This window comes from Numenius arquata, chromosome 1, assembly GCF_964106895.1.
Source record: "Numenius arquata chromosome 1, bNumArq3.hap1.1, whole genome shotgun sequence".
NCBI classification, from domain to species: domain Eukaryota; kingdom Metazoa; phylum Chordata; class Aves; order Charadriiformes; family Scolopacidae; genus Numenius; species Numenius arquata.
The window spans coordinates 190,713-334,891 of record NC_133576.1 but is presented as its reverse complement, the minus strand read 5'-3'; the positions used below and the strand labels follow the sequence as shown (position 1 = coordinate 334,891).

Below are 144,179 nucleotides of genomic sequence, written 5' to 3'. Positions count from 1 at the left end.
TAATAAGAAAACACATTTTCCTGGTGACAGTGTAGCACCAAAGAGAACCTCTGAAGTTAATTAATGATGGCTGAAAATATTTTAGGTTCAAGCAACCTGAGAAGAGGCAGCAATAACTCTTAACAATATCTCCGGAATAAATAATTTTCCATTCCCCATAAGTAATATATCTTTTGCCAGTGGGGTGCTCTCATATATGGAGATTTAAGTTTATGGCACATTAAAGCTTAGCCTTATCATATTATGTAATAACATACAGGACAGGATGATTTAGAATTCTGCTTCAAGGCCTCAGAATCCAGTTTAAAACAGAGACCCCCTGTAAACGAAATTACCCTGGCTTGGCCAAAGGCCAACCCCAAGGCTGCTGCCCAGAGGAACCTTCTTTTCCTCATGCTACCTTAGCAGGACTTCTAATAATGTTCCTGAAGACCTGATCTAACATTATCTATTTAATTGGATAAGCTCCTCATGTGACAAAGAACAGAGACCGATGCCAAGAAGTCACTCAAATCAGACACAAATGAGGTGTTGGCCTGACTGTGGAACACAACTGTGTCATCAAGTTATTTCTTTTAGACAGCCAGATAAGTTAACTAAATCTGTTCTCATACTTCTCTTTCTCACCTTGCTTGTCTGATCTAATCTTGGATTAAACTTTACTTTCTGTATTTGTACAGTACTTCTCAGGCCGTCCCCTCTGCACCTCACTCTGCTGGGCACAGTAGAAAGATTTTGGGAGCAATAACCGTGCTCACAGTCCAGAACAAACTAGACAAACGAAAAACAGAATTGCGCCAGTGAGGTATCCAGGGTCACCCTAGAAGATCCCACAGTCCACGACATGGGTAAGCCATAGTGCCAACTTGCCCCATACAACAGCACCTCAAACATTTAAAATCCATTACTCAATACATTCTATATGTTAAAATGTCCACCTTATTTAAAATGGCTGCCCACCAAAAACATACCATCACGAACCATCTCACACTCTCTTTTGATCCCATTACACAACAGTGAGAACAGTTAGGGCTTACAGTGCTTTACAGACATTTAAAAAAAAATCACAGTAAGTGGTGGTTTTAATATATAACTGAAGACTGTGTCCACTAATCATCTGGGTCTGACTTCTCTACTGAGCTGTTTCCTGCAATAGCTTTTGCAATACACTGCATTTAATTTTGAATGGTAAGTAGGAGTATTTCACTATACTTCAATATCACACGCTAACAAGGCATTCAAACATTTCATTTAACAACAAACTTACTGTTCAGATACTAGAAATTCAAGTTTGGCAGGCTTTTTAATATGTGTGAGTATATTTCATAGAAAGCACGTTTGCCATTCTGCTCAGCATGACAAAGTCCTAGCTTCTTAGCAGAAATGGACACCTCTGAAAAGAAAATCCTTGAGTTACAGTAAAGGGTATCTGAAATCCCATAGCTAACACTGATCAGCAAGGTAAAGAAAGTGAGGTAATTTTTAGACCTCCATTTGAAAAATTAGTATCCCATTTCTATCTGCTGTGAAATTGATTTCATTGACATAATGGAAAGGAGAGAAAATTGCATATTACCATGCATGCAAGAAAAATGTTTGAAATACCCTATTTATCTTCTCTCTCTGAGGGATGTGGATTCTTTTGTACTCCTTGATGATGTCATTCAGTTTAGCATCCTGGGAATCAAGCTTATGCCCATCTGCCAGTGTAATATGATCATTTAGCATAATTAGCATATGATATTTCAACACTGCCATAGACTTGGACCAGATTTGAAATGTAAATATTTGCCAAACAATATATCCTAGCACCCAGTGCTACATAATGCTGTAACTTAAGACACTCGCTTGATGTGCTTTCTCTTCTGGGGGAAGAGTTAAGGCTGCTGCGGGAATTCTCACTTTCATAACATAAGGTAGTTTAAACATTATAGATAATGCTACATTAATTTCTGCAGTATCAAATTTTAAAGGGTGGAAACAAGATAAAAGACCTGACAATATAGCAATCATTTCAAGTGGCACATGGATGAACAGAAAGAAAACTTCTGGAACAAATAACAACCGTTTCAAGCCGCCCTGGCTATCTTTTCCCTGGTGTACTCCATCACCCCAGAACAGAACCCAGCTTTCCTAGGACACAGGAATCAACATTTTTTTTCTTGCAACAGAAATATCCAGAAGCTGTATGTACAACAATAGATGTTCTTTGCCTGCAGTTGTCTTTACAAGTTTTACACAAGCAGCACAGAGGCATGCAGCAGTCCTTGGCAGGCTAAGTGCATGAGTGGACTATTGGCTCTCTTGCTTCTCCCACTGCTAGGATGTACCAACTTGCTCTCCTTGCAGGCTTTGGTAGAACATGTGGCATGCAGCAGAGAGGTGGCTCTCATCTTTCCTTTCCCTGGAGGGCCAGAGTTTACTCCCTCTACTGTGTCAAAAACACAAGAAAAGGCAAGCAATGCTACATTTTCCACTCACTTCTTAGCCAAGGCTAAATCCCTGAGGAACGTCGGGAATGTAAAACCACAAAGCGATAGGCCTACAGCTGCGCTAGGACACCAAACGCAAGGGACAGTGGGGACCTCCAAGATGAGTCTGTTTTTCCAAGCCTGTTTATAAAATACTGCTTGCATAAAAGGACAAAACTTGTATGGACTAATGGAAGTGGAGCAGGAGCCCTGTTTGGTTCTTCCCTGCTTCCTTCCCTTCAAATGTCAGAGACAGGTAAGAAAACAGAAGAGAAAAATATTTGCATATAATGAAGAGAATTGCTGTCCTCCTGTTACATTTCCTTGGGTACCTACAACAGCACTTGGAGACAACCCTAACAATAACCATGTTACTCTGGACTCTCTCAGCACTTTCAGCAAGAAAATAGCAGATCGCAGGAAGGTTTCGTAAGGGCTCAGTGTTGGCCCGACTCATCTCCCCTTAATGTTAATGTGAGCAGCACTGAAGATCAGATTGACTGACTGAGTATCCTTAACAGATAGCTTACTTGAAGTAACTGGATGTACACCAATGGAAAAGTCACAACCAAACCTGGAGAAATGAAGAAGACCAAAGTGAACTTCACTGCCTTTTGGACTCACCTCCCATCGCAGACAGAAAGGAGAGAATGAGGGGGAAAAAAAAAAACAACAGGAAAAGTTATGTCAAATCCCATCTGCTTCTGAACAAGGAGTAAGTCTAAACACTGGTCTCAAGGACGTAATATACTGATTTTATCTGGACTCAAATTTAATAATGACAATAGGCAAAAATTTAAAATAGACTCACAGAAACTAAAGGGAAAACAGAGATTAAGGGGAAAAGCAAAACTTGTGTGTCAATTATATCAGAAATACTAGTCAGAAAAATCCAGTGCTTCTTCCCCTTTGCATTAAGGTCCCCTATGATCACTAAGACATCTGATGACCTGTTTACAGCAGCAAGAACAGAAATTAAGCAAGACCTTTCCTGCTGAACTCTCCTGCACTAGTCCCACTTTCTTACTGGTCTTTTCTTTGCTTCTAGTATAACAAACCGCTGCTGGAGTGAGTATCACACAAAACCAAACAACATAAAGCACCCCACTTTCTCACATTCATACTGGCACTTTCAGGGCTATAACAGCACCGCCCCAACGTTAGAAGGGTGCTGCAAAAATAGCAAGCTGACAAGTGGGAGACCAGGACCTCCTCCAGCCATGTGGAGGAGAGACACAGAACAGGACCATCTCCAACGTTTAAAACCCCATAAAAATCATTGCAGCTGCATACAAAAAGTATCGATTGATTATTAAAAAAATGTGATTATTCACCAACCTTCGTGAACAGAAACATGTCTATTATTCCATTGTTATTGTTGGGTTTTAAATCAATGCTTTCTTTCAGCCTACCTCACTGTATTATGCAAGATTCTGAAACAGAGACAAACTGTTTCCAGAGTCTAGAAGCCACAAAAAGTACTCAATCTATGAAAAAATAATTAATTTCTAAATGTTTTCAGATTTCCAATATAAGGTATTTTTTTAAAGACGGATATGAAAACATGATTTCAAGAATGGTATTTTCAAAACTAACTACTGCCCCTTTCAGAAAAGTAAACACGGAGCTAATTAGTTGCCTTCATCTTCAATCTTTTCACATTCAGTTTTAAGAATTAATTTAGCTCAAATTAAGCACTGCCTTTGTTGCCAAGAGAAGATCTTGTTGATTTCACAGTTCACACAGTCTATTTACTACACCTGCTGGAGCCCATGTCCACCTCCACATATCTACACATCAGTTCTATACATCTTCCATAAAGTGAACTAAGACTATATGAACACTAGGCTCATTGCTGATGTCAGGCTCTATGTCAAGCACATGCAGGCAACCAACCAAACCAGCTCCCTAGGGACACAAAAGACAGCTTTATTTCAGCAACTGAATTAATCGTATTGAAGTCAAATGTGTCTTAGTAAAGATTAATATAAAAATATACAAATAATTTCAAAAATTAAATAATGCAAGTTTCCCATGATTCCACTGCATAGATGTTGGCTACTTAGTCAAACTGACTCCACAAACAGTATGCTGTCAACTACATTTAAAGATTAACTTCATTCACCACTGATGTAAGCCTGCTATGAACGCAGCATGATCTGTAGCAAAGGCAGAAATAGTCTACGAAGACTCCTTCAAGTCATGTAATCCAGTTCCAGGTAGTGGTCTTCACCACATCACAGGTATGCTGGTTGATGTAAGACAGGTCTATACGGTAAAATTAAGATAGGAAAATCAAACACTTGCAAGAAAACTGTTAGAAGAAAAAGGTCTTGCTGTTGACCAAGGTAAATGTTGATAACAAACTCAAAGAAACTAGAATGTTTTGACAGATCAGAACTGGTGAGACAAAAATTCACAGGCAGATGCAACTGAAGAGCTCAGTTCATGCCCTCCAACACTCACTACAGGACTCAGGTACGTACAAGGTTGTTGTAACAAATGATGATGCAAGGAACAGACATCCTGCAAATCCCTCAGAAACTTGCATCTTTCACCATGTTGTCTACATGAGTGGGGAACTGTACTTAACAAATAGGCAATCTGTCCAACCCACTGTTCACAGCAGAAGGAGGTCATGAGTCCGGGCTGCCTTCCAAACCAGAAGTCCTATAATACAGAATCACAAAATAGTTTGGTTTGGAAGGGACCTTTAAAGGTCATCTAGTCCAAGCCCCCTGCAATGAGCAGGGACAAACATGAGGGCTAGAAAAAAAAAACGTAGATATTTTATGTTCTAGAAAGCTCAATGATTGGTAGGCACTTACCTTCTGATAACAGTTAGGTACATCACCACATTTGGTACTCTAAAATAAAGCGTACTTGTCTTTCAGTTCCTCAAATCATGTCCCAAGGGCAAGCAAAGTCTGTTTGCTTTTGTAAACAGATGTCTTGGGCTAACGTCATCAGCACCAGGTAAATATCTATTTTGGCTGTCACAGACAGTTTCAAGTTTGCCGTGGGGATATTTTGTCCCTGAAGCATGGGATAAGTGTATTTTATTAATAAAATTAAAACCTACATCACTAGTCATTTTCAGATCTTTCAAACAGTAACAGGGCTGTCTGGTGATCTAAGCAGGAACAGCCCGATAGCTATCTTCTTCTGACTTCAGAACAAAGAACATAACCTCTCAGTACCTCTTAAGAGCAAAGGAGAGGGATGCCTCAGCAGGTCCAAAAAAAGGAAAGTGCCTTAAGAAGATTTTGAGAAGTGACTTTCAAGTTTAAAAAACAGAGGAATTAAATACTATTTGCTAAAGCATGAAGAAAGGTAGAGATTCCTGCAAGAAGCAACATTTCTCTTTCAAGTTCTTTAAAAAGCAGTTCAGAAAAAAAAAAAAAAAGCTGCGTATCTAAATGACTCAAACTAGTTTTATTTCCCCTGTTGTGGTTTAATGTAAAAACAGCGAGGAAGAAACTGACTACAGACAGCAAAAGAGAACGTGTGGTTCTCTTACAATAGAATGAACTTCCTTAGCTCTTCAAGGAGGAATTGATGGAGAACAGAATGAGAAGGAAGAGTTGAAGATGGAAACCACATAGACAGGAAATTCAAGCTAGGATGAGACACAACCAGGTCTTTTTTGCTTTCATAAAAGAAAGCAAGATGTAATAGATTGCCTGGGGGTCTGTGGAGAGTAGGAAACTTTAACTGGTGGAGTAAGAAAAGGAAAGCCTAAGAGCGAAAAAGAGAAAGACCCTAATGAAGATGGATTTTTCAAGGGAAAATGACTGCTTTAAAAAAGTTGTCTTGAGAAATTATTTTAAGAAAAATAGTATTAAAAGGGGAGAGCTTCTTGTATAATTCTTGGGACATATTTTGTGGTGATCACCCCACCAGGAAAGGCTGGGACAACATGGAACTTTGAAAATTGAAAGCCACGCAGACGAATGTCCACATTAATGTGGGAACTTAAGACTTTCTGTCCTCATTTCCTCCTTCTGATTCTCCCTAGAAGACCCCTTCTCTGCTTCACAGTCCTTTTCACTTTGCCTTCTACATTTTGAATAGAGAACACTTCCATAAAGCTCCTGTTCACAATGAGTTATCTTCCTCTCTTTCATATCCCTCTACAGATCACTATTCCCAGCAATTACTTTTACCATGGCTTTCTTATCCTAATCTAAGACCACATTCACCTGAAATACCGTCCTGGGTCTTCCCAGTTACCACCTCAAACAGGAGAATCTTCATAGTGTAGGATCCAGCCCGTCTTCCATCCTGAGTTGGAAATTTTTCAAGAGTTGCAGTTCTTCTCCCTTGCTCTGCATCATTTACGGCACCAAATAAGCGTCTATGCAATTTATAAGCTCCTCATTGCTGCTTCTGCTGCTATCTATGGTGTCTCTGCTGCTATGAAATGCAGAAGTCTTGCCTGTCCTGCCACTTTCTCCACTGCTGGGAAACAGAGCAGCAAGAGCCTTTTTCACACTCAGATCACTGTTACTTGGCAAAACTTTGTGAGACAGCACATCAGCATTAGAGGGATCCAAATGCTGTGCTGTATGAATCACTTTAAACTATTCATATTTGGAAGGATTCTTTTACAGGCCAGCCATTTAGTATTTATTTTACAAGGAGACATGCTCCTGGCTGCTCGTCAGTACACATCTCTTCTATTGCCAAAGACATTATCCCATTCTCTTGATGGTATTTTGTCCATGCGTATATAAATACACATAAACAATAATCTGCACACTGTCCTCAAGTGGAAACAACATGATAGACATTCTTAGAAAATTGCTTTCAGCCCTTCATAACTTCAGCTGCACTTTCTTCAAGCAGAGGAAATCAACAATCTTCATTCGCATAAGGTTACGGTCTTAACACAAAATGAAATGCAAAGCTGATTTTGGGATAAGTACGTATCTGATAAATCAAAGAACTGTTCAAAATAAAGCTAGTTGAACACCCTGGGCAGAACCACCTTACACTGAACTGTATAGAGTTACAGATAAAAAACAGCAATAGACACAGAGAAAGGAAAATATGCTTTCAAAAGCATTTTTGAATTATTTAACCTTTAGAAATGAGAAAATCCAAATAGAAAGTCTCCTTGCCTGTGCTCAACATGAGTTTTGAGTATGGCTGCAATCACCATAAAACAGTGCTTGTCAATATACTGCAATAAAGCACTTGAAGAGACAACATTCACTACCAAATTGCAAAAGACTAGGAACTGGGATTAGTAACACTAGAGGATGCAATGCTGTCTCTCAGGCTTTGCCCCTCTATAGCCATATTCATTTTGATAGTAGTAATGATTACCTAGAGGTTATAGAGAACAGTGCAACCCCTCAATACAAATGAAACTGCCAATCAGAAAGTGCTACTCATCTGGCTTTGTCACATTTTCTTTCCTACGAGTCCTTCCCATCAGTGTCCTAAACACAGAATTCCTTCAACTTCAAGCCCTGCCTCCCTCAATCCTTCAGGTCAAATCACTTTAATTAGGAGTGAACTCGAAGGACACCAAATACAGGAGAGCTCACAGAGACCTCTGCTCTCTAGGATTTGAGCTCATCCCTGTTCCCTAGGACAGTCACAAGATTTTGAGCTAAGTCTCCTTCAAATCCGCTGGGTGTGACATTTCAGCTCTCTGTTCAGTGTACCACCTCATCCTTCCTTTTCAGACCTTCCTCCCGGGGGAGGGACGCAGACTTCCTCTCCCTTAGCCTACTGCCTTCTCAAGACTCCTGCATTTTCACTTACTTCCCCCTGAGCTCCTTCTTCAGTCGAGCCCTGTCTCCTCCCCAGACATGCCACATAAGGATAATACAGCTCTTGTGGTCCTATGCCTGCGTGAGGTTGATCTACCCCGTCACCAGTACACACAGATCAGTCCAAGCAATTGTAAATCAGTAAAGACTGTCCACAGCAAAGGCAGTTCTACTTTAACAATATCAGTGTAGGAACTAAAGCTCAGGTCACACACTTCACCTGATTCTAGAGAGATGCAGTGACTTGGCCTCAGAAATATAAATGGCTTTTCACTAGTTAATGCAGTTTGTTTCCTTTTTTGCAGCTATTAGTCACTTCCACCTTCAGAAATATCAGGCATTAAACTGGCATGACAGAGTTTGCATTAGAAAGGAGAACTGACAGCAGAAGGAAAAAGTGCTTTTCAAAAGAACTTAAATAAGAAAAAAATTCCTGTTATGTCTTTTGAAATTAATGCAAACCAAATCTTTTAAACTGATGCTATTACTTCAGTGTTATCATAGTCACACCACTGCAAAGAAATGCTAGGCTTAATTAATACCTTTGTTCACTTAAAGGCTTATTGGAGCATATGTTTATGATTTAGTCTGCCTCATCTGCCTGGAGCTATCCCCAGAACATGCCTATCTGTTTTATACTCTTGATTTTAAAAGCTTTTCAACAACAGGATTTTCTCACCCCTCCCCAACAGGCAGTTTAACAGCCTAATACATCTCACTGCCACCAAAATGCAGTTCGTTACCTGCTGGGGATCCCACGTTTCCTATCTGTTCTTTCTTCTGTGTGAAGCACAATGGTCAGATGCCTCCTGTTTTACTATGCTCACAGACAAACAGCAGGCAAGAGGAACAGGGCTCTGCCCAAGGATCATTCCTTATCCTACAAACCCTAGCCTTAAAGGTTTATTTTTGATAGCAATGAACGCAAGCGCTTGGAATATCAGAAGAAACAGTTTAATAGAGCCTGAAAAGGAAGTGCTTTCAAAAGCAGGCCTAGAAGGAAAGGTGATGTAGGGGTTGAAAGACAGCACAGTGCTGTCTAACTGTGGCAATAGACAACTCACAGAGACACATAACTTTCTGAGAAACACCTGTGCAGCGAGGAAACCATCCAACATCGTTCACTGGAGATCCTGCCTCATTACAAATACAACACAGAAAGTATGTCCCTGAACCAGAGGAAGTGACTCATGAGACTGAATTGATGGTTTTTTCACAGGAAACAGCACTGACATTCAGGAATGCAAGTTTCATCTGAGAGAGGCTACAAGGAGCAGCAGAAACAGTTTTTGGAAGTCAGCTTTAGGAGGCCAGGAGAGATGGAGAGGAAGGACAGAGTGCACTAGTGATAGCTCTTTTGTCTCCAATAGAGCATCTTGTTACACATGAGCAAAACATACAAAAGTTTGTATCTTCCCAATGAGCACTTCCCAAAATTAAATCCTAGCATGCATTGTGCTGAGTGAAGAGAAGGCAGTTTCTCAGCACATCCCTACTTCACCGCAATTTCACTGCCATGTAGGGAGGAAAAGACAAAGACCTATTTCTGATCCACTCACATTCTCTGGGTATTGCTGAGGTTTGACTCAACCCAAAGGTCCATTAACAACCGTGCCACAAATGGGGAAGCGCTCTGCTAATCCTGACATGTTTATTCTATTTTCTACAGACTTAAAGAAGGTAACCCTTTAAATGCTTAAAGGGTTATTAAGCATTGGAATGGTCTGCCCAGGGAAGTGGTTGAGGCACCATCCCTGGAGGTGTTCAAAAGACAGGCTGACGTGGTGCTTAGTGACATGGTTTGGTGATTTTTTTTATCAGTTAGGTTGATGGTTGGACTAGATGACCTTAAAGTTCCCTTCCAACCTAGACAATTCTATGATTCTAACCCTCAGGTAAGAACTCTTCCCTGACCATACACTGTCTTTTCCCAAACTTACCACCATGTTGTAGTCATCACACTTCTTCCATGAATTTTGAAAGAACGTGGCTTGATCTATTCCAGAAGGCATCTTTAAGTGATGTTCCGCTAAAAAGGCACTTTGTACATTAAGAATCACTAAAGGGAAGCAAGTTTCCAAATAGAAAGTATCTTCAGCCCCCTGCCCACCCCCGACACACACACCTTTCCAGCATAAGCCCTAAGCATAGTAACAAAAATTTTTAATTTAATTTTTTAAAATTCCTTTACTAAGTATGAGGTGATCTAGTTCCACTCTTGCCCTATTCTACATAGGGTCGGCTATGAGGGCACTACTTTATCCACTTTGGCCTTGAAAACCTGTGAGGACAGACATTGCACAACCCCTTGGGGCAACCTGTTCCAACACTTGCCTGTCCTCATAGCAGAAAAGGTTTTCATTATATCTGGCTTGAACTTCTTGTTTCAACTTGTATTTGTTGTCCCTCATCCAACCACCATGTGCCAATGTAAAGAGGCTAGCTCTGTCTTCTTGATAACCTCCTCTTAAGTACTGGAAGGTTACTATAGGCCCCATTAAAGTCTTCTCTTTTCCAGGCTGACAAGCCCAGTCCCCTCAGTGTATAACCCTCACACCGTATCAGGACCCCGAGTGCAGTGAAAGGCCTTTAAAGGCTCTGATCAGCCTCACCTGATGCCTCCACCCCCACTCTCTGCTCATGGTCCCAGGGGCTCCATTTAAGCTCTGTCTTCAGCCTTCAGTCTCCACACAAGCTATGCTGTAGGTGTGCCTGTCTCCAGCCACGCCTGTATATGGTCATGGACCCTGTTGATCCAGGCCCTGACCAATGGAGTGACCTCTCTTGACCTCAGACCTGCTGCATCACTATGGACCCACTCAGTTAGAACCGGACTGTGCCTGACCCGAATTACCATCACTGTGCCTGACCCTGACCTGATGATTCATGTCTCAACTTGATCTTGGACCTGAGTTATTGCCACAAACCTGCCTGGCAATCTAGACTCTGGCTTGGCACTGGCTGCCTCTCTCGGTACCACGGGATGGGGCCCTGGCTGGTGGGCTACCTGCCTTGCCAGCTGGGTTACCACACTCGGCTCCTTGCCTGACGGTCCTAGTGGCCCTCCACTGGACTAGCTCCAGTCCATCCATTCCTTGTTGGAGTGCAGAGGACTGGATGCAGTATTCGAGACTCCGTCTAACAAATGCTAAGGTACAGAGAGACAACCACTTCCCTCCATATACTGGCTGCAGTCTTTTTTAATACGGCCCTGCATATTGTTGGCTGCCTTTGCTTCCAGGGCACACTGCTGGCTCATGCCCGGCTTCTTTAAAGCGTTCTCATCTCCTTCTATGCATCAATAAATGTAGTGACATTCTTGCAATTTAGAAAACTAATGGGGCGTCAACCACCTGCAAATAGCACAACACTGGAACACCACCAAAGCGAAAAACTGAGATGGGTTGTGATTTGTCAAACACAAGTGCAACAGGAATGTTAATGTTCTGCTTCTAAAACAAGCAGACTCTTCTGATCAAGGCCCAAGCAGCTCCATACCAGCCGTCACAGAACGATACTGAGACAAAGCCTTGAATTCTCTAGTGCAAACTTGCTGGTTTCACATGTGCCATAAATGTGAAAGTGACACCTCCAAGCAATGCTGCAGCCTCAGTGGTGTTCTGCTACTTCATTTTGTGCTGTTCCCACCTTTCACTTCTTTATTGCCATGTTTTAGTTTGTGCATTTAGGGAGGGAGGGGTTAAACAAAAATAATACACAGTTGTGTTGGGAATATCCTCATGGACAGGCTGAGGTTTGGCATGCTTTGGAAGAAAGTCACTTAAAAAAGCAAGCAAAGCAAAGACCTGTGGGATATGCATCTCTGCTGGCTATAATAGCCACAATAACTAAGATAACACTGATATTCCCAGTTAACCCCCTAACCTTATCAAGAGAGATCAACAGGATCATTCTAACCTCAGAGCTTTGTCTGGATAGTGCAAATGATGCTGCTTTATTTATATTCCGACCCCAAGGTCTTCTCATACAGCTTTATTCATGAGAATTAGTTTTAAAGGAAGTGCAGATGCCCAAAATCAAATTTGCCCTAAGTTCTACAGCCCCATTATAGAAAAGGCTTTGTCTGTAGGATTTGAAATTTGAACAGCACAGGTTTAAAAATGTGAAAGGGAAAGACATGGAGTCAGAAGCTACATTAGCTCCATCAGTTTTCATTCTTGGAGCTCAGAAAAAAAATGCAAAATGGAAGCAAAAACCATAGAACTGTAAGGACTGACTTTTTTCCTTGGTGTTATCACATTGATAATTTATCTTTTCCTATTTTTTCAATTATTGAGTGCTAACTTTGACCCCGTATTCTCTGCTATTGTAACTCATATGAATGCGTTTCTTCAGTGGTTGTTATCCTTTGCCATTATTACACGCTGGCTATGAAGAACTTCATCTATCAACTTAAACCATTAAAACTACCTGTGGCACCTGTTACTAAGAACTTTGCAACAGTAATATGTTAAGTTTTGGCATCCACAGGTAAAATTTAGACATATCTAGGAATAATAGCACAAACAAGCCTCATAATTTGACTCTCATGGATGTTCTGGAGATTATCCAACTTCTCCCCATTCAAAGCCCAGCTGACTTACCCCAAAACCTTAAAATAAGTTCAGTGCAGTCAGGTAGGAAAATCAGATGCCCCCATTCCTAGCCCTGTTTTTCAAACCACACAACTGTCCAGAGTAAAAGCATAGAACAAAAGAGTTGATAAAAGGACTAAGGAAAGAAACACAGCTTTATTCACCCTTGTAGTCTAGTTTTCCCACCAAACAGTATCCCCATGCCACAGGTCTTCCTCTCTGCCCATCAGAAATCTCCGGAGCTGAAGGCCCTTGTGAGAGCGGCAGAGCTCACGGACCCCGCCACCTCCCACCAGGAGCACAGCGACAGGCGGATACCCCAGATCCAGCAAGAAAAGTTTCCAAAACCTTGAACAGGAAAAGGCAAAGCCGGAGTCAAGTTCTACGTAAGGCCGGGGGGGGGGGGGGGGGGGGTGAGGGGGGGCAGGCACTGCTGGCACCACCTCTGCAGGAAGCTACCGGGAAGAGCTGTCAGCGCTCCGGCCGTGGGACCGCTCCCCCACCGCCCCGGGGACCGCAGCCTCCCCTTCCCTCCCAGCGCCTCACGCACGCTCTGCCCCCCGCGGGGGCTGCTCTGCGCTCCCACCCATCCCAGGCTACACACCTATCACACCCCGCTACGGCCTCGGGGGGGTGTGCGAGGGGAGGAGAAAGGAAGCCCCCCCCCCGCCAGCAGCGCTGGCAGCTGCAAGGAGGCGCGTTTCCCGCGGTGGCGGGGGAAATCCAACCGGTCCCGTGAGAGACGGGCAACGCGGGATCTCCGGTGGGGAGCGCGAGCTCCTCTCGTCCCTCCCAACTAACTTTCCTGTTTCCGCAAAAATTGTACAGCCCCGGCGGGTGGGGGGGGGGTTACTGTTTTCACCACATACTCCTTTTACCCCTACAAGCTATCCGCACCCCTCCGGCACCCCCACCCCGCTCCGCCCCCCGGCACCTCGCCGCTCCCCAGCGCCTCCAACCGCCAGATGGGCGCCCCCCCGGACCCCGCCACCGGCTGCCCCCCCCGCCGCCCCGCTCCTGCCACTTCCCAAGGCCGGGAGGCGCCCACAACTTTCCACCGCCCCCCCGCGCCGCCGGGTCTCACCCGCGGGTCCCTGGGCCGGGCCGGGCCGGGCCGGATAGGGCCGAGCGTTGAGCCAACGGCAGGAGCGCAGCGGGACGCGGATCCAGCTCCTGCCAGCGGAAACGGGAGGAGGGGCCCGGACCGGCGCTACCGAGCGGGGAGGAGCTGGGGCGCTGCCCAGGGGAGGGTCCAGCCCCGCGGAGGAGGGGAGGGAGGGCCGCCGGCCCCAATCCTCCAGCGCGTTTCACGCCGTCGGGAGCAGGAGAGCGCCGCCATCCCGCCCCGCATCCCTTTTGGGAGAGCTTCGCCAGAAGCCTGGTCACCCGGGGCCCGCCGCGCTCTCTGTGCCCCCCACGGGATCTCCCCGGAACCCCAGGGGCATGTCCAGCCTGCACCCTCCCAGAATTCGGGGCTGACCCTTCCTCCCTCAGCTGCCTCCCCGGCCCTGAGGGGGCTGCGGCGGAAGGCCTGGGTGGGCTCCCGCCGGCAGGGGCAGCAGCCACGGCGGCCTGTGAGCCGGCAGGGGGCTGGAGTGAGTGTAACCCGGCTGCCGCTGCAGATGGCGAACCCGTGGCTAAGCTGATGGTTGGTCCCAAGCCCAGGAGTGGCGATGTATTGCTGGGGCTGGTCACACAGCGGGTAAGCTCCGAGTGCTCCCCTGAGCTCCCTGCTCTGGCAGCAGGAGGCTGCAGTCCACACATCGTGTTATCTGTGGTGCTACCTGAGAAAAGGCCTTGAGGGAGAACCTCTGAGATCCCACAGATCCTGCCTTGCCTTGGGTGTCCGTGGAAGTGCAACAAAAAGTTAACGAACTTCAAACCCTGTCCCAGCAGAGGTGTCTTTCGATTCTTAATGCAGTTGGAGAAGGTTCTGGCATGGACCACTAAGCGTAGTGTGTGAGGGGAAAGAAACAGAAGTGCAGTTATGGACACGGACCTCCTGGGGGAGAACTGTATTTTACAGTGTATGAAGAACAACTCAAGGCTCTTCTGTAGATATTTCTGCATAAGGAAGATCTATTTCACGTTCGTAGGTCCCCCGTGTATTCTCATTTCCTTCTCCGGTGCTGCTGTTGTCATGTTTCTCAGTTCAAGAGCCTGTTCACATCAAATACATTCTCTCATACCTTCCGTTCTGTCCTGTGCGGATTTTTCAAAACTGATCAGTTCAACAGACTCTAAGCATCCTGGTGGTGCTGCTGCCAACAACACAACTGTCACCTGCCGCATGTTTTTTCCTCTCTCCCCAAGAGGAGAAGCATGTACAGCAGCCTTCTGTTCTTCATTTATTTATGTGCAAAAGGACACAAAAGTTGCTATGTGTTTACCTTAAAGCAAGCAATGAAGGAAATCTGTCTTGCAATGCACCAGGAGATAAAGAAATCTGTGGAGAGAATTTCATTTGGTTCTTTGGTTCTAGGCTCCAAAAAAGATGGAGATGCTGTAGCTCCCAGATGCTGTAGCTCCAGTGCGGTAACTCCCATTGTACCTGAGGACTGAAGGATCTGCATTCCAGAATTGTTTAAATAGCTCAGGCTCAAACTTTGGAGATAAAGAACCACTTCCTCAAAGATGAGTGGTGCAGGAAGCCAGTAGACAATGAGGACAAGTTTGACACTTTTGGCAGTGGTGTTATTGTTGTTTCATTGGTTGTTTTAACAGAGACAGCATGATGTTGTGTTCTTTACCTATTGACATAACCACAAGCAGCTTATACCCAGGTATATGGGATTTCTGTTGTTCAAGTCAAAGTGAAAGATGAATGGGTAAAACCAAGTCATCATTTGGAGTCTGCCTTGGAAAGAAGGTAAAAAATGCTTGGAAAGAAAATATGGGAGCTTTGTATGCACTTGACAATCACTTAGGGAAGAATTTGATGATCAGTCTGAAACTGGGGACTGGAGTGTTTGATACTGCAGATGCATTTTCTAACAAGCAGATTGCACTAGGTTGCAGATCTCTTCTCAATATACTAGTAAGCTTAGGAAAGTTATCTCGTTAGACTTCTGTTTCAGCTTCAACATGTCTTCATATCTTGTGTATGTGACCAAATCTAACGTGGGGGCACTCTGATGTTGTCCATACAGTGAGGAACACAACGAGTTTGCACCTCATCAGCAGTATAGTTGAACCTGTGGCATCTGACCAGCAAACCCGAAGGCTACATACAGTTTCTGAAAACAGCTTTGAGTAGCTGCATTTCAGGCATCTAGAAATAGACACACAGCTTTCCAGTGTGATGCACTGGGTACACCCCTTCTGCTGTAACAGACAGACTGCTTTGGGTCCCAGCCACCAATTTCAGATGAAATAATAGCATGGCAATGTACTGGGTACTGTGGGGAAATAGGGAGATTGAAAATCCAAAAGAAAAAAGAAATCATCCATCTAGACGCTCTAGCTTTGCTATATTCACCTTCATCCCATCATTACTGCTATATTGCCCATTTGAAGGAGGTGAGGTGGGTGCTCTTCTTTAATGATGCACTGCTTATTTTCCTCAGAATGAGCACCAGTATTTTGTGGCTCATTTAAGAGGCCAAAATTGGTATGGATCACAGATCTGGAGTCTTGACTAGTTGCTGAATCGGCATGTTAAGTTACCCAAATGCAGCCAAAACATGGCTACCAGTGTAGTAGATCTGGATCTGGTGTCCAAGATATTTGTCCAAAAAAGCAGATGTTTGCAAGGTGTGGGAAACACCGTGAAGGGAGGAGAAGCTGCTCTTTGGGCTTTGAATGCACTAAAAGGCCTCGGGCCCTGACTGCATACCCTCTGCTCATTAGCCCAGGAGCTTAATCCGTGCTCAGGTCTGGGCGCTCCAGGCATTGTCTAAACTATGTTGTAGGTTTGTCCGTGTCTAGTCCTGGATTGACTTCAGCCCTGACATGGCCTTTGACTGGTGGTGACTGGAGTATCAATGGAACCTTTTGCAAGCCTTGCTCTGCTCACCCTCTTGCATGCTATGAGGCTATACCCCAGTCTGTGAGGTTACTGACAGAGCTGTGGCCAACCTAAGCTTCTGGCTAGCCTTCCCTTGCAGAGAAGCCCTGCTCCTGCTGTTCTGTTACAAGCATGCCAGTTGTCTGCTGCCTTGCTACTTGGTTTTGATGTAGACTGTGCTTGCAGAATTGATGAAGCAGCATGACTCCCTGGCAGCTTCTTAGAGGCTCAGCATGTGTTCTCTCTGCCTCTGCTACAGCTTTAGAGTGAGTTTGAGGGTGTTCTCACCTGTCTGAACCATTTCTTACTCTGCTATCACCACTCAAGCTCTTCAACTCCTTCATCTGGTCTGAGATGTCAAAGAACCAAGGAAAAATGAGCTGGATAATGGGGAAGAAAAAGCCACTGGGAAACCATTGCGCCAAAGGCTAAAGCACGTGTGTAATACTCAAGGAAATAATAATCCTTGGGTATAGATATTGAAGTAGAAAGAGATTTAAATTCAATCCCTGCCTCTGGTCCTACCTACATGTTTCCTTTGTTGGCAACGTCTTTGTTGGCTTAAGAAGTTCCCACCCCCTCATCACAGGTAAATGAATGAATTCAAATGAATTTGTCTTACCTGAAGTGTTTCTTTCGGCTTTGAAGTGAAGGGAGGGCTCCTGTCTTACCTAGTTCTGTGTTGCTCAAACCCACGGTCTTTTGTGTCTTATCTCAGAAGACTGTCTTTAAGTGGAATCATTTCAGTGATGGAGTTTGACATGATTCCACAAGCAGATGTAGCTGCACAATTGAGGGCTGATAAACTGAAGTGTGTGGGTTCAAAAAGAAAGGAGCCACAGTTGAATGGAAACTTGTGAGCTGCTTTTTTTCTAAAGAAAGCATGGATATTCAGATCCCTGTTTTGTCACTTTATCTTCTGATGCCTCAGAAGATAAAGTGTGAGTGTAAAGTGAGCAGGGGAATCAACTTTTGCTCTTTTGTCCTTTGATTTTACAGCAAGTTCTTATAGGCTTAGGTTAATATTTCTAGTATTTCTGCTCCAACAGAAATTCCACTCTGATATCCTCATTTATTGTTGGTTGTTTAGAGTTCAATTTAGCCTTTCCTCTTGAAAATAGGCTAGCTTTTTTTAACATACACTGGCTTTTTGGTATTTGCTTTCCTTTCTTTTCAGCAAAATTGCAGATGGCTCTTAGTTCTCATGTACTGTCTGGTTTCTTCTGGTGAAATTCCAAGAAAGGAAGCCTTGGGGACAGAGATTTACAGTCCTTTCAGTCTTTGAAGTATTTTTGCATGGATCTCAGCCATTTGCAAGGGGACAGAAGCCTTTTAGTCCAGATCAAAATTTCCAGTACTCCTTTTGTCTCACAAAATCTTTTGTCTCATTAAATCTTCATCTGGTAGCCTCCATAAAAGTGAGCTCTCCCAAACACATGAATTTTCTGTTTGTTTCTCCACTGAATTTGAAAGGTAGGTAGATGTCTCTTGCTAAGCCTGGTTATTGACACCAAGGAGCTGTTAACTCCAAGAACAAAAGTAGAAAGTAATAGAGCCAGAGAAGAGGCTTTCATTGCTACTAAGTGAGAAAAAGACCTGCGTGAGTGTCCCTAAATCAACTGCCCTAAGATATAATCTGTTCTTCAGCCTGCTGGCTTGTATTTATTGCTTTGGTAACATCTTAAAACTGTGCTAATGTGGTTTTATTCATGATCAGTTGAGGCACTTAAGCAGACTTCTAGGGCTCATCTCCTTTAGGGACTATTCCATGAGAGTACTGCTGTACTGGTGTAAACCTGCAGTGGATGCACGCAAGTCACCAGGCTCACGTTTGCAGAAAAGTACTCGTACAGATCACAAGTGATTTTCCATCACTGGGGACTAAACACTGCCCTTTCTCTGTACGGGCTTCCATTTCAAAACCTATTTGTTGTCTACGTTGGCCAAAAATACTTTTCCCAAGAGTCAGTCTTTTTTCTCATTACTGAGGTTTTATTTGCTTGTTGTCTGCTCCACATACGGGTCACAGATAAGGAAGGAAATTGCATAGGGCTGAAACAGGCCGGTGTATGCATCAGTAATGGACTGTAGCCAGTTGGTGCCATTCATACCTACGTGGCCGACTGTGGGGGCTGGTTGGTTTGCAGAGAAGTGGTTAATTCAGTCCCAGGTGGATCGTTAACCTTGTTGTGGCTAGCAATGGGGAAGAGCACAACTGCACCTGCATGGCTTTTTTGCACCTGCTCTGTAGCACAGAGCAGGGATTTTGAGATGCTCTGTTTTCCAGGTGTTTGAAGTACTTGGCTTGTCTTTCTCCAGGCTTCACTGATTCTGATTACCAGCCATACAGATCTTATGGAAAGCTGATGGCATCTGTGTTCTGTGTTGCTGTTTGGAAGTCAGTTCTTCAAAGCATTTGTTTGTGCAGAGGAAGAAGATGTAGGTTTTTGCTTAACAGGTGCAAAAAGTGCTTCTGTCCTTTACTAGCCACTTTTGGCTCCTGCACATAGGTTAACACTATCCCTACACAGTTCTTAAAGGCAGCCTCTGAGAGTGCAGAGTCTGCAAAACTGGGGGAGGTGTGTGTCTTTGGAATGATATTCATTATATCTAAAAAATAAATGGACCTCTTTTCCCATAACGAGAACTGAACCGTCTTTCTCCAGCTCTGACTTCATGGCATCATCTTTGCTATCCTCCTCACCCACATCCTTTTCTTTGCAGGCTTCAAATCACAGGTTATGACTTAGATGCAGGCCATGAGCAGCAAAGGGCAGTGTTCATGTCAGAGGCAGTATCATGTCAGCTGCTCCACAGTAATGTCTGGTGAAGACTCATCCCTGTGGAGGACCTCCTACAGGCAGATAGAAACCTGCACTTGGACACTTACAACAGATCAAATGGCATGCAATAATGGGAAATCAATTAGTTCCCATTCAACATTAAATTGATGGTTCAGACCCACTGGGACTCCAGTGGAACAGAGCTATGTGTTGTAAGGCTAGTCCTGGTGCAGTTTGTGCTTAAATGAGCGCAAAAATAAGAGGACACCACTGACTGGAAGCTAGCCAATGTTATTCCAATCTACAAGAAGGGCATAAGGGAAGACCTAGAAAACTACAGACCTGTTAGTCTAACCTCAATACCTGGAAAAATTATGGACAAGATCATACTGGGGGCTATTGAAAGGCATTTAAAGAACAAGGCAATAATCAGGCACAGTCAACCCAGGTTCACAGAGGGCAGGGCTCAAAGGGTTATAGTGAATGGGGCTACATCTGGCTGGCAACCAGGCACCAGCAGTGCTCCTCAGGGTTCAATTCTAGGACCAGTTCTGTTCAACATTTTTATCAGTGATCTGGCTGCAGGTGCTGAATGCACCATTAGCAAATTTGCCGATGATGCCGAACTGGGAGCTGCTGTTGACTCTCCGGAGGGAGAAGTGGCCTTGCAGAGGGATCCAGACATACTCAAGCACTGAGCAATCATTAGTGGGATGAAATTTAAGAACAAATGCCAGATTCTGCACCTGGGATGGAGTAACACTGGGGACAAGTATCAACTGGGAGAGGACTGGCTGGAGAGCAGCCCTGCAGAGAGGGACCCGGAGGTGCTGGTCGACAGCAGGCTCAACCCCACTCAGCAGTGTGCCCCGGCAGCCAAGAGGACAACCTGCATCCTGGGGTGCATCAAACACAGCATAACCAGCCAGTCAAAAGAGGAGATGATCCCACTGTATACAGCGTTGGTGAGGCCTCACCTTGGGTATTGTGTGCAGTTCTGGGCCCCACAATTTAAGGAGGATGTTCAGGTCCATGAATGCATCCAGAGAAAGGCAACAAAGCTGGTGAAAGGACTGGAAGGCATGTCCTATGAGGAGCAGCGGAGGACTCCAGGTTTGCCTCATTTGGAGAAAAGGAGGCTGAGGGACAACTCATTCCTCTCTGCGGCTTCCTGAGGAGGGGCAGTGGAGAGGGAGGTGCTGATCTCTTCTCCCTGGTATCCAGCAACAGGACATATGGGAATGGTTCAGAGCTGCATCAGGGGAGGTTTAGACTGGACATTAGGAAGCATTTCTTTACTGAGAGGGTGGTCAAACACTGGAACAGGCTGCCTAGAGAGGTGGTCGATGCCCCCTGCCTGTCAGTGGTTAAGAGGCATTTGGAAAATTCCCTTAATAATTTGCTTTAACTTTTGGTCAGTCCTGAAGTGGTCAGGCAGTTGAACTAGATGATTGTTGTAGGTCCCTTCCAACTGGAACTATTCTATTCTTTTCTATTCTATTCTGTTCCGTTCCATTCCAAAATTCCACCTGTATATGAAGCATTCAGTAATACTTTGTAAATAGCCCATATTCTGGTCTTCTGAATGAAATCTCTATTGAGAGGAAAATCCTCAGGATCAGTCACGTGCAAGGCCAAATAAAACACCCTTTGTAGGGCCTGGCATCACCTTTTCCACCGGTAGTGAAATCTTCATCCTCCAATGTATGTCTCCATTTTATTGAGTGGGTAGCACCATGAGATTTTCATCTGACTCTCACGTTTATCTGTCACTGATGTTTTTTTGTGCATGTGTCCTTTGGCAATTAGTTCCATCATGCTATCCAATGTTGAATCATGTTCTGATTATGTATCGCTCAGGCACTGATTGTTTTTCTGGTAATTTACCTTTCATTTGCCACATTTCTCTCATTCTTCTAAGAACCTTTTAAATTGTATTTCAAATCACTTTTAGTATTCTCCCAGTTCAAGCCGAATGTTTCAATGGTGTTCAAGTTGCTCAAGTTACCTATACACACAGCTTGCAAAATCTCCTTTAGTGCCATCTGCAGACTAATTTACCCTACTTTCTCCCTCCTCCAGATTACTGATTATGTTGAAAGATCTTTTTCAGTACACCTTCCCTGCAGTTAACACAGTCATCTGTCATCTTTGTTAATGGTCTTTTAGTTGTTTGCTTTCCATCTAACTGCTGACAGCAACAGCAACGTGAACTCAGACAAAAATTTTTGGCAGATCCCATATCAGAATTTTACCATAATAAACGGGTCTAACTCGATTTATAAGTTAAATTTTAATAGTTCATCCTTCACTGTTGCTGGAATATGAATTCCTTGTGAGGAATCAACTCAGCTAGCTGCAACAGAGTCAGAAAAAGATTGTGTTGAATCCTAAGGTACTAAGTATTATACTAAGTGTTACAAACCTAGAGGCAGCATTATAGGCTTGAATAAGTTTTACACAGGCTTTGGAAAGCAGTTCAGAGTAAGAAACTCCATACCGTAAGCCAGCAATGAGCCAGCAGAATACTGAAGATTTAAGTCCTTGAGGAAAACACTGTGTGTTTCTTTGCACTTACAAGCTCAATTACTCTCAATACCAGCTCCAAGATAAAACCAGGATGATTTCAAGACAGCAGCAGATTCTTCCTCAGAAGCATTGCATGAAGTGGTTGAAGCAACCATTATTCTGGTAAGTTCAGTGTTTACCAGAACTTGTTTAAAGCCGGGTAAGAGAAAGCACAGCTAGTGAAACACACAAGGAAGCCCATGAGCACAATGAAGAAGAGGAGCTAGCGAACAATTAGATTATTGAAACAAGTATCTAAAGCAGCAGATTGCCAAAAGCATCTTGTGGGGAAAAGCTAAGGGGCCTGATGATCCCTGGGAAGTGAAAGAGCTGAGAGTTGATGTGAAAGATGCCAGTGCTTTTTCTGGGCATAATAGAGTTTGGAGGAGATGATGGAGTACAATACCAGATTATATTTTTAAAACAATGTGTTCCAGGAAGGGAATCTTCATTCCTTTCCTCCGCCTACCCCCAATCTAATATATCAAGTAGAGGTGATGCTTATGGTACACCGGAGGGTGGCTGGCTGAGCATTTTTTCATGAATTTCAGTGAGAAGATGGGAAATATTCAACAATACTTGTGGAAAAGCCCAGTGGAAACTTACACCTTCAAGTACTCAAAGGATTAATTTGAGTCCATAAAACATGGGAAGAACATTCTCCAGGAGTGGAAAATTTAAACTTTGAAGGGAGTTGAGATTTAGATGTACAGGAAACAAAACCATCAATCTGTGAGAGGACTCTTGGAATACCTTGTAAATGAGTACAACTTCAAATACAGCAATAAAGCATTTTAAAGGTCAGGAAGATGGTTAGGGAGCTGGAAGAGATATGTAAGTCTGCAGGCATCTACATATGCTGTGGGAGGAGTTGTACAGTATCTCCACGGAGTCCACAGAGTCTTTTAACAGGCATAGAGAAAGCTGTAAAAGGGAGTACCAACAAGCTCATGAGGACTTAAAAGAAGTGAGAATTCCTCTCTGTGTGGCTGAACCCCTTACATTCTGGCATTCTAATAAACCCTTGATTTCTGATGGTATCTTAGATACCTCAGAGACCCGCGAGTCCTTTTCTCTATGCCAAAAATGCAAGGTTGGAAACATCTGAAATATGTGTGAGAGGTGTTTCCTAAGGTGTTGCAATGCATTGTGGAAAGAGGAAATGTAACACTATATATTCAAATCTGTGCCACGGGACTGTGCCTGGCCACCCAGTAATTGCCTGTTCAGTGGCTGCCAGGGAGCATCATGCAACTCACCTCTTCCCTCAAAGTAACATAAATGGCTGGATCTTACCCTACATCAGCAGCATTGTGGGGACCGAGATTATTGCCTGTTAGTGACTCTTGAGTAAACAACCTCAGTTTACAAGTAAAGCAGAGAGACTGTGTATGATTGCCTTGGGAACATGGAAAGCTCCCGTCTTTCCACTATATTCACTCATCCTTTTCCTGTGATTTGCTGGTCAAATGGCATTCTTTGCAATACTTGTGCACCTCACTGTCTGCAACTAACAGGTGGAAAAATTTCATCTCAGTAAACGGGTACTTTGCTGGTGTACAAGAAAAGAGCAGGGTCTAGCTCCCTGAGCAGTGCTAGCTGTTTATTTTAGTCAGTCAAGTCAGCAGACCTGATACATGGAGGAAATCTGCTGGGCAAGACAACATGATTTAACATAGCCAATTTTCTAAGCATAACTTTGTTTAAAAGGCAAAAGAAAGGTTGATCTGTCAACTGTCATGCACTGAAGAGAGGGGAACGGTATCCAGTCTCTAACAAGAGGAAGGTTGAAGGAGCCTGTGACTGCACACCTGCCAAGGTAGATAGCTAGACAGGCAGATATGTAGGTTGTATGTGCAATCTCTATACACATGCATGTGCCCACACCTGTCTAACTGACACCTATATAAATGTATGGTAAGCATGTCTGTGCATGTGTTGACCTACAAGTGAATGCGCATGAGTGCACACACTCAGACCAGATGTAGCATGAATATTTTCAACCTGTTCATATGTGGTCAGACCTGTGGAAGCTGCTGCCATTGCCCTACCTGTACGCTCCGGTGCATAGCACTGCTTTTATGTGTGTAATCACACCCTGTGTGTGCTCTGTGGGAAATACAATCCAGCAGATGCTGTTTGTGGTGAAACCCTTAAGCAGTTATTTGCCCATTTCTTTGACTCCAAGTCTTTTCCCCATTTGCACAAACCTGGAGATAAAAACTTATTTGACCCTGGTCAATCACAAAAGAGCTCAGAGGTGCTTTTCTGAAAATACACAGTATCTGCAGTTTATTTGTCAGTTTGGTATGAGGGGGCAGGCGTTGCTCAAGCACAGGCTTTTTTCTTAGACATGCATCCCGATGATGACTCAGGGCAGAGTCTCTAGTCCTTCACCAGTCGGTAGATGTGATGCTGGGCACCATGGTCACTAGCTGACACCTCAAAAACATATGCTATGCACAGCAAGGTCTCCTGTGTGTCCCTGTTTGTCACAACCTAGACAGAAAAGGAGAAGCTGAGATGGCAACTGCTGTTTCTCTGCTTACATATTCCAACACATTTAACATAGAGCAAAAAGTCAGTAATAGGCAAAGAAAAGAGAAGCACAAAAATGATACACAGCTTGGCCCCAACAACCCCCTGCCTATGTGCCCACACACCCAAGCAAAACACTTTCACAGCATCAGGACTACGAATGCAGGAAAGGGACAGGGAGGTGAGCCGAGTCCACTGTGGAGAAAAGCAAGCTGTGACCAAGCAGTGACTACATAAATGGAAGCAGGACCACTAGGTCCTCTACTTTCCACCCCCTGGTGTTGCAGATTTCAGCAGAGAGAAAGTGTTTCACAGAAAATCTCTTTTTGCTCTGTTTGTTGGGTATAGAGAGGCCACCTGCTGTGGCACATCCCTTCCTGCCCATGTCTGTGTTGATATATCACAGCCATGAACGGTTCTTGCCCTCCATCTGCTCCTGCTTGTCAGTAGTAGACACAGACCATGAGGATTGTAGAGTGTAACTCATTTTATAGGAGACTTACAGGTTTGACTCCATTATGCCTCCCATTCCATACACTGTAATATGGTAAGCTGTAGATGTCAGGAGAAAGATGGCTGCTACACTCATGCATTCTTACACAAGCTCCTTTTTTAACATTTCTTTTTGTATGGTCCCTCAGGAATCTTAGCTTTTCTGCAATGTGACTCAGTGTCAGTAGCATGGTGCTAGAACAGTGTTGTCCTAGTTTCAGGAGCACGTACTGCCTACATTACATGGCAGGGACAAGCAAAATGTTGCGCTCGGAGCTCCTAGCTCAGCTTCCCTCTCGCTGTCACTGCACAACTTTGCACATTCTTGTCATCTGAGTTTATGCCATAGCTAAAGCTTCAAGCAGTTCTCTCCTGCAGGAGGAGATACATTTTTATCAGCAGTAGCACCAACTCAACTGCAGAAGATATATACCACCTCGAACTGTACCAAAAGCCCAACCGTTCTTGTGAAAACAGAAAAAAAAAAAATAGCTGTTTTCAAGCTGTCTTAATTTTAACAGCCTGGTTTTGATCTAATCTCTTTTCTTACTCCATGTATGGGTTTGTAGCTGAAGTAACCCTTCTCCTTTCTTCTGCTGGCTGTTGTGAATTATACACATCCAGGTGTGGTAAGGCACCAGAGCCTTTTCTGAAAAATGGGCTCTGAAATCTTGGAGGGCTAGATCCAGACCTATGTGCAAAGCAAGATAAATCATACTTGTGAGATTAGGGGTATCTAATCTCATGAAAGGGTCTAGAAAAAATATAATTAGACTTTTCTCAGAAGTTGGTAGTGGGTATTGAGGACTGACAGCATGCCTTGCCTTAAGCATGACCACTTTTCAGGTCCCCATTGAGGACTGGAGGGGTAGAAAATGCTCAGCCTGCTGCTCAGGGAGCAGGACCGCAAGGCGATATATAAAAGGCTGTGCCAGCACCTCCATGAGACATACCTCTCTGTGACAGGAGGAAGGGATGGACAGGAGATTACTCAAAACGCAAAGCCCCAGAGGCAGTGTAACTATATGACAACTTTGTTCATAAAATTTATAGCAAGTGCTGGCCTGACTGAGGAATGGAACATGCAGAAAGCAGTTACAGTGTTCCTCAGTACGGATTCCAGCACACAGGCCTTCCATCTCTCAGTCCCTGCCCCCTCCATGCTTTTGCTCATCTAAAAATCTCTTAGCATTTATACTCCTCTCTTCTTCCAGATGCTAAAAATCTTCGTACAAACATGAAAGAGTAAAGCCTCCTAAAGCCCTATGAGATACATTATTAACCTATAGCTGAGGTACCTGAGCCACAGAGCAGTGAAAGGAGTTGCATGAAGTCCCACAAGATCTCTAGAGGATGGAACGAAGACCACATGATTTCCAGCCTTTCATACAGCCTCTAGCGTTTCTTCTACTTACCCAACCTCAAGTTCTCTGGGCAAAGATCTATGATGCCTCTTGTAGAGGTGAGCACAGAACCCAGTCCATTAGGAAAATCCACCTTTTAAGCTGTCTTTGCCCTCTTCCCAAATTTAGGCTGCATCAGAGCCTGGAAAGGCTCCTGGTATAACATAGACACCAACGCAAATCTAGTTGCTGTTGCCTTGTAGTACTGCCCTACTTAGAGGTTGCAGTGATTCATGAAGGTGCCACAGAGTTTCCCCTAACATCCCCCTTCCTTTACATGCCTCCATATTCTTTTCAGGTTCAGGATGGTCCTGAGGAAACAACTTTTTTTTTTTTCCTACCTCGTCAGTGGAGAATTCTTCCCATGACAAAATTATATAGCCCCTTAACAGTGCTCTTGTTTGTTTTTTTCACTTTGCAGAAAGGGCCAGGGCACAGAAAGGACCTCAATGTTTGTCTAATAGTGGAATGAGCATTTTCTTCACTGACTTTTGCATCTTTGTTCTTCCTTTGTTTCTCTGCCTTGTGAGGTCTCCCTTTATCTTTCTTTTTTTTCTCTCTCTTAGTCAGGTCTCTCAAATTCTTCTGCTGCTTCTCTGCATGAGTTACTATCTCTAGAGCTCCATAGAGCTTGAGGTGCGATACATGTGCGAGATACTAAGTTCAATTAGATGCTGAGCTGTAAAAAGAAAGTTGCTTTGACTCACAACAGTGAACTTCTGCATGGGTCTTACATGTTTCCAAGCTCCAATGAAAACAGTTGAAAGTCCCACCTGTAAGATAGTAAAGTTCTCCAGCACACTGTTCATCATATACTTCTCAGGAAGGTGCTTGAGTTTATGAATGAAGTTTATCATGTATTCGCAGAGAGGGGAACGGTGAATGCGATAGGAGTAGTGTCCATTTTCATAGCGTGCGTACTCTGTCTGTAATGTAAAACATAAAAGGGGCGTATAGGACTAACGTTGTTACATTCGTAGCATTAATTGCATAAAGGCACTCAAAACAGAAAAATTACAATGTCATTTTCAAGTCATTTTGCTAACAGTAATGAGAAGATTAATCATTAATCAAGGTCAGTCTCCTTGAGCCCTCTAATGTCTTTGGCTTGATTTCTTTTTTCTTTAGAACAGCGGGTGCCAGCTTACGAACAGCAAGCTGCCAAGGAGCTGTGAAAGTTAACTAAGAGGAGCAGACCAATTGTCAGCTATACTATGGTCTGCATCTCTGCTGGAGAAAATATTAGGTGTGAATAAACTGAAAAAGTTAGAAACTGCTGCTTTAGAAAGACCAGAAAGTTCCTAGTAATGATGGTAATCGTATGCTCAGGATGTTTCGCAGCTGGAAAGGAGAGACCTGTGAGAGAGACCATAGTATCTCTGCTCCCCCTTAGAAGAGGGTCTGGCCAATGTTATACAGAGGGATTGTTTTTGTTCACATTCACATCTTAGCTCCTGTATGTTTCATCTTCCTTTGAACAGAAGCTGAGGCTGGATTCTATCGTTTCACAGCAGACCCTTAAATGCCCATTACCTCCTTTCACCTCAAGAGCTTGGTCTCCTTTCCTGTGCACCATGACACCTTTCTTTGGTCTGTCTATCCCATCGTGCAAATATATAAACAGACTTCAGGCATGTCTATCGTGTGACTAGAGATGGATCTTAGGGAAGGACGTAGCTTGAACTGACTGCTGACACAAGAACACCTGGTGTTCTGCACACAACCACTCCTCCTGCATCTAAAGGCTCCTTGAGAAAGAAAGCAGCAGGAAGCAGGTCAGAGAAGCTCTCTTAGCAGCAGAATGTGGCATCAGAAGGAATTTCTTCAATGCCAGATATATGCATAATTATGCAGCTCCGCTGTTGCTCAAGCTGTAAGTGTATAAGCACTAAGATAAGCCTCATAAAATCATAAGATTCTAGTCTACATTACAGTCTATTAATTAACGGCTATAGTCTATAAATGATCTGTTTAAAAACAGTGATCAGAGTGAGGTGTTACCTATTTGTTTTCACCTTTCTGGACTACAAAACAAGGGTCCAGGTTTCCTAGCTTTTCTTTGCTCCCAAAAAAACCCTAGAGAATCACCACAGCTGAGAGTTTTACATATTCACGTGTCCTCAGAAACTGAGATTTAAAGAAAAATTAGCAATAGACCTTTAATGAAGTCCTGAGACAAATTCACATTGCAGACCGGAGCAATCTTACACTTGCATGTCTCAGAGATAATAATCTATGGCATCCATCACCCTGACAACAAGCAAGGGATATATTTTGCCTTGGGATATACGCAGTATGCAAATACTTGAAGTGACAAAACAGCAGTCAGAGAGAACCTTGCACCCAGGTGTCTGCTCCCTACCTCCACTTTCTCCACCACCTGCTTTCCAAAGGAACATACTTTGGTGGAACAGGTAATGACCATGTTTTCTGGGCTCTCATATTGGCTGGAAACGCCATAGAAAGATCTGGATTCATCTTCAATGTTGGTGTTCAAATCAGCCTGCCAAAAAAAAAAGGCAAGAAAAATAGATGGTTATCAATAGATGGTTGTGATATTTTTTCACCATTACCTAAAGAGGTCTTGTGTAGTCAAGATTGTAAGGTATTGGAGTGTCCAAAGCTCCTTAAGCAGATCAGTGTGCATCAAGCAAGCAGGGGAAATCTGAAGAGTATGCACTAAAATTCAGTTCCTGCTTCAGAAAGTGGTGGATAGGATTTGCATACACATTGGAGAAATCTGGTGGAATATCGTCCTAACATTAAAAACATATGACACAGCCCCTTACCGTAGCTGATATTTACCATAACTGAACAGTGCCAGGACAGCATGCAGCTACTCACAAAGCATGTGGAGTGCAGAGAGGAGGGCACTGTAGAGACAGAGCAACGCAACAGACAAGCTTGACTGGGCTGCCTCACTAAGGAGGAAACCTAAGGGTACAGCACTGTAATAGAGCTTTCCCACCCAGGACATGCAGGTAAGAGACAGAGCAGAGAGAAGTAATGTGCAAGGAGACACGCTCGTTAGGCTTGTGTTCTATGATGTGACGAACGGAAGTAGCCAAGATGCAACATAAGGAATGTAGGTTGCCGATGGATCCAGCCCAGTTCCACCTGAATACAAACCCATCTCCATTAGCAGCCAGTTTTCAAATGTGGGTGCCTAGGGTTGGCCAACTGAAGCCTCATGTTGGGTGGGACCCACCTCCTAAAAATTCTGATTGTCTGAAGCTTCCACCAGGGGTCAGTCAAACCACACTTATGAAAAGACACAGTTCCCTTAAGCTCTGAAAACACAAAGGTGGTGTGGGAATGCCCAGATCGGCTTCCTCTCTTTCAAAACTAAAAGGGTACAGCTTCTCGGTGCTGCACAAGGCCAGGTGCTAGCTTACATCTGCACAAAAGCAATGGTCGGTTCCTATAGGCTACTTCAGACTATTCTATTCTTCCTGCTGAACCGAGGGAAACGGGAAACTGAATAAAGTGTATTCCTGTTACAGTGGATACAGTGTTAATAGGACTGCATTAGATGCCGTTCTAGCATGGTTTTCTTATCCATTGTCAGTGAAGGTTTTTCATTTGAGATCTAGAGCAGCACTTAGGAGAAGCAATGCTAGACTTGGAACTGAACCAGCTCAATAATGAACCCCCCCTTTTCTTTGCTGTACAAAATACCTGTGTTTTCTCTGCAATGAGATAATACTGTTAACTTCTTTCTCTTAAGTAGCAACTTCACAAGAGGTTTAAGTCAATCTAGAAAGTGGCAGTCCAGCCTTCTCCCCATCTGCAGCCACATAAGCATGCTGCTGCCTTTGTGCCACCATTAGCAATTGTATGACTCTCTGGTTAGCTGGATGAGAAAGTCGATCCCAGCCCAAACAAACTTTTGTGGTTTTGGTGGGTTAGTTTTCAGTCAGACAAGAAAGCTCACTTGGATCCTCACAAAGCTGCAGAGGCTGGAAGCGTGAGAACACACACAAAAGTTGAGAGCACAAAGACTGCCTGTTTTGATAGCAACATCTACTCAGGTTGGCTTGAACCTATTGGGAAACTGCACCTCAAAGCTGAAGTTTGTTAACACCAGGCTGGTTCTGACACCAAGAGCAGCTTTTGCCTTCTCATTCCTCCTGTACTAGCACAAATGTTTCTGTAGCTGTATTACAAGACTCCTCTGGAATTGCTCGGCTAGTTCTCAGTGGGATCAGTTCCCTGACCGGATTCAGAAGCACTTGTGTGTGTGCAGACAAAGAATATGTGTTGGGAGGGTAGGCAGCAATGGGGAAAGCAGAAGGCAGGACTGCTTCTTCTAGTGATTGCTGTGTTTGAGTAATTACAGCAGTAACTAGTAATCCGCTAGAAGCCATGCTTTGTTGTCATTCATTTCAAGTTAAAAGTTTTGCTCCTAGACAATTGGCCTGGACAGTTATTGTCACAGAATTCATCATTTTGCCAACAATGATGCCAAAAGCACTAGCAGGAAAAGCAGCCAAGTAATAATGTGCAATATTTCCATTCAGTCTAATTCCCATGGCTGTTAACTTGCCACTTTAGGTGTGTGAAGGAGGAGGTAGTAAAAGAAATAAAATATACCATCTCCCCATTTATTTCAGAAGATCCAGTTCCATTTTCCACTTAGTACAACACTGGGTCATTGCTGCCACTGTGCTATTACGCACACATATTTCCACCCAGAGAAAAACTACCATCTGCATTAGGTAAGTGATGCCACAGAAGATCCAAGCAAACAAACCAATAAAATTCGATTACCATGATTTTTTTTTAATGTACAAAGTCACAAGCAAGTGAAAAACAGATTTAGGATAGGTTTTTTCATGGAGTACAGTGGACAATGCATCTCCTGGGGTATCTCCTAGACTAGCAGTTGTAGCATTCAGATAATTCTAGTGGGACAAAGATTCAGTCCAGGCAAGATGACAGAATGCTCCGATGTTCACATCAACATTGGCAGCATTAGGGATGGACATACAGCTTTCACTCTGCTCTTAATGGAGAGCATAACAGCACCCTATTTAAATACATGATCGTAAATCACTCTTCAAAATGACTGTGGTGTTTGCCACAGTTTCTACAAAAATCCTTGACAGTTGTACCATCTTCACCACAGATTATGGATGAAAGAAAGTCCATTTGTCAGAATGGCTTGCCTTTGTCTCTATGACTCACCCTCTCAAGTAGAATCCCTCGCTGTGAAATAGTGACAGATCTCCAGCCCTTGTGAATACACTTGGCCCTACATGTGTAATACATTCATAGCAGTTTACACCAGCTGTGCACTCATCCCATTACTCTCCTAAATTTGTCATCTCCTGCATAAAAAAGCATCCTCTGATTTATCAGGAGATAGTCATACACAGCTGGCAATTATTTTATTCTCATGTTTGCTTCTCCTCAGAAGATAACTTCACAAAAAATTTATCCAGTTGAATAGGTTCCTGACTTATCTTAATTTATCCTTTTTGGCCCCCACAGTTTTCTGTCTCCTCACTGAGCTGAAAACAGATTTGGGCACACGTGCTAAAATATATCAATAAAACAATTTTGGTTTAAAACTTTTTTAAAAAATCATTTTACATCACTTGCATTTGCACCACTGAGGTAGTGATAACTTTTGCACAAGACTTGGAAACAACAGCTGGAGGAAGACCGGAAGCTTTACATTGTCGTGACCACCTAAACAACTGTAATGCAGTGTTATGCTCCGATGATTTGTTTACACTGGAGTAGTGTATGTAGGCAAATCCAGGCTAGCTTTAACCTGGTAGCACAGGTATTAACAGGAACAAGGCACAGGCATTACAGACTTAATCATAATTCAGGTTGCCAAGTGAATTATTACAGTCATGCTGAAGTCCTTGCTATCAAATTTTCTCCACTATGGTTATGCAGTGCATAACTATTATATATTATTATATATTATATAGTGCAAACTACTTTGCACCACAAATGTACATCTATTAGTGAGTAGCAATGCTACTGTATTCTGGTTTTTGTTTTTATTGAGCTACTGTAATACGCATATACATGTCAATGCAACTAACTGTATTGTTTATTTGGCCTTACTCCAGCTGTGTGAATAAAGACTAATTCCTTCCCTTCTCCAAAGAGGAACTGGACTAGGAGTCCGTCACAATATTTTTCAGCTATTTCCCTTGAGGGTGATAAACACAATGTATGGACCCAATTCCGCTTTTCCAAAGAAATTGTCCACTGAGTCGAAAGAACAAAAGGTCAAGGCTACAGAATTTTGGTCGGACCACTGCTCCAGAAACATAGCAAAGGCCCTCACTGCAGAACCAGACAAACATTTTCGGGGCTTCACTATTAAAGTTAAGGTTACACTCCCCTAAACTCTTAATGGCGAATTAAAAAATAAGTGCAGTCAATACGAGGTAAAGCAGAAAGGTGCTAGTTCTACTTCATAAGAAAAGCTTCACTAGCCCTAAGAAGCTACTCTAGGTGCCTCCACAATTTGGCATGTCTCTCTTCAAAAGACCAGACTGTAGAATTTCACAGCTAGTTAACATCTAATTAATCTACATTAAACTATTTGGCAGTAGGCAAAATTATGGTAATACTGTTTGAATTAAGCAGTCATTGCCATTCACTAATATCAGGTTCCTCGAAGCCCTGTTGCAACGAAGCAACGGGGTCATGTTGGAACTCCCTGACGCTTACACTGCACCTTTTATTCTAAAGCGTGTCCCACATCATGGGCTAGGACTGTCAGACCTGTCTTAGGGTAGTCAGACAACAAGAGCTGTGCATCCATCTGCTTCTGTCACCTCTGAAAATCTCAGCCCATAAATGTACATATACGGAATTTCAGCAAGTCCAGGGAATGACAGTAGCAGCTAGCTGAGGGCTCCAGTCCCAGTTTGCAGGAGAATGGAGCTGCAGCACCTCAGATACTGCTGGCCTTACAGTTACAGCTTATTTACTTAAAGCTGCTGGTTCCTACCCTTGTGGAAGTTACTGCCCCCATACCAGAGATTAGTTAGCATGCACATATCTGCTCTTGAATTATCTGCAACCTGGTTTATTGGTATAAACTGAAAAGGTAATGTACATGAATACGAGTCCAAAGAACTGCTCAGGGGTGGAACTGCAATCTGTTAGCTTCCCCTGCTATGGAGGTGTTTACCTCATGAAGGGACACAAGGCAGAAAATTGAGGAAAAACACTGTTACCTGCCATAGCCAAATTAACTTCTAAATGTCAACTGGACACTGTGGTAAATCACTAATATATGCAGTTAAAATTCACAGGATTGCACCGGGACAAAATCATACCGCACATCATGAGATCCTTAATGGCCAAAAGAGCTACTGCTTTTAACTTAACATCTGAAAATGCTAGAAGATCAAAGAGATGAGACATATTACAAACTAAATCTGAGTCATGAGCCACCAACTGGACCACACTACTTTATCTGACAAAGTCAGGGTTCTTTCTTGCTTTCTGTCCAAGTAGTTCAAGATGCAAAAATCTGTGCACACTCTAGCATAACAGCAATCTGATGTGTCTGGGATGCATTCAACTGACTGTGCAAGCTCAATACAGATGATGTACTTGTCCATAGCTTGCCTGATGACTTCCAAACATGCTGAAGCTACAATCACTGAGGTATCTGCAATCTAGCACACCTCAAAGGTCTATATATTGCATGCAAGAGAGCTGCTCTGCATGTTTTGGGGGCAACATCTGAGTTTTCCTCCTTTCCAGAGAAGTAAGCAGAATATTTAAATACATACAAGACAAAATTTCTAGAGAGAAAAGAAGAGATTTGCTCAGAGAAGGGCACAGTAACCCTCACCAAGCTAGTATTACTTGTTTTTTGCTTTTAAATCATATTGGTGATCTGAGATTCTTAGCAGCTCTGCTGAAAACAGCTCTGATAAGCTTGAGTGTATCACACAACTTCTGCAACCCCAAGAAAAGAAACACTTACAGAAAAGTTGGCATTGTGCATTGTCCTAACCATATAATAAGCCGAGATTTTTGTCTGATCTTCGGTGGAAGGGAGTTTCACAACTGAGTAGTAAGAAAGGCCTCATTCCCACTAGGATGAGGCTGTGAATCAAATTTTTTCTGAAACTCTTCACAGGGGAATGTGACCTTTGAGAATCAGTCTTCAGCTTGTCTGAGGCTTTGAAAAGCAATGATTGCACAAGAGCCCAAATGGCATTAAATACCGGAAGAAATGGTATCTTGCACACAGGTCCCACATGGTCAATGGAAAGGCCTATGCTGAACAATTCTTTAAGAACAGTCCAAAACTTGTGCCACTGTAGCTCTAGCCTCCAAGAAAGGGGTAAGGGAAGAGTTTCTGAGCTAGCCAAAGATAGCAACAGGCCTTGCCAAAATTATGGGTAGCTGCAACTTAGGTAGCCCCCCAGGATTGTGTTATTTTGACACCCAGCAGACAGATTCCCTCAGCAATTCAGTTTTTCAATCTGCTTTTTGCTGCCAACAATCTCTATACTGTTGAACACTGCGGGGAATAACTTTGGTGAAAGACGGGCCATTGACAGAGTCCCCTTACAAAAGGTATCAACTGATAGGAGATGGTGCTGGTGACTGCAGGTGAAATTAATAGGCTGCCAAATCCATTCTTAGAAAAAAATGTGCAAAGATCAAGATCAACATGAGCTGGTGATGTCTCCTCACAGCCCAGAAAGCCAAATGCATCCTGGGCTGTGTCAAAAGAAGCGTGGCCAGCAGGTCGAGGGAGGTGATTCTACGCCTCTACTCTGCCCTGGTGAGACCCCACCTGGAGTACTGCATCCAGCTCTGGAACCCCCAACATAAGAAGGACACGGACCCATTGGGTGAGTCCAGAGGAGGGCCATGAAGATGACCAGAGGGCTGGAGCACCTTTCCTCTGAAGAAAGGCTGAGAGAGTTTGGGTTGTTCAGCCTGGAGAAGAGAAGGTCTATCTGGGGAGACCTTATAGCAGCCTTCCAGTCCTTAGAGGGGACCTAAAGGAAATACAGGGAGGGACTCGCACACTCACACAGGGAGTGTAGCGATAGGATGAGGGGTAGCAGTTTTAAAATGAAAGAGGGTAGATTTAGATTAAATATCAGGAAGACATTCTTTGCTGTGAGGGTGGTGAGACACTGGAACAGGCTGCCCGGAGAAACTGTGGATGCCCCATCCCTGGAGGTGTTCAAGGCCAACCTGGTCTAGTTGTTGGCGTCCCTGCCCATGGCAGAGGGGTTGGAACTAGGTGGTCTTTAAGGTCTCTTCCAGGTCTAACTGTTCTATGATTCTATAAAAATCTCTGTTGCTAGCTGCTGTCTTGTTTGCTGCCTCAGAAGGGCCAAGGACAGAATGGACATGGAGACCAAATTACCATCTCCTTGATTTCTGGGCAGTTTCTACCGGGTCAGGATTGAAGGCATACAGTGGGCAGGGCAGGGCAGGGTGCCAAGGGGAGTTTGCACTGCTGCTGTTTTGACTGGACTTGCTTGGTACAGAAAAGAAGCCAAGTGCAGGACAGCAGTCTCCAGGCCACCTCTTCAGCTCATTCCACAAAAGTATAATTCATTCACTGGAAAGAAAACACTCAGTGATGTGACAGGTTCAGCTTGCCTATCACCAAGGAGAAGAAATTACTACATATATTCATCATTCACAGGAAGGGTCTCCCAAGCAATTCCCCTGATCCATCCCTCTGCAGATGGCTGCTCTGGACAAAGTACTGCCTGTCCTGAATTTCTGGTTTGTCATATTCCTTCTGTTTTCCACCCAGAGTCTCACAACTTCTGAAAGCTTTAAGATGCAAGTGCACCGTTCTACTAATGTGCAAAGCCCTGAAAATGCCTCTTCCCCAAACTATTAATAACGACGCGTATAGGAGTTCATGGGGAGAACCAAGTGACAGGTGGTAGAGATAATATTACACTGGAAAAGAGCAGAGCTGCCACTGCCCATGTGTTGGGGGGCTAATGTCTCACATTCATTGTTGTGTGCTAGAATGCACTTGGAGCACAGAGAAATGTCACGCAGATGTCATACACAACCTGCCAATCCAAATCCAAGAGTTAGTTCACTGTACCAAACTCCCAATGCCAAAATCAAGGAATAATTGCAAACACTGCTCATGTTTCAAATTAATCAACTTTTAACTCTTAGCTATTGTATAAATAGTTTAAAGTACCATTGAACAAACATGAACGTCTCTTTCTCAGTCACACTAGATCCTAAGTGCTATCAGTGATGTCAAGAAAACCCAACCCTGGTGTTTAGAGTCGGGCTTCTGGTACACAACAGGTCATCTGGTATATTGAATGCTTAATGCAGTAATGGCAGGTTCCTGCCCCAGGTTCTTCAAGCCTAAAACTACATATATACAAAACCAACTTATTCTATGCCTTGTTTTTTTGCATCTTTGTCACCTGCAACCACCACTTCCGTTCAGAACCTTTGAAAAACCAGTTCTATATTCATGTCTCAAAACACCCCTTCAAGTATTTAACTCTACTCACTAAGTTCAAGGTTATTGGTAATTTGCTTTTTGATACTACTTTTATCCTTAAATGATGCCATAAATTCAACAGTGTGGTAATTGCTTTATCCAATACATCTCTGGACATCAACAGTATACTTGTATAGCTGTCCAGAGCAATCAGGCAGTAAAATGAAAAAGCACGTTAGCATATACTATTAGAGAGTTATAAAATGCAGAGGGGTATAAAAATCTCAGCTGAAATCTAGTTTTCTTCTGGTTATTTTTTTTTAAAGATCACATTGCCTTATCTGTGAAAAGTGTTTATTGGTTGGAGGGGTTGCACTATACACATCTATTGCAATGCACCAAACTCAGGAAGCCCTGTGACACGAGTAGCCCGGTGCATTACAAGCTTGGTTCACATGCTTTGTTTAAGTATAAGACTGCATTGCCACAATATTTCAGGCATGTTGAATACAGTGTTTTGCAACAAAAAGGTTTGCAGTTTTCCTCAAAAAAGTCCAAATTTTCTGGAGCAAAAGTTTTTTTTAACTGCTTTAGTTACATTGCCTTAATGATCCTGGCTGAAATCTAACAACATGGTTAATGTAAGTACTCCTGTGAAACACAGCACAAATCACAGAAGTGCCCCAATCCTTTCTCATCCAGAATATGGCATCAGGAGTGGTGTTTTCATCACCCCACTGCTGTCTACGTTGAAAAACAAATACAAGACTGAATTATTTACTTCTTAGTAAATGCCTTAGAAGCTTCCATTCAATCAACGACTTGACTTGTAAAATTAGCAAAAGTGACAGACTGTAGTGTTTCCACCAATAAAACCTGATGTTAACTCCAGATGGGATTCAGCAATGCAAGGGTACCAAAAAAAGAATGAGAAAGTCAAAAAATTATACCAAGCCCAGAAATATCACTGTCATTATAAGTGTACAGATGCAGAGTTCCAGGACATCATGCATATGTTGGAGTAAAGGTATTTCAAATCTTATGTCATATTTCTTTATGCAAGCTGAATTTCAGTGAGTTGCTGCCTTCTGAACACCAGACACCCCTCGTAGGCCCAGACTGAGTCCAACTTAATAACATCCCACCACATAAATCCTTGAAAAGCCTACCTTAGGTTGGTCTGACATGATGCATAGGCCACATATATCCTTCTGATATTAAAACACAAAGAAAATGCCCAAACTCAACCCCACAAGAACAAAAACATGCTAACAGGTTTGATAGATAAAATCGCACTTGCACTAGATCACAATTTTGCTATGATTTCTTTCCCCTTAAGTCAAGGAATACATTTTATTCTCTCTACGTAATGTCCCCCTCTAAGCTTTCCTTTTTGTTCCTAAAACTTCCAAAGCACTTCAGAGTGATACCACACAGGAACCACTGCTCTTCACCTCAACATGAAGACTTTCCTGGGATCCCTACCCCACAGCAAGAAGCAGCTCTTGCAGCTCCTGCTTTTCCAAGGACCATTTCATAGAAGCTATCCCCTCTTGCTCCTTTTCCTTTCGTTTGTCATATCAGACTTCTGTTTCCTTTTCCAAACAGTTCTTAGTAGGACAATCACTACCCAGATTTTGGGAAAGGATATCCTTCTCAGCAAGGTGCTGCTATATCTCCCAAGCATTTCTCTTCCACCAGAACAGGGCTGGTCTTTTTGTTTCGATCTTCCCGAGCAGGTTTTGTTGTACCCTGACAGAGGCTAATCTCATGAGGCGCCCAGCTCAGCAGCACACGGTCTGCGGGCATTAAAATTATGTGTCTCCAAGAATCACCAGTAACTAAGGCTCTAAGCACCAGACACTGGAGCAGCAGACTCTCACCCAGCATTCTCCAATTCAGTTCTACAAAGGCTATGCTTGGGACAGCTGGGCAGTTGTGTCTCAAGGCACTCAAGTTAACTCTTCCTTCTCCTGAAAGCATCGGTTAAGAAGTTTTCTAGTGCCAGTTTGTATGAAAAGTATGAGATATGAAAGCTCATTTTTCATCATCTCACTCCTGACCTGGGGTTGAATTATAAGTGGTAAACTCAAGGTGAAAGGCTCCAAATCCCATTACACATTCCCTCAGCCATCTAGCATGCAACTGCCCTAAGATGCTATTATTTTTAATCTTGTAATATGTATGATAATATCGATCACCAAAACTATTTTGTTTGTACCCTGAAGCACAACGGCACAGTTTTTGCAAATTTCAGCTAACTCACAAAATTCCAAATTGAGCGAGTAGGCTTTTGCCAGGCTGATTACCAACTTACCAGAATCATTTCAGTAATATATTATCAACATAATCCAATTTCATTATATGTCTCTCTTTTTTTTGTCTGTCCTTGTGCCGGCAGTAAATGTGCATCTGTAAATTATTAGTACTTGTATAACACAAAATGTAGCTAATGAGATAGGAGAAGAGATGGAAAAATGTTGCCTCTGATTGAGAAGTAACTCAACACTAAGAAAAGTGAACACATAAGAGTATGCAGAGAATAATTTTCTCTGAATTCTTCTCTTGTACATTAATAAAAATTTTAAAGGGCCCAAGTCACCACTAGGAAATAAAATCCCCAGACACTAGTCAAGAGCAACCCTACAGATGACATTGTGAAAGATACATCTTGCTCCAGGCCAGAATGAGGGCCTTGTGCAGTCAAGGAAAGATCTGCAGTGACAATCACGGCTCTATTAAGTTGTCTGCACGGGGAAAATTTGTTGGGAGGCGGCAGTCTTATAAAAGCTAGTGAGTGCACAACTTTTACAGTTAGAACTTCATAGCACATGGGTACCCTACAAAGGGTCCTTCCCTTACCCAGAATTTGACAAGGAAGAAGGCATTAGCTGGCCCCCTTTCAAAGAGTTCCTTCAGGCCCCCTTTTTTCTCAGGGAACTTGTCATAGATCTGCCGGATATCCACTGCCTCAAGGTAGGGGTCATTGTAGCTGGGGCTTGACTGCCCAATGTGCACAAACAGGTGTTTGTTATACTGCAAGAAGAGGAAAAACATGGAATTAGGAAATCATTCAGTACTGTTCAGTACATACTGAACATACATGGTTATTCACAAAAGACTACTGCATGTCACTGAAGATTTGATAGTACTTTCTAAAAGAGCAGAAGTATTAGCAGAAATACCTCTGCTAATACCAGGTATTTCTTTCCTGTCAATACATCTGTGCTTCTTGCTTCTTCTGAAACATTATTGCTGGGTTTTCTTACTGCTACATAATCTGAAATAACTTGAGATACGGAGTGTTACCTGTCACAGGTCACTCAGTCAAACATCAATGCTGCTGTCCTATGAAGAGCTACCTGAAATCCCACAGCAAAGTACCAGCCAAATACTATGATCTTTTCTGAACTTTCCTGTCTCAGACAGAGAAAATTTAACTGGCCCATCACCAATGTATGTCTCAAGATATGGTGTCACAAGGTTTAGTGAGACAGGCAAACCTTACTACTTCCATTTTATAGGTGGCACCATGGAAACACATTGATGCAAACTCATCCCAATTGCCCCCAAATTTAAGTTCCCAGCACACCAGAGAAATATGTGGCTCAGGGGATCTTACCATCATCCGATTCTGGGTCTATCCTCCAAGGCTGAATGGGACAGCTAGAATAGCCCAGCAGAAGCTGTACAACTGTCTTATGACCTCTACGCCTTGAGGTCTGGTGTGTGAACATCCATGACCCTGGAAAGGGAGGCCAGAAGCACATGGCACAGAGCTGGCTATATCACTATAGGCAATTCTACCCTCTAAGAGAAGGATATGCTGTGTTTCCCAAAAATGGCTTTCTCTTCTCAGTAGAGCAATGAAGCAAATATTATCATAAATATATTAGTAGCATAACATATCCATGATGAGCAGGACTACCTGAAGACCAAAAATTAACAAGGAGTGGAAGTCAAACATGTATCTTACTGTGTCTTGGTCTTGTTGTTGTTCCAAGAATGCAGAGAATTCTAGCATCCAAAGTTTGGAACTAGCAACCCTTCGTCCTTGCCAAGCTGGTGCTGATGACGAAGGCAAGAGGCCGGTAGGAGATTCAAACCCTAAGCACACAGGATTTATGTAATAAAATTTAGAAAGAGAAAAGTTCCTAATAGCTTTCCAGTAGAGCACCTGTTGTCAAAGGTGACTAATTACATTTTCTTACAGCTTCAGTCATCATGCAAAAATATCATTCACAAGGTCCTCACTATACCTGTGTTCTAAATGACTCGTCAGTTATCCTTTGCTAACACAGCACTGTAAGGGTTGGTAATGATGTAAAAGACAATCTACCTGGTTTTGACACCAAAGAAAACATGTTCAGCAACTTTAAGAGGACCCAGATTGAGCCCTAAATGAACAGTGAAATAAACTGCTTTAGTATCAGAATGAAGCATCACCATTAACATGACAATTAACCTTTCAAAATGGGGAAACTGAGAAGGAAAAGACATTTGTTATTCTACTTAATGAGAAATTGGAAAGGCAATCATGTTATGATGGAAAACAGTGTTCTAGTACAGGCAGCATGGTGGAAGAACAGTAGAGCCGGGAGGAAAAGAAACCCCAAGGTAACCAACATAAAACAGGAAATTTCGGTATTTTTAAATTAAACAAAGTTTAAAAGCTTCAGCTCTCTCGGTAAAAATATGGGAACCAGTGATAAGGGTATATCATATAAAAAAAGATAAAGGTATATCATATAAAAATTAATTTTAGTCTCAAATATTTCAAAAGGTAAAAATAATTTTTAAAAAAATTTAAAACTTTTAAAAGTGCTGGCTATTTTTGAAGTTGGAATATAATTTTAAAGCAAGGAACTACATTTCCTTACCTACCTGGTAATGGTAGAGGAGGCTGTACAGCATAAGGTTGTTGAGAAAAAGGTTTCACACTACAGAAGTACACAAAGAGAGATGGTTAACAAAAAATAAAACAAGCAACCAAGCAAAAAGACTCTTGATTAACTGATCAAGTATTTCCCCTGAGTGAGAAAGTGGCAGAAATGGCTTTGGGCAATTATCTTTCTGTGTGGTCAAGAGAGGGTCATGGAGAAAAACTCAAAAAACAGTAAGGGGCCAGGACTGGGCTGGATAAGATCTCCTTGCAGGTGTTCAGTAGGCTCTCCCTGCAGACTCAGAGATCCTTATCAGCCTGTGAATACACTGGTGGCAATTCGTTTAAGCTTTCCTTTCAACCACAGAGATACTTAAATTTATGCAAGTGGATATAGGTCTGGGCTGGATGCCTCTCAGACTTTTAGGCCAAGATTCAGAGATGTTCCACGCCCACAACTGAACCTGGTGGTCAAGACAGCACAGCTCTTTTTTTAACACCACTATAAGAAAAATCAGGATCTGGAGACATCATCTGACATCAGGGATGGCACATACTTCAAGCTTCTAAAAGATCCTCATTTGCTTTCAAGCTAGAGGCATAAAATCTATTTTTTATTTCTTACAGGATGACTTCCATTCTTTTACTAGTCGTTTTTCCCCACAAGATAGTGTAATGGTATCTGTTCCCTGATTTGCTCCACAAGCATTAGCAACAGCTCCACAAGAGAGCAGGAACACATGGCTTGGGTGAAGAACATACTCCCTTCCAGCTGATTGTCCTTAAATTGGCTTAAATTGCTTCTGTTAGGTTAGGTAATAATAAGTGTGTCTCCATACAAAGGAGTACAGAGGAACAATGGCCCTGCTCCAGCCCGTCCCAGGGCTGCCACAGGAGACCCATCAGCCCCATTGTCCAGGTGTGAAAACAGCCCAGTGAGCCAACTGGGAGGCTTACAAATCAGTCACCTTACAAACTGAAGGGGTTACTGCCTAGGTGTATAGGACACATTATGAAATAAATTAAAAAAAAAGAATTAAATAAAAAAAAAATTAAAAAAAGGGAAGAGCATTTGGGGATTGCACAAAATTTGTTATGGGGATGTTTAGGGAGAATATGGCAGTCACATGTAAGAAGGTTAGTACGGCTGTCTGTCCATGCCCTGCACCTTGTCAGTGCAGTCTGTCCTATCTTCTCATTAAATTCTATTTCTAATTGTTTTCTGCCAGAAGCTCTGGGTTCTGCGTGCGTGTTTCTGGAGCAGCCAGCGAGGGTATGATCACTCGTGACTATTAAGTCAGAGCAGCCAGCAAGTAGATGGTCTAGGAGCCAGCTGTGTGTCCCCAGGGATAAGGATGCTTTCAGAGGGACCAAGAGGTTCAGGCCTAATGACAGAGAGACTGTGGAGTCTGGAGGTGGACTGAAGGATGAATTTGTGTTTACCTCTGTGGGAGGTAAACTAGGGAAAGTGAAGATCCAGCTACTGGGTGTATCTAAGAGTTACTGGAGAGATTCACTGTGTGTGTGTTTGGCACGTGCATGTGCATCTGTGTGTGTGAGTGAGGGGCTCGCACCAGCAACTAGTGTGGGGCTGTGGCCTTGTGGGCTTACCTGCCTGGATGGCAGCACACAGGGAGACAGGGGATCCCAGGGCAGCTACTGGATGAATCCACAGTGCCTGCCTATTTCCCGCTAACACACCTTCACCCGCATCAGCCAGAGAGGGGTACAGGATGAGGCTGTTGCGCTGCTTGTATTTATGTGAATGCTGAGCATTATCCATCTGTGCTGTTCTGTGTGGCCAGCCATGTATTTATGTGTGTTTGTGCAACATATATGCATACTTCTGTGCACACCTACGAGGAATACATGCTCAGCCTCAAGGCTGAACTTGGGAGAACGGAGCTGCAGCAGTCTCGCCTCTAGCAGGCTGCTAAACTCAGCAGTTCCCTAGAATAAGCCATATCAGGCTGCTTGAGCCATGTGACATTAAAGAGGTGCATTCCATGTTGAATGTACCATAGGAAGGGTTTTATCTATTTAAGATTCTCTCATGACTCTCAGTTTGTCTTCAACCATTTCAGATCCACGGTCAGGGAATCTGTCTGATAGCAAAGACTACATTATCTTAGCATTTTATAAATCTTGTAATAGCGCACGGTGTTCCCCGGGCACCATAGAGGAAGCAGCAGAAGCACCTGCTCTCAATGCTCCCATGAAGGAATACTCACTCTTGGGAAGATCCAGCTTGGCCCGGCAAAGCTCCTTGCCAAAACTGCAAGAGAACAACATACAGGCAAAAGTCACCACTCCTAGGACAGAGGTGAAAAGCAAGGCTCGCTCCTTTTTAGGGAAAGAAACTGCAAGCTCACAGACTTTCACTCTTCTTTCTACCTTCCTGGTTTCATCCTTGAGGAGGTGCTGACTGGTCTTTACTTTCTTTCTACACACTACTACTAGTGACATGCAGGCAACTGACCCATTTGTGGGTTTTAGCGTTAAATGCTACGTATGCACCTTGTGCCTCTGTCTCCAAAGCTTTAACTCTTGCTCACTCTCTTGGAGGGACTTTGTTACTCAGGAAAGCTCCACAGCAGTATTTTGGCAGACAAAAGCTCACTAGACCCAACTCAAAGGTTAGGGGATGCTGACAGGTCTCCTCTATTAAGGATTTTATATAATTTGTTATCTAAGCACTCAGGATGAGCTTGGGAATGATAAGCTTGAGAAAGGGTCAGGATGGCCCAAAGGGTTTTGATCTAACAAGATCCTGGACTAAGAAAGTTCTACAGACACCTAATAATATTTCAGGCAGCAGAAAACCCAAAGGATCTGTTTTTTCTCTCACTCATATCATATTAAAAGAAGCGTATAGTGAAACTCTATTGTTTTACATCAGTGTGAGCAAAGAATCAGACCCAGGTCTTTGAAGCCATATGGCAGATTTGCTCTACAAAGACAACGCCTTTTGGCCCATTCTTTCTCATGTTCTCAGGGATTTCCTGAGCAGGCCCCAACCCCTTTCAAATACTCAAGTGTCTTCAGCCCAACTCCTGCGAGACACTGATTCACTCACCCCGGAAACAGCAGGGTAGGCTGGTCGAGGGAGACCAGGCAAGGCCATTTTACTATGGAAGGCAGTTGCAGAGATAATCTGGGCAGATGACATTGTAGCCATACTCTGCATGGCTTTATCTTTAGCTGCCTGATCCTATGGGCAAGAGTAGAAACAGAAAAAAACAGAATTATTATAATGATAAACAAGTTGCTTGGTCTAATGCTGTAAAACCAGGATTCTCATCAGCTTCCTGGTAGGGAACGAGCACTTCTGAAAACCTGGGCAGCAGACTTGCCAATAACTGCCCTAAGAACTCTTCAAAGCATGTAAGTCTTTCACCTAATACTATAGCTTCAGATGCAATTAATCATCCTTTCTGAAATACTGGGATGACTCGTTTAGAGACTGCTAACTAAGCATTTATCCTTTCTGTCTGAAGGCTTTCAGCTGTACAGCTGAAATGTTTTGTTATGGAAATTACAACCTTAATTGACTCTTGTGTTTTAATCATTAGTAAGAATATTCAATGGGAAAGACTCTTGCTTATCAAAAAACCCTCTAAAACCAAGCTCGCAAAAGGAGTTTGTCATCATCACTGCAAAAAGACTACCTCAATTTGAGACTGCATTAGTCTCAGGTAAAGTTGATCATTTTATTCCCATCCCTGGGGAAACAAGAAATCTTAACCTCCCAGGGCACGTATGCAAGGAGCATATGTGTGCTTTTTGTACTTTAACAGAGCTGTGGAATTGCACACATTTTTACAGGCAATGACTAGGGAGTCTGATATATGTTTTAAACAAATAGCATTCTTCATTTCTTCTTCAAAGGAATAAATAGACAAACAGAAGGACTTCCCCACATTCTTCCTTTCTTCCTACATCCACTACAATTAATCTTCATCCTTCAAACACTCCACGTTTATCTGTGACATTATAATTATAGTGGCAATGCCACAGATGAATTCATGTCCTGGAGAAACTGCTGAAGGAGTTAAGCTCTTGCTGTCTTCTTCCTGCTTGCATTCATTGAACTGCAGTAACTTCTCACCCTTAGGTCTCCCTTCTCTAACCCCTTCACTTTCTCTAAGGTTTTCTAAAGTTCAAACCCCAAGGATTCTGATATGTCTAACACAAAAACATTTGGAGGAGGCATCATTACAAAAGCTCAAGAATAAATAAATGATAATGTTTAAGTGGAGCGATCAGTAGGAACGGGCAAAACTTACGTATCTTCATTTTTACAGTATTTGTGACTCCTGTTAGTACTATTCCAGTAAATGGAAGGGAAAGATTTTAATTGCTGAAAAAGTTCTTAAGATTCTCCAAAGCTCTGGGAAAGTTTTTCAGAATCTAGTTTAAATTATGCTTCAGGGAATACTTTAAATATTACCTACAACATTTGTTAAAGGTAAGGATTCTTTTCTGTTTTGTCATGACATACATAAGGACCACTTCCCAGTTGCCATTGCAGAAAAGGATTTTTTTCCTCCCTTTACTTTCTTACTGGAAAAATCCTATTTGTCTACCTGAGTTTATACATAAGTTTATAGGGAAGAAGCATTTACTTGTGGAACTATTAAAGTAACAAACAAACAAACATAAACAATTAAGAAGGGAAAACGTTTTATCTATTAACTGTTGTGTTTTTCTGTTTTGTATAAAGTCCTGAGACTGCTGGAAAAAGCATGTTTTTGTAAAAGACATATCCTTTCTCTTCAGCTAGCAGATCTGTATTCATTTGTATTGTGTTTCCACCACACACAACAACAAAAAAGAAAATGAAGCAAAAGCTTTTACCAAACATTTGCAATGATTGTACTTTCTCTTATTATTCTCAAGACACATAAATAATAATAATACCACCACATTTCCCTCCTTTTCCTTAGTACAGGTGATATTTATTAGCCACCCAGGACATGGAAAACTGTTGACTTCTGGGAACAGATTTTTCTCAAAGCTTTAGCCCACTTTCCCGCCTCTATCTGTTACAGGCACAGTGCATACTTAGAGAAGCCACCCCAATTTATAGTAATTGCTCTGAAAAGTCAGTGTGTAGCTGCTCTGATTTCTAGGATATAAATATGAAAATGTATACTTGCTATGGAAAATGAGCAGTGATAGAAGAACACACAGCTATCAGCAGGAACTTGGAAGAAGGGCGGCAGCTTTTGTGATTTCATTTCCTTGCTGCATGAAAATGACTAGCGAAAGCAAAGAGGTAAATGAGTTGAATCAGTGCTACAGACTTGCCTCGGCAGGCAGAAAGGAAGAGTTTGGTACTGGGGAATGGTTCACTGCAGGCAGCTGGGCAGAGCTCACAGCATGGCCTGAGGTGGTGTAAAAGGAGAACAACCAATAGCTCCATGGAGCTCCCCAAGACACCTTCATTCCTTGAGAACAAAAACGGCCAGCTCCTGTGCGCTAAGTGGAAACAGGCTTGGCTGACTGGCTTTTCAATCACGCCAAATCCCAGAGCTGTGACATGCAAAAAATGGAATCAAGGTTACAGATATAAGCAGCAGTAAATCTTTTAACACCCTGGGCAGTTGTTGTTTCCTACTCGCTCTAACTTGCCTCTCAAGCAGGCCTCCACCTGAATTGACCACTTAGCAGCACCACAGGTTTCAAGCTTAGGCAGCCCTACCTAGAAGCACTGAATTAGATAGTTGTAATTTGTGGCTCCTTCTATTTATCACAGCAGCTGGAAACACAACAGGCTAATGACAGATACAACACTGTTTGCCAAAGTGGACCTGGGGATGAGATGTGGGGGGTGCAGTCGTGACTTAGAGGTAATCACTGCTTGCAATAGAGATGCATGCACTTCAGTGCTGGTCAAGACTGAGTGCCAGCAGCTCACTTGCAGACAGTTCACTTCTCCTGGTGCCCAGCAAGGAGTTGCCCAGACAGCCAACAGAAAGCACTAACAGCCATCCACTCAACAGTCAGGGCTGGAATGGGCTGTCAAGATCCTCATCATCACCTGAAGCATGGAAGATCAGGGAAGCAAGCACACTTCCCTCCAGATCACTTATGACCATACCAAATCAAGAAGGTCAGCGTGGACCTTCCTTCTCTGGCTGTCTCAGTGACACATAACAAGGACCAGACCTCACATCCTACTCACCAAGCCCTTTCTGGATGGCTCACATTCTAATAGGGGACACCCTCTTGTGCAATTGTCACTCATAAACTTAACCTTCTTGACATTTCTGGCAACTCAGTCTGAGCACAAAAATCATCTCTCCACTTCAAATCTGAGTGGAAATAAGTGTCAAGAGGTATCAGTTCATTAGCGTGGTCTCAGAGCTCTTCCTACAGAAAGGAAAACACAGATTTGCTCAAGCAAGTACTCAACTATTTTCTTTCTCATTAGCACAGGCCTCTTCAAATTAGGTCTGAATTAATCAAGGGTCAAAGTCTATTCAGCTGGCACCTTTTTACCAGAGAAGATGCCAACTGTCTTCATTGCTTCCTCTCAGTGGTTATGCCAACTCGGAACACTTTCTCGCCGACAAGTCCATATGATTATCACTAGTAGAAGTGGAACTAGCACTGCAGTAACTGTGAGGCTACCCTTTCCCAAGGCCACCACAACACCAGGGACTGATCGCTTGTCAGTATTTGTAACCATAAACCACCTCCTTCTCAGGTAAACACTCTTGGCATACTCCCAAGTCTAAGGATCTTTCAGACTTGGATGACAGCAGCATAAACCAGAAGTAGGAAACAGACAAATAAAAATTAAAGTTATTGATTCTTTAAATAGAATTGCTCCAGACGTCACAGAGCTACAATACAAGTGTTTGCACAACACTTCCTCATAAGTACCTTTTCCTCCCCAGCTTACTACAGTTCAGAGGCTAATCTCACCCTTTTTTAAGGCTATTCGAAGAGGGAATGGGTAAGCGAATGGCTGACTCAGGGGGCTTGTACAATATATTAAAGGATACCCATCATACCTTGAGCTTGGCTTGGATCTCTCTAGCTTTCCGCCTTGCCAGGACCTGGATGTGACTAGATACCTGCATTGAAAGACAAAATCCATCTTCATCGCAGAGAAGTACTTGGTAGCTACTTGCAGAAGTAAGCATACTTTAGGCACCTTGTGCAATAGGGAATTATTTAGGGCTGAGGTAGCAATGAGATGCTTTTCTGAACATATGTCATGAAATGAGGTGGGGGATCAGCAAAGATGGGCCATTAAGGCCTTTTCAAATGGCTTTATCAAGCCAGAGACTTCCTCTAAAACTAAAGAGCCCATCCTTAAATCTAGGGATTGAGAGTTCTGATCTCTTTGTTCCCCATCTTGGCCTCCCCTTGGGAGAAGGGAAACCCATGTTCCATATCTCTGGTTGCTACATAATGAGTCTCAGAACTTCCCCATATCTAACATGGGCCAAAACACATCATAGAATGATTTAAGTTGGAAGGAACTTCTGGATGTCATCCACCAATCCCCTGTCCAAAGCAGGTCCAGGGTGCTCAGTGCTTTGTCCAGCATAGCCTGGACTGTAATTCCCAAATTACAAAGACTTTCATCCTGTGTGCCAGGTCTTTTCAAAATCACAGTTGCTATCCATCTGTCTGGGCTGAACAAAGAATCTTCATATAGATGACCACTGACATTCACTGAAACGTTCATTAGTAGATGAAACAAATAAAATCACACACTGTTTAACAGCAGAAAAATTTGTGTCATGATGTGGCTGGGAAACATGAGTTTCTACGGTAAAACACCTAAGCTGACTCTTCCCACCATTCTTATTAACCAACTTGGCACAACAACCTCTTTCCAGCAAAGCCAGAAACAGCAAAGGATTTTTTCTCATAAGCTCTCATCATGTCTAGTGGTCCAAAAAGCAAGTGTTTACAGGGAAAACTTCACACTTACCTGTTTCCTTGTGCGTGTTTTCCCTGTTCTCAGCTTAATATAGCGGGCAATCAGTTCATTTCGTCCTGGAACAGAGAAATAATGCAAATAGAAGTTTATACAAGTTTAGAAAGCTGTGACCCCAGGGAAAAGATGCACAATGTAATTATCTATCTATAGAGATCAGCAGTAGGGTGATACTCTGTCACACTATTTTCTCTCTTAGAAAGGTACTCATTAATTCACATGGCAGAGGTCTGAGTTTCAGGAGCAGAACTTTGGGCTGCAAATTCTGTTTCCTAGTTCGCATCTGTAGAGCTTAAAATTGCCAATAAAAAGGAGAATCATATGCTTTTTTAAATAATTACATTACCACAGTGTGTAGAAGCTGTAAACATGGATCAAGATCACCAGTACAAACAAAGAAGAAAAAGGAAAGGCACCATCCCTAAAACATTCAGAAAGGCAAGAAGAAAGATCCAAGAAACAACAGGCCACTCAGCTTCACCTCAGTCCCCGGGAGGTGATGGAGAATGTAATCCTGGAAACCATGAAGGACGAAAAGGTGATTGCAAGTAGTCCACATGTATTTACAAATGGGAAACCATACTTCACCAACCTGAGATTCTACAGTGAGGTGACTGTCTTGGTGGATGAGTACAGAGCTGTATATACTGTGACTTCTAGTAAGGCTTTTGACACTGTCTCCCATAACATCCTCATAGGCAACCTGACAAAGTATGGGTTAGACAAGCAGACAAGAAATTGAAAACTGGCTGAACAGATGGGCCCAGAGGGCTTTAATTCGTGGCAAAAAGTCCAGTCAGAGACAAGTCTCTAGTCACGTATTGGGGCAAATACTGTTCAACATTTTAATGAATGACCTGGACATAGCGCACCATCAGCAAGTTCACACGTGATACAAAACTGTGAAGAGGCTGATACGCCAGATGGCTGTGCTGCCATTCAGAAGGACCTTGACTGGAGAAATGGGCCAACAGGAATCTCATGAAGTTCAGCAAAGGAAAACGCAGAGTCCTGCACCAGGGGAAAAACCCAAGCACCAGTATATGCAGGGGGCTGACCATCTGGTAAGCAGCTTTGCAGAAGAGGACTTGGGGGTCCTGGTTGACGACAAGGTAACAATGGGCAGGCAATGCAGCCTTGTGACAAAGAAGGCCAACAGCATCCCAGGCTGCATTACAAGGATTGCTGCCAACAGGTCACAGGAGGCGATCCTTCATCTCTACTCAGCACTGGTGAGGCAATATCTGGAGTACTGAGTCCAGTTCTGGGCTCCTCGGCACAAGGAAGGTGTGGACGTACTGGAGTGAGTCCAGCAAAAGGTCAACAAAAATGATTAAGAGACTGGAGAATCTTTCATATGAGGAGAGGTTGAGAGAGCTGAGACTGTTCAGCCTAGAGAAAACTTGGGGTGAGTTTTATCAATACATATAAATACCCTGATGGGAGGCAAGGAAGAAGAGGGAGCCAGCCTCTTCTCAATAGTGCCCAGAGAGGACAAGAAACAACAGGCACAAACTAAAACAGATGAAATTCCATCCAAAAACAAGAAAAAACCCCCACTTTTTTACTGTAAGGGTGGTCAAACACTGGCACAGGCTGCCCAGAAAGATAGCAGAGTCCCCATTCTTGGAGATACTCAAAACTTGACTGAACACAATCCTAGGCAACCTGCTGTAGCTGCCCCTGCTTGAGTAGTAGGGCCAAACTAGACAATCTGAAGAGATGTCTTCCAACTGAAATGAGTCTGTCCTGCTGTGAGTCTAAATACAAGAAAATAAATAACAATGGGGAAGTATGTGGAAATAGTTCAGTGTGGCGTGATACAGTGAATTAAAAGTGCTTTCAGGCTCTTGCAGGCATCCTAAAAAAGGAGCATTCTTCAGAAGAGACATAGAGAAGGAGGCTTAACTTTGTGGAAGGCTTTGGGAGCTCCCATAAACAAGAAGGTGGGGTACTGGCTAGAAGAGGTGAAGGAATCCTTGTCCAATTATGGAACAAGCGTACATTGCAGGCTGAAGCCAATTATGTTTTACACCTTGATTTTAAGAGATGACACAGTGAGATTAGGCCCCTTGGGGCCAAGGGAAATGAAGACAAGTAGCTTTATGTTCAATGTAAGAGGCAGCAACATGAATGAAATGGCCAATGAAACGTGATGCTACAGGGTCACTGGTACAGAATTTGAAATTGCTTGGAATGAGAGTAGGAAACTGCAGAAGACTCAGGTCCAGGATCTAAAAATCAGGAAGAGAAGCAGAGAAGGCTGAGCTACTGACAACTTCAGCAGTGAACAGGAGAAGCAAGCTTAGACCCAATTCACAGTTAGCATCACAGTACTGTTTGAGAGTGGACACCAAGACATGAGACAGAATATGCAGATTCCATACACTGGCTCCCATGTATCAAATCTAAACAGACACACAGATTTTTATTCTCTTCCTGGAGTTGGAAGAATAAAGAGCAGAAGGAGAAAAGCAGCAGCTACACATCTGAACTCTAGACTGAGTCAAGGCAGAAAACATGATAGAAAGAGCAGGCTCTGCAAAATAACACATTTGTGGTGACCACACTAGGAGCAATACAATACCTCAATAAAAAGTTGGGAGTGGGAAGTGCAAGGCTGTGAGACGTGTGGCTGCAAGTGTTTGAGGAATGAGCAGGAATAAACTGAAGCAAAAGCCACAGCTTTTGTGAAGTTTATGTATAACAAAATTATAAAAAAACCCAGTATTTTCTATGGTAAGATATAGGCCAAATGAAGAACTTGCACATTAGGACAACACAGACATCAAAAAAGCAAGCAGTCAAAATAGATGCAATATTTATTCCAATAGTTTAATATTCCATTAAAAAGTTGACATTTGTTTTTATTTTAAACCCATTTAACTTGACCCTGAATAAAATGAATGCAAGGAAGGACTCTATGCTAGGTATTAACCAACCAACTCTTTAGGGAAGAGCTGGCAAAGCTCCTAATTCCATCTGTTTCTAAAACAGAAGAATGTAAATGTCCATTACTGAATTTAGGCCGTGTTCATGAAGCATAACCAAAGGACACATAGGGATGGGAGAGATTTTACATTTACAGATCTTAATCTTTTCCTAATGGTGTCATTAGAGAAGCTCTCCTTAATCCCCTTGGAGAAGAATCAGGTCTGTAGCTAAGAAAAGAAAACATCTCCAGCTCCTCTATACACAAATTAGGAACTATTTCTTGTGCCAGAAACACAGTGCCCAGCATGTAAGCACTGACCTCTTCAGTTCCCACAGTTTCAGCATTAGCACGGTGACATGCCCAGGGGAGTTTGATGGGAGCAGATGCTGTTATGCTACTTTCCACCCGTGTGCTCTTCCAACCAATGTAACCATTTTTACAAAGCCGAGACCAATTACTAGTGACACATACCCACACCATCTTTTCCTCATGCCAAGAATAATAATTATGGCTTTTCAAAGTCTCCGTCTGTTGAACATGGATCCAAGTTCAAAGGTAAGAAACAAAAGAAGTGATTCTTCTCACACAGATTCTGGCACATACAAAATTTCAGAAAGATAGCTTGACACACTTCAGCAGTGGAAAATGTGCAGAACAAAACAAGGTGCTCAAACCCCATTACAAGAAGGGAAACAAGAAGGAAAAATTATATATACCAAGATGACCCTTTGAGGAGCAAGGGGAATGAGTTAATGGAAGAGAGAGGAAAACCTAGCCTTGAGAAAAACTGGATGTGGAGAATTTCAGGCAAACTTTTAAAGGGTGCATATTGGGCTACACTGACAATTTGAACACATGGAAACTGTCCAGACACTGGCTCAAATACAGGTCATCCTTGCAAAACTAATTTCAATGGATTCTCAACCAGACACAATATGTCTGTTATGGAGCAAATTTAGCTTTGTTGTGTTTCCATGAAATTTTACAGACCAAGCAGTCTGACAGAGCACTATTCTGCTTCTGCGGTAGAAGGCTGCAGGGGTAATCTGTGTGAAAGGATGGCATGAACAGCCCTGTGCTAGTCACAGTTGATTGCCAGCCATCTCCAAATGCATGAAAACAACAACCTATCAAAACCTCAGCCAGCCAGAGGAGCACAAGCTACCTTTGCTCAAGCATATTTTGGAAAGGGGCAGGAGACACATGAAGAGACACACAAAAGGAACTACAAAAAGAAGACATGAGGATGCACAGAAGGAAAAATGCAAGATATATAAAAAGACACATTTGGAGAAAAGGAAGGAGAAAAAGAGATGTGGTAGGGGACATTGCTGGGGACATGGCTGGAAAAGTACTCTTGGAAAGAGGTGCTCCATAGCAGAAGTAGTACACTTGGAGGTAACTGCAACCTATGGAAGACCCACACCAGAGCAGGGACAACCCTGAAAGGATCCCATCAAGAACCCATGTGGAAGCAGAGGAGCAGCAAGAAGTGCCAGAGGGAAAAAAAAACTAAAAAGCAAGGACTGGCAGAAAGAAACCTTTACACAGCAACCCCAACCTCCTGCACTGCCCAGCACCTCAAAGGAATTAGGAGGGAGTGTTATAGAGAGTAAAACAAGGGAAGCTGAGACGAAGCAAGGGAAGCAGCAGGGAGGAGAGGCAATAAACTGTAGTCAAGCCTGAGAAAGTGGGAGGTGTTTCCCTAAGTGTGTCTTTAACTGTTTGTCTTTGACAACATCAGCAAAAATTGCAAAGCTCTCTTAGGCCATGTACTTCACTGCAGAAGACTAGAGTGAGGGGAAACTGTTGTACAAATTGCACATATTAGAAGCTGGTATAGAAAAGCTCTCGAGAAAGCATTCAAATGTGGATCCTCAAAATTTCCAGTTTTAGAATACGCGTCCCACTTGCCACCACCTCCCATACAGCCTTCCTCTTCCAGAATCGTGTCCCCACAGAGCCACGGAAAAAAAGAAAGGTGGCAGCTAATAAACATACTGGTAGCAAAAAAAACCCCAGAGCTCTCTACAAAGACATTAGCATCACAGGGATTATTAAATACAGAACTATGCAAATTGCCAAGCCCAGTAAACTCTGCAATAAGAACATATTAAATTACCGTGAATCAAAACCACAGGAGAAGCAAGTCCTAAATGTCTTTTAGTTTTCTTATCAAAAGTTAGATGTAAGCAGGTATTATGCTGCTTGAAACCTGTAGGTTTGCAGCCTCTGGAAAGCACTTTCTTTGTTTCACAACCCTGGCTGCAGGGTCAGCAAAGACTAGCACTCCTCACTTGGCTGGAACAGGCAGAGCTGTCATAAGCCATCAGAGGGTTCATTTTTTAGAGCCATGTAAAGTGTCCCTCAGTAATCTGATCAGATGTTGTGTTCTTAGAATAACTCCTGCTGAGACCTGCCATGGTCACCAGAACCTGCCAACAGTTGTGCCTCCTCTGTCAAAATTGCGCATTAGGTTTCATGAAGCTCTGGCCAACATACCAACTGCGGCGCGACACCCAAAAGCTCTTTATCCTCCCTGTAGCCTTCCCCTTGGAAGCATGGCATGAAAAAAGGAGTAAAGAGATACTCTCTTATGTTCTTTACCTCTCACTCCTAACAGATAATTTTCCAGGACATCAATTTAGCTCCCACTCCGTCTTACACTAAATTGCAAAATTTTGCATTCACCAGGAAGGTGTTTCTGAGAGAATTGAAAAAAGAGGCTTTTTGATTCTCCACTCTACACCTGTGCTCCTTTAGGTATAAAAAGAGAGAAGTGTCTGCCTCTAAGGAAAGGGGGGAAAAAATCAGGGGAATTCTGCACAGCATTTCCCAGTTCTACATCAAAGCTTTGTGCTGGCCTTCTGCTAGTAATGGTATATTACTGCTTGTACAAGAGGCAGACAAAGCATCTCTTTAAGCATTATAATTCCTTGCACACCTGTTGCCAAAGAAAGTATAAGAACCACAAGCCTCTCTTCTGTGATGAGTAAAAGCAAAGAACTCAGTGATTTCTGCAGAATCCTTCCAGTGGGAAACTGCATGAAAATATATGTGCTTCTTTGGGTACCCAAAGCAAACATATGCACCTACATGTGAAGTGCAGCAAGGATAAGAGAACTACAGAAGCAGCTATCCAGCTGTATCCAACGAAAGGTTAATCAAAGCAAGGTCAAAGAAGTCATCTCAACTATCATTTCAATCTTTGTGTCATTTAATGATAGCTTCTGGGACATGGCTGCCTCCTGAACTTGCTAAGCATTTAGTTAACTGTTCATTAGAATCAATATAAACATAATGAATTGTGTACATCAGACAGCATGACAAATAAACATAGACAAAAGAGGGACTTTAAGGACACCTCAGCTGCCCACCAAATGTCAATGTTTCTCTATGCATACGAAGCAAAACTAACTGCTGAGCAAGTCTTACCAGAACGACACTTAAGGTAAAAGCAGCGTGTGTTATGTTCACATGTGCATGTACAATGTGGGAATAACTGCCACTGGGGTCTGCCCCGATCCATACCTCCCTGCACAGCTTTGCTTTCCATCTCTCATTCCAATGCTTCCTTTTCCAGCTACACTAAATGCCTCCCTGGGCATCGCCTTTTCCAGGAACAGGGTTGCATGCATCAAAAACCACGTTTTTGTCTTTCTGACAGCTAATCCCATCTTCTCATCAAGATGCACAGGCACTCAACTCTTACTGATATAAGCCTTAATGTTAGTTTTAATGCTATCTCTCCCTTCATCATAAACCATCTTTTCTTACCAAAGCCTCAGTGAGAAAATTCTGCCAGCTTCCCAATTTCCCAGCTCAGCTTTTTCAAGGCAAGAGAAAATGCAGTACATGACCTTTCCTTCTCTGGCCTGGGTTCCCTTCATCCCTTACTATGTTCCTTGACTTTTGGCAATCACAAATGTCACATCTTTCTTGATTACTTATCATGCTTGCTTTCAACCCTAAAAATCTCTTTTCAGGAAACTTGTTTCTGAAGTTTTAGACTTTGGCCTCTACCTCTCCTGTAGGTCCTTCTCCGCCTTTTTCTGCGTTTTGTCTTGGTATACAACTTCTATAATACAGTGATGATGTTCAGCACCCAAACTCTTTCAAAGGCTTGGTCCTTCCCTCCCTTTCTGTTTCATCATCTACTTTTACTATTAGTTCTAACACCACCACCACTACCAGAGCGGAAGCTATCCCCAAAGTGAATAAAAATTCTGCAATAACCATCTCCCTATTCATCCCTGTCTTTCTTCCTCTCTTTGGGAACCTCCCTCCTCGCTCCCCCACCATTAATCTCTAAACTCTGTTGTTTGCTCTTCACTGGTCTTCAGTCTTTGTTGGTACCTATAAACTAAACATACTGAGCAAATAATGCAGCATGGTGTCTTGTTTTTCCCATTCATCTGGACTGCAAGTGTGGCAAATTCCTGTGGTAAGTAGCCCCAACCACAATGGACAATCTCAGGAGTAGCATGTCTATTTTTGGCTAGGAGCAGGTGACAGCTCCTGGCTCCTAGACAGTGATATATTAATAATGATAAAGTGCACTCTGATCAAGCTCCTTTTGAGACTTTTTTTTTTTTTTTTTAAACAACCTGTATTTTTATTCCTAACTTTTACACTGAATCCAGAGAGAACTTAATATACCACTGTGACCATCATATTGGGATCACTTCCCATGAAAGAGACAATAAAAAACCATATTGCATTTTACTGCACTGGCATATCCTACAAAGACGTCTCTCCCCCCACCAATGCAGAGCGTCAGTGCTTAATAGTCAACTTCAAGTTCCCACAGCACCATTACACGTACCAGAGAATTTTATATGCAGCTGTGAGAAGAAAGTTTCCTCACTCCAATCATTTATTCGATACTTGAATTTGCTCAGTATTAACCTTCCACAAGAGGATTCCCTGAGCTCATGCAGTCCCTACAATAAGGGGATTTTGAGATGAAGACTCAATGAAAGCTAAGCCAGTACTTCTGAAAATTATCAAAACAATCAGATACCTGAAAATACGATAGTGAAGTGATTAGCATCACCATATCATCAGCTCTTCCCTGACACACCTGATTTCATCATTTGTGCAAGTGCTGAGCTCCTTCCTCTTCTGAAACGACAAAGAAGTTGAAGCTTTATTTACTGGGCAGAATGTGCCAGTCAAGCACCTCACACGTGAAAACGGCAGTCAGGTGATCAATCCGTCCAAGGTGTTAAAACTCAGTCATCTCATTTACTAACTGGTTTAAACACTGAAACCCCCTCTTGAGTAAAAAGGCCTTTTGCTGGGAAGGTTATTCCTTTCCTTTTCCACTATATAACCTAAGTTCACACCTAGAAACACAAGAAGTGCTATCCCTACTTGGAAACTGCTGTTTCTTGATGGCCGGTTTAAGACACTTCACACAAAGTGCATGACTGAGAGATAATAATTACAGACCCTGCAGGTTTTGGAAAGCTTCTTATTGGTTCCAAACAAGCAGTGGAGATAAATGAAGTCAGTCACCACGGGTGTAGTTACAGCAACAAATTCTTCATCAACAAAACAACCTGAAGAGGTTCCCCTCTCCTCAGCTGGTCATTCCTCCCCTCCTGCAATATTCCATCAACTCCTGTGTGCAGCTGTACCGCTTAAATTACTGGAAGAACAGGGGAGGAGGTGGGGGATAAGGACTGACACGCACCACTCTAATTACCAAAAATTCAAAAATAACTCCCCCATTTGGATTTTGTTGTAGGTTTTGTTTTTCCTAATCAGCCTATTTTTAATTGGATTGGTGAACTAGTTCATTTTGTGACCATATTAACTACGGCATAGGCACAGAAGAGAGAACAGACGAAGAATCAGGGCAGAACTCCTTAAACCAGTTTTGCCACCAGAGAAACTGTAGCCTGGAACTGTACTCCACCTAACCCTCACACACATACAGGCGGGTAAGAAAACGGGCAAGGCTCTTCCTGTGCTCGCATCATTTGTCTAAAGGCTAGGTGGAGTTGAAGTACCTCCTAATGACTGCCCCAAAGACAAGTGGAGTTATTCCTTGTAAAGATGTAAGTTATTACTAAGTTACAACAGTGTATACCTGCAGCGATCCCTCCCCATCAGCCTCATGGGAAGCTCCAAGCTACGCAGCTCTTCGCCACCCCTCAACCTTTAATACAATTTTTCAGTGCATAAATTGAATGTCCTCATCGGCTGTGTTTTTTCCACATTATCACCTCAGGCCATAGAAAAATAAGATAATCCATCTAATAAGTACACCTCCATATACACATTAAGGGCTGCAACAGGAACAGAGCTGGGACTTGTTCTGGTGCTTTCCAGAGTAAGACTGATGAGAATCTTGTAGAAGTTGTTTAGATTCAATTTGGCTGGGAAATCCCACAATCACACCAAAGCAGCTCCTATATGTAATGCAAGTCCTTCACACACCAGAGAGTGTACCAGGTAACACCTGAAACAGCCAATAACAATCCTACATGGAAAGGCATGTCAAATTAAAGGCTTGCAGTCTCTTAGGACACCCGAGAATGATATTATAATGGCACAAACATACTTTATTCACTATATAACAACACTATATAACAACATCTTCCAGTTCCTGTGAGTCCAAGTTCTATATTACAGACCCAGACATCTACCAAATTCTTCCTTAGGTCAATAAACATCTTCTCTGCTTGTTTCAATAACTTCTAATAGCTGCAAGGTATCTGAAAGCAACTCTTCAGTGATATTGCCTCAAAGGATAGCAAAAACTTCAGCACCTCTCCTCCTCATTTTGCAGCCAGCTGCCTCTGCTGACACCAATAGTACACTGTTTCTTGCAGATTTCTGCCCAAGTGCTAATCTTGTGCACATGCCCAGATAACGGGCTGACCAAGTGCTCAAAGCTTCAGCTATCATAGAAATCAGAGGTCGAAGGGATCTGAGAGATCCACGCAGCCACTTGCTGCGTGACCAGCACAGAACCATGCAGTTCTCAAGGCATCTAGCCTGGTCTAGTTTAGTCCTGTGAGGAGCCGTGACTGTTTCCCTTGACACGTAAAAGCACACCAGGACCCAGTCCCTGCCAACTGACTGAAAATTATGCTGCAGCTTCAAGGCAAGCAAAAGAACCCAGAGACTGTTCTTGCATTGTATGGATAAATGAATACCGATTTTGTAAGTGGAACTGCTGCCACTTCACCAATCTTCAGTTTTTGCCGTAATAATTTAGAGTGCAGTCATTGTCCATAATTACTTTAAACCATGAAGTTATAATTTCAGCTTAAATGAATGGCTGGCTGCTGCCGAAAAAATGTTTGCCTTTTCCCCCTAACTCATTCTCACCAAATTGTTCCACAGGCCATTTCACCTCCCTAATCCAGCAGAAGTTTGTCCAACTCATTTTGCTAGAGCAGTTTGCTATCAGTTTAGCAAGCTAAAATGGATCAGCAAGGAGTCTGCTGGAAACTGAAGTTAGCCTAAAGAGTGAAAGCACAAAACTGGAAGCAGAGCAGGGGAGCAAGGAAACTGGAGTGGCAACTGCCTCTCTTCTTCTGCAGGGAACTGTTAGGCCATCTCACTGTTTCTGAAGGAAATATACTCTTAGTCTCAATAGAGAACAGTTTTACACCATTCCAGCACTAGTTAGAGATGTCATATACTTTAACAGGTGAAAAGAGAAGGTGGACAGAAAAGCCTAGCAGAAACACAGTCTTCATAACAGGGTAGCTACCCAGGAACTGGTCTGGATAATAGCTGAATTCTGCCAAGCTCATAAAATTTCCTTACAGTGGCTTGTGATATTTCCCCTCCCACTCTCTTTCTGCTCCTAACACCGGAGCGATTCTGCTCTACATTCTTTAAACATCTGCTCCCTGACTGAGTTTACAGTGTAAGTCCACTTAGATAGCTGGGCAACCACGATTCAGGCAGTGACGGGAGAGCAGGAACAAGAGGATGACAAACCTATTTAAGCTGCAGGGATACCTAAAAATGTATATGGATCCAGAAGAAAATTTGCAAATACCTAGGTGCTTCAACTACCTTCTGGATAAAAGCTACTATATCTAGAATTGTCAAATCAATTTCCTCCAATCTCAGCCACAAAGGATCAGACTAGACATGAGCAGTTTAAGTAGAGCTGGCACTGCCTGTGGGTACAGGAATAGATAAGATGACCTTTGAAGGACTCTCTCAGCACAATTTTCTTTGATTTTACAACTAAAGATGATGATGTAGCTTTTATACACAGGAATGCTCATAATCCCAAGTCAAGGTTGAAAGCAACATTGTGCTAATACCACACATGCATGGGTGTTTCCCTTTAATACTGTTATGCTTAGAAATAGGCCTATGTCTAGAGCACTTGCAGTCAACAACTTGGGTCATTCCTATTGAGTTCCCTCATCAAGCACTGGGAACACTCCTGGCACTTCGGTCCATAGACTCAATGCAAGGTCCTGAAAAGGGCTTTGCGATTACTGTACAAATCACCCTCAAGAGGAAAGAAGAGTGATTCAGAAGACATATTACACAAAAAAGTTTCAATGACAACAATGTCATTTCCTGTTCGAGAAGCTAGAGCCAGAGCAAGACCATGCCTGTACATGTGCACGCAGCGAGCCTCAGGGAATTTGAAGGAGTACTCAGAAGATGGGTCACAAGTTCAAGGTGACAGCAATGAGGAACAGCTGCTGGCTATGCACCCTTCAGCAGCAGGTGTACCCAGGCCCCAGAGGTTTCAGTCAGTTCTGCCAGCGACCAACAGACTTAAAAGACCATCTGTTTGGGCACAAACTGACACAGCCTTTGCAGTTTTGCTGCCCAGATCTTTATCAGACAATACGGGGCTTGTTATAGATTAGCTAATGAGCAAGTGTTTAAACCAATAGACAGCCCTAGTTCCCCTGTGCTCATTAGCTGGATCCTACATGAATGAGAACACTGCTGCTTCTTTTAGCTGTAATACTGTCTATTTCTGATCAAGCAGATTTCCTTCACGTTGGGGCACCCCTTAAGGCACTATAACACGGGAAGGTTACTTTGTCTTGTACTGTTTTTGCTTAACATACGTATAGGGATACTTTATTAAAGTTTTGATAAGTTATATTTCATACATGCCCTCCAGCAATAAGGCATGTTTTTGAAAGATACTTTAAAAGAGAGTTCATGTGATAGGTTTTGATTACTTGCATTGTAAAAATAAGAAAGCTCCTTTTTTCCTATGCCAGGTCACTTTCACTATGCTATGACACTTAATCAGCTCCCTCTATGTATGTGCAGCCCTTGCTTGAGAAACGCTATCACCCTTCTCTACCCAATGTCTCACTAATCAACAGAATCAAGACAAATTCTAAGAAAGCACTCCTTGTATTTATCTTGAAGTTTGCTCTTCTTGTTTTGGACCTGAGAAAGGGCCTCCGAGTTCATCAGTCTCAAACTTATTCAAGTCACAAAACCACACATAGTATAAATCATAATACTAAAAATTTTGAAAAAAACCCTGCAGATACTCATAGTGGAAAGCAATATTCGGTCACCACCTAATGCCTACTGTTCTCCATTTCCTGTGTAAAATGATAGTATGTCTAATCTAGAGTCCACCTCACATCCATACAAAACACACATATGCACACACAACATTCCTTAGGACTAGTTTTACAAATGCTTTCCTTATAAATTGTATCAGACAAAACTATAAGTCCCAAACAACAGCATTTCCAGTTCAACTCCGTACAGAAGAGATACTTCAGCACTGAGCACCATGCCGTCATGAAGCTTCTGCTGATATCCATCCTATATTCCTTCTTTCTCTCCCATTAATCCTAGTCGTGCTCACATGTTCCACATAAAATCCCTCTCCCTCCTAAATGTTAACACCCTTCAAATATTTATAGACTGTTATTATGTCCCTCCACCCTCCACCTTTCAGTCATAGCTTAGCCAAGCTATGTATATTTAGCTACTTTAATCTTTCCTCCTAAATCAGTCCCTTCAACTCCCAGAGCTCAACGTTAAGTCTGGTATGTTTGTTGCTCTTCTCAGAACTCAACCCATGTTTTTGAGATTATTCTGGTAATGTGTTGGCAAAAACCTGTCCAGAAGAGAGAGTTTTACATGTGCTTGGTTTAAGGAAAAAAGAAACCCAAGCCAGTGGACGTTATTAATTTTCATTTTCCATGTCTGATTTTTTTCTCAGATTTTTAATTCAATCTGAAATTTTAAATGTAAGTGAACATTTTGTACATTTAAGAGCAGATTAACAACTGGAAATATTTGGATCCAATTGTGAAAGTATGTAGAGTTTTTTTAAAATGTAAATAAAAAGCCCAAAACCAAACTACTAAGGTTTTTTTACTAAACTTTTCAGAAAAAAATGGAAATGTGTAAAGTTATCCAGAAGCACAGCAGAAGCAAAACAATGACTTGCAACAAAGAAAAAGGTTGACAAATGAAACTGAGACAGTCTCTCAGGTACGAGGCAGGTGAGTGGATACTGCTACAAAGCATAAAACTGTCTCACTAAACTAGAAATCAATTAAACTGGCTGTGTTATTTCCAATGCAAAAAAAAATTTGACTTGCTGACAATATACCACTAATTCTCCACTATCTTGGAGAATTACTAAACATTTGAAATCTAGAAATGAAAAAGTTAGAGGAGGAGCCAGAAGGGTAATACAATGTTGCTAATGAAGGAAGTTACATGAATATAATGAAAGCTCTGACTGCAGACATAATCTGCACAACGAAAAACAATCCTGCACAATGTGCTTGGTTTTAAGTCCGACAGATAAAAATGGGACTACAAAGCTGCCAAAACTCAAAAGGGAAAGCAAAAAGTATGTGCTCTTTGTTGAAACAACAGAATAAAGCACCCCCAAAAGCAGTCATTTTCATAACATGTAATACACAATAAAACTGCTAATATATTTCTGTTCAGTACTAAGTGTGTTAAGGAAAGATGCCACAACCAGTACTATTAACTCTATTAACAGCAAGCAGTTTCCTGGTTGGTTGGCATTTCACAAGTAGTAAACTCTTGAATATTTAGGAAATGCTTGGAACTTATGGAAAAAATATTTCTTTTCATGCTTGCATGGAGACAACACCAGTTAAACTGTTCTTCAGTTTAACATGAAGAACCAAAAACTTGACTTACAAGGAGATGGAAGAAAAAACTTGAAAAACTCCAGCAGAAGTTTAACTTGTTGCAAAGGTCTCCAGAAATCTGGTTTCAGTCAACTGCAAAGCACTAGAACCACACAAAAGCAAAGTTGAAAGCTGACTCAGTGAAACAAAACCTTGACATTGAGAAACTCCAAGAACATCACACTTACCACCAGGAAAAGGAGATGAGGGAAAAGTCTGCGTCCTGACCAATTGTCCACAAATCTAAGTTTCATCTGTCTTCTAGTGTTTAAAATGGGAGATAAATTTTTGTTACCCAAACTGTGGGATAAACAGCTCTTCTACGGTTCATTAGGTCACAATAGCGGAAGGGATAAGAACTGTAGAAGTATCTCTCTGAGGGATATTACAGCTGAAATGCAAACTTTGCAATTACTTGGGCTGGCCAGTTCAGTGTCAACTGAGCACATTCTCAGCACGTTCCAATTGCTTTGACTGAAACATCATCAGGTGAGATGCTAAACTAGGTATAGAAAGAAAGCATTTGAAAACTGACACTTCAAAGATTTTCATATTTGTAATAGATACCATGATTTTCCCTCCCCTCAAGAAGTACTGTTTATGAACTGGGACAGGCATTGAATGTTTTGTGATTCTTTGACTTTGCTTTTCAGTTCTATTTTTAGTGAATTTTTGAGGTCAGGGAAAACATTAACTGACAACACAACCCTTTGAGATTAAGCCAATATCCTGCAAATTTACCTAGTCACTTCAGAACAGGGGTGGAGGGGACCATCTGTGATGTGGTAGTTTTTGGCATCAGACTGACCTTTTGTGCCAGCTTACTTCATGGTGCTAGCTAAAGTCTTTGTTCACTGCCTGCTCCAGGTTTTAACTAGTAACATGGTTAACTATTCTTCTATCACTCAGCTTCTGAGCTTTAGGAAATATTTAAAGATGTCCATCAGCCATATTAGGGCTTTGACTCACAAACAGATGGCACCAGCCTGGGAGATCGGTTACTGCCCCCAGCTGTCTGCTCCCCCTTGCTCAGCACAGAAATGGCAGAGTTGTTTGTTATCCAGCTGCTAAACTACTGCCTCCTACAGAACAGCAATCGAACAGCCACCAATTCTAGGTCCTCTTAGAAAAAGGTGCTCCAAGCCAGATGTTTGCACAGCAGAAAGGAACAGTGGACAGCTAAGGCAGTAGCTCAGTTCCAAGCTTTTTCTTCTTCATTTGTAAATCAAGGCTCCAGCACTGTTTTTTCAAAATTAGTATCACTTTGCTAGTTACTGTTTTTCATTTCTCTGTCCTCAGTAGCGTCGGGACACCTGCTCTATTTGACATCTCCATGCAAATCACACAAAGATCCTAAGCTTTTTCCGTCTCCTTTCTCTAGATCAGTACTGAAGATGCCAGGAGATAGTGACTCTAACACTGAATTCTGTGATTGCTTATTTGGTACAAACGCTACAGATATTCTTTCTCCCATGGAAAAACACGGTTGGAAAATGTAAGAACCAGTTTTGTAATATGGTACCCTCATGGTATTCTAGCAGGCAACACCTATAAAAATGATCCTGCAGGGCCTTAGTGGTACCAGAAAGTACCAGATAAGTTAATGGGGCTCAACTCACTGCTTCTAATGTCAACACAATGATTAGGAAAAAAGATAGCATCCCATATCAGACAAGACAGCTTTTCATGCCTTAAGCAGAGACTGCTGGAGAGGACAGTGAGGGCTTATATCCAGAGCAGGACTGTGGTATGAGCTTATTCAGTCAGGATGCTGCCCCCAGTAATGGAGCATGTCTAGGAGGGAAACAGATAATGAAAAATGAAATGGAATGGAAGTAGGAATCATGTCCACTCAGCAATCAGCAGAGTGTCATCTAAAGAGCTGTAAGAAGCAAGCCAACTCAGAAGAGGCTAGGGAACATGAGCATGAATCATAGAATCATAGAATGGCTAGAGTTAGAAAGGACCTTAAAGATCATCTAGTTCCAACCCCCCTGCCATGGGCAGGGACACCTCCACTAGAGCAGGTTGCTCAAAGCCCCATCCAGCCTGGCCTTGAACACTTCCAGGGATGGGGCATCCACAACTTCCCTGGGCAACCTGTTCCAGTGCCTCACCACCCTCACTGTAAAGAATTTCTTCCTTATATCTCCTTATATCTAATCTAAATCTCTTCTCTTCCAATTTAAAACCATTGCCCCTTGTCCTGTCACCACTCTTCCTGACAAAGAGTCCCTCTTCAGCTCTTCTGTAGGCTCCCTTCAGGTATTGATAGGCTGTTATAAGGTCTCCCCGGAGCCTTCTCTTCTCCAGGCTGAACAACCCCAGCTCTCTCAGTCTGTCATGAAGGGTGTGTATAGGCTGAAACACAACTTTCTGTGCAATTTTAAATGAACTCAAACAAAATAGCGCAAATTCTTCCTATTGGCTTGGTGTACTTCAGCTTGTTCAACATATTGGCTGGTAAAAGCCACTAACTTTAGATTGGTAACAGGTTGCTTCACAACAGGTGAGTATTTAAATTGCACATAGAATTCCACATAGAATTGCATATAAGTTCCACAAATCCTGGAAATCCTCAAAAGTGGGAAACAGTGAAATGGTTCTCCTTTTGTGAAGGGAAAGGGGCACATGCAGCTCTCTGTAACACCTCACTCCTTGGTTCAATGAGTTCTGTGCAAGTCAGTCACAGAACAGCTAAACAACCATCCTTTGGAGGCAGGGCCAGCTCCATATACAGCTTGTCCTGTTCTGTGAGCTGGCTCATAAGCGGTGCAGATGAAATCAGGGACTATATTTATTCTCCCTGACCGGTCATATCTTTCTATAGATCCCAGGCTGGGCCCCGCTTTCTTGGCATGGATCCTGGAGTCTAGTAAGCAAAGGAGGGCATAAATCAGTGCCTGGGGTTCTGTCAGGAGCACATCGAACCAACCATCCATGCTGTGAACAGGTGCACTAAAGGCAAGCAGGGACACCGTCCCATTTGGAGTAGTGGGGGAGGGCTTGCAGAATTCATTTCTTCTCCCAGAGCCTAACCTAAATTTTTCACCCTCCAAGTGGGCTATTTACCTTCTGCAGCTCACCAGCATAGTTAACTTGAGAGTTTCCACTAAACACCAGTCCATGCTAAGCTAAGTCTTGTTGGTTTCTGTAGTGTATTCTACTTCATTTTTACTTTTGCTCTCACTCTTATTTCTTTTGTGGCCCATTTTGCTCTCTGCTCTAACACATTCACTCCAAAGCTGAAGTATTTCAGAGACTATACAGAATGGTTATTAAATTAAGGCAGTCTTAAAACACAAGTGTAATTTTTCATCAGTAATTTTAAAAGACACCCGTCATGAAAACTAGTGCAGACTTACAGTGACAAGGAGCATGTCACTAATCTATGCTTAATAACCACGGGGCGGATTTTCAAATAATATTTCAGCTTGAATAACATTTTAAGCAAGCATTGCTTCTGAAAGAAGCAGTCCTACCCTCACCTCAACCATGGCTGCTAATTTCCCCTCTCCTCGTCCCTTCTCTAAGTGCCACAAGCCGTTGTGTAGTGGAACAAATCAGGGGGCATTATCCAAACAAAGTTCACTTTCTTCCCTTTTCTGGCTGTGTCAGTTTTAAGCTCTCGATTAGTTCCATAGTCAGTTCGATAGTACAACCACAAAAATGTTTGTGCCAGCACAGAGCAGGAATTGATGTCAACATCAGAATATTGACACTTGATGAGCCTCAGGGTGATCAGCCTTACTCATCATATATTGCTCTGTACACATACAATGATAAATGTACCCAGTATAACCATCCATTGAGATAAGGCTGTGTAAACAAGACCCCAGCTATGCCCCTATAGTGAGGGCAATCTATTCCTTAGCTCAGGGAACAATGGCCCGATGGGAGGACAGAAACCTGCAGAATGACTTGTTAAGTGCTCCATATCCTTCAGGGCATGGTGCTCCCATGATGGAGCCTGCAGACTACATGGATAGAAAAAGCAAACACTGGGTAGGAAGAGGGCTGCCTTCCATAAGATCCTCGATAGTGCTTTGAGAAAAACTTTTAACACCTTGGGACTTTTAACCAAATATTGTGCACTCTCAGCCTTTGCTTTGCTTTTCAGTCACAGAAGTACCAGGTAGCTTCTTCCAATACTGAGCTAGAGAATCCAGACCAGACCTGCTGTTTTGTGGAGAACATCAAGAGATAAATTTTAACTGTGAAATAGATCAAAAGTCCAATTCATAGATTCATAGATTGGTCCAGGCCGGAAGGGACCTCCAAAGGTCATCTAGTCCGACCTCCCCGCAGTCAGCAGGGACACCCCCAACTAGACCAGGTTGCCCAGGGCCTCGTCGAGCTTCACCTTGAATATCTCAAGGGAAGGGGCCTCAACCACCTCCCTGGGCAACCTGTTCCAGTGTTCCACCACCCTCAAAATCATGTCTACTGCCTAAAAAGTTGACTTCCACTGCAGCTGTAAGCCAGCACTTCTGTGCATTCAGGGCTGGGTATCTAGCTAGCTAGCTAGCTGAAAAGAACCCACAGGTGAAAGACCTTCTATAAGAAGGCAAACTACACCGGAAGGGAGCAGCAAAAGAGATCTGCTCTCTTCCCTTAAGATCTGAAGTGCACCCAGTTAACAAACTAGGTGTTTACACATCACCAGCAGAGCCATTCAAGGGTTCAGGGGCTGACCTGCCCTTTAGCACCAGAGACACAGACCTTCACCTTTTAGAATAACAAGAATGTTGGAGATAGCAGTGAGAGATACCATAAAAGACAGACTTGGTCACACCAGGAAGCCATTATATGGTATCTATCCAAAGATTAGTTCAGTAGCATGCCCAACTCTGGGATTTACATTATTGATACTCCCCTGAAAAAGACATCTATAATTCCTTCTGATCTGTGGATGTTAAAATCTTCACTGATTTTCCTAAATACAACTTAAAGCGACCAACTGCATCGCCTTGGGATCACCTGAGAGAAAAAGAGTTCATTCAGAACATAATTAGGTACAAGGCAAGTGGCTTGCACAGGGCGGGTTGCCTGAAGTGTTGTGATGTGCCCTTTCTTTCTCCTTACCATACATCTTGCCTTCGTCTGACAAGATAATCTTCCGCCGTCCACATGGTGGGTAGATGGCTAACGCTTCCTGGAAGCTCTGCTCAATGTCCGGACTCCACACACCCTCAGCATCATTGTCAATGGGTTTGTCCAAGGCCTCACTGCCCCCTGAGTCGTTGCTCCCCTCAGGGGAGGTGGGAGAACTCCACTCGTTGGAGGTAATGGTGCCAGCTAGAAACTCCAAGGTGCCACACGGAGAAGCAGACTCAGAACCTGTGATGGACAAACACATCCCATCTGTCAGTTAGAAATCTTTCTCTCTAGGAAAATGAGGAGATACTAAAGTTAAAAAAAATCTCAGGGACGAGGGTTTTAACTTCAAGTTTACCTTAAATGGTAACTCAACCACATGCTCGATTTCTATTAATGTTCAGATGAAAACCTTTTCTACAAATCTTTGTGATAAAACAGCTTGCTCCCGTGTCTCTCTGGTTCGTTAACTCTTTATCACTTCCCAGTTCTCCTAAGATGTTGTCTTCTTGCCTGTGTCTTTGTCTCCTAATTTCTTTCTCCCTTTGCTGTCATTACCTATGTAACTGTTATTTAACTTCCTGAAGCACGCATAAAGGGATTCAGCCTGTGTGAAAGACTATACAAAATAAAGCAGTGATGAATTATCTAGTCATCACTGAGCACTAGGTTGAAATTTTCTTAGATACTGTTTCACTGGATCAGAGTTAGTAGTCGGTGTCATTTTTAACACTGACATTTCTTCTTCTCAAGGATCAGCTGCACTTCTAAAAAGCAATTCCTAGAGCCAGACAGTTTAATGCAACGTCTTCCAAATCTCAGCAGTATATCCTGGCAGGAGCAGAAGGCACCATGAGTAAAAGGATAAAGGCACTGGGTTGCAGGTCAAGAATCCTAGGCACTTAGCCTGTTTCTACTGCTCATCTTCAGACCGACCTTGGGCAAATATGTTCAGTTCTCTGTGCCTCTCTGCTCCGTCATCCTTTACCAGTCTCAGGCTATTAGATTTGCCACTGGGTAGGAGCAGAAACTGGTTTCTCATTGAACCTAAGCAGACAGCTGCTAGCTCTTGAAAACTACAATAAATCATAGTCTACTTAAACACCTACAGTAGAGGCTGAAGTCATTGAGTGGAGCTGCTAAAACAGTCATTCAGAAAGCAACATCAACCATACACAAAATAAATGGCTTCCAAAACCACAGATAATTTCCCTGCCTTAATCCCAAAGCTGTTTGTTTGCCTTTTTAGTAGTTTTGTAATCTGAGCTACAGAGAATGCTGTTAAAAGAGAGTTCAAAACTTCCCTGCGTATCACCACATTGAATTGCACAGCAAGAAAATCAGAATAAGGCTTTTTGTGCAAGAGCAACAGAATCATCAAACCTGTACTGAACAAGAGTAAGGAGAGAGCTCTCACATACCAACTCAAACTGTTGTCCCAAGACAGGGTCATTTACCTGGTGTGCAAGACACTAAATCAAGACTAGCTCAGAAATATCGCAGTGATAATGTAAAGGAAATCAGAGGAGAAATTTGAGCACAGTCTATGTCAAAAACTAGCTAAAAGAAAATTTGTGCAGTTATGCTGTGCCTTAGTTGCTAAACAGGAAGAGCAGGTCCATTCATTCAACTTCAGAAGTTCAAAAATTCAGGGCGCGTGGCTCCAGAAACTTTTCTGACATGAACTTAAAAACATTGCATCATACACTCCTTTTTAAGTCTCTCTTTGGTTTCTTATCTCTTTGGTTCTAATGTTTACAAAATCTTCTCCAAGACCAATATGACTAGATTTATTATTATTTTTTAAAATAAAAGCTGAAACTCTCAAGAATTTTATAATTTCAGAAGCTGTAGTAAAAAGAGTTGACAACACTGGCTCTCAGAAGGTTTTGCTTGTCCTTAATGACTTTAGACAGCAGCAGATATCTAATTTACATCCCCATAACCCATCAAAAGCTCAGGAAACAAACAAGACAATACTGTGCATTTGAATAATTTCTAGACACAGTATACAAATCAGTACAGGTTGGGGGTTGACCAGTACAGGTTGGGGGTTGACCTGCTGGAGAGCAGATCTGTGGAAGAAGACCTGGGAGTTCTGGTGGACAATAGGATGACCATGAGCCAGCAATGCACCCTTGTGGCCAAGAAGGCCAATGGTCTCCTGGGGTGCATCAGATGAGTGCGGCCAGCAGGTCGAGGGAGGTTATCTTCCACCTCTACTCTGCCCTGGTGAGTCCCCATCTGGAGTACTGTGTCCGGTTCTGGGCTCCCCAGTTCAAGAAGGACAGGGAACTGCTGGAGAGGGTACAGCAGAGGGCTACAAAGATGATGAGGGGCCTGGAACATCTCTCTTATGAGGAAAGGCTGAGGGACTTGGGTCTTTTTAGTCTGGAGAACAGAAGACTGAGGGGGGATCTGATCAACGCCTATAAATACTCAAAGGGAGGGTGTCAGGAGGATGGGACTGGTCTTTTTTCAGTGGTGCCCAGTGACAGGACAAGAGGAAACAGGCACAAAGTTGAACATAAGAAGTTCCATCTAAACATGAGGAGGAACTTCTTTACTTTGAGGGTGGCAGAGCCCTGAAACAGGCTGCCCAAGGAGGTGGTGGAGTCTCCATCTCTGGAGACACGCAAAACCCTCCTGGATGCCATCCTGTGCAACCTGTTCTAGGTGAACCTACTCTGGCAGGGGGGTTGGACTAGATGATCTCCAGAGGTCCCTTCCAACCCCTATCATTCTGTAATACTTCTTACATCATGGTGCAGCATTTTAACAAGTTGTTCACAGAGACATTTAGAAAACCTAGTATACTATTTATTTCCATGAGAATGTTTGGAACACAGGAACCACAGATTGGCCAACCACTGTCCATCTGTTCATTTCAGCCCCTGCATTAGATTATTTCAATCCTCTTGACCCATGCTGTACGTTTTCAGAGCATGGGAAGAAAGAATAAAATAGAAGGTGAGGAGGGCAGTAAGGGGAACTCACACTTGGCCTTTACCACTGGGACAGACATCCCAAGCACACTGTGAATGGCACCAAAGCAGGCAATGTGATGAGATCACAGAATCACGGAATTCTCAGAGTTGGAAGGGACCTTTAGAGATCATCTAGTCCAACTCCCCTGCCAAAGCAGGGTTGCCCAGAGCACATTACTCAGGACTGCATCAAGGCAGGCCTTGAAGATCTCCAGAGAAGGGGACTCCACGACCTCCCTGGGCAGCCTGTTCCAGGGCTCTGTCACCATCACCGTAAAGAAGTTTTTCCTCATATTTAAATGGAACTTCCCATGTTCCAGCTTGTGCCCGTTGCCCCTCGTCCTATCACTGAATCACAGAATCTTCTTGGTTGGAAGAGACCTTTGAGATCATTGAGTCCAACCACAAAAAAAACCCCAAACCAAACCCAAATCCCAAAAACAAAAACCACACAAAACAAACACCCACAACCACAAGCACACCCACCCACAAACAGACACAAACCAACAATCTCGGGCACTAGAGCATGCCCTGAAGTGCCATGTCTACACATTTCTTAAATACGTCCAGGGATGGCAACTCCACCACCTCCCTGGGCAGGGACCAGTGCCTGAACACCCTCTCAGTAAAGTAATTCTTCCTAATATCTAATCTAAACCTCCCCTGCCACAACTTCAGACCATTTCCTCTGGAAACCACTGAAAAGAGTCCAGCTCCGTCATCCTTCAACCCACCCTTTAGGTACTTGTAATCCTGAAAGGTTGAGGTACTTGAGATCCTGAAATGAATGCTTCCCTCACCAACCACCCATCACCAATAAATCCCCTTTCACTGTCAGTGAAATAATAAAAATACATGGGTATTCAAGAGATTGTCCTGCTGGGGAATCAGTGTAGAGGAGTAAGCTTTCCACAGGGGAACCCTGACAGAGAAATAGAAGCTATCTGTTCCAGCTGTTCTTCTTTTGACATTTCCCCAAACATCCCTAGACCTTGGAGACTGTTAAGACCCTCCGTATTTAATGCACATTAAAATGTCCACAAACACAAGGCACAGGCTAGTTTTAACTGAGGCTGACAGACTGATAAACGGAGAGGTTCAGAAAGAAGCCTAAGGTGTGACAGAAAATGTATTCATATTTCCACCTGCATTTGGAAACGCAAGCCTCAGAACAGCCAGCAACCTCCACACCAAGTGAAATCATACTCTAACCACTCAGCTGTATGACTCCCAAAGCCATGGTCATGGGAAGCTACAACCTCTGCTATCAAGCCAAATTCCCTAGCAATGCATGCAAGTAGACAAAGTCATCTCCTAAGGAACATATGGCCATCAACCATAAAAAACACCTACTTTGAATCTAGCTACTTTTATCACCTTAATGTCCACGCAGGGATAGATGAATACCTAGCAGATTATTCCAGCAGGACACATTCTTATGTTGGAAAGTTAGCAAATATATCTGAAACATAACTTCCCCCCCTCCCTGCCCTGCATCTAAATCCTAGGAGTTGTTGCCTGATCGTTTCATGTTTTACAAGGCTTCACATCTGCACCAAGCACCTTTGGTGACAAAGAAAGTTCTGGCTCCTTTCTGATCAAACTCCAGAGTAATTGGAGGAGAAAACATCCTGTCCACAAAGCAAGAGACAGAATATGCAAGCCTTATCTCACATTGGTCCAAATAAGGGGACATGTGGAGCATAGGAGGAATGAGGGAAGAAATTATTTAACTCTTGAAGTGCCTAAATACTTGGTTTTTTCCCCAATGCTTCTTTCTTTCTTTCTTTTTGTGCCTTGACCAGCAATGTAAGTCCTATCCCAAGCTCTAGCTAGGTCAGCAGGCACCAAAACGTCCTATTGTGGCTAATCCCAACTTTTCTATACCTTAGGGCCTGATTCTGCTTTGTCTTCTTGGCACTAAAGCTATTTCTTGTGGATGATGAGGAAAGTGGAATTGTACAGACTGTAAAATCAAGGATGTTTGACCATCTCCATCTGAAACCTGAGTAATCACCCAGACACTAACACAAATTGGCCTTCTTTGATAACTTATGAAGAAATTCCATAGACTGAAGTGACCATGAAAATCCTTATAGCTCTATGTCTCTAGTTCAGTAGATGCCAAGGGCTTAAAGGGCCTGCAAAGTTTTCTTAAATAATGTTGCTTAATAGTAAGCTCCATGTGCAATCCCAGGTGATACTCTATGCTCAGAGGCAATAAACAGTAATGCAGGGAGTCCTGCTCAGGTGCTCTCTGTTCTATGGGTCTCTTTTTTGGCTGAACACTGCAGGCCTTTCATTTCCTGCACTGTTGACCTGAACTCACTGGTGGCCAAAGTGGCCATTTATTAAACTAAGCAAAGCAAATTGTAGACATGCTGGGGGCTAAACTGTATCGTAAATGGCTTTATTAGTGTGCCAAGTTGCAAAACTGTCAGTGGAATCACCAGAGCATTTTTCAGAAATATGCTAAAGTTGAATGTGTTGTTTATAAGAAAGGTTTAAATAATATTCATTAGAAACCACTTTAACAAAAGACAAATGTTTCAGTTAGCATCGAGCTTTCAGTTTGCTTCTGTTTTCCCATTCAATCAATAGTAACTATACACACACTGCTTCATAACTTTAATGGTGCATTTAATGTACTACTGAGTGTTCTAATATCACTAAATATTTCAGTACTTGTAAATTTTTTATTTTTAAATTTTTTTGAAGTTCTGGCTGTAGAAGAGCTTCTAATCACAAAGTTTCCTTCTGATGTGGAGGGAATTGGATTCTGAAATCACTAAACAGACAACCCAGTTCCCAGGCATGCTCAGACAATTCCTTCCCCATCTGAATCCTCTCCCAGGCACAGTTCTTAAGATCAGAGGAGTCAGAGGATGTTGTTCCATTCTTATAACAGGAAGTTTTGCTAGAAGTCCCAGGCTCGGTGTTTGTTCTCCTCAGATTCCCTCAGTTTGAGCTCACACTCCTCTTCTTGGCTCTCATATTTCTTGTATTGTACCTTACATTAGTTCTTATTCTGATCCTACTCTTATTTTACTGAAATATGATTAACTACCTTTTTTGTGAGGTAAGGTCATGAATTTTTCCCAGGTTCAGAGACACAAGGCCCTCACAGCACTTCCAGCTCCTCACTATCTCTACTTCCTTCTTATGTTTCCCTCTGTCCAAATACTGTTTCTTATTCATGCTTGATCCCTGTTCTTTCTGCCACGGCCCATCTCTTAATGAGTCACAAAGACAGGCTTTTGGGTCAGAGGAAAGCAAAACCATGGAAAAAGCACAAAAATCTTTCAGCTCCAGCAGCTTTGGTTTAATTGTTCCAGTGCTGGTAATTTCAACGCTAACTCTTTTTCCCTTCACATGTCATACCTCATTGAGGTTCGGAGATCCTGCAGTGCTAGACAGACAGCTGCCAAGAGCCCTTCAGCAAGGTCTCATTGTCGGGGAGCACATCTTTAACAGGCTCCGTAGTCTGACACATCTGCTTTCCCTCAGTCATTCCTGTTGGTAACAGCACCCTCTTAAGTGTTTGTGGCAGCTGCTCAAGACAAAATCATACTTTCCTGAGGGTCTGAAAAATTGCAGCCAGCTGTCTCCAGTTGTTCAGATTTCTTAGAGCTGCTCTGTCCTAAAGACTCCCCCCCTACACACACACTCCCTCCATTGCCCCCACTTTCCCTGCTGGAGTCGGTATCAAGCACGGCACACCGACCAGAGACCTCCCTGTCCGCTCACTCCTCCTGGGTGAGGGCACTCGCCAGCACAGCCCTGGGAAGCCTGACAGCACAGTTCACTCCTGCTTCTAAAGCTGGCTGCACTCGGAGCAAGTCACTTCATTTTACCAAGGACGTCCCTTCATCCTTGATCTCATTTAAGGGCACTGCAAGCTGTGGAGGCAGGGACTGCTTCCCGTTATAGGTATTCCTTGATGTCATTGTAATGCAAATACAACCAAACATTTCTTGCCTTTGCTACCTCGATAACACGAGCCAAATACTGGTACTATAGAGGATCTGAACCACAACATTTTCATATCTGATCAGCAGTCAAACAGAGAATTTCAAAAAAAAGAATTAGTTCAGCCAGAAGAGATGCTCTGCTACTCAAACGGTAACTTTAGAGTAGTTTGGAACAATAACAAAACCTGGAAACAGCAACAACCGGCCAGTGACTTCCATCCAGAACACACTAACAAATGAGCTTACACAATGCAGTCATAGGAGGAGATTTGGGTGTAGGAAAGCAACAGTTTGGAATGCTACAAAATCTATTGCACAGGGTACAATGGAAGACAGCATTCAGACTTACCAGAGGAAGGAGGCTGGGAAATTCTACGGAACACTACAATAATAGCTCAGTTTCTGTGAAAGAAAAGAACGAGTGCAATCAGTAGATGAGTAGCTCCAAGGGAGTGCAACTCAAAGACTGCAGGAAAAAAAACATACAGGAAAAGGTGGGAAAGCAGCTATTCAACAATACTTAAGGTCTGTCAAAGCTTGCAGACAAAAGAGGATAGAAATCACGAACATGTTTACAGCGTCTCTACAGAGAGAAATAAAGATGCAAAACCAACTATCACTGAACTGTACCTAGGAAGATAACAGCACTTTTGCAGCAACCAGTTGCTCAAGCTCCTCAGGAGCTGCATCCCAGTCATTAAATCAGCCTGGAGCAAGATCCAGTGACAGTGGAGATGGGTGGGTGTAGTTCGCTGAGCCTTTTGAGGGGGCTCTGCTCAAGTACTCCATAACAACTTTGGCAAGTGTTGAGCCTGGCTAAAATCTCACTCACCTTTTGCCCTGGGCCTCCTGCAATCCCTGAGCAATGCCAGCTATTCCCTGGGAATATCCCTATCCACCCAGGACACTTAAAACTAGTTAAGGTAAGTTGTTACTTGCTGTCGGTGAAGCAAAAGCTCTTAATATGTTGCCAGCAGCGCCAGGCAAGGAAGAAAAGAGAACTGAGATTTTCCTCTGTGTATCGGGCAAGGTGACATTCTCATAATATAGCCTGTAGATGTAATGATTTTTTTTTGTCTCTGTCTCACCACTAAGACTGGTTTACAAGGGAACAAGCAGTACTAGCCTCAGATCACATCCGACATAAGCTTGGGCTCCATCCGAATGCTTATCACACCGCCTAGCACAACACCAGGCTTGGTTTGCACTGAAACTGCCTGCAGCAACTGCTGTTCAAAAGGCACCTGACTTCCTGAGCAAAGCAAAACAACACTCTTACGTTATTGCAGTAGCTGAGCTCTGGCTGAAAACAGAGAGAGGATGTAGTGTCCAGCACAGTGATATAAATCAAAGCAAGGAGAGATGAGAACTTCTATCAGTGTAGCCCTGGATAATGCACTCAAACAGGATGTGATGAGATAAGGCTGTGTGTGGCTTAGCACACCATGCAATCAGTTAAATTTCTGATAAAGGAAACAGAACACAGGGCTATGTGTTGCCCTAAAGAGGGGAGAAAAAAAATACACAACCCAACAACAACAAAACTCAAAGGATGGTTCTGCTCCCACTAGTCTTGGGGTGGCCAACTTGGGGTTGGATCCCGAGCCACGGGCAGCTCATGTACAGCTCCCACATACAGGCTACATCACAAGGCCACCAGCCTTGGACTGACAAAATGACTACTGTGTGATTTACATCTCAGCTAGGAGAGAAAAATGAGCCAGCAAGGGCAGCAGAGATTGACACTGCCAGGTTGCCCTGGGATTAAGCCACACGCTGGGCTGGCCACAGCCCTCAAAGGAACAGTGCAATTCCTGGGGAGTCACTGTTATTTCCCATGCAGGAACTGCTCCCAGAGCTTCCATTCTCCCTGACTTTCCAAGACATGTGGCATGTGTTTCACAGCTTCCCAAACAGATGAAGGTTGTGGCAGACTGAAAATGGTTAGCCACCCTCACGCCAGCAGCAGTGGTCGCCAGCAGTCATTCCCAACAAGGACAGAGCTGGCTAGAAATCAATGATCCCGGAGGAAGTCCGATAATCATGTCCCTTTTCTATTGTAGAATCACCAGCAGTGTTAGCTAAACACGTTTAAGTCAAAATCGTCCCTTCAAGTATACAGAAGTGTAGACACTGACTGATAAAAATTACTTGAGTCTTATTAAACCAAGCTAGAGACAGAAATAAATCATGCTTAGCACTTTCCCAAAGAGTATTATTCACTTAATTATTAAAGAATAACGAACCTTTAATAGCAACCTGGCTCCTTAATCCACTGAAAGTCAGTTGTCCTGAAAATTTTACCATCAGACTCAAAAGCCCGTTTTTCCTACAGAAAAAAACTATACCACAAAGACCTAAGTGAACCACCCAATGACAAAATCAGACTGGGAGCAAAATCCAGACAAGAATTTCAAGACACGAAAAGGTGAGCTTCAAAAGGGATTTGCCATTGCAAGTAGTGTAACTTCAGAGGGGCTTGTGTTTAACACTGTCTGGAAGTCAGGTGTCTTTTCAGTCTTTCCTGACAAGTAACATGAAATTGAGAGACTCATAATGCCCATTTTGTGACACCCAAATCGAATTCTTATTTCCTAATCCTGCCTCCTGCTCATGACATCTCTCAGCCTCTTGTCTAGGACTCGAGGGTTGATGTCCCAAAAAACCTCACAACTATGACATACTTAGCTTCCATGACACTGATGGCAGAATTTCACATGAACTCAGACAGGAGACAGATGTTTGCAAATCTCATCCAAAGCAGGGAAAATGTTTTGGTCCGAAACTATACCCAGTCTCCAGGAAAAGAAATAGCTGAACGTGGGCTGTGAGGCTTACAATAGAATAGACAGAAGCACTGACCACACCACCCACAAACACAGTTGGATTTCTGCATCTGCCGTGCTTGCAGGCAGTCTGTGTTGCAGGCACAACCTGTCTGGCCAGGGTTAAGCCCTTTACTAAAGCCTCAAGACAAAAGCAAACCACAAACAGTCAGAACAGGTATATAAAATAAGACTTCGATTCAGTCGACCAATTAAGCATGTGTCTTGATTTTACTAGTAGTTAGATGGGAGCTTAAAGGTATTTGATACTTCCAATAAACCAATGCTTCAGTAAAGTGAAGAACAACAACGAAACGTCTGCATCAGGTGAATGAACCCCACTCAGGGCTACCAGCAAAGCCACACTCTCCTGGGGTATTCAGAAGCCACCCCGGCTTAGTTGTGGAGTACATGCTCCACCTGGAACATGCAGCAGGTAAGTGTTCAATGTAATGTGAGCATTCAATACTTACAGCTAAGATGATCACTTCAGCTGACACTGAGGAAAGTCCACCCAATTTGGTTTTCTGTAAAAGAGTCTGAAATTTCCTAGCAGACAAACAGACGCCAGCCATTTTAGCTAGATTCCAGCTCTCTTACCGCTTTGATACAAGAGACAGTAGAGCCGTCTTCAATTCTGACTAGCGTAATTTGGAGCTCAGAACTCTTCCCTCTCAATTGTGGCATAAACACACTGTCATTTCCAAACTGCTGAACATATAGGGATTTCACAGAAAGCGAGTGAAAATCATGAGAACCTGTAAGTACAACCCCAACCAAATGTGAAACACTAAGCAAAAAAAAAAAAAAAAAAAAAAAAAAAAAAATGCCAAAAGTTGATAAACACAGGTTAAACTTGCCCCCAGATATTACAGGAAAGCACAAACCTTCTGACTTATCTCTTTTGCCCTTCCAGACCCTTCTCACCAGGAAGGTCAACAGGTTATATACCTTCTGCTGGACTAATCTACAGGAGAACAAGGGCAGCTAGCCAAGCAAAACTAGATTCTTAAAGGGACACAGCCAACCACAGACTTGACTTGTTTTTAAAACGTGCTTATGAATAAAACCTGTGACCAAAAGCAGTGGGAAAAGACGCTGCTTCTCTATTTTTCAGTTAGCTTGCCAGGTGGATAGAAACAGCGCTTTACATTGTTTCCCCTGCACAGTTATTTTCTTCTGTTTGCATTGATCCTTCACAAACAAACAGGGGTAGGAAAATAAATAGTTTTAGTTATTTATGGAAAGATAAATCAAAGAGCAGTGAATGTACTTGGAGAAAATCTTCTTATGCAAACCTCTCTCTTATAAGCTGACAAGATTTTCAAACCAAGAGAGCCTCTCTAAATCCTGCTGGTGTTATCAGGGAGCTTTATTTCAAGAACCTGCTATGGAGAAGTATGATCAGGTAAGATGAACTTAAGACACATCAGCAAGTCTTTCCGTTTCAGTATCCACATGCTCAGTGCTCTCTTGACTTTTCCTCCTTCAGTTAAAGCAGTCCTGGTAACAAGAGATTAGATTTTGTCTGGACATGTCATTAACGGCGACCATACTGTTTGAGGGGATGCACTTTGAGGACTATGCTAATTTATTTTCTCTTTGGCAATAGCAAAGCAGATGATTCAAAGTCTTGTTTCCAGGCTCTAAAAGCCACTGGCGCTCATGTCTTAGAAGTACAATGAAGTAAAGCATCTACCCTTTGGCAATCATATTCTAACAAAGGTAAGAACAAGATAATTATAAACCTGCAATGAAACAGAAAAACAGCCAGTGACTCAGCCAGTGGCACCGGGAACTGGAAAACCTGCCCCTCCCTAGCAGGAAAACATCTAATTCATATGGTGTTAAAAACAAAGGGGAGTGACTGCATCATCTCCAGAAAAAGGAGGACCCAAGGGGCAGGAACCACAAAAACAAACAAAAAAAACCCCACCCAAAAATCCCCCCCAAGAATCCAAAACACCACCTCCAAACCCCAAAAAACTCTTTCTAATAATCCAGTCTCAGATCTTATAATGAGCTGCATGCATGCAAATTCCTGACTGTTTACAAGGCTCTACAAAGGAACATGTTGGGCATTTATTTAGCGTGATGGTAGACATAATGCAGAAGTTGGAGAGAGAGAGAAGAGCATACACTACTGTAAATCTTGATAAACTTGATTGTTCTTCAAAGAAGGATAGAATTGCCATGAAATTAGGGAATGAAAAGAATACAGTGCATGATGTAATAGGTTTAGATTTAGAATAGCATTTGCTACTCTCCAAGGAAATCATAGCTCAAAAATTACTTCAAACTGGCTTTGGAGAGTACGGCTCATATTATTGGAAAATTAACTAACAGCTTCAAAACTAAGTGGAACCAACAGGTACTACTGGGCTGCTGCAGGGATTTTTGCCAGTCCAGATTTCTTTTACATCTTAATTAGAGATCGAAGACTGAATAAAGGGAATGTTAACAAAACTTGCAGGTGATACAGAATGAAGTTTACAAACACCAGTGGATAGAAACAACCCAAAGAGATTCAGCTCAAAAACAAACAAGAGAAGCAGGGGGGTACAAACAAGACTATGTGGAAAATGTAATGCACAGAAACTGCAGAAAAAACAATAATAATAATTAAAAAAAAAAAATAGATAAATCAAAGAAAAAGCCCTGCCAGAAGCAGGAACTAAAGACATGCAAGAGCGAGAATGCTGAACAAATGAGAGCTATCTGCAAAGCAAAATACTTCTACAAAATGTAACTTTTGCCTGCTTGTGCTCAGATACCGCCTCAGGCAACAGGGATGAATCACCTCCAACATGTGGAATATTAGATCTCAGTCTGCAAAAGGAACAGAAGATTATTTCACTATCACAGCAGCAACTGTAGACGTGGTCCAAGGAACTACTTCAGGTGGGAAAAGATGGCAATGTTGCTAAGAAAATATCCCCATTCTTCCCCCACTGTCCACCTCCTAGTAACTGCGCCGCCTTCTGCAGACACACCAGCATTTACCTGACCGTAGGATTAACTGGACTGGAGAACAGATGTGGCTGAAAACTAACTTGCTAAAAGAGGGTGTTACTTTTCATCTGGGTCAGCCCCCTGGCCCAGGTCAGCAAACAGTAGTGCCAATACCCATGCCAGCAACAAAGGAAAGAGGTGTGACAAGTACGGAAACGGACAGCTCGAGGCGGTGTGGACAGGTTCTTCCTACAGCAGTGCCAGCCTAAAGTCTTTGTGGAACCACTGCTTGAGTTACGCTGTGACAGAACCAAGAGCTGAAAGATATAAGAAAAATGCGTCTTTTTCTGATTAAGGAAGGAAAGCCATGAATGAGTATAATGTCGCTCCAAAGAAATATGCAAGCAGCATCTGTTGGAAACTGTACTTTTCAGCAACCTTCTCAAAACTCTACTTACAGTATCCGAATTCTGTAAAATAAATATCTTAGTAAGAAAACCAACCGCAGCAGTGATTTTATTTTAAACCACAAGCAAGATTCTGTGCCATGGAGCCTTTTTTCTCTTCAGAGCTTGGCAGTACTATTCTCATACCGTTTTCCTACAGATGTTCCGTAATACACTAACATTAAAATACTTCTCACAGTAATAAACTAAAATACTTTAAAGCCATCGGTAAAATTAATTGAAAAATCCAAAAGATGTAGCAGGAAACAAGAGTGGAAAAATTCCCAACAACCATTCTCATACACACTAATCGCTCCCAAGATCACCTCCGAGAGGAAACAAACAATGAGCTGATACTCTGGTTTAGAGATGACAGGCTTTGTTGCATGTTCAAGTTTGTGGGAACCATCCAGACCGGGATTTAGGAAAATCTCATAAGGTGACTGCACTTACTTTTCTGGCTGCCAACCCGACTTCCAAAGACAATCAGAGAGTCCCTCAGCATCCAACAGCCCTAATAAAGAAGCCCCCCTGTATTCATTACAGCACGATCCAGCCTCTTCTCTGGCCTGAGAAACAGCTGTTAAGACCAAAAGGCTTTAACTGCACAGGTGATGGTACAGCGACTTCAAACCGGCCCTAGGACTGACAGCCACAGTCTGCTCTCCTTCTTGTTCTGTTCCTCTCCCTCCTCCCTGCTACTCTATGCCCTGTCCTACTGCCCACTGCCTTCCGCAGGAGAAGGAACAATAAGACCTCTTACATCTACACAGAGAGACGGACAGACAGGTGAATGAATGCTCCATTCACTTTGCACACAGCGCAATCAAGCCTAGGGGAAGCTGATCTGTTCTGAGTAATAGGAAACAAGAAAAAAAAAAAAAAAAAAAAAGTCTCTTTCCCTCTGTAGAGTATTCGCAGAATTCAAATCTTAAGGTTAGAAAGTAACGTGAGTGTAACTTCAGGTTAAACAAAAGCAAAAAAAAAAAAAAAAAAGTAAAATTGGAAGATCTGTTGTGGTTTGGTTTTGGTCTGTTTGCTGTTGGGTTTTCCTCACTTACATACGACCGTTCACCATAAAGTATTTTGCAAAAGCAAGGATTACACTCCTTCCTTCTACAAAAAACCGCTGTATCTTCAGCATCCCATACAAGGAATCGTTTAACCTCCATAAGATAAAAGATTACTTGGCAAAGCGTTTTGTTTGCGTTTTGTTTTTTAATTTAAACCCTTTCCAGGGGCATGCCATCAAAACTCAACTCCAACTTCAGAATAACTGATCTGAGACCGTAGTATTCCCTCATCTTGTGGTAAATGCCCTGTAACAACCCACAGACCTTCTCAAGGATGGGTTTGCTTATGATTTTTGTTCTTTTGTTTTTCCCAAAAACATTTTTCATAACTTACATTAAAATTGATTACAGAAAGTACTGATCCTTCTCTCCACTCTCCCCCAATAACGCGTCTACAAACGGTACAGAAACCTGTATTTTCCCATTAAAAGTGCTAGCGGTTTTCTGCCGGCACGACGAGCGACTGAGTTCCCGAAGTCCCGGAGCCGGCAGCCCCTTCCCGACGGGCGAAGCCGCCGGAGCCTCCATTGAGGATGTTCCCGTCGCTTCCTTTGTACCCTTCTGCCTCCTCTGCCGCACGCCAGCGGCTCCGACCCCCCCCCCGCACCCCCCCCGCACCCCCCCTGCTGCGGGCGCCCCCGCACCCCGCGCGGAAAAGCGTGTCCTACCCGGGAGCGGCAGGAGCGGGTGTCGTTCAGCGGAGGCAGCGGGGACCGGCTTCAAACCCCGTTTCTGCTCCAGGACGTTCTGCCGAAAGAGCAGACGAGAGCGGTTACTGCGTCCCTGCCCCCGCTCCCGCCCCGTCCCCACCTCCGAGCCCGCGGGCGTGGGAGAGGGGGGCTCGGACGGGGGGAGCGGGGCGGGTCAGCTTCTCCCTCGGCATCGCTGCCGCCAAGTCGGAGAGAAAGAAAAGTTGCCGGGGAGCCGCGGCTGCCCTCGGGGTGGGCCCTCGGGGGCTCCCCCTACTCCAGGTCCCGCAGCGGCGGGGACGGCGCGAACAATGCCGGGGCGGGCCGGGCGCTGCTGCCGGGCGGGGAGCGGAGCGGAGGCGGCCCGGGGCGGCGGGAGCGGAGGCACAAAGCCCGCAACTCACCTGAAGGGCAGGGAGCGGGCGGCGGGACGGCGAGCCCGGGCGGCGGGGAAGGGGCGGCGGCGGCGGCCGCGGCCGGGCAGGAGTTCGGGAGGAAAAGGGAGGGTTTTTATTTCCCCTGGAGTTTGAAAGCAGGAAGCGAGGAATGCGAGGAATGAGACGCTGGTATGAAACGAACGCGGCCGAGGGAGGGGGCTGGCGGCTGAGGCAGGGGCTGGGATGGGGCGGGGGAGGGGACTGGCCGGCGGGGGGGCGAGAGAAGGGCCGAGGCGGAGCCGGGAACAAAACCCGGCGGGGTCGGGCGCTTCCCGGCCAGGGGCCGTGCTCGACCGGGGCGGAGGGAAGGCGGGCAATAGCCGGAAGAGGGGGCCGGCGGGGGCGGGGGAAGGCGGCCCCGCACGGCGCGGAGCGGAGGAAGGAAACTCCGGGCGGGGGGGGGGAGAAGTTGGAGTCCGCGGCCGGGACGGGTCGGCCTCGGAGCGGGGAAAAGGCCCGGAACGGGCGTCGCTCGCCGGGTGCTTTCCCAGGGACGGGACTCCGGCGCCGCGGGAAGTCGGCGGAGGCTCAGTAGCCGCCCGCTCCGGCCGCCGGGGCCGAGCGTCGGATGAGGGGGCTCCGCTGCCGCGGAAGCCGTCTCCGCCCGGCAGAGGGACACGGCTCCTCTCCGCAGCCCCTTCGAGCCGGGCGCGGCGCGCGGACCCGTCCTGGAAGCCCCTTAGGGATGTGCGATGCGATTTCCACCCAGCGTAGCCCAGCACCGAAACCAAACCAACCCCAACGCCGCAGGAGCGGTTGGAACAGTGTAATCGTCCCGAGAGCGTTCCAGAAAGTAAACTGCTCACCGAACAGCAAAGGGGTGTCCTCTGTGGCTTTCCTCAATCGCTCTGCAGGTAATCGACCTTAAACTGGCTGCCCTTTCTCCGTGGAAGCTCCACACATCCCTTTTTTCCCCCTCTGCCTTCTCTTCCCCGTCTTCATCTGCAAAGCACATTCCATGGCCCGTTACTACATTGACAACACACTGCGGATCCAAGCACAGGCCGGTACAAACCCGGTGCAGCCACCAGAGTAGGCGGCCCAAGCGTGGTGGCAATGCCCCGTGCCCGTCAGACTCGCCTTGTGGCAGGTTGGTTCCAACCGGGTCTGATCACTGGTCCGGTTCACTGGGCAGCTCTTCTTTTCTATCCGTTCCTACGGCTTCGGCTCTCCGTTAACCTCCTCCGTATCACATCTGTTCCCAAGCCACCAACTCTCTTTTCCTGGCCTACTGCGCACACAGCGATCAAGGAGAGGGCTACCAGCTCGTTTTCCTGGATGCCTGTTTTATTGTGCCCCTCCACGCTTTGCAGACACCGTCTCTCTCTTCTTTACAGCAACGGTGTATCTTCTCTGTTAAGTCCCAAAGGTCTTTTACCACTGTCTCTTTTTCAAGCCAACTCTGGTCAGTCTTCCGCTGTGCTCCTGTTTACTTTTCATTTGCATTATTTCTCCTTTGCTCTTGTTACACTTGAAAATCAATCATCAGAAACACCCAAGAAAGCAGGATGATAATCAAAACCAAGCCCAGGGAATTCAGCCATTTCTATTTGGAGCACTGTAACTGTGAGCAGTTTTCCCTGCCCGTGTACCTTTCAATTAATTTAATGAATTTAATCATTCAATTATTTCATTAAAATGAAAATAATTTAATTATTTGCACAACACCTGCCCTACAACTTCAAAAACCCCTTTTGCGTATCATGAGACCTAGAGAAAACTTTACTCTTAGGCTGTTGTTCTAAAATGCAGAGTATCATACTAATCAGCATTGCAACACTTTCTCCTAATATTTCCCTGCTTGTCTGCCTCTGCTGTCTCTTGTCTTAAACTCATTTAGAAAATTTTGATGGAGAATCCATCGTTTTGTGCCACGTAGCACAAGAGGTCCAGACCCAAGATATACCAGGCAAATACATAATGCTGACTTGAAAAAAGAAGCATATTGGTACAAAGCACTGTTTAGATGCTTGCATACTACAGACTTTTAACCACTTTATCTGCAGAAACCATCTAAAGTAACAACATTTACGTCTTTTCCAAGGTGTACGGAAAGTGTATTTACCTCTTTTCCAAGGTATATGGATATAGACCAGAAAGAAAATTACCAGCACAGGAATGCCAACAAGCTGTAGCAGAAAATGCTGACACGAGACTGAGAGCTGCACTAAGGTTAGAAAGCCACATCGCCCAAACCAGCAGCAGTAGTAAAAGAGCAAATTTAGTAATGTAACTACATCCTATTAGCAGCTCTGGGAAGTGTAGCTACAGCAGCAAAATAAACTTTTTCCTGTCTCCAGCAGGTGACCTTGTCACAGATGTCTGGTGTGCACACAACTACCTGTGACAGTTATGACACAGCTTTGTGTAAAACTTCAATATGTTGAAGAAACGGATTAAGAAAAATCTCAGCTTTTGGTAAGAAACTGAAGCTAAAAAAGTTTGTAACTCTTTCAGGTGCAGAGAAAAGACTGAAAACAGGTCCTAAATGTGTCCTAAGGACTCAGAAACCAGATGGCAAAACCCATCACCTTCAAAAATTAACTCTTGGGATTTGGAAGGCCAACTCAATCTCTTCATATTTTTTTTTTTTTTTTTTTTTTAGTTTGGCAATGCTGAAGAGAACTGATATTGATAATCCTTTTTAATACACTTAAAATTGCTTTTCTTTGAAAGGCAATGCAGCAATCATTTTATGAATACTTAAAAAAAAGTTTTCTGATACAACTGCAGGAACTGAGAGTATATACAATGTAAATAAGACAAAGTTACAAAATTCAATGAAATTATTGGGGGGGAAGTGTTGCTATATAAGCCCTGTAATGATCTCATTTAGCCACTGCTTTTACTAAGCCATATTTAAAAACATGTCATTTAATGAAAAAACAAATACACGTTGAAGGTAGCTGACTTCTCATCGCATCTGTTCACCATAAATTCTAGACCAGGTCTCGCGATTATGTGACTAGCGGATTGTTTTGCTCCTGTTTCCTTGCAGAATCAACAAAGCTCAAAGAGAAAGAATTGAAACCTATTCCTTCCTGTCAATCATCACATCATCACACAAATTGTTTGCAGGACTCTAGTCAATTACAGTTGGAAATCCACTCCAGAGAACAGAGGGCGAGTTGGGGGGGGGGGGGGGGCCTCTGGAGATCATCTAGTCCAACCCCCTGCCAAAGCAGGTCCACCCAGAGCAGGTTGCACAGGAACATGTCCAGGAGGGTTTTGAATGTATCCAGAGACGGAGGCTCCACCACCTCCTTGGGCAGCCTGTTCCAAGGCTCTGCCACCCTCAAGGTAAAGAAGTTCCTCCTCATGTTTAGATGGAACTTCTCATGTTCAAGTTTGTGCCCATTTCCTCTTGTCTTGTCACTGGGCACCACTGAAAAAAGACCAGTCCCATCCTCTTGACACCCTCCCTTTGAGTATTTATAGGCATTGATCAGATCCCCCCTCAGTCTTCTCTTCTCCAGACTAAAAAGACCCAAGTCCCTCAGCCTTTCCTCATAAGAGAGATGCTCCAGGCCCCTCATCATCTTTGTAGCCCTCTGCTGTACCCTCTCCAGCAGTTCCCTGTCCTTCTTGAACTGGGGAGCCCGGAACTGGACACAGTGCTCCAGATGGGGACTCACCAGGGCAGAGCAGAGGGGGGAGGATGACCTCCCTCGACCTGCTGGTCACACTCTTCCTGATGTACCCCAGGATGCCATTGGCTTTCCTGGCCACAAGGGCACATTGTTGGCTCATGGTCATTCTACTGTCCACCAGGACTCCTAGGTCTTTCTCCTCAGAGGTTCTCTCCAAAAGGTCAGCCCCCAACCTGTATGGGTGCAGGGCGTTATTCCTCCCCAGGTGCAACACCCTACACTTGCCTTTGTTGAATTTCATCAGGTTCCTCTTTGCCCAACTCTCCAGCCTGTCCAGGTCTCACTCTATGGCGGCACAGCCTTCTGGTGTGTCAGCCACCCCTCCCGGTTTTGTATCACCAGCAAACTTGCTGAGGGTACACTCCATCCCTTCATCCAGGTCATTGATGAAGGTATTGGAAGAGGACCGGACCCAGTACTGACCCCTGGGGAACACCACTAGTTATGGACTTCCAACTGGACTCTGTGCCACTAATAACATCCGTCTGAGCTCTGTCTTTCAGCCAGTTTTCAACCCACCTCACTGTCTGTTCATCTAACCCACACTTCCTAAGCTTACCTATGAGGATGCTGTGGGAGACTGTGTCAATAGCCTTGCTGAAGTCAAAGTAGACAACATCCACCTCCCTCCACTCATCCATCCAGTCATGCCATCATAGAAGGCTATCAGGTTAGTCAGACATGACTTCCCCATGGTGAATCCGTGTTGACTACTTCTGATAGCTTTCTTTTCCTCCATATGCTTTGAGATGATGCCCAGAACGAGTCGTTCCATCATCTTTCCAGTGATGGAGGTGAGACTGACCGGCCTGTAGTTTCCCAGGTCCTCCTTCTTGCCCTTTTTGAAGATTAGGATGACACTGGCTTTCCTCCAGTCCTCAGGCACCTCACCTGTTCTCCAGGACCTTTCGAAGATGACGGAGAGTGGCCCAGCAATGACTTCTGCCAGCTCCCTCAGCACTCGTGGGTGCATCCCACCAGGACCCATGGACTTGTGGGTACCCAGTTTACTTAACTGCTCCTTAACTTGGTCTTCCTCGACCAAGGGAAAGTCTTCCTTTGTCCAGACTTTCTCTGTTTCCTCCAAAGTCTGGGACTCCTGACGGCTGGCCTGAGCAGAAAAGACTGAAGCAAAGAAGGCATTTAGCAACTCCGCCTTCTCTGCATCCTCCGTCACCATGACACCCGTCTCATTCAACAGTGGGCCCCCATTTTCTCTAGTTTGCCTTTTGCCTCCAATATACTTGAAAAAACCCTTCTTGTTGCCTTTGGAATCCCTTGCCAATTTTAATTCCAAGGAGGCCTTGGCTTTCCTCATTTCATCCCTGCGTACTCTAATGGCATTCTTGTAACCTTCCCAAGCGGTCAGTCCCTTCTTCTGTGCACTGTAAACTTCCTTCTCCCACTTGAGCTTTTTCAGAAGCTCCCTGCTCAACCATGCAGGTCTCCTGCTTCCCTTGCCTGATTTCTTGCTCTTAGGGATGCACCGATCCTGAGCTTGGAGAAAGTGATGTTTGAATATCAACCAGCTCTCATGAGCCCCCCTACCTTCCAGAGCCCTATCCCATGGGATTTATATATATAATAAAGTGTTCAATTCAATTAAACATTTAAAAAAAAAATCAATCCTTTGTTTTCTTCATAATTTTAGGCTGTTTTGTTGTAGACAGTGCAATGGTTTGCCTTGTTTGGAAATGTTAATTTAATCAAACTAAATGATCACTAATTCCATCCTCTAGAATACATTCAACCATTTATGTGTTCTTTAAATTAAATGTTTAATTACCTGAGTGGTTTACAGTTACAATAGCCTATACCTTAACGCATTTTGGTTATGTTTGCTTCTGGACCATTTTGGGACCAAAGAAGCGACTTCCAGCTTCCAGCATGGAAAGAATAATTCCATATAGAACATGTTAAGGGATGGAGTGAGAAGACAAAAACAGTCTTAGACTCTACAGTTTGAGATACAAGAGTAACAGTGTGTACAGCATCTCTGCCTTCTTTCATGGCAGGGCTTTCAATTCTTACCACTTCACAGCTGTAGCAGGCTGTGTTCCCTGTAGTCAGGAAGCTTCACACCAGCGCTGCTTTTCCACTCATCTTCATAACTATATTCTGGGCCAAATCCCTCGGTCCTACGATACCTCAAGCGTCTTCATTCTAGGTTTCAGCTGTAGTAGTTCCCAGCTGTAGTAGTTCAAGCTGCAGTTATGTACAACAGTTGACACTGTGGCAGAGATGAGATTCCTGACTCTCTCAAAGAAGGAACCTGTCCATAGTCCAGTTTCACAAGACTTTGCACAAACTCTTAGCTCTTGGCCTGTAAATCCTGGGGAAGGTTTTGCTTACCTTCTGTAGAAGGGACACAAAACCTAATACGATGTCAACTGAGAGATTTACAGAGCTGTTAATGCTAGCAAATAGAGGAGCACACTAAGTAAAGTATAATATAATTATTATGCCAACAGTAACAAAAGCCTCTGTCCTACTCTACCAAATTAAACAACAAAACCAACGAGAATGGGACTGAGCTGTAAAAGAGCAATAAACTATTCACTGTCTTATACATCTGTGAGCCAAGGAGCTTATAGCAGCCTGGGAGCTGTTTTAGTCTTCTAGGTTTGCCTTTAGGATTCATATTTAACAGTTTAATATCCTTCCTTCTTTAAGATATCTTTGGGATTTCAAGAATGTTACATTTGCATGTATGCAACTAATACTACTGTACTAAGAACAAATATCCAGTAGTATTTCCTGATCAGTTTTCTCTCCCAACTAACCCCAGTCTGGCTCAGATGGCAATAGTGGAAAACGAAGAAGTGATAAGCAGCCAGCATGAAGAATAAGGCCTGCACACTGAGGGCTGTGTCAGTTTCTGATTGCCAGAACCACCATATCTCCTCATACTGAGGTTCATACATCTCCCAGCGGAAATAGGAAAAAATAACCACTTCAACTTGGTTTTTTCATCTTAGCCTTGTATTATTTCAGTTCTTCATTCAGAAATATATGGCATTGTATTTCAACAGTAGAATGTGTTCAGATGGACAGTAGGAAAATGCATAAGGAACCATCTCAAAAGCCCTAATTGGAGACTGAGAGAAATATTAAAAACATGGGGCAGAGAAGTGCAACTAGCTTGAAGAGAGAATCAAATGGGAACCAATACAGGAAGACCTGCTGATGGGGAAAAAAAAAAAAAGAGTGTTAGAGAGACTACCCTTACATTTATTCCCAAACTTAGAAAAGCGTATGAAAAAAAAAACAGCACAAAGGAAGAGAATTGAGAATTAAAAAGGAAAAGGGAGACTGAAAAGAGATATGAGATACGACAGGAAAAAAACTGAAGTAGTATTGCAGTATCTAGTACAGGAGAAACAAAGAACACCCACGAATGACAGCAAAATCCTACAACCCCCCCCCTCATTTAGAATTAAGGATTTTTTTTTAATATATAAATTAGTTTATTTTCATTTAGATATAAGAGTTATAAATACAACTCATGTAAAACAGTATCTGATAAAAGAGCACTTAATCAGTTCATCTGTCTGCATAATTTGACTGAGACCCAGAGGCCCTGACCCTGCTTTGATCATTTGATGTCAACAAATAGATTGAAGGGCCAGTGGTGACCAGCCTAACTGAAAGGGTGAGTAAAGGGATGCTACCGTGGCCTTCTGAGCACAGAGAAAATCATCTTGAATTGGAAATTAGCCATCTACCTTCAGGTTACCCCAAACTAACATAAGGCAGTTTCTTTCACACAGTACTAGTCAGAAAAAATAATCTGACAGGCAACAAACTGACTTTAGTTTTTCTGGATGGGTAGAAGGAATGCAGAGCCATCAGCCAAGAGCTCCAAAGAGCACAACTGGAAAACAGGTCTTGTCCCCAGCCTGATGAGCAGGAAGTACATGAAGGCACAAAAGAGATCCACGATTCAAGGTCTCTTTGCTGACTGCTCTGCTGATGAGATCATCTCAAGACAATGGCTCCAGCTAATGCAGAATGGGCATCTGAGAGATACACGAGCTGGAGTTCTCAGTATCAATTCATAATTTACAGTTAAATACAGAGTTTACACGTTATCATCATAATTTTTTTTCCTTTATTTTTTTTTTAAGACTAAGTGATACCTACCACTGCAAAGACTCCAGAGACCAAAAGCAATAAATCTGGCTCTTGAAACAGAGACAATATCCAAAGCTGGAGAACACCTATTCTTGTCTCAAAAGAAAGAGTTTTCCAGGATCATCAAGAAAATGCATAACAGCCATGAAACAGGCAAGATAGTAACTGTTCTCTGCTTTAGTACACAGCAGTTGTGTGCACTACGAGGTTTACATGTCACAGTATACAGCAATTCACTCTGACGAATCAAGGCCATATGAATCAAGGAGCTGTGACCTACAGTCTGTATATTGTACATCCAGCATTCAAAATGGAACACTGGAAGGACATGTTGCAAAGCCCCTGATATATTTATTAATTTTTTTAATCTTACTGACGCCTTCAAAAATACCTGTAGTCTCCTTTTGAGGTAACTCCTTCTGCTAGTCAGGTTAAAATTATTTCTATAAAATCTACTTTAATATGTCATGACTTGAGATAATCTCACATTAAAAACAATGAAATCAGTCACATCACTAACTTATTCCTAAAAACTTAGCAAATTTTACAAAAAATGGACAAATTAAAAATATATCTGATCATCTTAGAGTCTAGATTCAATCAATCAGAACACTGCTTTTCAGGAATATTGTATATTGTTACAATACTACCTTCTGCCAAATTCAGCCGCATTCTATCATCTATTCAGTTTCATTTTTCACATGGTTAAGATTAACAGAAACTGCAATGGGTATAATATCACCAACTAAAAAGGGAGCATTTGAGATTTGATTGTTCTTTATTTGGTAAAAAGACCGTCACAGGATATGGAGCAATTAGAATAATGAAAGGGAACTGGACTATCAGCCCTAAGAGAGAATCATCCCACAAAGTAAGAGAAAAGTTTTTTTATTAGAGCCAATGTCTCGTTCCACCTCTGTATTTGTTGAACATTACCTATGGCTGCACAGAGCCATAGCCTGAATCCTTCTGTGTCTGACCATTGTAACAGACAGCAAAATGCGACACAGGGTAAAAGAGAATACATGCCGATAATTGTGCTCCTTTTTTCTGAGTTCATCTGATCAGGAACTCAAGAGTTCCTGATCATATCAGTAGCATCACCTCCAGCGGCACTGTGGAAGTTCCAAGGTATATGAACCACTAAACCATTATTTTTCTAATCCCAGCTGCAAGGGGTTCCAGTTGGGCTACATTCCTTAGCTTGCTCTCATGTAGCATCTGTTAGAAGGATTCTGAAAGCAGAATCAACACTGATGATAAAAACATCACCTATATTCTTTGTTCTTCCACAATACATACAGAGACTGCTTAGTCTTGGGACAGTCTCCTCAGATGGTCTACTGTCAACTACCATAATGCTCTGAGGCCTCATATTTGGTTTCTAATAAGCCTGCAGAAATCTGTCCTCCAGTTCCTTTCCATCCCCAATGTGCTTTTCATTAATCCATCTGGAACTCTTACAACAAGGTGCAGGGATGGGAGTGAGTTCCATGTTTCAAGTCTGTTGTCTCTCATTCACAGGCCAATTTACTATCAAAGCTGGAGAGTCCAATAGCAAAGGCCTGAAGAGCACAGAGAGGATAATTATAGTCCAGAGTGAACACATCTTCTGCTACGCGACCAAACTGCATCACAATGTAGTCAGCTGGGGAGAAAAGAAAGATTCAGAGACAAACAATTTCACAGTAAAGCAAAGAAAAAAAAAACCAACCCACAACCACAAACAAAAAACCACATGCCAAATATGGGTGGTTGGTGTATCCATACTTTCTCACCAGACTGGCCTTGAAATCTGTTCTCTAGAGTGCCTGTGTTATTCTAGAGATTACATTTCTTCTCAGAACCAAAGCTTAAACCACTCTTTTACTGGGCTGAAGGTGCCATATTAGTCCTTTTCTTTCCCCTCAGGAAGCTTGCATTTGCCCCTTCTTTTGCTGCAGCTTTGACAGCAGTCTCTGAACCCACCCGAGAAAAAGGGAGGCCTTATAAAATTTTCTTTACAGAAGAGAAGTCCCCAGTAATCCTGAGCTGAATTCCTTCACCCAGCCTCCCTTCTCCAGGAAAAGTGTCCTATTCCTCCCAAACCTCATGAAATAAATTGGGTTCTCCCCGTTCAAATAAGCCCCACACAATCTCCACCAGACTCTTACGGTCATTGTCATGGACAATTTGGAAATTCTTCACTGAGGCCTGAGTGACTCTCCCATGGAAATTCAAAACATAGGATTGAGTATCATCATTCCAGACTGGAGCCTTGTTGTGCAACTCAATGAGGTTCTCTAAATTTTTGGTTTGCCATTTTGACAGCAGACTCTCGTGTTCCTGTTCAGAAGAAAGAAATATATTAATCAGATTTGGAATGGCTTTGCTTTCAAGTACTGCCTCTCGTGTATGTGCACCCTGTCACTTGAAGGTCATTCCCCTTTTAATGAAACACGACAGCACTTAAACTCAGTCCTACTGAAAATTTCCTGCAAGTACCAGGAAGATGCTTCATGCATTCCCAGCCCAAGCATTCCTTTCCACTCAATAAGCTATCACTATATTTCCACCCAAACAAGAAAAATGAGTGAGAGAGAAGGAAATGTGTGTACAGGAAAAGCCACAATTCATGGGCCACAGATGACTGCCATCCTGCTAGCAGGAATCCTTTCTGAGTCTCATAAGCTTTCTCTGATCCTGTTGGATCCAACTTCCACTTACAACATTCTAAACTTTCTAAAAAAAATAAAATAATCTACAATTAACTGCGCAGTACCAGGCCCTGGGGTCCTTCAGTAGAAAGCCCAAAGTCTGCAGCGGGCTGCAAGTATGCTGTAAGTAGGTTAAATGTCATCCTATTGGGTCTAATAAGTGACGCACAATACGAAAAACAGAGAGAAATAAAAATAAAAAGATACAAAAAGGAGGTAAAACAGCACATTAAATTTGACAGATAGAATGGTTTACAAGGAGCTGCAAATAGTAGTGAGGGAAACATGACACAATTTAATTTTAAAACTTCTGCAACAAATAAAATCCAAACTGAAATAATATATAATTGAAATAACTGAATAATTAAAATATATAACTGTAATAATGCTAAAACTCCCAAGAAAAATAATCCAAATTGGAGTTATTTAATGGGAAAAAATGATCAAAAACCAACCTATTGTGGAGGTCTGACTGATAGAGCTATAGCGACTGTTTAGTATTGTATACAGATATGATAGTGGACTTTTGAGGATAACCTAAATAAAACTTACCATTCAGTTAAAACTAGTTACTTTATATCTTTATGTTTTATCTTTATTTACTTTTTAAAAGATCCAAAAAGAACTTTGAGAATTGGCACCAACAAAGTGCATTTAGATGCATTTTTAACTCCTTTAAAGTGGGGGCTCTATTGCTTAATTGGAGACACCACGCTACAGAGAAGGAAGACAAAACCAGAGTCAAACTGCTACCCTGAAAGCTTCACCAACTTTTCAGAACAGCTTTGTGTTTCAGCCTTGTCCACTGTCAGTACACTTGCCTGCTAGGAAAACAGTTGGGAAAATAGGGTAGAAAAATAAAGGCAGGGCATGGAATCATTACTGTACTGATGGGGCAGATGGGAACAGCAATTGGAAGATGATGAATAAATTTCCACCTCCAGATACTATTTCCCTGCCCATTCATAAAATTAAACCTCTTTTCCAGGCTCTCATAACTCTGAATTTCCACTTGTGAAGGTTTTTTTCTCTGGCTTTAACAAACACTCTTATCCTGCTCATATCTACTCACAACGTGGCTGCAAATACCATTTTCTAGCTTAAAACACCGATCATGACTTTCAGCCAGCACTTGTTCTTTCTGCATTTTGGTCTTCTATCACACCAAACATAAAACCCACATTAAGGGAACTGAAGAATTTTCATCATACACCTTAATATATCTTCAGATACGGTTCTGTAAGCTTTTAGCTATTACACCCCCCATATGTATGAGAAATCCTCACTGAACAGTCATCAGAAAACTCCATTCTTCTCATCCCACTTTCTCCTTAAAGAATCCTCCTTTTTTGTGATTCCTACAAAGAGACTGACAACATTCTGATCAAAATTGTATTTACTCTCTTGCTGCTACCCCAGAATACCACCTTATCTATTTATTATCTATCTGTTGTAATTCATATACTGGCTAAGAATGTAAGCTCCTGGGAGAAGCAAGTTGGTTCTGTGTTCAACTCTCAGAATAACAGGGTCCCACCCACGAGGAGGGGTTGTAGGTGCAACAGCAACAACAGACACTAGCCATTGCAATAGCTAAGAAAATAATATTTAAGCTGACCAAAGGACAAGTAAGGATACAAACACTATGCAGAAGGCTACACGTTAGCTAAATGGCAAGAACGAATTAATCAACACCTTTAAGCTACATTGTATTTACTCTCCATGAGACTTGCTGAAGTCCTGGGTATTAACAATCTTGCTCTAAAAACCGTGATTGTTAGTAACACCCAGACCTCTACGAGAAAGTTTTAAGCTTTTTCTCCAACCTGTAACATGACCAAACTCCATAACTCACATTTCGTGGATGGATTGGAATTCGCTTATGATTCATATTCATTCCTGGAATGATCACAGACATTTTTCTGGGACCCTTGAATCCTAATACATTGGTTTCCTGAAAGACATGGAAAGACATTCTTTTCAGTAAATGAGCTACTCCATCTCAAAGAAGGAGAGAGTAAAACTGAACTCGAATCCACATTTATATTGGTTTTTGGAGATTTGCTAGCTACAACTGCAGTAGCAGTTATCTAACTGCAACTGTGTTTAATCACTGAGAATAGCTTTCATTCCCATTTTGAGAACTGCGTTAAAAGACATACATAGTATTACCTAATTTAGAGCACATTTGTTATCCTAATGAAACATTTATAACAAACTCAGATAAGTGCAATTTCCAGGCATAAGCTTTTACATCTGAGGCAAAAATGTGCTAAAAATCTTGCTAGTGAATGAGCCGTAAGTATGATAAAGGGCAAGTATCTTTGACCTGGGTCCGTGTTATCTACATATTACCATTTAGGCTAAAATGTTCCTGACAAATTACATTCTTCTTTAGGTACTGCTATTTGTGTTTAAGAGCTTACCTACAATGTTCTCTCAAATCATATTCTTTTTATAAATGATTAAGAACAGACCTAGAAGGCAAAGTATTCAGCATTTGTCCAAGCTTCAGTCTTAAGCAGATTTTTCCAGAGTGCTGCAGGAGACTGCTCCAAGTGATTGAGTATAAAAAGCAAAGGAAAAACGTCCTGGCATTCTCAAACCATCCATTTAATAGTGCCAACCAAAATCCAAGGCTCCATTTAAAGCATTTGCTAACAATGTCAGTGATAACCTTTACAATTCCCAAAGACCAATTAAAATGCCAGAATCTTTTAGAAATACTGAATTGACTGATAGAAGTCATACAGCTTCTCCTAACATGCTAGTGCATTTTGCAGTCACAGAACAAAGGTCTTTGGAGTTGCAACCTTTGTTATTTCAGTTCAGAAAATCTAGGGGCACATATGAGATATGATTTCTTTTATATATAAATTTTATGAACTTCTTGTAGATAAAAATTCAGAAATCTGAATAGCTAACTTTATATTATCTGCTGTACTCATTTTAAACTTTAGGACTGGAATATGAAACAATGTGAAATGATAACCCTCACGTAATTCTGGAGTGGCCACAAGTGGCTCTTCACTCTGAAGCTTAGAACAAGGTGATCCACAAGACCAGAAGAAGACAACATCTCTAGGACAGAGCTAGCGAATCATGGTTTGCCCTGTCCATGGTTTGCCCTTACCAACAAGCTGCTACTGAAATAATATCAGCGCTTGCTACCCACCATTTTGGTTGCCTTTGGTTCTGCAAAAAATAACTCTACTTCACAGGGTACTCCCAGTTCCTTCTTATTGTCCACCAGGTACCAGCTGAGCAAGAGGCAGTTCATGCTGTGGCTGGCTCCATGCAAAGGATGTGCTGACTGGCCACATGTCAAATGATGGGCCAGGTAACAAGGTCATCAGGATGTTAGTTTGGGTCTCTCTCCCTCCCTGGCATTGATTTTTATTATTTTTTTTTTCATTGAACTTGTAAGAACTTATCTTTGAGGCCTCTGCCCTTGCTGTGTCTGGTTGAAATCGTTCAGTTGGTTCCAAAGTTAAGTGGGGGAGGCTGCCAGGCAGCATGACTTTGTAAGCCCTGTTTCCTCAGCAACCAGGCAACAAAAAAAGGAAGGGGCAAAAGGGAAGAGGCACTACTTACATAACAAATAGCTGCAAGCTCCTGTCTCATATCAGCCTTTTCCACTACACTTCGTGCCTTGACTGGGCTAACTCCATGGTCATAGACTGTAAACTTAGTTCCCATGAGGTTTGACCTAATGTCAGATTATGGAAAGACAGAGAAAGAGAGAGGCATCAACAGAAGTTTTGTCATCTTCTGAAGGTATTTGTACAGCACAGTGAAAACACACACCTCCTGCCATCTGAATCTTCCTATTGCCAGCTCAGTAAGGAGCTTCTGCAAAGTGTCTATGGTGAGCTGAGCCTGTAACCTTCCCTGGAAAAGCATCAAGCCAGAATTCCTTCTCTGAACTGCCATGGTGAATGGTAATGCTGAAGAAAGGTTGGCAACCCAGGTGAATACAGATTACATTAAGCAGGATGATGCGAGTTCATTCTCTCTGAATGGACAATGCAAGTACGTCCTCTCTGAACTGATATCAGATTGCTATTCATAACTCCAGCTCGACTAAAATGAAAATCCAATCTCTCCTGTCCACCTGTCAGTGGTTCTCACCTGAGTTTTCCAATGAAGCTTTCCCCTTCCCGGGATAAATCAGTTGGGTCAACTGATATGAGGTAATTGGATGTTTTGCTCTTTTTTCGTTTTCTCCCTGCAAGAAGGAATGTCTGGAAATACAAAACTTTGATCAAGACTGGAGTTTTGCAAGAATGCAGAGACATTGCTAGGCATTACTATCCAAACTGTTATCACTCAATTTCCCATAGCCTTCTCCCCTTTTTGTTCTGTGCTGTTATTACTGTCTCCACAATTTTGATCTCTTCCACAAGTGAAAATCCCTGAAATCCTATTCCTCCAATCACTTAGTAGTCTAGATTTAATGCAACTGTCTTTTCTAGTCTTCCCTCCTTTTCTTCTGGAGCAGCTCAGTCTCCCCGCTCTCCTTTATCCATGATATTTTTATACTTCTTAAATTTCAGCTTGCATTGTATTATGGCTTTTAAACCTGCCAATTCCCTCCTTAGTGCCTTGGCCAAATATAAGGTATCCTCCATTTGCATACTGGGTCTCCTCAGCTTCTGGTTTCTTACCAGAAGCTCTCCCTTACACCAAAAATGTTCTGTGGTAGGAGTACAATAGCCAAGATACTGTGTTCTGCTTCCAGTACCTTTCTGTTGTCATCCCTTTCCAGATGCATGTAATAAGTAGGGAAGAGGCCCCGGTCCATTCCCTTCTTATCTCTAGTGATTCGACACTTGACTGTAATACCACGGGGTGCAGGGCGTAACGCAAAATCCTCCAAGTTCTCTACTTCTCCCAGCTGTGCATCTGCCTGAGGGGATGAACTACAGGAAGCACCTGTTTCCTGTGGGAAGAACCATCATATTAGCAAATTAATATCAGATCGGAGGCTCTGGTATTCCCCAAGAAAAGAAAGGCCTGTTGAAACCGAAGATCTCATGTCTCAAGAAGTTATTTGGGAAAGGGAAGTCAAACAAGACACCACCTGTATTTATCTGAGGAAAGTGGCTGAAGGCTTTTACTTTAAGGAAAAACTATCCCTAGGGAGTGCAGGGGAAGTACCCATTAACTAGAGATGAGTGAATTGCTAGGAAGGCAAAAATGGGATGAGACACTGTAAATATTCTAAGCATAGAGCCTCTCCGCTTTGAGAACTTCAGACACTCCGTGGGAAATAAGGCAGCGTGACAAACTGGACTGATGGATGCTGCAGTAAGACAGGTTGGGATTTTTTTGACTGAAATGAGCACTGAGATGGTAGTTCAGAACAGCAGCAGAAACGTAAGCTGACAGTGGAACCATCTCAGCTAAATTCTGGAAGAACCTTAGAACAATGCGTACAGTCAGGATACAAGTGATGGTCACCAAAGGAACTGGAATTCTAATGGAAAACTGGTATAGGTCATTAAAGTAATTTTTTTCTTAGAGGTAGCTGAGTCCTACGGATTGTAGAAGCTAGGAGATTCCTCCCTTACTGGGCCTTGGAGATGAGGTGGTGGTTTATCCCCATTCCCAGGTACAGCCACTAGGAAGTCTGAGGGAATACACACAGAGACACACACCCAGAGACTTGAAATTCACTAGTGGCTCTCACCCCTCCCACCTCCAGCACCTCCCACCCGATATCTCCACCAGCTGGCACCCACGGCCCAGTCTCCCAAGTAGCTAACACCCAGACCTCCTGTACTACTCACCCACTAGTGCAGCACAACATACACACAGTCACCTCATGGACTTTTAAGGCTGTCCAGCATCCATGCCCAAATCCTAAGCACTTCATCTGGTCACTAGCTCAGACCCTGGGTCTTTCTGATGCTGGTCTCTTCCAACTCGCTGGGTAGTCCAGCATATAGTTTGCCAGTTTATGTATGTATGTATCTCTCACACACAAATATGCACAGGAGAACACATTCACACAGGAAATAGTTCGAAACAGAGCTTTAGAAGGTGGTAGGACACGCTGAAGTAATCAGGCACAAGGCTTGGCCAGGCAAGCATACTGTCTTGCAGCTGTTCACATGCATCTGGTGCCTTTTACCCCCTTTACTCTCTATTTTCCCATGCTTATTACTCCCTGATCCACCTTGACCCCTTTCCTTTCCCTTGAGTCTCTTCCCCTAAACACCATATTAAAAGTTTTGTCCAATCCCAGAATTCTCTGTTCCATCCCAAAATTCTGTTCACCCTTGCATCCCCCAATAAACCTTCAGGCAGTAGTCCCTCTTAAGTTTGCATGGCATTTCAGAGTTTCTCTGAGTCATCTTGGTGGATTTTGCACCAGAGACAATGGCCTAATCTGTCTCCTTTGAGGGTCATAGGAGTAGCTGATTCATTGTGCTTTCCATTTTCATTGATTAGGCTACTTGGGTTCCTCCACCCACCATTGTTCCTTTGATCATCACTAGGTCTTGTGTTTAACTCAATGGTCCTTCAATCAGATAACCCGACAACCACGACCTTCCTCTGCCTTCAGGGATTAATGACTACTGTAGTTGCAATTACTATATTTAACCCAGTGCTCAAGGGGTTAGTACAAAAATCAAGCACGTGCCCAGCTCTTGTCAGAAATGGATTTCAAGACACTTACTGCAAAAGATTTCTCACTGGTTGCAGAACTAGGCCTCTCAGAGTCAGGAGACGAATGAGATGCTGGTCTCTTACTAGCTTCTTCCTCTTCTGTGTCTTCCTCATCAAAATTCAAACTGCCTGAAATTCCTGTCAGAATACAGGATCAAGCAGGTAACCTCTGAACAAAGGTGTCATGAGTTCATGGCATCACTAATTCATATATGACTCTTGCATAGCTATTCTGCTCTCCCTCTTTTAACTAATTTCTGTTTCAGCTGCTGATTTTCTTCATGTGCTATATTGCTCCCTGAGCCTTGTAATTCAAACCCCTAGTGATATTTTGCAGCTGTCACTGTACAGATGATTAAGCAGCTGTCAGGCTTTAATTAATACATATTTTACATCATATTACATCATGTAACATATGCTGTTATTCAATTAATTTTTGCCTATTTTCATGCAAATAGCCCCCCATGTCTGAAGAACAAAAAGAAAAGGAAATCCAGATCAATATACTGACACCTATCCTGTGAGTTGGACTCAGTACTGTTTACATCCTTTGCCATTTCCCCTTAGTCTTATACACATTGAAAGGGAGTATGATAATTTTTCAGTAAGAGCCCCTCCTATTGTGACATCAGTAGCAATAACTCAGGTCTCATGAATACTACTAATGATTTGATTTTTAAAATGGAAGCACAGACTGAGTAGTTCCAGGACTTATTTATTTAATCTAAGCACAGAGATGACTGTGGGTATATAACTAAAATAACTCTGGATAAAGACATTTATAAAGAGCTTCTGTACACATCACTGGCATTTCCTTCTACTTGGAACTACATCATTTTGTTCTGTGATGCCATTATTTAATTTGGCTGTAGAATGGAAAAGCACAGGAAGCACTGTAGAAAATGAGCACACTTAGTCTGCTAAGATGAATTATTTTCTGTGAGCCAATATTATAACAAAGCTCCAACATAGCACTGCATAGAAGGGGCACTGCTAGAAGCTCTTTCTCTTAGATGAAACAGAAAAATGTAGTCTTAACAACCTGTCAGTAAACTTCCCAAAGCACATTTAGAAGAGAAAGGTGTTAACCCTAGTACTCTGGCCAGTTTCAAAATTCACTATTTATAGTCTACCTCCACTGATTTCCCCTGAAGTTTCTGGATATTCTCTCCTGCTTCCTTTCCTAACTCTTGTGTAATGTTGCTATCCATAGGCTAGCTGCTGTTACATCTGACAACCGAATGGAAGTATTTCTACATATGGTAGTACCTGAATACATAACGTGTACTGTAAACTTTCTGGGAGACAGGGTCTGCAAAATAAAAACATGCTGTGTACCATATTAAACACTAGCCATTATTTTGCTGCAAAGTGCTTAGGCCGCATGCAAAAAAAAAAAAGGTTTCCTGTGCTGGCAGCAACATAAGATACTTGGCAGACAGAGATGGACACTCCACTGGGAAACTACTCAATGGGATATAACTATTGAATACAAAACTCTAAAACTATTGATTGTGACAGCCTCTGACTCAGGAAGAACACCTTTCCTATTAGTCTCCTAAACAGCTAAATTACAGCATCTACTGGCTATAGAGGGTTTTGCTGTTGTGAAAATATTCAAGCATCATATCCAGATATATATCTGGAATAAAAATATCCTGAACTTTAGCAAAACGTGAAGTATAGCAGTCACCAACCATACTTTGCCACCAACTTCCTGGGAAAGGCCAGAAATTAGATGGCATATTGATACATCTTTAAAACATAACTGGTATGTTCCAATTAATATCAGGAGAAGAAACTGCAGTTCCGCATTTCTACATTTAAAAGTAACATCCTACAGACACTTATTTTGTGATTCCCCATATTTTTTTTTTGTTTTTAATGCTATTGAAAAAAATTATAAGAAGTTGAAGAACCTTGAAAAAGATCTTTGCCCACTATTAACTCTCACCTCGTTTCTGTAAGATTTCTTGCAGGTCTGGCTTGCCTGCTAGGTCTGTTAGAGCCTCTCTATCATTTTCCTGATCTGCATTGTGTTCTGTTTTGGAAGATCCAGCAGAGAGAGTTTGGAGCTTGGTTCCCAAATCTTGCATTTCTGTTTTCAGGAAAGCAGCTGGTCCATCAATGCCTGCAGGACAAAATGAAACAGAATGCTGAAGTCTATTTTTTGTGGCTAAAGATGCATCTCAGGATGGTGCTTCTTTTCATTTTCCCTTGCTCGAGCATACCTTTAAAGTTCTGATATATACTTGTTCAACTTTTGTCAGAAGACTGGGGAGGAGTCAGTCCTGACTCTGGTACAGACCACCTATTACTTTAAACACATCAGCCAACAGTTTCTCCATTTATAAACATAGTGACTATATCTACTTTTTTTACAAGGGCTTAAGAAATTAAAATGAGTTGTATTTGTCATTCACATTGATATCCTTCAATTTATTTATGGGCAACTACTCTATTTTCTTTTCCTTCAGTTTCCTTGTTTGCTCCTGTGCCGGTAAGTGAGTGCTCTACAGTGAACATCACAAATCAATTTGATAAAAATATCTACAGCAAGAGGAGAAAAAAAAAAGTCAATACAGGCCCTCTCTCTTTTTTTTGTAAAAATGAAATTTCCATGTTTAAACGTGCAACACAGATGTGCACTGCATTGGTGGAGACATCTCGATGTCAGGGTCTAGCATAATACTTAATACATCTTTGTGTAGCACAGAATATGTAAGTGCAGTTCCAGCTTTGGATGCCTTGCTTTCCTGCTGTTTTCCTTCTTCAAACTTCACTGCTTTATCTAGTGATCAGACTTCTGACATGTTTACTGCTGTTATCACTTCTTAACAGGATTTGTTTGTACTGAAGAAGCTTCAGAACTATGGAAGCTAGTGAGGGAGCAGTTATTTTTCTTTTTTCTTTCTTGTTTCAGTGCCACTGAAGTTTCCTAACTTAGAAGCTATATCAATCTTTTTTCTCACTCTCTTTTTGACTTAAAGGTATCTTTTAACAGAAGTTTTCTCCCACCTGATTTTAAACACATCATCACTGTCCTCCCCATCCTATGATCCTGAGAGGTCCCTGGCAAGTAAGAAAAACATTCAAAAGAGAGGGGATAACACAGTTCCAAATAGGATCTTAAAACCAGGTAACACTGGTTTGTTTGGGTTTTAAAGTTCTACTCTACACATTAATTCCCTATTCATATAAAGGTGGTATTGACGCTTCCACTGGAATGTAGGGGTTTCATTGCTGCTCTTTTTTCCTTCCTGTGACATGGAAGTCTTAAGGCCCTCACTACTGTATTTCTTTTCACTCCTAACAGAATGGTCACTATTTTACTGTAATGTTTTGAAACCACTGAGATATTGCCTTTGGCTTTGATACCACTTTGTGCTTGTGACTTTCTGGATCACTATAGCTTGTTTGTCGTGTTTCAGTTATCTCCCTGAAGACCACAGAAAACAAGAGATGAGGTAAAAATCAGCAAGAACCTAATTCAGTATTCATAAGACTTTTGCTTTGCTCTTGTCTACTTTATCATTCAGTCATATGCAATCTTGAGATGGAGCACACCAAGATACCATGAAGAAAAGTACAGGGAGTCACTACTGGATTATTTCCTTTTCTTTATCCTACAGCTTCAGAAGACTCTCTTACTTTGGATTTGTATCTTCCTACCTTTATAGAACTTCCTAATCTATTTCTACAGTTCTTCTTAGCCTAATATAAGGGAGAGATTACTCAAAGTGATGAACAAGCTTGATTACACACCTTTCTATGTACAAAAGTAGAATTGTAGTACAGTACGCTTAAGCAATACTAAAATGCAAAAACAAACAAAAACTTTACCTTGAATTTTGTGACAGCTGAGAATCTTCATGTGCCTTCATGGCATTCTACTTTTGTACAAAGAAAGGTGTGTAATCAAGCTTGTATATCACTTGACCACTGTCACAGCAATGTAGGTGCCCATCTGTGACATAAAATGCATGCACTGGCATTTTGGGGAGCATCGTTGCAATCAGGTCGATTACTTACCGTGTAACATAACATCACTGTGGAAAGGGATAGGAGTTTCTACTAAAGGAGTTTGCTCCTCACACCCTTTGGTCTTTGACCTACGCAGCTTTGCCTCAGGATTTGGCTGTACCATCAACGGATCAAGACGTTTCTTCCTCTGCTTCTTCTCTAGAAGAGCTCTCTGTGAAATAAAGAAAAAACCTGAAATAAGGATGAGTAACCACATCCAGAGAGGTAGAAACTGTGCCTCAGCCATTGGCAATGACATGTCACTCATCAGGATCTCAAATCCCAAACACTCTTGTAATCTCTTACAAAAACTCTAGATACAGATATCACTGTGTCTTTGGAGTGGGACATGGCCTTTGATTCTTCATCAGTGATGGGTGATGTGGACACCTGCTTATTTTCTGATCTATCCTGAGACCATAAGCAGGAAATTTTAACTCCTTTCATTCAGTCTGAACTGCAGCAATCCTTAATATAAATAGCCAAATCCACCAGTCATTTATAACCCAATACAGCATGTTCATGCAGTTTTATTACTCCATGCATCCTACTTACTTAAGCTGATAGACAAAACAGCTCACAAGGACTCTCCACTTTCCACTGCCGTTATGATTGGTCTAAACATTCTATTGTTTAGGACAACAACTCGCTGTTCCTCCCTGTTTTGCAGAGTTAAGCTAACTTTGTATTAAGTGAACTATCTCCAAGACTATCTGAAAATGCCAAAGATGAGAGCCTTTACCCTATGCATTATGTAGCAATTAAGTCTTTTACTGTATTAGCATAACACTTCTAAAAAACCTTAATCAGGGCTCACTCTGCCACTACAGTTAGAAACGCTGTCACAATGCAGCAAAAGCTGTCAGGACTTGCAAAAGAAAAGGCTTTTGTCTGAAAAGCTATCATCTAATAGGGAGAACTCAAAACAAATAGTTCCCAGAAACCAATATCGAGAGATAAGACTCAGAGGGGGAAAAAATACAACTACAGCCATCAAAATAAGACTGACCCTTAAAAAATTTTTGCATGTAATTCAGGATTGAAAGGAAAGAATGGTAAATCCAAATGTTAAAAAATAAACCATTACTTTCCCAAGATACGTATACAATGAATGTTTATGATTTCCTACTAAATGAGAATAGAAACTTCTAGACTTAAATCAAAGCAAATGGGGACATTGCACCATTTTACAGATGGCAACGCTTAATTTTTAAAAGTTAAGGTGATGCATGAAGAAGAAGGAAAAATCATATTCTAATATTCTGGAATGCACCACAATGCAAACGATGTGCAAGCCCCTTGCTGTAAATGCAGTTTATCCATGCCTGCTTCTTAGGTACCTGAACACCCCCTGAAAGTTGTTCTTGATGACAGAAACGCTTTCTCCATCAAACTCTTTTCAGTCTCCAAGGATCTATCAGATAAACAGTGTCAACAATTCAAACCATAGAGACATAGACATCTCTGGAACCCTTTCCTCTCCTGTTACGCTTTTTCCCTCTCTTGTTGGTTCTTTCCTCTCCTATTAGACTTTTTATCTCAGGCGAGGTTAGTTTCTCAGGCAACCTCTCTGTGAGGAATTCCAACACAACTCAGCCTTTGGTCCTTTATTCTTTCTGCTTTTTAAGCACTTATCTAAAAAAAACCAAACCAAAAACAAAAACAAAGCAACACCAAAAAATCAAATCAAAGAACAGCAACAAAACAAAGCAACCTTTTTAAATAAAAAATGAGTCAAATTTTAAATAAAACTCATAATTACACTTTGAAGACACTGGACTGCAATGCAGGTAGTGCTTGCTACTGCAGAATTATTTGCAAGGATTGTCCTGCAGGGCAAAAATTACACAGAATTCCAAAGAGACTACCACATTGGTGTAGAAAAAGAAAAGAAAAATAAGCAGTAGAAGTCAAATTCTTAGAAAATGCTAACCGGATATAAAATTTGTTTGCTAGAAAGGTAGTCAGACCTTCCATAAGAACTCACATTAGTTTGTGTTGTTTGGTTCTTAAATGAATGCTGAGGAAAAGTAAAAAATTTCATGACAGTTTATAAATTTCTAATAGTTTAAATAAAAGGAGAGAGGGAAAACAAGGATCAAAACAATATACTCAGAATAAGGATTTGAAAAAAAATTGTTGCCAAGGCTCCTCTACCTGAAAAATAGGTAGACAAGAAAAAAATAAAAGACACATCCTAAAGGCAGTAGTAAGAAGTACACAGCTGCTGCTATAATGGGAAGCTGAATTTGGGATCGATATAGGATACCATAACTTTCATAGCTACTTAACTGATTATTCTATTAGATGAGGTTTCTTTAAACATTTTGCTGCTCACCAGCCTAAAAATTTATTTTTTCTTATTATAGTACATTCTGTTTCATCAAAGAGTTTCTAGGACTCACCAATCCAACAGGATCATGTTGCTTTACATTGAAACGTATACTTTACTGCTGGTAGATTTGACCAATCTTCTTCTTTCAAGAATGTCAGGATTATCAAAGTGATAAAACTTGATAGCAATTAATATTTTCTTTTAAAAGGCTTCTCTCTACTGCTTTGCTTATTGAGAAGGAAAAAATCTACAAGCCCACTCACAAGACAGATAATAGCAGTTCATTTTCTCTATATAAGGTGGCAGAGCAGCCTTACCTTCAGTACTATGTATTCTCAGACGTATTCCACTAAGATGAAGTAGAAAAAAGGAGACTGTATTTTGCTTCATTTTGTCTACTAACTAGCCTTTTCATCCAGCTCCATGTTATGGTAAAAATTCATATAATATTACAATAAAAAATGTAGATAGTTTATGAACAGGACACCAAAACACACAACCCATTAAATAAATAACAGATACAGATTATCATGATTTGTTCAGGATTTTGTGAACTCCATGTATTAAGTACTTTCAGAAATATTTTCTTTGCACCACAAAAAAGCAGAACATTGGAATACAGGATGATTAAAAGATCACAAACCACCAACTCTTGCTCTAATGAGTTTCCAACAAGCTAAGTCATCAGACGTATCAGATGAATATACTATACATCAATCAAACTTCATGTCAAGAGTAAGCACCGTAACAGGTGCATTCAGAAATACTCCTTCAGCTTCAAGCTCTCCATCCACAGGGAGATGGCAGCATTGCACTTTGAGCTGCAGCTGCCTCAGAAGACACAGAAACACCTTGTACTGCTGGGTAAGCAAGCACTGCCTGAGCAGCCACACGCTCTCCTCAAGGAAAAAGCCGTAGTGTAGCTAAAAGCATCCTGGCAGGCAGAGCTGGCCCACAGATAGAACCTGATGTCATGCACTATTAAAAATAATATTTTACTGCAATTACAGGATTTCCAAACCCATCATAAAGATGGATGACAGGCATGTCTTTGCTGTGGCAAGTGCTTATTGCAGATTCTCTGTATGGCCAAAAGTTCTAAACACGATGCTGCTGGATTAAACCATTTTGCATTTTTTATCCCAATTACTATAAATGCTTAGGATAAATTAATCAATTGCAACCAGCAATGAGTCCATCATGTCTGATAGTGATCTCATTGATCTCTACTTCTTCAGAAGGCATCCTACTATTCATGTAAAAGTTAAAACAATGTTAATAGTCAAACCTAAATATACAATTCTAAATTAGAGACTTAGCATTTCTCAACAAATCTCATTTGCAAGGAAGGATGGTGGTGTTAAAATATATTTTAGCGAAATTTTCCAGCTGTTGGTTTTGCAGGTGATTACAATTGCAACCAAATCCAAGAATACCTGAAACAAAATCGCAAAAGGGTATGAATTCTTTAAACTCACCGCTTCATGGTTCAACTGACAGCGGCTTTGTTTTGGTGGAACCGCAAAGGATCCCCATGGCAAGGTCTGAAACTAGGCACACATTGACCCAGTGCCTAGCACTAGCAGTCAGCGATTACTAACTGGTTTATGACACCCAAGACAACGCTCCTGAAACAGACACTGAGGTTCATCACCAAGCAGTCAGACCATCCTTAGTTTTGGAACTTCTTACTGAGTGGCATTTGCTCTTTTACCAATTACTTGAACTAACGCTTTCTTTTTTTTTTTTTTTTTTTTTTAATTGAAACAAATGTTACTGAATAGTCTACAGGTAAAAGGATTATCCTAGCTTCCACAAGTATGACCAAAGATAAATTTTACTCTTTGACTCTGAAGCGTTTTAGATATTACATTAGTAATAAATCCACCGTCTGAAGTCAAAGCTGAGGAAACTCACACTAGAAATAATGAACAAGTTCTGGTGAAGAGGGTTATTATCCACTGCAACAGTTCCCTGAAGACTGTTATGTCTGGATTTAAAGAACCCCAGCAGAGAGCATGCTTTTCTAAAAAACATACTTTAATTTGAACACAGATTAATTTAATGCAAGACTTTTTCTGATTTTGTGATTGTGAAATAGCCAGCTAGAGAATCATAATAATCTCATATCTTCTAATCTATTTAAAAGCATTTAGATTTCACAGAGGAAGAATATTAAGGATGGGCACTTTATTGCTTTGAAGAATATGGTAATGTAAGCATCCAAACAGCCCTTTAAAAAATGAGGCCTACAGCCTAATATTTGACAAACACTTTGCTGTAAATGTTTTATTTGTAGGAAACAAAAAAAGTTAAAAGACGCTGGAAACCTTTCTCAACAGTAGTGTTAAGCAGATCTTTCTACAGCTCAGGGAATGTTTTTCTTTTGTTTTGATGTTTAAAATGGATCATTCCCTGCAGTTTTCCTCTCTTTTGATTCATTCCTGCATTGTGGTGACTCAATACCAGTGAAACGAGTATGATATATGAACAATAAATGTATCAAAGAAATTAAGCCTACAAGCCATAGCAAGGTTGACTTAAACTAACAAAACCATGAAAATCTTTAAAGAAAAAAAGTTAGCAATGAGTTCTTGTTTGTATTCCTTAGACCAGGCATTTTTAGTGCTTCAACTCCATTTCTCAAGTCTCCCTTGACATCACATATCAAAACAGAAGTTGAAGAATGTGGGCTGGACTCACTGTTGCAATATATCTTCTGTAGCTCTGGGCAACAAATCACAAAGTACATGACAAACAGAAGGCAGGCCATCAGGAGGAAAAATGGGGGGACAGGGATGGGAAGAGAGAGAAAAAGGAAACACAGACACTTTTACCTCCTCCTTTCCTACAATAAGATGGCTAATGTTTGTTTTCCTATACTTATTTTTACCAGCTTCAGCACTATCATTTACCTGATTCTCTAGTTTCAGCTGCCGTAGTTTCATGCTTTCATCCTCAAAGATGCTAGGGAAGGGAAAGAAACAAATTAATTATTGGTAGTAAACAGTTTGCATTATAAAAGCACAGGATATTCACAGACTACAACTTCACTGTCAAGACTGTAAAACAACTGTAAGACATAGCTTATATCCCTTGAGTAACAAGGCAATAAAAAATATAACACAATTCATATTCTGTCATAAATAGGACCAAATTGTAATTTAATCACCTTAGTAAACATTTCTGAAAACATTTGGTAAGCAAAAAAGTCTTCATTACTGATGGACAAACTATGAGCCACTGTTGAGGTTGGCTATGAGACAATTTATATCTGAAGGCTTAATGCAGTTGAAACCAATTCAGTAAAGGCTCTGCTCCTTCATAAAATACCCAATTCCAAATTAACTCAGAATTTTACTTTTTGTCTTGGAGTCAAACCTACACCATTTTCTCCTCCTACCAGACTTCCCGGAACTACTGTTAATATCTGAGAGAATCTATATTTGCAACACTTGATATTAATTCCTAGAGATGAAAAAATAATTATTTCACTAGAAAAGTGTTTTATAGATAACTTTCATAAGAACTCTAGGTTTTTGTTCTAAATTGTGTTCCATATAGACTGCCCATTTCCTTTTGTATGATAATGAATTATTACATAAAGTGCAATTTAGAGCAGTTAACCCTACAAAGGGTTAAGGGGTACAAAGGGGACCCTACAAAGGGTACAAAGGGGAAAGGTTAATTGACAAGCACATATTCTGTCTACCACAGTTGTGCACTTTCCTCCGACACATCTTTCACAAAGACCTCTCTGGAAGTGAGAAAGCATCAGGAAGAAGATACTTAATACAATAAATAGGCAAAAACCCACATATTTTATTGATGACATGCAGAAAAGCAGGGCTAGCCAAAATTTCAATTTAAACAGGAAATTCTCCGTCTGGTCTAGGCATGCAGAAATGTCCAATGATGTGAAGTCACAAGCTGGCAGACAGTGCTGAATATAACCCTGAGAAGGAAAATCAGAGCGATGGAACAACCTTCCTTCTGGCACTTGGTCATCATCAAAGTGTAACATAATAACCAGACAAAAAAGAGCTTCCTACACATACACACACTTCAAACTTCTTTCTACCCACCACAGTGGTGCTGGTGTTGTTACAGACCTTACAAGGAAAGGCTGTGCCAGAGTCACTCCCACAGCTCACCACTGAGGAATGCAAGGAGCCTGCTCATACAGCTGCAGGCTTCAAACAGGCATCCTCCTTCAGATGGACTGACTACACAGGGAGTATGGACAAGTGCTCTTCAGACATACCCACGCAAAACCGCTATGCTCTTCACTATGCTTTTCTATTTGAAGGGTTTACATGCAATAAGAGGAATTAAATATCCTGTAGGAAAAGGAAAAATAACCAGCATTTCCGTAGCTACAACAACACGGTTCAAAACAGGAAAAAAAAAAACCCAACCACCAAATCAGTCAACAATTTACCTTTGATAAGTAAGACCTGAAAATATTCAAGTAGCCTGTCACAATCTTCCTCTTCCCAGCCATTCCAGTAGAGCACACTACACAAGATCCTGTCCACCAACTCCTCTGCTACATTTACCAGAATCCACTAACTCTCCTACTAAAGCTGTCTGATGGGTAACAGACACAGGCCACGGAGAAAGGAGAAACGGCCCAGAACGTAACACAGAAGTGAAGACTAATGATTATCCAGGATACAGAATAAAAATGAGAGTGGGAAAGCAACTATTTAACAAAAAAACCTTATTTAAGAAGATAAATCAGCATGTCTGAATGTGGGAAAAGATAGCAAGACATAAAGGGGTTCACAGATCCATCTCTCCTCATAGATCCATTTCCAGATTCAACATAGTCCAACATGAAGCAAAAGGTCTTATTTTTAAACGATACCACTTCAAATTCCTGCTGAAATCAGAATTAGCCTTGTTTTCATACCATAAGCAGAAATTGAAGTGTTGCAAGTGTTGAATTAAAGTGTTGCAACAGGAATATGAATGGCAAATTTATTATAGATGTGTTTATTTGGTCTTTCCTAACCATTTTCAGAATATCAAACTAACCACAACGATGAGATAACTCACAAGTTATTTAACAGATGTTTATATATGCAATTAAGGCTTCATTTTTATGCAGTTTACTTTCATTTCCGTAAAAAAGGCACACTGCATCTATTGACAATTATTTCAGAACGGACATATCATTTTTCAATAAAACACTGATTTTGGAATTACAAACTATGTTGTACGGCATACATATGGATAAACAGAGTTAACGCTCTTGTTTTCATTGCAACCTCTCTGTGCTCCTGAATATATTATACTTAAAAACCCCAAAATAGTTATGCTCTAAGCACTTGGCAACAACTACCATTGTATCAGCCAAATACAAACTCACAGCATAACGCAACTCTGAGAATAATGAAATACCCTGATAAACAGGAGAACATAAAAAAATAGGGCAAGAAAACAACCCACCAGTCTTCCCATTCTGTCTTAACTCCACACAAGAGAAAGAATTCTAAAGAGCTGAAGAGAGTTCAGCAGAAAGTTGAACAAATTGACCAAGAACTGGAAAATGTTCCTATTAGCAAGATTTGAATGCATCCTACAGTTTATGAAAGAGAAAATTAATCAATACACTCCACTGTATTCCATGGATTTGAGGCCGCGAATGACTACTGATAAGAGAGAAGACAAAAAAATCCAGTCATACATAACCAAAGCTAAACAAATTCAGACTGCAAATAAACTTTTTATTTAACACCGTGACTATTAACTATTGGGAAACCATTGGATAAGGGAAGAGCAATGGATGTCATCTACCTGGACTTGTGCAAAGCATTTGACACTGTCCCACGTGACGTCTTGGTCTCTAAATTGGAGAGACATGGATTTGATGGATGGACCACTCAGTGGATAAGGAACTGGCTGGATGGGTGCAATCAAAGGGTTGCAGTCAACAGCACAATGTCCAACTGGAAACCAGTGATGAGTGGCATTCCCCAGGGGTTGGTATTGGGATTGGTGCTGTTTAACATCTTTGTCGGCAACAGGGACAGTGAGATTGAGTGCACCCTCAGCAAGCTTGCCAATGACACCAAGTCATGTGGTGCAGTCAGCACACTGGAGGGAAGGGATGCCATCCAGAGGGACCTTGACAGGCTTGAAAGGTGGGCCCATGCCAACATCATGAAGTTCAACCAAGCCAAGTGCAAGGTCCTGCACCTGGACTGCAGCAATCCCAAGCACAAATACAGGATGGGTGGAGAATGGATTGAGAACAGCCCTGAGGAGAAGGACTTGGGGGTGTTGGGTCATGAAAAGCTCAACATGAGCTGGCAATTTGCGCTTGCAGCCCAGAAGACCAACTGCATCCTGAGCTGCATCAAAAGAAGTGTGGCCATCAAGCTGAGGGAGGGAATTCTGTCTCTCTACTCCACTCTGGTGAGACCCCACCTGGAGTACTGCATCCAGCTCTGGAGTCCTCAGCCCAGGAAAGACATGGATCTGTTGGAGTGGGTCCAGAGGAGGGCCATGAAGATGATCAGAGGGCTGGAGCACCTCTCCTATGAAGACAGGCTGAGAGTTGGGGTTGTTCAGCCTGGAGAAGAGAAGGCTCCTGGGAGATTTTTTAGCAGCCTTCCAGTATCTGAAGGGGGCCTACAGGAAAGACAGGGAGGGACTCTTTATTAGGGAGTGTAGCGATAGGATGAGGGGTAATGATTTTAAACTGAAAGAGGGTAGATTGAGATTAGATATATTCTTCGGGGTTGGAACTAGATGACCTGTTTTTCTGTTGGTCTCTCACAGCTCCCTTCCAACCCAAATGATTCTATGATTCTATGATGACTGACTGCAGCTAAGTTAATGCAGAAAAGAGTATTTATTAGTACAGGAAACACAAACTTCCATTTTCTTTACAGTACTCATTCCAGTGATTTTTGTAAGGTAAAATGAAACAGTGTAGTAGGCAAGGTGAAAAGACCACTCAGAAGAATCATCCCTTTCTTCAGTTTCAAAATGGTATCTGTGGAAGCACAAAATCCTGGTATAAAATTATCATCACACAAATGCAGTGGGAGATGGTCTGCACTATTACATACCTACACAAAGGCACATTGAAATTAGAAGAAATAATGTGACGGGAGACTGTCAGGCAAACTAAACAGGAACCTGCTAGTAAAGTAACAGAACATTGAGAAATGAAGAGTCTATAGGAGAAAAGTTGAATTATGGTGAAACAAAAATAAAGCACATGCTGTCTGACGAGATTCCTTTTTCAGAAATGGACTGATACTGTCTTGGCAGATAAGCTGACCACGAGCCAGCAACGCACCCTCAAGGCAAAGGTAGCTGACAGCATTCTGGGCTACATTAGGAAAAGCGTTGCCAGAAGGCAGAGTGAGATGACTGTACCTCACTGCTCAGCACTGGTGAAGCCACACGTGAAGTGTTGCGTTCAGTTCTGGACTCCTCAGCACAAGAAAGATATGGACATATTGGAGCAAGTCCATCAAAGAACCGCAAAGATAATTAAGGGATGGGAGTATCTTTCATATGAGGTGAGGCCAAGAGAGCTGGGACAGTTCATCCTGGAGAAAAGAAGGCTCAGTGGGGATCTTATCCATGTGTATAAATAACCTGATGGGAGGGTGTAAAGGAGATGAAGCCAGTAGCGCCTATTGACTAAGGCAATAGACACAAACTAAAATACATTAAATTCTATCCAAACACAAGAAAAAACTTTTACTGAGAGCGCGGTCAAACACTGGAACAGGTTGCCCAGGGAGGTTGTGGAGTCTCCATCTTTGGGGATATTCAAAACCTAACTGGACATCATCCTGTGCAACCTGCTCCAGCTGACCCTGCTTGAGCAGTGGAGTTGGACCAGATGACCTCAAGAAGCCCCCTCCAGCCTCCGTGATTCTGTGGTTCTGGAGGTCACAAGATAAATGGAGACAGTTTAGAGCTTGAGTCCGAGAGAACAAAATGGATGACAACAAAGAATACAGGCTGTTACAAGAAAATGCAACAGGAACACAAGCATCATGAAAAGGTTAAATTCTGAGCTCAGAACTATTCTGACTACTGTACTGCTTAGTGATTCATATGCCATTCAAAAACTGACTCACCAAATACCAAAGATTAGCTCCTCCCAAGGAAACAGAACAATGAAAATAAAGCAGCATTCTACAGACAGAAGCTAGTAGATCTTCTGTCTGGAGTATAAAGAAGAGTGCAAACACAAGTCTATGTCATTCTCTACTATACAATACTGGGAGAACAGAAAGCAGGTTCTTGTTTTCCTTAGCCAGAAAAGTCTCAAGTAATTAATTTACAGCATACCTAAATTGAAAGGAGTATTCTTTTCCTGGAAGAAAGGCCAAAAGAAGCCAGAAATCCACACATGCCATTAACCATTAAAGCCATCACAGATGCTGGGAAGGTGGCACAGAGGAAGACAACCATAAGAAAAAGAATACGCACATAAACTTACCTTTAAGTGTGTAGACAAGCAAGGGGTTTAAAACTTGGGTTTTTTTACAATATTTGTAAGAAAAGGGAGACAAGGAATCTCCTGCTTCTTGTATTCCTTCAAGAGTTCACAGCTGGTGACTGCCAGAGTTCCTGACATTAACAGGGAAGGCACAAATTCACAACATAGCTTGAATAAGGACTTTTCAGCTCTTAACCACCAATACAACTGCAGAATGCTATGCTTCCAAAATCATGTTTATTCAGGTGAATTTCATGAAACTTACATTTCGGCTAAGGAAAAGAAAGAGACATCTATTCCATAAGCAGAACACCAGCTTTCTATTTAATGTCCTCTCAACTATACACTCCAAACTCCCAGACTCGTTTCATCTGTAGAAACTGCCGTACCCAAGGAAAAAGCAAAGCAACGTTCTTAGAAAGATTAAAAAGCAAAGCAAGAATTTTGCTTTCTTAGTAAGAAGATTCTTAGAATCTTGCTTTCTAAGCGAGGGACTTATAATTCTGACTCCTATGATCTTCTGTTTGTGAATTATTAATCCTTGCCTGTCACTTTTGTTGGTGTCGTACCCCATTACAACATGAAACCAGTGAAATGTAAAGCAGTTGCTATTCTCTCCTAGCAACAAAGTCAGCAGTTAAATAGCACCCGGTCTGATGAACTCGAGTAGATAACAAAACTCAAAGTTCCCTGAAAATAAGCATTACCACACTTCATGCCAAAAATTGCACTTGTTTTATAGTCTTTTAAACTAAAAATGAGGAAAGGAACATAAATGAAATTTTCTGAAGTGACGCAGTTGACTCCTACAGATGCTATACTGATGCCAGATACCGGTGGTTAAAGGAGAAAAAAAAAAAAAAGGCAGAAGAGAAAAATAATGGTTGTCTCTATAAAGATGGGTTACCAGTAACCTAAATTCTAAATTGCAAGAAATGGGAGAAGAACTTACTAAAGAAACAATTCAAATAAGGATCAACTTTAAGACAATTCTCTCATTGTAACAATTGCAGTCACAAGTTGCATTTCAAGTTGTATTCGGAAATTTTAGTGCCAGGTATAAGTGTCGCTACTTTTTCCTCTGTTGCCGGTGCATCACAGTAAGATGTGCCGGCTCTGGCTGGGGGTAGAATTAATTTTCTTCCGTAGTAGCTAGTTTGAGGCTATGTTTTGGATTTGTGGTGGAAACAGTGTTAATAATACAGGGATGTTTTAGTTATTGCTGAGCAGTGCTTACACAGAATCAAGGCCTTTTCTGCTTCTTGCACTGCCCCACCACTGGGTAGGCTGGGAGTGCACAAAAATTTGTGAGGAGACGCGGCCGGAACAGCTGACCCCAACTGACCAAAGGGATATTCCATAGCATATGATGTCATGCTCAGCCACATAAAGCTGGGGGAAGAAGAAGGAAGGGGGAGGACATTTGGAGTTATGGCGCTTGTCTTCCCAAGTAACCATTATGCGTGATGGAGCCCTGCTTTTCTGGAGAGGGTTGAACACTTGCCTGCCGAACAGTACTGCCGATGGGAAGTAGTTCATGAATTCCTTGTTTCGCTCTGCTTGTATGTGCGGCTCTTGCTTTACTTAATAAACTATCTTTATCTCAACCCATGACTTTTTCCTCACTTTTACTCCTCTCTCTTCCCCATCCCACTGAGGGAGGAGTGAGCAAGCGGCTGTGTGGGGCTTAGTTGCTGGCTGAGGTTAAACTACACCGGTGATTCCTTCTCCATTCACACTGACAGCAGCAGCATCAAACTGCAGTCAAAAAGTTTTTCTTTCTTTTGAAACTGTATTCGGAGGATCACATCTCTACCACATTTATAAAATATTTAGATTTATCTCATTTTGGACAGATTTCTTGGTTATAATATTCAGGCTTGAAAAGGATGAAGCAAACAAGATATTAAGCCAATTCTCTTTTATCTAAGAATAAGATTTGCAGAATTACAAATCCTGTTTTACAAAACGCTGCTTGTTAATTTCAAGGTCACCCGTGGCCAAATAAAAATACCCAAGGACTAACAGAGATGCTGATGGGCCTTTAAAAGGAAATTTAAAATTCTCTGTCTTCTCTGGATTACAAGTACAGCTAAAATCATTAGCAAAGCATTTTGTCTTTTTTCCCCCAAAATTATAATTAAGGTACATCTATACAAAACTGTCAAGCCCAGCAGCCACCACGATTCCTGACAACCTCAACTACGCTAAGTTTTTTCAAATATGTAAAGGGCTTTTGGCTGGTCAGCAATATACAAAATTACTTCTGAACCTTTTTCAGTCCATGGGCTCAATTTGAAAATTGAGCTTATTGACAACAGGCCCTTTTTCTTCATCAACTTTTGAAGACACAGAAGTATCCCAGAGCTCCTGACTTCACAAACTGAAAACCACTTACTCATGCACGTTTAGTCATCCAAGAAGCATCCAACTTATGGGAGGGACCGCTGTAGATGACACCCAAGTTTGTAGTCTCTGTAGACTCAGTGAAGACTTTTGTACCTTGAAAATTATATTCTTTATATTATGTTCATAATTCATTACGTTTACAATTACATTCATCTGCAGGTCAGAAGCTGAAGCACACTTGGAAGGCAGCATGTGGGAAGCTTTAAGTATTCCTGTATGCTGTATAATAGCACAAAAAGGTGAAATTCAGTCTCCAAGATCCTAAAATACATATTACTGTAAGAAACAAATTCCCTTCTCAATATTTTTAAAGCTTAAAGTGATTAAGAATTACTTTTATCTGAATGTTTCTACTGTATTCAACTTATTCATTTCATGTTAAGTCTCAAAATGGACCTTCCCAAAAGACAGAAGGTATAGCACGTATCAAAACCACGAAACAGCACTATCAACCTTATTTTCTAAAGCATTAAGACAGTAGTGCTGTGTCTACCTGAAAGTTAATCAAACTTTAAAATGAACTTGAGCAAATTCAATTGCAGCTACCTCAAATGGAAGAGAGTGTTAATGGACAAGGGATAGATTAACATAATGCAAAGTTTCACAGGACAGCCTGTTCCAGAGATGGCCTAAAGCAAGAGCCCAGCTGTCTACCTATCACCAAGTATCCCACAGCATGTTTACAAAACTACACGCAATTATTTTGGACTTGTTCCCTTCATCTCTAACCACCAGAAATAAAATACTTTTAAAATCATAACGTGTATTTTACATGTTGCTCAATAGTAAAGGTATTCCACCTCGGGGAGGGGGCAAAAAAAACCAGTGCCAACTGGTTCTCAGGTGCAGCTTTTTTAAACTTTTCAGAACCTTTCTTCTGTAAGATGGTAGAGAGTATCTTCATTGCTATGAATTGCCAGTTACTATGTATCACATTTAATTTTTCTATACAAACCACTGTTTGGACAACTGACAACTTTTTACCAAAAAAGAGTTCTAATGACTAAATCAGTGATTTACGGATAATTTTACTATTCTTTTCTCATGAAAAGAAGATCCCTCTTAAGAATACAGTCTTTTGTCTTCCTGCAATTTATTATAGTGCTGTTGATCATTCTAAGTTCAGAATGAGACCCCTAAAAATAATAGGCCTTAAGGATCTATTTTACAACTATATACTTTTACTTATGTTCATACATTCTAGTTTTCTTACTTTAACAGTGGAGACTAAGAAAAGTTAAGGAAATTGTTTCTTTAATAAACTGGAGGTGGGGGGGAAGCAACTATCCAATAAACTGCCATTATTGTTAGGCTATTTCTGAGGTACCCATAAAAGTATGCAAAACAAGTTTCTTAGCAGAAAGAAATTATACCAGCACAATTGTTATCAGAAAAGCTGTATCATTTCCTGCAGCTTCAACTCTGTCAAATGTTTAATAACCACGCAAGGAAATTTATGTGCATCTGGTCATCAGTTTTTAAAAAATTGTTTCCAGAATTGGTATACAAACCTCAGCCTTTAAGGTCTGCATAAAGAAGTCATCTTCTGATGTTTCACAGCATATTTGGTGAACCCAAGCGATTATGGGATCCCTTCTAACTCTGTTGCTTCTTTTCACCCTCAACTGAAATTGCCAAGTGTATGTTGTAAATAAATACCATTTCTCTTCTACAATCTGTTCATTATAATTCAATACTGGAAGTTTAGGTTTCTCTCTTTACTTGCTTTTCCTTGCCCCATCCAAACATCAGAGGCGTAAAAGAGATTTTTCTCTCGGGTTTTCACCATCACAGTAATTCTGTCAAGACCCATTTTCACTGCCTGCCTGCATCCTCACATTTAACCTCAAATAATTTTGTTTCTGAGCTATTCAAATGCCACAGGCATAACCTCTTTCACAAATGTCTTCTCTGAAGTTCACAGTTGGTTTTCCTATCACATCGGTTAAGTTCCTTTCAGCGATTCCCCTCTTTCCCTTGAAATGGCACGCAGTTTATGTCACCCTACGCCCTCCAGCGCTTCATCACAAACAGAGGAGCAGAATAACGCTGCAAAAAGGCTCCACAGCAACACCTCGAGACGAGGGGAGCGGCCCGGGACCCCGCGGAACCAGTTCACTCTGTAACTGTCGAGACGACACGCAGTATATAACGCCGAAGCGCTAAGCACGTGAAATACCGCCGGGTTCCGCGCAGCCGTGGCGCCCGCCGAGCGGGGATGTTGCCCGGGCGGCGAGGCCGCAACGCCCAGCCCAGCAGCGCGACGCGACCGCGCGGGGCCCTCGGCGGTGGCACGCAGCGCGCGCGGCTCCGCCCGCCCGGGCCCCGCTGCGGCCGCTCGGCTCGGCACCCAATGCCCCGCGGCCGCTGCTCCTGCCGCCCGGCGAGGCGGAGCTGCGCGCGGCGCCGGGCTGCTCCCGGAGACGCTGCCTCCCCGAAACCGCGCCCGCCCGCCGAAAGGTGGAACGGGACCGGGCCGCGGACAGCCCCGCAGCCTCTCACCTGCCGCCGGCTGGGCCGCTCCGGCCCCTCGCGCTCTCCATCCCCAGCCCCACCGTTGCTATGGGGCCCCGGCCGCCGTGCCCGGCCCCGGCCTCGCTGCTGCCCTTGGCAACGGAACTCGGCACTGAAGTGCGGCGCGATTGGCCGAAGGCGCAGCACGCAGCTCGCTCATTGGCCACGGCGCCCCTCGGCGGGGAGGGACGAGCCCCGCACAAGCGCAAGACGAGGGCCTTTTGCGGCGGGCGGGAGTCCGGCCTCGCCCCTTTCGGCGCGCGCCGCTGGGCTGAGGCGGGGGCCTGGGGCGGCCGCGGCCGGGTCGTGCTGCTCCAGCCCCTCCACCTCGTCAGGGGTTGGAAAGACAGCCCCTACAAGAAGCCGGGTAGATGAGAAAGCTCTTTTTAGAGCCACCCCATTCCCTAAGGAAGCCCGGCCAAACAGAACCCCACCCCCAAGACGACGGCCCCCTGCGCCTTTGTGGCATTTCTCAGGCAGATCAGCCAGCTGTAGCACAGGGCTTGGCTTAAATTACCTATCCTCTTCGTCCTTGAGGATGAAGAGTATTGTCTATTTGGACATGTCTTTGATGTAACAAAATTGCTGCTCCCCCAGGTCAGAGGTTGTCATGTCTCCTGGGGAGCTCAGGGTTTACCAGTGTGTCGGCAGCACTCAGCTTCCCTCTCTTCTGCAGGTATTGCATTAGATGAGGCCGCTGTCTCCAAGTAACCTTTATGCCATACTCGTGCTCAGGAGTATCTGTAACCAGTACTGCTGCTGACTCTCCTCTCCCACAGGGATCAGTACTGAATGCCAGCTCTTCTTCTGGATGCCAGGCATGGCTACTTTGGGGTGGAGCACTGTTGCACCTCCAGTTCCTTATGGAAGGCATCTGTGGAGTGTCTACATTTGCTGGACCGAAGAATTCTGGCTCCACAGGCTGGGGAGCAGGTGACAAAGGCATTTCTCTACAGCTCTCTGGACCGTTCACCTGGATGTAGGCTTTTGCTGCTGTCCCTTTCTTGGGCCGGCTGCAAGAGTGCTGTGTGCTCTTCCCCGAGCAATTCGTACTATCTGAGGGGCCGACTGCATATCCTTCTGGATTCCCAAAAATTAAAGGAGGATATTTGCAGGCTACAGCTCTTCGACAAGCTCCTCCTGCATGAAGTGAACTGTGCTTGACATCCTGATTTTGGGGTTTGTGAGAACCACGTTTCCTCTGGCAAGCTTTCAGCGCCACTGACTTAGTTGTTTCAAATTGTGGGCACACCTGAAGGGAAAGACATAGTAATAAAAAGAAAACAAAACACAATTTTCTCCAGATAAAAGGAATGCCAACTTGATTCTAGTCCCTCACCTATCCCAGATTTCTTCAGCGTGTTCGTTAAGTGGGTAATCTGGTCTGCAGCAAAGCAAATGAGTCACTAACCAAGATGCTAAGCCGGAGATACCTCTGAACTTCAACATCATGTCAAGCTTCTCTGAAAAATGATTGGGGTGCAAGTGAGCTATTCTCTGGCAACTTACAAAGCACTCAAGGTTTGGGGTTTAAAGAAAAGTCTAACTGGCGACTAGTCCTGTAAGCTCTGCAGACTTAAAACAGTTCAGAGCTGGATCCTGTTTCTCTCTGTGTCTTACAACTCTGAATAGATTCAATGAGCTACATTCTCAGTCTCCCTGGACAGGTAGAGGTTGAACTGAGAGCGATACAAAATGATTTAAACGATGCCCACTTAGCTTCATCACCTTAGATTATTTTAACAAGGCTGTCAGAATATTTTCCCAAAACATCTTTACTTCAAAACGTAGTTAATCTCTGTATTCTGGAGTAACAGATCACCCAAAAGCCACTTCTAAAATTGGCTTTCCACAGAAGATGCTCAAAGCTCAACAATCTATATTTCTTTGAGAGATTCTGTACTTTTACTCCAAACCTGGAAATCCCTCTGTTATGGTATTCTTGATCTTCCTGGGTATCAACAAAGAGAGTCATGTTCCGTTTCTTGCAATTTACTTTTCCCTAGAGCACACCACATCGGATTCTAGCTACAATAACTACAGATACCTGTCGGCATTCCTAAGTTACTACATAGTCCCTCAAAAAACCAAGTGCAATTTAATTAAGCATAGTGATTGTCTGCTGTACAACTGAACTGTTTGAATGCAAAGCCTTTGTGCAGGAAAAGAGAGAAATGATTCCCTGATAATTGTATTCTAGTGTATGCTTAAAAGAACATAGGTGAACCATTAACTGAGGATATGGTTTCCTGACTTCAGCGAACATGTAGGATAGGCTTTACCCATGTGGCAGCCTAGCAGTCAAGAAGGCATGAAAAACTTAGATAACATCAAGAAGAGAGGAGCAGAAAATCAGTTGACACTAAACAAGTTGACAGAAGCTCTGCAGAGAACGCTTCAAGAGGTTACAAACCTACCAGGCTTTTCAAATGGAAAATGAAACAGCTTCAGTGCTGACAGCTTCAAACGAATTTTAGAATCACTGTATGTTTAGAATCGAAGAGCTAACTACCAGTGTGAATATTTCCACCTCTTCTAAACAAAAAGAATGCTTATTCACAGCTGTTATTTTACTTAGTGTTTCAGAAGCCATAGACCTAGCTGCCTTAAGCATATTAAAAAAAAAAAAAAAAAGTCAAAAATTTGACATGTTCTACTTCAAGGTTAAGGCATCACAAAAATAACTCCAGGTCACCAGGAACAAAGGAAAGTTTCACACAGGTTTGAAATCACACTTCCTGAAACTGCTTTGTGGAGAGCAGAGCGTCAAGCAGCAATAACACTCAAACAGCGCTCCCCTAGGTGATGGCTATTGATGTATAAGAACAGTCTGTCTTTGCAGCACCTGTTTGCTTAAAAAAAAAAAAAAATCTTTACATTTCGTGATATAAGGAGTATCTTAGGACACTGCAAACAGTCCCTGGAATATTTTTTTCAGACCAGAAAAGGAGCCCATCAGAAAAGCGATACGGAGAGAAGCTATTCAAAACACACAGAATGGAAAAGGGGGCAGGTTAGAACAAAAAATCCTGAAGTGAAAGCCTAAGTTCTTTAAATTTAGCAGTGTCGGATCTAAATAAAACACCTAGTACTTTAACATGTAACATTTAGACTTCAGCAGTTATTTCAAGCAGCAAGCCAATAAGAAAATTCTCCCTAATGTTTATTTTGTGCAGGGTGTTCAGTTGCAATAGAAAACAGCGTTTTCCTGAAGAGACCTAGTTTTTCAGAAGACAAGTTGTCATATTCATCAGTACACACTGCATAGTTCTATGCATTCAAATAACCAAGACCTTAGTGGTTGTAGTTCGTATGTGAAGCGACTCAAAAGCATTATTTATGCTTTAAGCAGCTATAATGCATTCAGGTCTGTGCTACTAATTTTCAGTATCCAGGACAGATAGCTTTCTGTTGAGACACACGGGAGAAACTTGAAAACCTTTGCCGTGGGATGCAGGGGTAAGGATAATCTATACCAACCCAGGCAGCAGAGGTGTTCTGGTCGACAGGTTTTGTAGGAACACGTCTTGGATTCTCGGCCGAAGGTAGCAGAGTTTCACAGTAATGGACGGGTCCCTCTTGTGGCCTTTCAAGGAACACCAGCTCCGCCTTCCTTGCCTGGTGGGTAGGTTTCTTCTTCGGAGGCATCAAAAGGTATGGTAAAACCTCTTAGAAGCCTCATGATGCTTGCTAGAGCCAATTGGAGAAAGAGGAACGCACCCCAAGGAGACGCTAAAGTGCTCTCAAATCTGTAGAAGGCAAGTAATAAATTGGACTTGAAGAAAAACTTGTTTGGAAAACTCAGATCTAGATTTTAACTAAAATAAAACACTTATACAATAGTGCAGTGTACACATCTCCGTGCAGACTTTCCTAGCAGTAGTTTTTGAGCTTTCTGTTGAATTTCAGGTAGATTTAGAAATGCACAGCAGAATAGATAAACACTCCAAAGGTTTACGAAAGCCGATAGCCAAATACATCGGGGAAGACACAGACACAAACAAAACAAGTGTCTCTGCTGCAAAAGGAGTTCTGAACTGGCCTTTGGGCAAGACTCAACGTTACTAGAAAATATTAGTTTCTTATGAAAATACATATTTTAAATGCACAATTTGGGGCAACTCACATAGGTGTTTTTCTTCATAAAAGTATTTTAGAAGTAATTTGAAAGACATCCGTCTGCAATAAGGCCTGACTAAAATACTGCAATACAGAACCAACTATATTTACCGTAGGCTTGATTACGGAAATTTTAAGGAAGTTCAAACTGCTAAGAAAGGAGAGAAAAAAAAAAATATTGGAATGGAGTACTCAACCAGCTATGTCAAGCCAGCTATCAAAAAAATTTAAAGAAGTAATTTCTTCACATTAGTTCAATACATAGTCTAGTCACAGGCAAAGAACGGTTTAGTAATTGAAATTCAGAAAATATTGTTTCATTTTTTCGATTTAATTCAGAAAACTGGTTTGCAATGCTGAGATATATTGTAGGGCCAGGAGAACCGGCAGCCTTTCCATTGCTACTTGCGAACTACTATACTTTTTAATTTCAGGAATTTTTAAATACAGAACATACTTGCTATTTCCCCCCTGTATTCTACATATCTTGCATGCTTTTCTCATGTTTTTCTTTTTTTTTTTTTTTTTTTTACCTAGTGAATAAGCTTCAGTTGAAATGCCACTGAATTTAATTTTCCATTCAAAACCAGATTAGCACAGACAAGGAATTTTAAAGGGAAGGCTTTCTGAGAAACGCATTCTCTTACCCAAGGCGCCTGACGGCAGCGGCTCGCCCACCGCGCAGCCTCCTCGGGGCCTCCTGCCAGCCGCCCTGTCCGGACACGCCGCTCACACGGCGAAACTCCGCGGCTCTTCGCGAGGGATCACCTGAGGCCAGCGGCCGATGCCGGCCGCACGGCACGGCTGAGGGAAGCTCCCGGGGCTACCGTCCCAGGACGGGGCCCGCGCCCGAAGCGCCAGCGAAACAGCGGGAGCGGTACCGGCGCAGGCGCAGCCCCGCGCAGGCTGCGGGCAACCCCCCCCCCTACCCGCCGCCGGGCCGGGCCCGCCCTCTGCTGCATCTCATTGGCCCAGGCCGGCACGTGATGCCAACGACTCGCCGGGCGCCAAATTCAAACCGGGAAGCGATTCTCGCTGGGAGCGGCGGCCGAGGCCGGAAGCGTCCGAGTCGCTACCTCTCTCCCGTACCCACCCCCCCCCCGCCTGCCCGGGAAGGTGGTGAGTCGCGACCTGCGCTTGGCCTCTGCCCCCGCTGCGGCCTCCCCGCGGGGGCCGGAGGCAGCGGCCTGCAACCCCGCCAGAGCAGTGCGGAGATCGTAGGGCGGCTGGGAGAGGGAAACGTCTAGGCCCCGTCTGGGGCGGAGGGGCCCTGGGGGAACAGCCGGACTCACAGGTGAGGTCGGCAGGGATGGGGTCGGAGTGGGAGAAGAAGGAGCTAGGAGCCCTTTAGCGCTCCGCCCCCTTACCAGCCCCGGGCCTTGTTGACACGGGGTCATTCCTGGGCCTCCCCTGGTGGTAGCAGTCCGAGGCCACCTCAGGAAGTGGCTTGCACCTGTAGGGAATGGAACTTCTGGAGGCTGGCTTCCCTGGTCTTAAACCATCTGTTAAATTCCTTTTTCTCTCAGGTCAAGTGACCTGCTGGTTACATCAATGAGATATAAGAGTCAGGACTGCTATTTCTATGCTCTAGTTTCAATCCCCTCCAGCTTGCTGGCTGATGCTGGTCAAGTCACTTTACAGCTAAGTCTTAGTCTCCCTTTCTGTAAAGTAAATATGCTTTCCACATTATTGTGTACTCTGTGGCTCCCAACCTGCAATGCAAACTATCTACTTGGCAAATCTCTCTCCTGTCCTGCTTACACAAGGTGTGGATAAAGAAGATACGGTACTATTTTCCAGTAGCATCATCAACCTCATTAAATGCTTTCATCTTTGCTTTCCTTCCTTGTTTCTAGCTTTGTAGCAATTGCTGAGAATATGTGCTCCGTGAGGAGCCTGTGGTGATTTGCTGCACCGTTCCTAGCTGTTCCTGCCCTCTGCTCTCTTACGTTATATCTTTTATTTTGCAGGATTTGTTCTTATCCCTTTCAATGGAGAGTGACTGTATAGATCAATAATGAGGACCAGCCCTCGCAGGCCCTTAATTCTCAAAAGACGGAAACTGACCCTCCCACAGAAGAATACATCCAGTAGTACTTCAGCAAGAGATGAGAACAGTGGTCAGGATGAGAAGACTCCTGAGCAGGAGCACAGCCAGGAGGACCAACACAACAGCCAACACAGAGGAAAAATGGAATGTGGCCTGCAGAAATTCCCAGCAGGAATAAAGATAGTTGACCATCCTACAATGCCCAACACACAAGTGGTGGCTATCCCTACGAATGCTGATATCCAGAGCATCATAGAGGCACTGACAGCAAAAGGAAAAGAATGTGGCAACAATGGGCCCAACAAGTTCATTCTCATTAGCAGTGGGGGCACGTCCCGTTCAGCAGGTCCAACACCATCACAGCATCTCCCATTACAGAAGAAACCCCGTGCAGCAACCAAGGCTGCAGGTGGTCAAGAAAGAGAGAAGGACGTTGCACAGACAACTGGTCTTGCAGGAGGAACAACACCCTGGCATTCAGGAATTGATTCTGTTGTTGGACAGGAACAGGAGAGCAACAGTATGTAATCTTTACCCTTTTTTTTTTTTTTAACCTGACAGGTAGACAGAGATGTGCAGTGGGACAATGAGTGTAGTGCTTGGGTGTCAGTATGCAGTAATGAAAACTTTTTCATTAATTACAAAATAACTATGTGTTTGATTCTAATAACCTACACAGCTATGCATATGTAGTGAAATCTGAAGGATCTTAGTGGATGTATTTTTGGTGGAAGAAATAGCACATAAAGGTGTTTAGCAAGCAAAATTGAGTGCTGGGAGAAAAGAAGGGCTGCCTTGAGGAAATCAAGTCTAGAAGAGCAAAAGACTAAGTTTCATTTAGCAAAAGGGTTATGGCTGAAATCAAGACAGACATAGAGTACCCTGGTCAGTGACAAAACATACTGGCACAGAGCTTTGGAAAAGAGGTGATTCCCATCCTTTAATAACTAAGTGGAAAGTCTGTTTACTCCTTGGCTGTCTCATGAAGCTGCTGAATGAATGTTAGAAGCGGGATGGATTTTACTTTGAAAGACTGCTCAGATCAAATTTGTATTTGCAACTTAAAATAGCTATATAGCTTTTGGGCCGTAGTAAATCTTATCCCACAGTATAGTACTGTCTGACAGGAACCTATAGACAGATGCAATAGCTGCATGGCTACAACCAACCTCACCAGAGATAACAAAACTTTTTTAGTTTTCATGGCTGCAGTTCAAAAACCTGGTAACATCTGAGCTTCTGACTGGATCTTTCAGTTGGAGTCTGTCACTGTCTTCCATGGCTGCTGCTTTCTAGATTTGTCCTTTAACTAAAAATACTTGATTTCTTGAAGTACTGGGTCAACACTGTCCTGTTTTGGTTGAGAGTGATAGTCTGGTTTGAAGGTTTTTAAGGCTGCAGCTCTTTTCAGAAACTGGGCAGTTTCACACGAGATCAGGAATTCGAGGTTGAATTCCTTGCACAAGAAACGTTAGCATTGTAATACCATCTTGTCCCTATCTTGAGAACCCGGATACCTCTTTTAGAAGTGTGACTGGTGCCTTCCTTTTGGCACTTGAGGTGAAGGGGGAGGAGGGTTACTTATGAGTAAGCAGAGTTACGGGCTTGTTATTCCAACAGGCAGTGGCGAGACAATGAGCTCCATGTTGGACAATAGTCTCACTAACATCCAGTGGCTGGGGAAGATGAGATCTGATGGGCTAAGTCCCTGTTCTGTGAAGCAAGACAAGGAGAAAGAGAACCAGATACCTCTGTGGGAAAGAATCAAGGTAAGTAAGAGAAGACAACAGAGCATATGCTAAAACTTTTGACAGGGAAGTAATCCATGTGGATCAGAAGACGCAAGAACTAGGCATCACCATCTCTAAGTAACACAAGTTTGGCCTTTACTGTTTTGAAACCAGGGATGTCCCATGGCCCTTCTTGTCATCTTTGTGAGCACTCATGTATCATTCCTTCTGCCTCTCAGACTGAAGAAGATTCTGCTGCTGCTGCTATTCCTGCTGCTGCTGCTGCCGCCTCTTCCTCATGGCAGGAATCAGTATCAGAACGACCTCCTTACTCTTACATGGCCATGATCCAGTTTGCCATCAACAGCACTGAGAAGAAGCGTATGACTCTGAAGGACATCTATACCTGGATTGAGGATCATTTTCCATATTTTAAACATGTGGCTAAGCCAGGTTGGAAGGTAACAAGCAGGCCCTCAGGTTGCTGTGGGCCACAAGGTGATATTATCATAAGCCTCCTGGATAAAAATGAAAAGTGCAAGATGGAAATTAATTTAAACACACTACCCCAAATACCGTCTCATTCCAGAAGTTCCCTGTTCCACTTCTTGTACCCCTTTTCTCATTCCACTCAGGCAAGATGACAGGATGCTTGATCGCTGAAGTAAGAATAGGTATCTCAAGAGTAAATACAATAAGAGACTGATGAAGGGTTGGCTGTGTATGTAGTGAATATGAAGGTACCTGTTGTCCACACTTCAGAATGTAATCCCTTTGAGGGCAGTCATGCCTGAGGTAGGCCTTGCTGTGCTGCTAACAAAACTACTCCTTTTCAACCTCCCCCTCACTCCTTTCTCTCCAGAACTCCATTCGGCACAACCTGTCCCTTCATGATATGTTTGTCCGTGAGACATCTGCTAACGGTAAAGTCTCGTTCTGGACTATTCACCCTGATGCAAATCGTTGCCTAACATTGGACCAGGTATTTAAGGTGAGTACCTCATGCAAAGAAAATGGGACAGGCTATCCAGCTCCTAAATGCCACACTAGCCAGATGCACCTTATTTTAACAGGAAAGTTAAGCTGTTTTGAAGCCTTTTTGTAAAAGCTGGATTCAGTCACTTCTCTCGACAAATAGACCAGCTCTGTATTTGAAATAAAAGGTGCCATGGCTGTGCATATGAACTGGCGCTTCTGTGGGATGTGTTTATTCTTCAGGTGGTGTGCAAATGTAATAGTGAGCTTGTTCAACCTCTTTCCACGGGCCTGATTCAAATTCCTAGTGAGAAGCTTTCTACTGAAGTCAACCAAGAGTTCCTATGCTGTTTAATTAGACAGGACGGAATTGCTCTATCCCAGTTATGTATTCTAGGAAGTACCATTTTGTGGGAGAAACAGAGCTTGTGAGTCTGGTACAGATGTGTTTAGGCTTTTCTGTGTTTGCTGCAGTGAGTGGGCAGATTGACTCTTGTTTGCTCAGATTATGCAAGGTTAAAATGTCCCATATTTTCCCCTTTGATTGATAACTTCATGTCATTTTTTTCTCTCTCAATGCCTTGCTGCCACCAGCCACTGGACTTGGGGTCACCAACATCGCCTGTGCACTCTGAATCAGTAAGACTTACCCTCTGGCTCGGGGCTTGGGCTTCCGTTCTCTTCTTGCCAGTCACTGAAGGAAAGGACAACAGGCTTGGGGAGGGAGACTGGGCCACTGCTGCACCTAGTCATACAGCTCCAATGACATCCTTTTTGGGAAAAGGAGTTGAGCCAAAGGTTAATTGCCTTCAGAGGATACACTCTTTCTGCAACTGGTAGAGCTGTATAGCTTTGAGCAGCTAGAAGTCTATTGCTGAAGTAGGCTGCAATGAGCACCAACAGCCTTCAGAGAACAAGCCCATACAGAGATTTCTGCTCCACAGCAGCAGTCCCAATCTGTTCTGGGGCTCAGACCCAGAGAGAATAGCATCTCTCTGTGCTCCTTTTTCATTTTGGAACCCATCTGCATTGTGACTTTCAGAAAGGTGAATCTGTTTGCTGTCTGTCTTGCATTCAGCAGTTTTAACAATGACAGATTTGTAAGCAGCCAGTCAAACACTTTTCTGTCATGGCCTTCTTTACATCTGCGTAGACTTCTAATGCCTCTGTTGACTCTGCTATTCCACTTGAACATCTATCTGATCTATAGTTTGTATAGAGATCCAATGTACAATAAAACTGTCATATTTACCTTTCCTCAGAAACTGAGGACTCTAAAACCAGGTCACTGCAGTAGAGTCTGCAGCCAGAGCAGCACTGTCATGCCATCTCTTTTTTTCTACACAGCTTTTGGTTGGTAGCTGGCTTTGAGATGACATGGCCGCAAAACAGCAAGTGGCACAGAGATAGAGCTGGCATGAATGCTGGGTGCTAACAGCGGCTCTCTCTGGATTAGTGCAGCACAGGCTTCTGGATTTGCAGCTCTGAATGAAGCAGCAGAATAAAGATGGATTCTTCTCTTTAAATCTCTTCCTTTTCTCTTTCTGCTCTTTCTTATATCACAATGACTGCAGCAGCAAAAGCATCACCTTCCAGATCCCCAGAAGAACACAGGAAGCAACTGCAGCACCAAAACGGAACCCCAGAATGCACGTGAGTGTCTGTGTTAGCCTAGGTCAAAGAGAATCAGTCCCATAAATATGGGCCACTGTCCCAGATTCCCTAGAGAATAAAAGTGAAAATTGTTATCCAGATTTGCCGGCTTTTAGGCTTCCTACTGTCAGGTTTGGAGCTGAAGGCGGTATTGCTGTGTCTGAGAGAGGATGTGATGGGCAGATGGAGGGTATTGGATTCTCAAATAGAGTGAAAGCCAGGCTTGCCCCAACTTGAGGACTAGGATCTGCATGAAGGACTATTTTTCTTCTTCATTAGGCTTTCTGGCTTGGTATTTGTATTCTTAGAATTAGCAGAGAAGGCAGGTGAGCCTATCTCTGGTGGGATGTTTATTTTGGGGGATTTAGAAGGACTTTCTGTTAGATGCTAAGTTTTCAAGAGATACTAGAGGAAGGCAAGAGGCTAGCAAGTCCATTTTTTTCCCTTCCAGGCCGAAAGATGAAACCTTTGCTTCCTCGCATCAACTCCTACCTGGTTCCAATCCAGTTTCCTTTGAGTCAGCCTCTAGTCTTGCAGCCTTCTATGAAGGTTCCTCTGTCCATGGCACAGGGAGCATCCCTCAACAACTCAGAGACTTTCTGGAGCAATAAGCGTGTGCGCATTGCTCCAAAGGTTGGTTTCTTGTTTTCTAAGGGTTTTTTTTTGGTTGGTTCTTTTGTTTTGAGGTGTGGAGGTGGTTGTTTGTTTGGTTGGGTTTTTTTCTTTTCTATAGCTTTTGCCTTCTATGGACTGTATTTTTCATATGGTCCCTTTGTGCATCTTTACTAGGCGCTCTGAAAATCTAAGCTCATACTAAGGAACTAGCCAGTGACAAGCCTTGCTGTCCTTTTCTGTCTCTAGGGTGACTATTACCTGCTAGTTGACCTGCTATACGGATGATACTATAATTCACTAGAACAGGGGAATCTATGGATTTGTCAAGACAATTTTTATCTACTGTTTGGATGTGAAGAACTAAGAATGGGAGAAATGAGTTTGTTCTGGCCTTAAAATATTCAGATTTTTGATAGCTCTGATAACATAGGAAACTTCTCCTGAAAGAGCATTCATTTGTATGTAGTCTCTTCCCAGAGGTTTTCAGGAGCTGCTGTTTCCTAATTCTGTGGAGTTCCCGGTTATTCTGGGAATAACAAGCAAAACTGCTATTAAACAGACCTTTCTCTTGGCATCTCACTGACTCTCTTGGATGCTTAGACATTGTAAAACTTAAACTTCTTCCATCCTGTCTAACCATAATTCTATCTGCCTTTGTGTTCCTGCTGCTTTATGTTCTCTCCTGCTATGATTTATCTTTCCCCTGTGCTCTTTTTCTTTTGATAACCTCAATTTTTTTCTTTTATTTTTCCTGTGTTTCTGGGAAAGCTGTCCTCATTCGTTTTGTTATTTCACATGTAGGTAGTGTAATGAGGAATCAAAGGGGTTACACTTCTCCAGAAATATTCAGATCTCCTACCTGTACTCCTAGAAGTTCCATATAGCAGAAGTGCTCTGAAGGGCATGACTTCCAGTCACTTGGCTAAAATCCTTCCCATGTGATCTGCAGGCTTCTTTGTATCTACTTCACACAGAGATCAATCTTTATCTGTCGTTATAGTTACTCCTTTCTGAAAGTCCTCCTCTTACTTGTTCTGCTGTCCTTAAACATCAATCTTTCTTTTCTTCCTTCCACTACCATTTGGATTTCGGGTGGCTTAGATCCTTACTTAGTGGCTGCCTATAACTTGTGTTTCTTTCTAGATGTCATTCTCTGCAGAAGATTCATCCTCTTTACCTACGGCTGCTGTCAAGGAGGAGAGTCAATGTGATGAAGGTTTATTTTCCCCAGCCCATTCCTTAAAGGAGAGCATCTCCCAGCCTGGTGAGGAATCAGTTTCTTTCCCTGAGAGCGTCTGTATAAAAGAGGAAGAAGGCTCTCAGCTGGATGACTGGCTGTACCCATTTGCCTCAACCCTAATGGTAAAGGAAGAGCCAGGCTCATTCCTCTCAGTCTCGTCCACAGAGGAGAAGAAACAATTCACCATACTGAAGCCACCATCTAAGAGTGTTTCTGACACGTTAGTTATAAAGAGGCGTGAAAGGCGGGAAATGGGCAGATCCAGAAGGAAACAACGCCTAGCACTGCCTTGCTCAGAAGAGCCTGTTCTTGTTTTGCCAGAAAGCAATAGCTTTGACTCTTTCCGATTAGGGGCAGACCGCCCCTTCCTCCAGGAAAGCCAACCTCTTGAGAATGTATCACAGCTCAGCTGCTCGCAGGGGGAAGAGGGGCCCTTTAAAACACCAGTCAAGGAGATGTTCAGCAAATTGCCAGTTTCTTCCACTCCCAGCAAAGTCTCAGCAACTACTACTCCCCCACTAGGGGGCCTTGACCCTTGGAAGTCTGCATCCTTAGCCAAGGGGTGTCACGAGCTGGACTTCAGTCCAGTGAGAACTCTTCAGCTGCCATTCACACCTGTCCAGGAGAACCAGGACTTGCTGGGTTTTAACAGCACGCCCCTAAAAAATCCCCTTTTTGAGTCCCCTCGGGAACTGCTGAATACAGAATCTAGTGACATGGTGCATGCCCCCCTCACGAGCTCTCCAGCTTTTATTCATGAATCTACTAAGCGATCATCTGTTGAACTGCCAACTTCTGGCTTTACTGAAAACCGATCTCTCATGGAGGGCCTGATCCTGGACACCATGAATGACAGTCTGAGCAAAATCCTTCTAGATATCAGCTTTCCTGGTCTTGAAGATGAAAACTTAGGAACAGACATTAGTTGGTCTCAGCTCATCCCTGAACTGAAGTAAACTGTCCCGAGGACTGAATTTAACTTGTTCTGATATTACAGAAAACATTCTACTCTTCTGAGATCTGTTCATGTAGTCTAGGAAGACTGTCTCCTTTTGACTAATTGTTGCATCCATGGGAACAGAGGACACTATTGACTCCTGCTAAGCTGGGAGAGAGGCCCATTGGGTGCTATGAGCTCCCTTTATAAGCTGCAATAGACTTTATGTGGAACAAGATAGAACCTTTCTAACCTCATGCTAGAGATGAGAGTCCCTGGAGGAGAGGTGTTATCAAGAGAACATCTAGGTAGGCCCTGAATGCCATTTTCTACTCAAGCTGTCAGAGGAAACGGATGCACTCCTCAGTTATGTACAATAGGAAAGAGCCGAGCAACCTACTCCTAGCCCTGTCCTTACTTCCTTTTACTTTGTTTTCCTATTACTTAATATCTTCTATGTAGTTTTAATGACTGTAAATACTGTACATTCCTTAAATTAGCACTTAATTATAATAATAATTTTATTCTTGTAGAGTTATTGGAATATTTGGGCTGGTAAAGGGTTTGACTTAGAGTCTTGTCCATATGTTTCACATCTCCTGTATTCTTCTACCCTAGATGAGAGCCCAAAATGCCCTTTTTTTTTTTTTTTCCTCTGACTTCAGAAATATATTGGTCTAGGCTGTTCTGAAGGTTGCTGCGGCGAAGATCTGAAAAATCACCTATATGTAACTCAAATCAAACTGAAACATGTTGTTATCTGGATTGCAGCATAAATCTTGGTTTGGCTGCTTTTTTTCCAGGCTGGAATGGAGAGCTTGGATCAAGCTGTAGTCTGTTTCCGGAGTCCTATTATTATTTGGTTAGAGGATTAGGTAGGGTCACTGTTGCAGTAAGATGGATTTCTATTGAATGGTTAAAGCTGCCATCGTCACAACCATAAGTTGAAAATGTGAAAAAAAAGTACCTATAAAGCAAATGCTGATATTTCCACTGAAAAGTGACCTCTGGAAACATAAGGTATGTTTCTTTAGGTGCAATAGGACAACTCATCCCCATTCTCTAGAACTCATGTCAAAAGAGGAAATTGCTATGGAAAAGACCAGATCCTTCTGCTTACAGACAAATGATGGTTCATGTATCTACATACTCAATAAAGCTTCTGTGGGAACACAGCTGAGTGTTGTCTTCACTGCTTTTGCTCCCTGCAGCATGTTCAGACTGGGCCATAGCATGAACAACCGATTTTTGCTTGTCTAATGTGTGTGTTTTCTGTGATCACTAAGTGATCATTAGCAAGTTTTCAGTATTCCTCAGGTCATGTTGGCCATACCACATTAGATTTGGTTACTCAGCCCCTTGCTTTGTATAATATACTTTTCCCTGCTCTTCATGGGCAAATCCTGACTTTAGAATTCAGAAACATACATAGTCTCGAACAGCATAACACCACCAGCAGACTAGTTTCTGTATTTTGTAAATGCGAAACAAGTCTCACTCAAAAATTGTATTTCTGCCTTTCTCTATAAACACAAAACCAGATTTAGGTGTGTGTGCTTTTCAGAACTGCATTTCTCTTATGCGCTTGTTAGAGGTTGTTTGCCCTCTGAAGATGCTTCAAACACTTTCTGTCAATTATTATTTCAGGTTTTCTGGGGAGGAATACTGGACTCCCTGACCTATATTTCTGTCTCACTAGCACAAATGACTGCTCAGCTTGAGGCCAACAGTGAAAAATGTTTTATTGGACTGCCATGTGAAATTTGAACAAGAAAAATTCTGTCAATATGTCCATCACTTCTGACTGAATCTCCTTGCTTCTAAACAGGAAATAAGAAAGGGCTTCAGAAATCTTTAGGACTAAGAACTCTTGGGTGCCAGTAGCCTCGTAAGTGTACGTTGTTTAGAACTGATTTGCCAATACTGCCTGTAAGAACCACGGAATCACAGAATATTTTTGGTTGGATGAGACCTTTGACATCATTGAGTCCAACCAACAAACAAACAAAAAAAACCCCACCACCAAAACCAAAAAAAACCCAAAAAAATCCCAGAACACCAAACACCAAAACCAAACCGAAACAAACACCCACAACCACACAGCACACCCACCCACAAACAGACACAACCCAACAATCTCGGGCACTAGAGCATGCCCTGAAGTACCATGTCTACACGTTTCTTAAATACCTCCAGGGATGGCGACTCCACCACCTCCCTGGGCAGGCTGTTCCAGTGCCTGACCGCTCTCTCGGTAAAGCAGTGCTTCCTAATATCTAATCTAAACCTCCCCTGCCCCAGCTTCAGACCGTTTCTTCTGGTCCTGTCATTATTCCCTTGGGAGAAGAGGCCAACGCCCACCTCTCTACACCCTCCTTTCAGGGAGTTGTAGAGGGCAATGAGGTCTCCCCTCAGCCTCCTCTTCTCCAAACTAAACATGCCCAGTTCCCTCAGCCTCTCCTCATATGACTTGTTCTCCAGACCCCTCACCAGCTTGGTGGCTCTCCTCTGGACACGGTCCAGCAGCTCAGTGTCCTTCCTGTAGTGAGGGGCCCAGAACTGAACACAGCCCTCGAGGTGAGGCCTCACCGGTGCCCAGTACAGAGGCACGATCCCTTCCCTACTCCTGCTGGCCACGCTATTCCTGATACAGGCCGGGATGCCGTTGGCCTTCTTGGCCACCTGGGCACACTGCTGGCTCATGTTCAGCCGGCTGTCCACCAACACCCCCAGGTCCTTTTCTGCTGGGCAGCTTTCCAGCCACTCTTCCCCAAGCCTGTAGCGTTGCCTGGGGTTGTTGTGACCAAAATGCAGGACCTGGCACTTGGCCTTGTTGAACCTCATCCCATTGGCCTTGGCCCATGGAGCCAACCTGTCCAGATCCCTCCATAGAGTCTTCCGACCCTCAAGGAGATCAACACTCCCACCTAGTTTGGTGCCATCTGCAAACTTACTGAGGGTGCACTCAATCCCCTTATCTAGATCATCAATAAAGATATTAAACAAGACTGGCCCCAGAACTGAGCCCTGAGGGGCACCACTGGTGACCGGCCGCCAACTGGATTTCACCCCATTAATTACAACTCCCTGGGCACGGCCATCCAGGCAGTTTTTCACCCAGTGAAGAGTACACTTGTCTATGCCATGATTCGCCAGCTTCTCCAGGAGAACGCTGTGGGGGACGGTGTCAAAGGCCTTACCAAAGTCCAGGTAGACAATGTCCACAGCCTTCCCCGCATCGAGCAGGTGGGTCACATGGTCATAGAAAGAGATCAAGTTGGTTAAGTGAGGGTGGGATGTCTTGATTCTTTCTTCTCTGCAAATGTCCTCCAGCCTGGATTGAAATCATCGTTCTCTGATCAGGAAGTTGTAAGAGACCGCTATGAAAACTGATCAAACTGCACAGCACATCTGTCTTCAGGGAGGAGAGCTGAGGGGAAAGCCACAAGATCTAGGCCCAGAAGGAAGAAGAAACGCAGACAGAAGGCAAGATTGTGGTCATGAGGCTACAGAAGAGGCCCACTAGGTGTTTTGTGGTGCACTTTGTGCTAGTATGTATTTCACAGTTGCCAACACTCTACTCAGGTTTCTCAAGACATCCTATCTCCCTTTCACCTCACTTCTTGTTCCTGAGAGGATGTGTGCATACAAATGACATCCAAGAGGCAGCTAACTAAGGATCATGTCTCCAGCAAATTATGAAATGTTCTTGTCCTTGGGGTGATAGGATGGTGTCAATTCCAGGCGGGCGATCCCTTGTTGTCCCTGTCAGCTGAGGTGCTTTGATGGCCACTTCACATTATATTTTGAACATAGTGCTAAAGACTAGCTTCCCCTCCTAAGTATTCCAGTGGGAGCCCCACCAGAGGCCAGTTATACTGAAAAATCCCCTTAAGCAGCCCTACTTACTGCTCCCACAGCAGATTGCCTGGCGTGTTGCCCAACCTAATTCAAAGCCTCACTTGGTGAGGATTTCATCACAGCCCTCATGAAGGCTACTTACTTTCTCTCCACCTTTAAGTGTTTGCCTGATATTCTGCCTGGATCCTTTCCTCAATTTCATCCTATTACATTCACCACTGTAAAGTTGTACAAAAAACTATAAAGTCATCACACCGGTGTCCGAGTGACTGAGCCAGCTTGCTGAAAATTGTCACTCTTGGCTTCTCCTTCTGTTCTTTCCCGCTGGCGTCTACATGTCACTATCTATGGGAATGAGTTGCTGCAACATGTAAACTACTGTGAAGAGAAGTTGTTTGAGTGTGGAAGTCATGGATATTTGCATCTTTAGCAGTAAGAAGTTTCACATCTCTGTTGTCACAAAGGGAGAATATCCCTTCTCTTAATATCCCAGGCCTAGCCCTCCGAAGATTTGCGAGATTAAATGTGGTCAGGTGTTGGAAGGCAGATAAGCATGGCATGAGGGAGAGAACTGGGGAGCTGTGCTTCTAGTCATTCAGCAAAGCAGCTGTCTGGAGGAGAAAATTGGCAGTTTGTTGCTGGAGCTCATTGCTTAGGTAGCCTATATTTGAGCACCTGGACTGCTCAAGGGTGCCATTGCTCAGAAGCAAAGTGACAGACAAGTAAGACGGAATTCAAGCACTTTGTGCTTTCAGGCAAGTGCTAGAGGCAGATGTAGTGAGGTCATAGTGGGAACAGTGGAAGCAGGGCTGCAGGGTAGGAGTATTTTGTTCTGAAAATGTTTGTCATGAACTAGACTAGAACTGTGAGGCAGAAGTAAAACATTGTGTGAGAAATAAAACCAAAGGCATTATTTTGGACCATGGGGAGGCAATTGCTGAACTTGAGGTACGTGGGCAGAGCAGGGATGTGATTGAGCATGACAGAACTGCTTCTGTAGTCAGGTTGGATGTGTAGTAGAGAACTGCCTGAGCACAAGCCCATCATCCTCTCCATTATGCAAAAGCATACATTCAGTGCTCCGAGCTAAGCACTGATATTGCTGTCAGCCTCTGTTCTGCAAGAATTAGCTGAGTCAAAGAAAGAGAAGTGCAGTTGTCTGAGAATAGAGCACTCTGAGCCATCTCTCCCTTTGGACAGACAGCCTCCAATCAGCTTGCAGTCACCTTGTGTTTAGATCAACCCAGCTGAACCTTCACTAAAGGACTGTCGGGTCTGGTCTTGCCCCAGTCCTTATCCCCGTTATCAGAAGATATCATTGAGGCTTAGCTTGAGGAAGAACAGTTGGCTTCTGTCAGGAGCTGATGAAAAAATACTAGGAGACCGCATCAGACACAGACCAGAAGACAACAGGGCACCACAATGAGGTGCAGCAACAGCACCCTGTGCAGGAGTAGAGCATGCACCAAAGTTTAGGGAGTTTGGGGCACTGTATAGAGGGGACTCAGACACGTGGAAGTATGTAGGTAATTGCATCATGGGATAGAAATTCCCCTTCCCCTCCAGGTCTTGGCACAGACAGAACACGTAACACAGCAGTGTCATCCACTAATAAAGATTATTGATAGCCTTGCCCAGAAAATACATGTTCCTGTTATGCCTCTGTTTTAAAACAGGACAATTCTTGGGCAACACTACAACAACAGCAGCATTTCCATAGGGAAGAGCCGTGCTTTTGCCAATGTCTCCTTTTTCAACCCTTTTAAGTGAGTAACTGTGCATTTTGAAATCAGAAGTTCTCTGCAAATTATACAGGAACATCTACCCCCTTTTCCTGCTTGTGAGCAGGTGGAGGTACAGAGCTTACAAGCAGCCCCAACCAAAAGGATTCCAATGTCGTCCCTGCAGCAGCTCCACCACATACCTTCATCCTTACTACTGATCTGGGGTACTCACTCGAAGCATTAGTCTGACTTGGGACTAAGATGGGACATATCAAGTCACACTTGCTCAGCAAATGACAGCAATGAAGAAGTTTGACAGTGCTGTCAAAAAGAGTATCTCTCAAGAATTCTATGGTTGTAACCAGGTGAAAGGCTTTGCTGCCACATGACAGTAATAGCAGGAGGGAAAAAGAAGTATTTTGTAAGGAAGGATGGGGAACATGGTTAATGCTTTGTGACTAAAGATCTTCAGGCATTTGGGATAGGGGTGTCAATTCACAAGAAATAGGTCTGTGTAGCATAGAGAGTTGTAACCAGGCAAAGAATTGAAGAGTTACAGTGTTGAGAGCAGAGCAATGAAGTAGGCTCAGAACAAAGGAGAAGTACACAGAGGAAGAAAAGAGGCCAGAAGGCAGGTATCACCTGTCCCTCTGCAGGCTCAGTATTTGGATTACAGTGTAGAGGTGTGATCTTGTAAGATGGTGGATGCCTCTGTCCATCAGTAAGAGCAGAGCTGTACTTCTTGTCGTCTCGTGAACCTCGTGTAGCTCAAGAGCAGTAGGCGCAAGGGAGCACTACACCCCTCGTGTAGCACTTCCCAGATCTTCTCCGAGTAATGTGCAGGAGCGTCCCAAGACTGTCCTTGAGTTCTGACAACAGAGCAGGCTATTTAACGCCTTCTAGCCAGTGAAAGAAAACATTAATTTAAGGTATCATTTTCAAAGGATCTGGGACATACAAATCTACAGGGAGCCAGCAAGTGCTGTGGATGCTCTGCTTCTCTGAAAATTCTGCTCTATACCTGGAAAGAAGTGCAACAGATGCAAAGGTAATTCCCCTTCACCAGTTGAGTGGGGTTCCTCCTACTCCGTTTTGTCACCTGAAAAGGACTCAATGCCCCCTGACATGAGGCAAGTGAAGATGTTTGCCTCCTTTTTGCTTTTGCAACTTGGCTGGTGGAGGAAGAACTCAAGCCCTTCCCCATATGGAAGAAAGAGACCCTGTTTTACAACACAGCAATCTTTTTGTGTGGGTTTCAGGCCTTCATTTCTACCAGAGGGCAGTCTAGCTCTAAACAAATGTGGAAATGTCTTTTTCAGTAAAACACCTGACTTCCTCTTTAAAATGCATTATGGATTCAGAGAGCAAAATAACAGGCTTGAAAAATAAGAGTTTATTCCTGAAGAAAAATAGCTGCCCTCCCCTTTTTCCAGCAGAGGTGAGCTACAAACAGATAAAAAGATATTCAGGATATAACAAAGTATTAGCTGCCTGAGATTAAGAAGAAAGTGTCGTCCTTCACTAGCCATCTCAGACTGGTTTTTTGCTTTGATACAAGCATGGTTTTAGAACATAAAGGCCATGAATCTGAATTGCTGATCCAGTTCAAATGATACATTTGTCCTTAAGTTTCAGTTACAAATTATCTTGGAAAAATAAAAATTATAAATACACAGTTTACTAATACAAGCAAAAGATTATGCAAAGCAGATTCTATTCCACACCTCAGAAATCTGTGGGAATCATTATATAGAGCACACTTGTAAACTGTTTGTGTAGAAGATGCGTAATCAGCATTATTTATCTTTCATGTTTGCTACTTTTTATTTAATGTACTCTAATTAAAACCAGAAACATTTAATGACATTGTTTAAGAAAGTCAAGCAAAACAGCATAAATTAATATTAAGCTACAATCAGAGATGGATGGTTGTCGTGGTTTTGGCTGAATTTACCAAAACCGGACCGGCAGATGGCCCTTCCTCCCCCTTCCCCCCCCCTAAAAGGAGAGAGGAGGAGAAAGAGATAAGGAGATTCAGAAGTTTAGAATGAACTAAACTACTTTAATGAAGAATTAATATTAAAATAAAAATAAAGATGAAAATAATGAAATAGATACAATATATACAAAACCGTATCAAGCTCCCAGGATGACAGTCACGTCACCGGCAGGCACTGGGGAAGTCCCAGACTGGACTCAGTGACGAATGGGAACTGAATTCCAGCTCTGGAGTCAGGAACACACGGATCGGGATCAAAGGCAGATGAACAGACAGAGTCCTCTCTGGACGTCGGCCATCGCAGGAAGGGGCTGACCCTTTGATCCCTCAGCCTTTATACTGAGCATGGGGCAGATGGGATGGAATACCCCAGTTGGTCAGGTTTGGGTCACCTCTCCTGTCCGCTCCTCCCCACAGATGTGACCCCTCTACGTTTTTTCCGTTTCCGACCCTCTAAGGGGGCAAATAAGGAAATTGGCTGACCTTGGTTGTTATAGCAATAAGTATAAGCAAGGGCCTCCCTGCATATCGTTCCTTGGCATGGAGCACAAACATTGGTCTTATCACTCTGAGAACGAGCAGTTTTCTCCACAATATGCCATTAATTTCAGAGAGTTAGAGGAGGCCTGGCTAGGATGTAAAGTTACAGAATAGAAAATTGGTTCGGTTTTACTTCAAACCGGGACAATGGTTTATGTTCCCTGCTATTGGTTATTCATGGACAGATAGGAGGTTGCTGCCTAGCCTAAAAGGGCCTTTGTTTAGTAATGTGATTTGTAGAAGGTAATTTCTGTTCTACTCATCTGTGGTTACAAACAAGAGACCAGCTCATTAGAAACAGGACTGTTTGAAAAATGGGTAGACCAGTTTTCCAACAGGACAAAAAACCCCCTCGTCTAACTGGACTTCAAAAGAATCGCTTAATTTTGCTAACATTTTCTATTTTTGTGGGTTTTTTCACTAGCAATATGGTATCTTTTCTTGGTATACTGTATTCTTTCATATTTTATGTATTTCTGTGTAAATTTTAATAAAGGCAAAGTTTTGGATAATATCATTACACAACAGGCCAGAACATCCCATCTCAACTCTATGCTTTTCTCATGGAGTAACATGTTTAGACTCCTTTTTTAATTATTATTCTGAATTCTGAAGTTATATGTTTCTCTATGCACAAAGTTATTTTGGATCATGGAATGGTCCCTGTAATTTCTATTCTGGATAATGCATGTATATTGTTAAGTTCTGAAAAAAAGGATGTAGAGATAGTCATATGACTCTTGCACTATAATCTGTCTTGAACTATCAACATGCATTTTTCCACTTCAGAAAAGCTTTTGTTTGGGACAGTCAAAGCTTTGCCTGATTAGCTGTTGTTACACACAACTAGAGGAGGAATTGCTTCAGACATTGTAAAGCCAACAGTATGTGAAACTTTAATAAGAGTATTGGTTGTCAAGATCTGTCATCCTCTTAGGTCTACGTCTTGTAGGCTGGAAGTGCCCATACACAATCTGTTCTACTGCTGTCTCTCCATTTAGACACTCTCAGTTCTCTCTCTTTCTCAGGTACCCCTCGACTACACCCTGTTTCATCTTTGCTCTATATGCAGTGTTTGTCTTCTCCCTCTCTTGACAGAGGGCATGTTACAGGTTAGGACTCAGATGCTGTGAAAAACCACGGTGCTCTGTGTCAGGGCATCAATAGTCCTGCCGGGCCTCTGAATTGAGCTGTCATGTTTGCAAAGTTTGTCAAAAGTAGTCTCTCAGGAGAGCTTGTATCTCTACATTTCCTTCCACAACTACAAGTCTTTACACACAGACCAGAAGGACCCTCAGCCTCCAAATCCCTACTCTGCCTGCTAGATAACTTTGGTG

At 42.8% G+C, this 144,179-nt stretch overlaps 4 protein-coding genes across 12 annotated transcripts; 1 reads left to right on the top strand and 3 right to left on the bottom strand.

Annotated features, from left to right (window-relative positions):
* Positions 1–24,468: 24,468 nt before the first annotated feature.
* On the bottom strand, positions 24,469–84,767 carry TEAD4 (TEA domain transcription factor 4). 9 transcript variants are annotated; one of them, XM_074154568.1, is made up of 15 exons: positions 79,778–79,811; positions 79,364–79,648; positions 76,415–76,467; positions 75,476–75,607; positions 69,096–69,350; positions 49,920–49,984; positions 48,988–49,050; positions 45,042–45,176; positions 44,197–44,240; positions 41,968–42,023; positions 41,060–41,190; positions 39,946–40,119; positions 29,002–29,142; positions 27,413–27,565; positions 24,469–24,705 (listed from the first exon to the last, which is right to left on the bottom strand). In XM_074154568.1, the coding sequence occupies exons 5-15, from the start codon at positions 69,100–69,102 to the stop codon at positions 24,592–24,594; spliced, it is 1,083 nt and encodes a 360-aa protein (XP_074010669.1). In that variant the 5' UTR covers positions 69,103–69,350; positions 75,476–75,607; positions 76,415–76,467; positions 79,364–79,648; positions 79,778–79,811; the 3' UTR covers positions 24,469–24,591. The 9 variants fall into 9 exon arrangements, 8 of the variants coding, with proteins under 8 accessions (XP_074010669.1, XP_074010678.1, XP_074010636.1 ...); XM_074154577.1 differs by having other exon boundaries at positions 79,491–79,648; positions 79,778–79,810; XR_012463458.1 differs by lacking the exon at positions 75,476–75,607 and adding an exon at positions 25,787–25,927 and having other exon boundaries at positions 24,475–24,705; positions 79,491–79,648.
* A 6,340-nt stretch (positions 84,768–91,107) lies between these two features.
* TULP3 (TUB like protein 3) lies at positions 91,108–121,494 on the bottom strand. The gene is made up of 11 exons (XM_074144222.1): positions 121,388–121,494; positions 110,916–110,967; positions 105,675–105,837; positions 103,597–103,773; positions 101,653–101,780; positions 99,712–99,909; positions 99,099–99,211; positions 98,562–98,676; positions 96,823–96,921; positions 94,425–94,596; positions 91,108–93,919 (listed from the first exon to the last, which is right to left on the bottom strand). Exons 1-11 carry the CDS (start codon positions 121,426–121,428, stop codon positions 93,786–93,788), a joined length of 1,392 nt encoding a protein of 463 aa, XP_074000323.1. The 5' UTR covers positions 121,429–121,494; the 3' UTR covers positions 91,108–93,785.
* A 422-nt stretch (positions 121,495–121,916) lies between these two features.
* Positions 121,917–125,047, bottom strand: RHNO1 (RAD9-HUS1-RAD1 interacting nuclear orphan 1). Its single transcript, XM_074150733.1, is given in 2 exon segments — positions 121,917–122,651; positions 124,880–125,047. Coding segments are annotated over 2 exon segments (903 nt in total).
* A 2,488-nt stretch (positions 125,048–127,535) lies between these two features.
* Positions 127,536–134,737, top strand: FOXM1 (forkhead box M1). The gene is made up of 8 exons (XM_074147996.1): positions 127,536–128,088; positions 129,189–129,337; positions 129,538–129,759; positions 130,161–130,289; positions 130,868–130,912; positions 131,848–131,926; positions 132,378–132,559; positions 133,685–134,737. The coding sequence occupies exons 1-8, from the start codon at positions 127,536–127,538 to the stop codon at positions 134,735–134,737; spliced, it is 2,412 nt and encodes an 803-aa protein (XP_074004097.1).
* The last annotated feature ends 9,442 nt before the right edge of the window (positions 134,738–144,179 follow it).

What these genes read in the sequence shown, in the direction of transcription:
- TEAD4 (XM_074154526.1), bottom strand. An exon ending in AAACACGCACAAGGAAACAG is followed by an intron (nt 49,051 to 49,919) that starts GTAAGTGTGAAG and finishes CTTTCAATGCAG; the next exon opens with GTATCTAGTCACATCCAGGT. An exon ending in CAAGCTGGATCTTCCCAAGA is followed by an intron (nt 42,024 to 44,196) that starts GTGAGTATTCCT and finishes GTACTTCTGTAG; the next exon opens with TGTGAAACCTTTTTCTCAAC.
- TULP3 (XM_074144222.1), bottom strand. Translation starts at nt 121,428, where the DNA reads ATGGAGAGCGCGAGGGGCCGGAGCGGCCCAGCCGGCGGCAG. An exon ending in AGCTGAAACTAGAGAATCAG is followed by an intron (nt 105,838 to 110,915) that starts GTAAATGATAGT and finishes TTTATTTCACAG; the next exon opens with AGAGCTCTTCTAGAGAAGAA. An exon ending in AATTGTCCATGACAATGACC is followed by an intron (nt 93,920 to 94,424) that starts GTAAGAGTCTGG and finishes TTTTCTCCCCAG; the next exon opens with CTGACTACATTGTGATGCAG.
- FOXM1 (XM_074147996.1), top strand. Translation starts at nt 127,536, where the DNA reads ATGAGGACCAGCCCTCGCAGGCCCTTAATTCTCAAAAGACGGAAACTG. An exon ending in AACGGAACCCCAGAATGCAC is followed by an intron (nt 131,927 to 132,377) that starts GTGAGTGTCTGT and finishes TTTCCCTTCCAG; the next exon opens with GCCGAAAGATGAAACCTTTG. An exon ending in GTGTGCGCATTGCTCCAAAG is followed by an intron (nt 132,560 to 133,684) that starts GTTGGTTTCTTG and finishes GTTTCTTTCTAG; the next exon opens with ATGTCATTCTCTGCAGAAGA.